The sequence below is a fragment of the Oryzias latipes genome, chromosome 15 (genome assembly GCF_002234675.1).
Source record: "Oryzias latipes chromosome 15, ASM223467v1".
NCBI lineage: Eukaryota > Metazoa > Chordata > Actinopteri > Beloniformes > Adrianichthyidae > Oryzias > Oryzias latipes.
Genome location: NC_019873.2, coordinates 15,448,627 through 15,576,649, shown reverse-complemented (window position 1 = coordinate 15,576,649; position 128,023 = coordinate 15,448,627). Strand labels below are relative to the sequence as shown.

The 128,023-nt window shown below is 36.3% G+C and overlaps 2 protein-coding genes across 3 annotated transcripts; one reads left to right on the top strand and one right to left on the bottom strand.

Moving 5' to 3' along the window:
- Nucleotides 1-6,780: 6,780 nt before the first annotated feature.
- vip (vasoactive intestinal peptide) lies at nucleotides 6,781-11,419 on the bottom strand. The gene is made up of 6 exons (XM_004077034.3): nucleotides 11,289-11,419; nucleotides 10,542-10,646; nucleotides 9,943-10,047; nucleotides 8,969-9,094; nucleotides 8,492-8,603; nucleotides 6,781-8,007 (listed from the first exon to the last, which is right to left on the bottom strand). Coding segments are annotated over exons 1-6 (459 nt in total). The 5' UTR covers nucleotides 11,291-11,419; the 3' UTR covers nucleotides 6,781-7,998.
- Nucleotides 11,420-26,225: 14,806 nt separating this feature from the next.
- Nucleotides 26,226-69,193, top strand: anapc1 (anaphase promoting complex subunit 1). 2 transcript variants are annotated; one of them, XM_011484270.3, is made up of 53 exons: nucleotides 26,226-26,424; nucleotides 27,000-27,239; nucleotides 27,397-27,561; nucleotides 27,774-27,813; nucleotides 28,417-28,514; nucleotides 28,672-28,754; nucleotides 28,975-29,048; nucleotides 29,124-29,269; nucleotides 29,339-29,493; nucleotides 29,866-29,991; nucleotides 30,149-30,367; nucleotides 31,228-31,323; nucleotides 31,493-31,583; nucleotides 32,797-32,862; nucleotides 32,987-33,124; nucleotides 33,301-33,444; nucleotides 35,455-35,515; nucleotides 36,975-37,030; nucleotides 37,227-37,358; nucleotides 37,518-37,592; nucleotides 38,624-38,746; nucleotides 39,618-39,787; nucleotides 41,122-41,213; nucleotides 41,485-41,633; nucleotides 42,845-42,923; nucleotides 43,719-43,755; nucleotides 44,096-44,169; nucleotides 45,190-45,368; nucleotides 45,852-45,938; nucleotides 46,071-46,210; nucleotides 46,360-46,478; nucleotides 46,802-46,932; nucleotides 47,826-47,966; nucleotides 51,064-51,216; nucleotides 51,290-51,371; nucleotides 51,570-51,661; nucleotides 53,160-53,294; nucleotides 54,276-54,358; nucleotides 55,369-55,447; nucleotides 55,573-55,647; nucleotides 56,667-56,719; nucleotides 56,796-56,949; nucleotides 57,075-57,268; nucleotides 59,557-59,643; nucleotides 60,394-60,511; nucleotides 61,379-61,456; nucleotides 61,539-61,606; nucleotides 62,061-62,199; nucleotides 62,875-62,961; nucleotides 65,427-65,522; nucleotides 65,897-66,086; nucleotides 68,372-68,503; nucleotides 68,635-69,193. In XM_011484270.3, exons 2-53 carry the CDS (start codon nucleotides 27,024-27,026, stop codon nucleotides 68,781-68,783), a joined length of 5,946 nt encoding a protein of 1,981 aa, XP_011482572.1. In that variant the 5' UTR covers nucleotides 26,226-26,424; nucleotides 27,000-27,023; the 3' UTR covers nucleotides 68,784-69,193. The 2 variants fall into 2 exon arrangements, with proteins under 2 accessions (XP_011482572.1, XP_011482571.1); XM_011484269.3 differs by having other exon boundaries at nucleotides 57,072-57,268.
- Nucleotides 69,194-128,023: the final 58,830 nt, after the last annotated feature.

Below are 128,023 nucleotides of genomic sequence, written 5' to 3'. Positions count from 1 at the left end.
TGAGGTTAGAAAGGCTCTGAAAAGGATGAAGAGCGGAAAGGCCGTTGGTCCTGATGACGTACCTGTGGAGGTATGGAAGTGCTTAGGAGAGACAGCAGTGGAATTTCTAACGAGGTTGTTCAATAGGATTTTAGAGAGTGAGAAGATGCCTGAGGAATGGAGGAGAAGCGTTCTGGTCCCGATCTTTAAGAACAAGGGTGACACGCAGAACTGCAGCAACTATAGAGGAATAAAGTTGATGAGCCACACAATGAAGCTGTGGGAAAGAGTAGTGGAAGCCAGGCTTAGGAAGAAGGTGGAGATTTGTGAGCAGCAGTATGGTTTCATGCCCCGTAAGAGCACCACTGATGCCATTTTTGCTTTGAGAATGTTGATGGAAAAGTACAGAGAAGGTCAGAAGGAGCTGCATTGTGTGTTCGTAGATTTAGAGAAGGCGTATGACAGGGTGCCGAGGGAGGAGCTGTGGTACTGTATGAGGTCGTCTGGAGTGGCAGAGAAGTATGTCAGAGTAGTTCAGGACATGTATGAGAGAAGTATGACGGTGGTGAGATGTGCTGTAGGTCAGACAGAGGAGTTCAAGGTGGAGGTGGGACTACACCAAGGATCAGCTTTGAGTCCTTTTTTGTTTGCTATGCTGATGGACAGGCTGACAGACGAGGTAAGACAGGAATCTCCCTGGACAATGATGTTTGCGGATGACATTGTAATTTGCAGTGAGAGTAGAGAGCAGGTGGAGGAACAGCTAGAGAGGTGGAGGTTTGCTCTGGAAAGAAGAGGCATGAAGGTCAGTCGTAGTAAGACAGAATACATGTGTCTGAACGAGAGGGATCAAGGTAGAAGCGTTAGGTTACAGGGGGCTGAGGTGAAGAAGGTGCAGGAGTTTAAGTACTTGGGGTCAACAGTTCAGTGTGATGGGGAGTGTGGAAAAGAGGTGAAGAGGCGAGTGCAGGCAGGTTGGAGCGGGTGGAGGAAAGTGTCAGGAGTGTTGTGTGACAGAAGAGTGCCAGCAAGACTCAAAGGAAAGGTGTACAAGACAGTGGTGAGACCAGCTCTGCTCTATGGGTTAGAGACGGTAGCAGTGAGACCGAGACAAGAGGCTGAGATGGAGGTAGCGGAGATGAAGATGTTGAGGTTCTCCTTAGGAGTGACCAGGTTAGACAGGATAAGGAACGAGTACATCAGAGGGACGGCTCATGTTGCCTGTGTTAGCGACAAAGTCAGAGAAGCCAGACTGAGATGGTTTGGACATGTTCAGAGGAGGGATAGTGGATATATTGGTAGAAGGATGTTGGAGATGGAGCTGCCTGGCAGGAGGGCGAGAGGACGGCCAAAGAGGAGATACATGGATGTCTTAACAGAGGACATGAAGTTGGCTAATGTTAGGGTAGAAGATGTCCATGATAGAGTGAGGTGGAAAAGGATGATTCGCTGTGGCGACCCCTGATGGGAAAAGCCGAAAGAGAAAGAAGATTTAATAAATAGAATCCATTCTTTTATGTGCCAAAGGTAATATATTATAACATACATGGATATCGTTTACTATAAAAGGCTTCAGAAGAGCATGGTATAGGCCCTTTCAGAGAGAGAGACTCCTGGCTTACAAGAAAATGTCATGGTGATGAATAGACAAAGTTGTAAAGGTACTGATGGAGCTGTGGCAGTGGCTGCAGATTAATCGCCGCTGTGGCCTTTTGCTCCATCTGCCACTCAGGATCATTTATCTGGCAGATTTATTGACTGGCTGCTCTACAGAGATGCATCCTGCACACAATCAGAGATGCTGCCTGTTGTAAAAGTCATTAGAGGATGGGTTCCCTTTGTATGTGACTGATAAACTGCAGCAGAACAACTTAGCCCGTGTAGGACATTCACAGCAAATATGATTTTCAGTTTTGCAGAAAAGAAAAAAAAACACTGTATTTTTGGAGTTGAAGCCACCTGAGGAGATTTGCAAACATTTAGTCAAATCTACAGATTTATTTTTCTGACATGCTTCCTAATTTTCTCACTGCATTTGCTCTTTATCTGCTCTCTCTGTGAAGTTCAACCATTTTCAGCTTGTTTCTGCCGAAGGCCAGAGGAAGCGAGGGGGGGGATGATTTTGATTTGCAGTGACTTCCACAGGTCAATTGGCTGTTCGTCACCATGGCAGAATTGCAAAAGTCCTGAAATGGGCTGCCACTCCGTGGCCTGCAGCGAATCATGAATGAAACAGGAAGTGAATCAAAGGCAGCATACAGGAAAAAAGCCAAGTTCCAGGCCATGATGTGAGCAACTTTGTGGTCTATTGCAAGCAAGAATTTAAAAAGCTTCGTTTTGTTTTTGAATTATTCTTTCTTTTTACAATTCACTGTGTAAAATGTATTAACGTTTTTTTATATTTCTTCATTGTGTCTCTTGTTAATTCTGCCTGCAGTGGAACAAAAGCAAAAGATTTGTGTGTAGCTCCCATAACTTTTGACATGTTAGATGACAGGAGGCTGGGTTTTAAGGCACTGCGGTTTCAACTTTAGAGTAATGTTTTGGTCCAGGGTGAAGACAATTGTACAACTGACCAATCAGCAGCAGAAATATTGGCTACAGAGATGTTTGCCCCCCATGATTGGACTTTTTAAAAGTTTGCGGTAGTGAAGAACAACTACAATGATTACTGAACAGAAGTTTGCAGTTCATGGCTAGTTAGATTCAATCTGCAAAGGACGACATTTTAGAGGTTAAAAAGGTCATAATGTTTTTACAGATACATTTAAGGGGGACAATTCCTTCTTTGTAATCTAAAACAATGATACAATGAACAAGAAGCACCAAATAAACTAACATTTCTTTGAATATCTAATGGGATTACACACATTAAAGTCCCCTTAATAACACAATTGAATTTTGCTCAGTCTAAATGAGTGCTACTTGGGTCTATCCTGACTTTAATTTGGTTTAGAGCTGATTTTCTTTATGCTGATTTAATCTTACGTAAATAATATTGGAGAAGAGATTTTTCTACTTTGTTGTTGTTGTTGTGTTCATGTCATAAAAACCGATACAATACAATTAGTTTATTAGCACAGATTAGTCACATTAGCCTGTTCCTAGTCAGTTACAGTGATTTCAATCAAACCCAGCAGACATCCATTTTTACCAGATGAAGTTTGTGGGCCAGCAGGTCCAGAACCTTCTTGCAGTAAGATATCTGTGAAAACCACTGCAACTTCTTGTGGAAATACATGTTCTACAGTGCAATATATATTAAAAAAAAACACCACAAAGGTTTATTTCTGTAATTTTTTCAAATACAGTCTTTACACATCACATCTTTTGATGATTAAAAATATCTCAAGAGGTTTATTTGCTGATGAGTGTCCCTTTTATTTTTGAGTCTGAGGAGTATTGATTTCTGCTGCTTAAGAAAAAGACAGACAAAAACCCATTCATGCACACATCGCCTGGTGTTAAAAGGCTGCAGCCCTTTCTCTCTGTCTATTTTTACTCTGTTTGGTCCATTAAGATCAGCGGTGATGGTGGTTAATGAGAGAAGCCTCTTCACAAAGCCGCAGTAATCACAAATGCTCAGGGCGGTAGACACACATGCACAATGCATACTTGTATTACGTAGGCGACTGGATGCGCTCAAAACCACGCTATTAAGTATTTTCATATACATGTTTAAAACAAGCATGAAAGGTTAAACGCAAAAATCTGTGTCACGCCAAATTCTTCTTTTTCATTCATATATTCATATACTTTTACTTTGAAAAATGTTGTGGAAAATTCAATCAATGTTATGAAGTTTCAATCAGTTGACATGTTCTGGAAATCCTAAATTTGTCTTATGTGTTTCAAAACTTCCAGGACTGATTGACTGATTATTGATTTATTGATTTATTGATTAAAGTTTACAGATAATATAATTCTTCTTTCTCCTTTTGTTGGTGGCCAGATTGTTGTAATTTATTTTTCCTTTGGGAGTTGAACTGAGCAATGAATCACATAAAATATTAGCATGTTCGCCACAGCTCAGTGCGTAACAATGCATGAATCATTACCTCAGTATGCTGCTAACACTGCTGGAGATTCAACTGCTATTTGCAAACTGAAATTCAAAACCCATCCATCACCAGTTTTTAATTCTATTACTATTGGAGTTTCTCCATGCAAATGTGTGTTGCAATTCTAACACCTTACTTTAGTCTCAAGAATTCCTTCATATATCTCAAATTTATTCAACCTGCTAAAAGATACATTTCTGAATTGTGTTGTTTACAATTACTTTACATTTCTTTGCTTTGGAAATCTCCAAATGAAATGGTTTTTTAATTTTTACATGTTTGTTTGTCGTATAATAGAAAAACATTAACAAGAAGTGTTAGAAGTGTTGAGTGTTATTTAAAAAAATCATATATATATATATATATATATATATAAAAGAACACTCAACAATGGTTGAGTGGACAGAGGCAGACAAGGAAACTTTATGCTGGCTAAATCTGAAGGAATAAGTGTCACACCAGTTTCTTAAGCAGCAGAAAGACAAGAGGTTAAAATACAAAAACAGAAAAAACTAAACCTAATGATGAATATGCTGATAAAGTCAGCTATGATCTGACATGAAAAACTGCAACCACCACCAACTGCAACCACTGCAACCACCTAATAAAAAACAAATAAATACATGTTTGATGATGCAACTTTTTAAGAAGATTATCACAAATAGAATACAGAGAGAACAATTTGCAAGTGCGTAGTCAACACGTTTCTTAGAAAGCAGTGGAAACTCACACAACAGCATTCACACCTTTAGATTTTGCATAAATCCTTGCATAAACACTGTCCGTGAAACTTCATATCCTAGGAGACCCGACTCTGCCTAAAGAAAAAAGCACTTGAGCAGATATTCTGGTTTTTGTTCTGAGTTAATACTCAGAGTCTCTTGTTGTATCTGAAAAAGCGTGACTCATTTTTTCTGAATTACTGAGAACATATCGCAGCAAACAATTGTTCATGAAGAGACGAAGGATGGTAGTACCTGTAACGTGCCAAAACTTTTAAACATAAATCATTCTTACCAATTTAACTACAGGTTGTAGTCTGTAGGCTGTGTTCATGACTGAACACACAGCTGTCAAGTTTATTCCTCCTTGCATCCATGTGTCAAATTTTTATCTTCAAGAGCCAATGTCCCACCCATTTTGAAACTTACCCTGCCCTATCAGCTTCTTACAGGCAAAAACCCAACAGTTATAGGTGATCTTTAGACTTGGCTTCACTTTAAAAAAATCAGTTGGAAACTTTTTATTTATTTATTCAAAAAAGTGTTTCCTATTATTAAATTTGGCAAAGTACTAAATTATTAAACACATTTTTTTGTGAATCTTATCAACAAGACAATAATGAAAGAAGAATCACATAATGAAGACCAACAAAGGAAGAAATGAGGCTAATCCCCAGCTGTGCAGATCTGTCTAATGGTCTGCATGAGTTACAGTGTCTTGCTGCAATGGCTTTGTTTCTTCTTTGCAGGCAAAGATTCTTCTTCAATATTACAATGTTTGACAACATAGATATTTAATTTTAAGGGGTAAAATCACAAAATCAGTAAGTTTGAACTAAATTTGTCTTTAATAAAGTCTCATAAATCAATTTGAAAAGAATAGGTTTTAAGAAAAAACAACTGTTGTTATCAGGCTATTCCTTTTTCAGTAATATTAAGTCCTCACGTCCACCAAACAGCGGATTTAAAATTGTGCATTGTGTCATACATTGAGCAATGCATGCAACAAATAGTTTACTAGCATCTTAGGAAAATGTGTATGTTTTGGAGAAATAACTCAATCTATATGATCTTAAACATAAAAATCTGCAAAAATGAATTAAAGGTCAGAAGAATTCAACTGTTGCTCTCCTTGGTGCTGAATTTTTTGGCTCATCTTTTTAGTCATGGTTCTGCTCCTGCTGAGTTAGAATGATGTTTTCCTCTCAAGAATCTGTGTACCCAGATGGATCCAGATGTAAAAATTAATTATCAATTTGTTATACATTTTCACCATTTAAGTAGGAAATGACCTTGAATGACTTAATTTTCTCAGAGGGATTCTGGCTGTGCAGCTTTCATACTGGGCTCTAACTAAATCCAGCAGCTTCTGATTTCTCTTTTAATTAATGAAATCAAAAAAACTATTAAAGAAGAAAATTAAATGTTTATCTAAGTTTAATAAAAATAATAGTGTTTTGTGTAAAAAAGTTTGATCATCTGAAAACAATAAAACTGCAAAGCTGGTTTGTTTTTAAGTAGCAAATTGAAGACTGAGTGTTGTTGGGCTTCAACTTTTTATTTTTATATTTTTTTGAAAATTACAATAAAAGTAAAAACAGTTTCTAAAAACCTATGAGTTTCTGTATGAAAGCTTTTAAAATGCAGTATCATTTTTTATATTCTGTGTCAAGATGTTGTTTAAGGGGAAGTCAGACAAATTTAAATTATTTTTCTAACATTAATTGTAAAATATGAAAGGTTGTTTAAACTATCAACTGTCATGCCATGTCATGCCATCGTCAATGGGATATTAGGTGCTTCTTTCTAGAAAATAAAAATGTGATGATTTTTTTTAAAGCAACAAACTCTGAGGGTTTAAGGGGCAATCCACAAAAAAAGTTACTAAAATATCCAAATATCCAGCAACCGGAATTCTTTTTAAAAATTATTCAAATTTTGTCTAAAAGTTTGCTTTCACCTCAATGAAGACAATTTATGATCAATGAGTTCTCAAACATGTAGGGAGACAAGACAGCTTTGAAAAATAAATCAACATGTTTTATTTGGTGAATGGTTTACATCGCTATGCACTAAAGGCAGGTCTATGCACAGATATGACTTGTTTGCACTAAATACTGCACGGTATAAAGTAAGGAAATGCATCTGCATCCATTCACAAAGACATCAAAGCCTTGCCCAGGAGTTTTCTTCTTTATTTAAAAGACAACATAGATATTTTCTTGAAACAAATCTGCATCGCAGTCACAACTGAGCTCATGAAAATGAACGGGAGAACTTTTTGGTTTTTAATGATTCAAATGGTTTTGAAAAAATGGCAACAGAATTGTAATTACGTTGAATTGATGCTTAACCTGGAAACATGATTGCCGGCCGAATGTCCAGGACTAGCTTTTTACTGAAAAATTATGGAACAATTGTTTGGCAAAAATAAATCAGACCTTTTGGTTAATGCAAAAAATGCGTCAACCTAATAATACTTATGCATCCAAGCAAAAGTGTATTAATGATGTTTTTCTACTTTTACTGCTAATTCATAGCAAAGGTTTCCTTTTCAGATGCCAATTGACACTCAACCTAAATGTTCATGCTATGCAAATGAATGGGAACATCATTTGACATTCATTGGGTCCAGTGGTTCTAAAGTACATTTTCAAAATTATTCATGCCAAATTTTCCATTTAAGTTATATCACAGAAAAACTAAATAAAAGTAAACATGGACGAATAATAACTGAGCAGTTGCTACGAAACTTCATTTAAAGAAGGTTTAAAGGCTGAAAATACGTTTTTATTTAACTATCAGGCATTTGTGTGAGTATAAGTCAACTAAGACTTGTGTTTCATTTGATCTATTTCATCAAATATCGTGCATTTAATTCATATTTTCATTGATAATCAAAAGAAAACAGATTTAGTCTCATTTTAATCAGTTTGAACATAGAATAATCTCAAAAAACTAAATAGCTTCCAATGTTAATTGACCAGAACTGTGCAAGTTACTCGTGTGGCCTGAAACATCTTTACTGATTAGCAATAAATGGATACAGGATATACTGTATTCAATACAGAGTTAACATGTACTGTGTGAATAGATAAATAATAACATTGGATAACATGTTGTTCTTGCTTGATCTGACTTTTGAATGTCCTTTGGATTAATACAGTTACTTTGTATCTTTAATGATCATTTTTATGAGGATAAGTTGAGGTATTCACTTGAGCTGAGGCTCCTCCTCAAAGTGGCTGTAAAGTAGAAAAAAATATGGGTTAGTGATTTACAAAATACAAATACAAAATCCAAAAAAAACATAAAAGTAATGTTTATCCATACATATAGCATGATCAGAATTATTAAAAAATTATTTAAAATGTATGGCATATTTGAAATTTTGTATTCAAACTACACATTAAAGATTGAAATAAATATTGAATTTCTTATGCATCTACACATTTATCTAGTGAGTTCAACTAGCACATAAAAATACTCAAAATTTGCTGGACCACTATTTTTTGTAAGTTTTTTTATTCTTTGCAGCTAATTTAACTGCTTAATTAAGCAGTTAAATTAGTAATTTTTCAAACACCTGCTGTTTGTAAATCAGTTTTCTTGATTTGAATGATTTTAGATTTGAACCAAGTCTAGTATTTCAGATGAAAAGTAAGATATTACAAAAGGCAAAAGAGTAATAGTCATAAGCATAACTGTTTTGAATATTAAAAAACCCACCAGCTGAAAGTTACTAAGGAGGTGGTCTACGTTGATGTCGTCATAGCTCTCCTGGAAAGTGTTGGGCTCATCTCTGTGCTCTTCAGGCTCACTGTTTCCAGGATCTTCTAGGCTTTTTTTGATGCGACAAAATAAGACATTGTTCACAATTGTGCTCCTTTTTACAATACAAGAACTTAAAAAAATAATAAAGCTACTCAAATAAGACTCCATGCATTAGTTATTGTAAAAAATAAACATAAGGATTCACAAAAGGAAATATAAATAGTTTTATTAACACTGAATGTTAAAGTTAAATGTGATACTTTCATATTTTGAAAGTTAAATTGTCGACATGTTTTTTGTATTTTCATCTATTAAATTTTGTATCAAATTGTACTGGAAAATGCACTCCTAAAAATTTCTTATCCTCAATTTTTGATAATAAGAGGCAAGGGGTCTTCAATTTAAACCTCTTAACACAATGTATTAATGTACCTTCTCTTTCCTGTTAAGACTGAGTTCAGGTACTTCTTGACTGCCATCTGTTTGCGGAAGCGGCTGTAGTTGTCTGTGAAGATGGCGTCTGAGTGGCGCTTAACCGGCTCCTCCATCAGCTCATCACTGGACAGAAGAGATGACATTAAAGTGACGTCAAAGTTCAGAGAGGACCAGATTTCAAAGTGAAGCCTGGCTTTGCGGTGAACGACACATAGTCATTTTACATGTTTGTGTGCATGTGTGTGTCATATCCCCCAGGCTTTGTAACAAGTATGTGATAACGCTGTAATGGCATAATTTAACCTTTAGAAATGTTTAATCAATTACAAAATGCATCATCACGCAGGTCAGGTCTTTTCATCACAAATGTCAGTTGGTGTCCTGTATGTGCTGAAACAGGAAAATCGTTTTTGGGATTTTTTGTAAACTTAGAAAAATGATAGGAAATGTCTTGCGAAAGATCTGTCCGTCTAGAAAAAAAAGTGCAAGAACTTTTCACATAAAAATAGCAGACTGTGAAGAAATGACAATATATTGACACTATCTTCTTTAATTTTTAAACCGAATTGTTTATTTTTATAGTAATATTTCTGATAGATGGCATATGATGAGGGAAATACCAATGATCTTGCTAAACATAGTTTGTTATTATCCATTGTTTGACCTTTTAGGTTCTTATGGATCATTCTTTCCTTTTTCAAATACTTTTTTCTGTTAAGATTTTTATTATCTAAAATCCGGCTTTTAAATCAATATCAAAAGCTCCAAAAACATGTTTATTTATTCCAAATTGTTTACAGATTATATCAAAAGGTAGCCTATCAGTTACAAAGCTGTTTATTAACAAATGTCAAGTGTCTGTTATGTTTCCCTCGAACATAAAGTTTATATGTCTTACAAATCAGCGTTTTATGTAAGATGACACAATAAAATGTGCGCAAAGTCAACATTCGTGCCGGCTATGTACCAACCTGACCCGCTTCCCGATCAGAGACTCCAGGTACCTCCGCGCTGATAACTGTCCCAGGAGTTTGCTGTATCCGCTGGTGAACAAACCGTCTGCGTGTCTCGTTGCTCTAAAGGTAAGAAAGTAACACAGGGGGTTTAAAAAAAAGGCACAGAAGAACTATCTAAAGCAAAAACATGACAGCTCTGAGAATTTTGTTGCGCCTCACCCCTAATGATGGCTTTGAGCACATACTAAGTTCAGAACAGTTAAATGTTTCCTTTTCTTAAAAAAGCCAGCCAACTTAAATGGCTGTGATTTAAATGCAAAGACGCGCGTAAACCTCCGAGGCAGTGTACTTGAGACTTTTAAAAGCACAGCTATTTAATTATTGTTTTTTTTTTTTTTTTTTTGCTAAAAGCTGTTTATAAAAGAAGGAAATGATGGAATTCACTCTACTTTTCAAACCAATGTATCAAGCATTAAATAGACAAGAGTTCAGCGCCAATTGCTCCAACAAATCTCAACTGCAGGATCCGTCTGGTTAATTAATTGCAACTGCTAAAGACACAGCTGGGCATCCTTCTTTTACAGATCAAAGACAGAACAACGATGTTATCTCACCTCATGGATGTGTAGGGTAGACTCAGAGTCCGCGAATATAACACACTGTACAGGGCTATTAGGAGAAGCAGGTGGGGACCGTTCCGCTGAGACATTGCCTTACACCTGAGGACAGAAATAGTAGCAATGCATTCTCAGAGTTATCGCTACATGCGTTTTCTGTGAAATTAAAAGAAAAAAAATAGAAGTAAGAACGACAAGTGATATAAATGAACATGATACTGAATCATTAGGTGCGTATTTGCGCACGGTCTGACTCTTGGAGAGAATTTGACCACAGATCGCATCTTAATATATCCGCTTGTAAAAAGATAACTTTTACTTTAAGAAATTACTGACGGTGTGATGACAATACATTTCACAAAGAACTCTGGAAGCTAATAGAAGTTGAGATTTCACTCTTCGTTTTAACTGCTTTTGCAGAAATTCAACAAGTGTCAGACTTTTCCTGTTCGGCACTTTAAACGACAAAGCAAACACGTTTTAACAAGAACTAACTTTTCACGCATAAATTATGACGTGAACAACTTGTCCGTTTTTAAAGTATGCATGACAGTCAACAAATTCGCAAAATCTTATTGCAAATAATAATTACGCAGAGCTCGGCGAGAATTGACTGGATGTTGGAGCTCTTGGAGAAACTAAAGCACATTTACCATCATAGAAAACGATTGTAACACTAGTAAAACTTAAACACGTCAGACAGACAGCATCAATCAGTTGTTTTTTTCTTAAGGAAAATCTTACATGTCCTCTGGAGAAAGTTGTGTTCTTTGGCTGCTTTCGGGATGCCAACGTCTTGATCCTAAACAGTTGTATGTCCGCAAGACTGATTCCTACCTCTGTGCTTCTGTTCTTCTGTTTGCTTGCAGTCCTCCTCCTGTTTTATACACCTGATAATTTTTCACAAACCAGAGGGTGGGGGGTGGGGTCATAAGATTCATCAGAAGCCTGAAACGTCAGCAGGTCCCTGCTTCCGTCACTGGTCTTGCTCATAAACAAAACCGAAGAGGCCTATGGTGAAATTAGTTCTGATAAGTTTTACTCAGTTTCTTCTAATTAATTGTTGAAAAAAAAATCCTGTGTGCCAGACTTGACTCATCAGATCATTTGCTCCAGGGCTTCTCACAATCTGGGTTGGTGAAGAGTCTGGAAATGAACAGAACAATCAGAAATCCACTCCAAATTTAAAAGGGAAATGAAGAGTATATGTGTTTAAGGAGGGACAAAGAAGGCAGGATTGAATATTTAAGAAGATTTAGTGCTCATTAAATATATGACCAAACTGACAAAATATAACTTTTAGGATTTGGTAACCTTTTCTCTCTTTTGATTAAAACCAATTGTTGACGGCTAATGCCCAAATCAAGACCACCAATATTTCAACTAAAACAATTGCTGTGCACTTGGAGCCATAGATACCCTCCAGAAAAGGTCTGTTTTCAATCTGAAGAGTAAAATAGACATTAAAAAGGATGATCCTGCATTTATAAAGTCTTATCCATGAAATAAATGAAAACAAAAATGTTACACCATAATCAGAGTAAAATTGAGAGCTGAATTTGATCAGTTATGGCAGTCCAAGATGATTTGTGTGTTTAAAAATGCCTTACATTTGAAACTTTCCAGGAAATTTGGGTTGTGTTTTGGTGCCCTCTCAGAATGCTAATTTAAATCAATCATTTTATGTTTATTAAATTTGTTTAAAATAATTATATGTTTTTATGTAACATACATGAACTAAAACATCTGTCAAACACAATCACAATGCCGCGGTTTTCTGCTCCAGTTTGTGCCGTGTTTTTCTTGACAAAAGAACAGCACACAAGTGTTTCTGAATTCACCCACAGTAACCCTGATGAGTTAGATTTGTTTTGCTGGACTAGCACACTGAATTAGCTGTGACGTCAGCTGGCTCCTCATCCCCACGTCCTGACTTCCATCCGTCTGTCCATCCAAATGAGTGTGAACCATTTAGCTAATATCACTGCAGAGGAAAACCATGACTGACTCAGGAGAGGAAAAGCTTCCTCTTTATGTAACAGAGCAAAGATATTAAGAAAAAAGTACAATTATATAAAAGAGTGGAGGAACCAAATTTGACAATGATGTCCAGGAAATCATTTAACATTTAGATTTTTAATAAATAGATTTTAATTGAATTTTGAAAAAGTATATAAACAAAATGTTCTTATTTTTGGCTATTACAAACTTTAGAAGAAAATTATATCACTGAAGATGTGAAAAAGCTCGGTTTGGGCACAGGTTCAGTCATGCAACTAAACCCAGAGACAATTCTGAAATGTTTGTGCATGCAGTCATGCAAGATGTAGCCAGGCAAAGGGAAACTATCCTCACTTTACATATTCAAATTCATGAATTGAGACCTTGTTAAACATTTTAGAATGTTCTGCAGACTTTATTCATGTAAAAGTAGGCTACTTGTGACAAACACTTTTGCAATTCAGTCCTTTCCTATTAAAACATGCATTTTTGCAATGAATGAATGTATAAATTAAGGAAAATACAAAAGCTCTTTAAAATCAAAGGACTAGAATATTAGTTATATTTGAGCACAGAAAGCTTCAGGACAGAGTGCCATAAAATGTGTACTTTAATTCATTTTCTTTGGATTTTTCTTAGTTTATTCTATAATTCCAGTTTGGTGTCCTTTATTTTGTCTCTGTTCCTTCCCACCTTGTTTTTGTTTGCCATGACCACGTTTTTTGTGGATTCCTCTTGAATAAGTTAGTCCATAGTATTGGGTTGTTCTGCAAAGTTAATATGTCATTATCTGTTTAAATTCAATCTTTTCTTCTTTTTTAAAGTTTCAGTTAGTATGACTCTTGTCTTCTCCATTCTGGTCCTTCACAAACTTCAGAATATCCCAGTAAGGTGTTTGCAGCGGGGAAGTACATGATCCCAATTATCTGGATTCTGCAATTGTTGAATCTGACATGTGGGTAATGTGGAGTAACTTGACACTCCATTGCACAAACGTATTTTTTGACCACAAATATGGTTGTGAGCCTCCCAGGTGTAATTCCAATATGTTTGAACCAAATGGGAGCATTTATAAGGACAGGTGTGAAGAAGGTAAACAACTCCTAAGCATCTCCATCATATTGGAAGGCCACATGCTGTGCTCCTTGTTACCTAACAAGTGAATATGATTAATCATTTAGAATTTGCTTTACCAACTCCTGATTCTTTTGGGGTGACATTTTGTTATACTGTTATTCTTTTTCACTATATTTTTAGTCTTTTTGTTCAAAGCTCAGTTGTTCTGAATTTTCCTGGTATCAAACAGATGGCATACGGAAGAAAAAAAAACACAATTAGTTAAATTTGCAGAAAAGCTCTGCAGATGGGCGTAGAAGTCATTTTGCGTTTGCAGCAGCTGCTGCCCGACATGTTTTCCAGTTCATGTTTGGTTGCTTTGTGTCTACAACAGCTTAGCTCAATAACAAGCTGAACATGGTTGTTTTGCAACCATGGCAATGTTCTACACATTCACATTTCACCTAAAAGGTATGTCTGGAAAAAAGTTATCATATAAGACTCATTTGACAGCCCTGACTTTGTGAGCCCAGATCAAACCCCATCAGCCAAGGCTAAGTCACCTGCAGAACTATCCTGTCCTGTGTCCCTATTTGAGGAGAAAGTAGGGACACCTCTCTCTTTCTGTCTGTTCTTGAAAGATTGCTGGGACACTCCTCTTCTGCTAGCCTGTTTTGCAGATTACCCCCTTCAAGTCTGTCAATTGTAAGGTCACCAAAATACTCCCCTTCTGTTTAATCAAGTTGAGGAAGTTCTCTTCCTCTATCTGCTGAATTCATAGGGGGTCGTCACTCACCCTGCCTGTTCCAAACTGCCCGCTGAGATGGAAAACCCCCTTTCACACAATTTTGCTCTGTTAAAAAAAAAAAGCATAAAAAATGCATTGCAATATCTGATTTTTTAAAGCAGTGTTGTATGGTGATAAAAAAAACTGTTATTAGTTAGGTACTCCAGACAGGCTCAGAACCCATCAATACAACCCGTTTTGGTAAAAACTTGAATGTTTAACCTAATCAACACAGCTTGGAGACAAATTTTAGCAACATTTTGATCACTGACATGTTTTCAAGGATTCCATGTTCAATGAACAAAAAGAGGTTAATGACCTCCTGGGTGTCTCTACATTTATCTAAAAAAAATCTAAAGGAACCAAAAGTGGTTAATAATCATGTACTTTGAACATTTTCAACACAGAAATGAAGTGTTTTTCAGACTTAAATGAACCCAATTCATGTTGAATAAAGACAGATATAACATATCACGTAATTATCACGTGATTTTAGCATTTGGTCTTAAACTGTAAGTTTACACTAATCACAAAAATATTACTTTTCAGCTTACAATGACACAATGCATATTGATTTTTTCCCTCCCAGGAATAACAATATTGCTGTAACATGAAGCAAAAGGAAAAATCCTTTTTTTTTTCTTTTCATTTACGGCTGTGCACCAGATAATGATCAAAAATTGTATTTGCCTCTGCATCATGAGGGTAACGTCTGCTCTTTTAGATCTTCTTTCAGTCAGCAGATGGCCCCCACCCCAACCAACCTCTCACCCTCTTCCTCCAATCCTCCCTTTTCTCAGTCATGATGGCACTACTTGAGTCCTAATGTGATCAGTCCAAAGAAAAAGTGAATTACGCAGAAGTCCATGGGAGAAGAAGCTGATCTAATTGGGGGCAGTGACTGAAGACAGAACCCTGCAGGAAGAGGAAGCCGATGGAGGAAATAGCAACATTATTATGTTGATGGAATGTACAGAGGGAAACGTTCCTATGGAGGAGAATGAAGCCACGTCACCTCAGGATGACACAGAAGCCTTTGACTCGCCTTACCAGTAATTTTTACTCAATGCTCTGTGACTTCAAATGATTTCTTTCTCGTTTAGTTGTTGTAAAAAACTGCATTCACTGCAATCTTGTAACAAAAAAAGTATTTCAAAGTCACAGTTTTCTGCATGATGGTGCTGAGTCTAATGCTAGCTAGATGTAAGTTGAACATCACTTGGGTTATGCACCCATGGCACCCGCTCACCAAAGTAGCAGATGTACATTTTAAATTGAACTTCTGTGCTACAAACCATTACTTCCACAAAGTCAATATGAGCCTATTTAGGCAGCAGTCATTAGAAATATAACATTCAATACAACATTTTGACAAATTAAAATAAAATTATTGTATTACTTTAGTCCCAAGAAAGTTTGTCCTATTCAGAGGATTAGATGTGAAACGGCACAATTAAGCAACAAGTGGCAAAACAGTCAAAACAAAATGAAGTTTTAGTTCAGTTACAAATAAGTGATTATGCAAATGTGAACCACATGTATAATGTTTCTGAAATGATGACTAATAGAACGCACACAGTCAAAACTTGTATTTTACTACTGTTTTTCAAGTTACTTGCAGGAGGACTAAATGCGAAGTGTCCACAGAATGAAGAAATGCTAACAATGCACAATCATTTCATTTAAGTCCCACAAATTTATTAGAAAGAAAACTTACAACCTCTTTCTGACATCTCTAATACAATTTCCACAAAGTCTACACATTTTTTTTTATCTATCTGAGAACACTTTTATGTGAGGCTTTACACACAGATTCCACAACCCTCCTAAGATTTTCACATGGTTATAACATCCTATTCCCACTACAACAGAGTTCAAAAGAACTGAAGATTTTAACTTTAATGTGAAATGGTTAGGATTTTGTCTGCAGGTTAAAAGGAATAGAAACTAGATACCCCCAGCACAAATCCCCAGATAGACATGTGTTAAGGAACTTTAGTAAAAATAAATAAATCATAGAAAGACTCCTGAACAACTTTAAATTGTATATTATTATTATATTATAGCCATTTCTTTAGGAAACCTAAAGAAATTTCTTCTCTTTTTCTATCTCAGATTTTACATAAAAATTCTTGAAATAACCTTTGTTTTAATTGGGGCAAAACTCATTTAGAGGAAATATATATTTCTCAATACCAGTAAATTAAGGTCTACAGGAATGTCTTGATACTTAACACAAAGAAATGTAGGCAGAAACTGAGATTTTAAGTACCGGTAGTAAAATCCAGCTTAAAATCATCAATGTTCTATGAAAGAAAATCCTTCGGAATAATGATGATTCTAATTTGTAATTTAATAGCATTTTATATTTATACACAAATTTCACTGCATCATGAGCCGAGGAGAGTCGGAAGGTTTACTTTTGTTAAAATGGTGATTCGATTTGTAGAAAACCTACTAGTCAGGTCCATCACCGTCTGCGATGTCTAAATCTACAGGTTTTTTTGTGTGGTTTACCTTACTCGTGATTGTTTATTAGACTTAATTTTTATTCATCTTGTTGATATATTTGGCCTTCTGTTCCAGGTTTGTCACGTTCACACCTGGTTTAAGTTATCAATTACCCACCACAGCTGTTTCTGTTTCACTTAATTGCCCACTCTGTGTGTTTAAGTGCATAGTTTCAGCTGCTCCCAACACCATTCCCTGTATTTCATTTCATTAATGTTTAAGGTCAAGTCAAGTTTCTGTTATTCTTTTTCTGGTTGAGCTTAGTTTAAGTTTGACTTTTTCTGCATTTGTTTCTGTTTATTTACTGAGTTTCTGAAATAATTGCTAGTGTCACTGGTGCTAAAATTACTGTGTATTAACATTACAATTACAGCACAACTTATGTACATGTTGAAAATGTGGCCTCAATTTTGAATGAAAAACATGAAGGGTCAAATATACTCCAAAATCTTAGCTGTGAGGGCTTACTGTGTGAATCAACAAGAGCAAATAGGCACATAAAATAAAAAGAAGCCTAAAAATGACGCTAATACAGACTGAAAGCAAAGATAGCTGAAGAAAACCACAAAAACCTTCGGACAAAAGGTGGCATAGTTGAATTGCTGCAGTTATAGGTTTACAAAATCCATCATTTGAGGATATCCAGTGGAGTAAAAAGAGAGTCTGCATCATGATCTCCCCCACCCCATACAGTGGCTATGATGTGGGGAATCCCTTGGCTTGTTAAGTACCTCCTCTCCACCACTTTATCCAATTAGACTGAGGACTATGATGGCAGATCACTCCTGTCTGCCTGACAGGACCCACCAGGGTCTCTTTGATGCTCGGGCTCACTGTGCACGTGGCAGGTAGAGAGATGCACTAAAAAGAGAGGTGAGATGAGGCGTAGATGGATAAGTGTGCCTGAGAGGCCTGTGCCATCAGTGGCAGAAAGAAAAGTTAAAAACAGAGCAAAGAAAGGACTAATAGAATGAGTACCAGTATATGTATTAAATGCTTCTTAAAAAAACAGAACTAGAAGAGATCAAATTGTTTACATGAATTTTCATTTGCTCAAAATTTTTAAGACATCTAAAAGTTGGGACAAACTGAACCACAATTGGTTTGAACGTGGTCTAATTGTTGATTCAAACAGAGGTTTTTAGTTTTATTTAATTCAAAAATTAGACAACATTAACAATTCTCATTTCTAACAGAGGAGCCATTCATAAATAACGAGTCATTTCTACCGTTTGCATTGTCATGACAGGTGCCCACGTCAAACAGAGTGTTTTCTTTTCCAGGTGGGGTTACATCTTCACGGCTCAGAACCCTCCGATGGATTTCCTTTTGTGTCTACAGAAGAGTACTTCAGCAGCTGAGTTCTTCTCTTGCTCAAACCTGGTGTGCTGCAGGCTGCATTCAGAACTGTAAATGGAACAAGAAATCAGAAGTTCCAGTTGAAATTTGGGAAATGACTAACATCAAAGTCAAGACAAACAAGAGGGACTTTTGTTGTAATGAGTAACGACTAACTAACCCAATGAAGCGACAATCATTTTTAATGTATGGATCTTTGTACAAGGGTTGATCACAATTGTTAGTGTGCAAAATGACCTATAAAGGTTGTTTAAATTATGTTTGTGTCAACACCAAACCTGAATTTGGCATTTTGATATCTGTTTAAGATCTTAAACCTGTTCAACAAAAGATACATTTTAAATGATTATTTGAAGTGAAACATACTCTACAGTCAGAGTGCTCTTTTTAGTTATTGTGCATTCATTAAAGTTGCATTTTCCCTTAGAGGAGTTTAAATGTCATCTTTTTCATGAATTGTAGCAGAGCTGTAGAAGATTCTGCAGACATTTGAGCCTTTTGTTGTAGATTGTCAGGAATATTCTTATTGTATTCTTGAAGCTTTAGATATCAATATTAAAAGGTTTGTGATGAGCATATTACTGTATGGCCACATCTGATAATAAGTAGGTAAAGAAATAGTTATGCTATGATTCACAAAATAGTGCTTTGCTAATGATATTCTAATAGCCAAATGTTTAATAATAATAATAATAATAATTGATACTTTATTTATCCCACAATGGGGAAATTCTTCCCCGCATTTTGGCCCATCCCCTGGGGGGAGCGGTGAGCTGCAGACTAGCCGCGCTCGGGGGGCGACAGCAGGAATCCATCTGCCAATCCTTCGGATGTTGGATGACCTGCTCTACCGCCCGAGCTAAACTGCCTCCCAGTAAATTACACAGAATGTTTAACTATTCACACACATTGTTGGTACTCAAATTGTTGTTCACATTACAGTTTTTCTCAAAAGGTTTAAACACAAATTTTGATACCCGAGACACACTAACCACAACGTGTAACTCATTCACTAACCCCCTGAACCAATTCTGCTAAACTACAAGCAAAGTTCCTGCTTTACACTAAAATTGCAGATCTAAAACACATTTTTTTCAAAACACTACACACAATTCTCTGCTTTTGGCACAATTTTCAAGCAGAAAATATCTTGTTTTCACAAGGACCACACTGCCATTCCAATATGCACACTGACTCATCACAAGGGCATATCCCTGTCACACAGTTTTACAACTAGCACTCAGAGCATTTGCATGAAAGGGCAAAAGGTGTGCTATTCTGCTTTGGAGCAACATTGGGAACAGAGGCAGAGCCAGAGGAGTAAAAGAGTAAGAGGAGGAGGACAGGGAGGATGAGGATGAGGACGAGGGAGGCCAAGGACCGTAATGGAGGGGATGTATACTGTGCACATTGGTTTTGCAAGAAAAACACTACTACTATGTCTCTGTGCTCAGAGTATAAAAATAATATTATTAAATATCTTACAACACACTTATGCATGTACTGTCTGTAGTAAGTGTAAGACTGAACCAAGAAAAGGCCTAAGTCATTATGATGTTTGGAGAAGAAGTGTTTTCCATTCATAGTGTTTTACTTTGAGCGCATCAGTGTTCAGCTGGTTCTTCTAAATGTCTATCATGATGGTTTGTATGTGTCATTTGAAAACACAATCCCATTTTGAGAGGACATAACATTGTTTTTTAATGTAAAGTTTGATTTTGCAGGAGAATTGAGGGGTTTTGCCCATTGTGTGTGTTTTTTTGGATTTGTGTGTAGAGTTCTGAGAATATGAAGTGTGCTTTCAGAAAATGTGTGTTAACAATTGAGAAAAACTGTAAAAGTTAAATGATCAAAATATAAACATTTTAACTTTGACTGAACTTTAACTTTATTGAACAAAGTTTGGGTCAATATTCAGGTATCACTGGTAACTTAAACCACTTGATATCTGTTGATACAAATGTGCATCACATCCCTTTGACTTCCAAAATCACAAAGCTGTCGGCAAACTACTCAGTGTGAAACCAGGGCCTTCTTTGATAAACACAGAGCCAAAATTCTGGTGATGATAAATGTTTTTAGAAAATTCCTGCGGCACACCTGACCATCTCTCATTGCACACTATTGTCCTGCGGCACACTAGTTGAAAAACACTGGCATAGAATACTAACTAAACAAAGCAAAAGAACAAAAACAAAATATGCTTCAGTATTTATTTCTCTGAATAATGCATCATTTTCTGTCTGTTTTCATGACAATTTTGACTTATAAAATCAGACTTTTTTGTCCTCTTCTTCTCATGCAGTGACACATTCTGCATGCTCATCAGAGCTTCGGTCCCTGTAGCTTCCTGTAAACGAGCCCTTGTTTTTGGTGTGTGCGTGTGTGTTTGCCTGCAGTATGGATCAATTAGACAACCAGAGCTCTTCATTGCATCCTAAATTAACTAAATACATAAATACATTTGCCTTGGATTCAGCCCCATGGCAGACATTACGTACAGCAATGCCATCTTGCACATTTAATTGGAGCAAAGCACACACAAACACACACATTCACCACACACACATTTCCATCATTAGCTTTCATTACCCAGCAAATTTCTACTGAGAAGGCAGCAGTGTCTGGCTCTCATAAAGACCAATCACATTGCATCTATCTATCTATCTATCTATCTATCTATCTATCTATCTATCTATCTATCTATCTATCTATCTATCTATCTATCTATCTATCTATCTATCTATCTATCTATCTATCTATCTATCTATCTATCTATCTATCTATCTATCTATCTATCTATCTATCTATCTATCTATCTATCTATCTATCTATCTATCTATCTATCTATCTATCTATCTATCTATCTATCTATCCATCCATCCATCCATCCATCCATCCATCCATCCATCCATCCATCCATCCATCCATCCATCCATCCATCCATCCATCCATCTATCTATCTATCTATCTATCTATCTATCTATCTATCTATCTATCTATCTATCTATCTATCTATCTATCTATCTATCTATCTATCTATCTATCTATCTATCTATCTATCTATCCATCCATCCATCCATCCATCCATCCATCCATCCATCCATCCATCCATCCATCCATCCATCCATCCATCCATCCATCCATCCATCCATCCATCCATCCATCTATCCATCTATCTATCTATCTATCTATCTATCTATCTATCTATCTATCTATCTATCTATCTATCTATCTATCTATCTATCTATCTATCTATCTATCTATCTATCTATCTATCTATCTATCTATCTATCCATCCATCCATCCATCCATCCATCCATCCATCCATCCATCCATCCATCCATCCATCCATCCATCCATCCATCCATCTCTTGTAACACGTTCATTCTTTCACTGCAGACATTTTACCCAACAAACAGCCCCAGCAGTGATAACAATATAAAGGCTCCATCCCATTGAGCTGCTGTTGTGCATGCTGGGTCACCAGCACACCTGGATGAAGTGAAGTCATTGTTGATGTCATTAGCTGCAACCGAGCCTTTCTGCTCTGACATGTCAAAATGTGCTGCAAAAGCTCCTTTGCCATCGGAATAGCCTTACTTTTTTTTGGTTTTTTAAGAAAGGTCATTCAAAAAGAAGGACTGTGTATGGAGTTTTTTTTTTAATCTTGAGGTTTTTCCTTACTGTCTGGTAGTGCATGCATCTATAAATATTCTTCAATGTGCCACAAAGCAACTTATTATATTTGTTCTTCTTCTTTTCTGCTAATGTAGTATTTTCTAGAACAAATCCAGAAATATACGTTCATCGATTTAGTTTCTTTCACCTCAAAGATGCACAAAATATTATCACCAGCAGCCTTCAAGAGTGCACTCCAAGAAAACACAGGGACTAATGACAGTTTTAAATGGCTCTAAATGTTCATCTAAAAAAGAATCCAGAAAGCCTGAAGATTATAAACGACATATTGTGATTACGTAAGAGGCTAGCTACTCTTACCCTAAAATCCTTTTTCTTTTTCTCAGTTTTATACAAAATTGTATTCTGTTAGCCATACAAAAACAGTACAGTAACCATTGTCAATAAAGGACTGAGCTTAGACTGAAAGGTGGACATGTGGGATATGTCAATGGTCCTCTATAGTGACAAAACATCTAATCATTTTGACTTGCAGTGCCTACACAATGCCAAAGGGACGAAGTATTTTGGGGGCACTAACTGTTTAAATGAAAAGGGAATTTAGTTTTGACACATAAGTGAATTGTTTTGAGAGAGATATGAGCTTTTGCAGGTGAACCATGGTGTTGTGCCGAACCATCCACATTATTTTGGCAAAAGCACCAAGAGTGTTGAGAACGTCCGGTCTGCTTCAAGAATTGAGCCAAAGCAATTGAGAAGGGTCTTTGCCATTTTGGTGGCACAGACTCTTTCTTTACATGGGAAAGGAATTTAGTTTTGAAGCATGAGTGAAGATATATACAGTTTTTCTCAGTCGCTTTAGTACAATTCTCAGATCAGAATTGAAGTTTGCAAATACGTGTGTGCATTTCTCAAAACAATTTGTACAACAGCAAAACACTATGGATTTCTTGCAAAAGCCTGTAACTTGCTCAAAATCTTTAGTTCATCTCTCAAAACTAAGTCTTTGTGTCATTGAACATGTCAGTGCCATCAGAATGTCAAATCCTTGTGTCATTGTCTACGAACAAGACAGTCAAATTACTTAGTCATGTTGTCAATATAACTGTGTACTTTAGAGGGAGGTTCTGATGTAAACTATGGCTAAAGTTTTGATGACAATTATTGTAAAATGTAAGTTACACCTTTTTTGTTTGATTGCAAGAGACTGGTCAAGATTCACATTTACACTTTTATTGTTCATATTGTAATTTGTTGACAGACCATGTCACACCAACATAGAAAAAAAAAAACTGCAAACAGTAACACAAAGGGAAAAAAAAGATAGGACAATATTCTGTACAACAGTACATGCAGTGCAGTAGGAATTGGTGTGGTCTTCCTACACCTCTTGTCGTTCCTGTATGTTAGGCCACAAATTCTCATCCACATCACAGCGAATATCCTCTCTTGCAATGCAGCCAAACATGTTTGTCACATTATGACAACTTGGTCAACCATTTTGCAGTTAATGACTTATACGATGAACTAATGACTAGGTGTTCTGAGGAGTAAGACTATTGCACAGTGAACTATATAATACATTTTGATCAACATGACATAAACAATTGATAATGTAGGAAAGAGCAGAGGATTGTACAGAATCATTTGCATGGATGTACCAAAGCAATTGCAACTTGTTCAAAGAAGTGAGAAACTGCTTATATGATGTTCACAAGTGACATCATGATGTGAAGATTGAACAAATAGTTTTGGGAATTTCATTCTGATCTGAGAATTGTACTAAAGCGACTGAGAAAAACTGTAAGATATCGGGAGATATATTAGATTTTGCAAGTGAGCTATAGTGTTGTGCTGAACTGTAAGACTGTTTTGCCAAATGATCTTAGAATTTTCAGAATGTAATTTCTGTTTCATGAAATGAGCCAAACCAATGGAGAAAAACTGTAATATCATGTCATGTGGGTACATCAACTGAATTTTGTGGAAAGAGTTGAAGCCACACATTTTCAAAAATCCCCCTTGGAGCATTAAGGCATTTCTCGCAAATAATATGAATCTCATTACCAGAGAGCAACTCAGGACTTCAGTGCGTCATTGTTTCTCACAGATGCTTCCATGTGCCTGCAGTAATGACATCCAAGCACCTGTTATGGCACAATGACCTCACTGTAAAGAGCCTGCAGTGAGGTAAGTCCAGTGTCATGGCTGCTGCTGTACATCATAAAAAATAGAATGAATTTTTATGCATAAGTAGCAGAAAAGGTATTTTTAAAATCAAAATTGAACCATTGTTTTTGCCTTGTTGATCTCCTAAAGTAGCTTATTTACTTTAGTTATTCTCAACAGATGCTCAGGTTTCAGCATCTTGATAAGTCAAAACAGCTGGAAGTTCATTAAAAAAAGGGGCCAACTCATTCTGAAACCATGAGTGTTTTTTATGATGAGGCTTGAGGTGAAGCCCTTTTTAGTTTTGTAATAGATTTAATTGGCAAGATACCCTGCCACTTTGTCTTATTCTCACCCTGGCAGCTACACTCCAGAGAGCTCCTCTCATATTGTCTGCAGGAATAAACTCAGTCAGGTAATATCTGGTTGTCATGTGACATTCATCATATCCAAGAGCTCCACAACCACACACACTCCAGCGCTAAGATTTTTCATTGTGCTGAATATGACTTCATGATAACAAATGGTTCGCAGCAGGGCTCTCAACTCTCAACTGGTCATTCCTTTTGGTCATACTTTAATAAATTTGTTGCACAACATGACTCTTACAATATTTTCATTGTTAAAGTTACTTTACTTGATTTACTTTGGAAGTGTTGGCTAATCAGAACATATACACTTTGTATTTCCTCTGATCCATGAACCAAAAACATGTTTGTTTATTGTCAAAGATAAGAGGCTTCTGCCGACAAAATGGAAAGTTTGAATAACTTTTTCACATGACACTCTTCATAATCCAGACTACGGAAGAAAATTAGTTTTGAAATAAATCCGTTGAGTTATGGCAAAGAGCATAGTGAAAGCTATATGCAGAAGTAAGAAGTGAGCATTTGTGAGCAACAATATGGTGTCAGACCTAGAGAGTTTAAATCAGATTACGTCTTTGCTTTTAGGATGCTGCTGGAGAAGTACAGAGAAGGTCAGGAGGAGCTGTATTGTGTCTTTGTAGATCAAGGAAATGTCTGATAGGGTACAAAACATTTAGCTGTGGCTTGTATGAGAAAATCTGGAGCAGCAGAGTAGTATGAAGAAGTTTTTCAGGATATGTATAAGAGCGGTAAGGTGTTTGAACAGAGGAGTTCAAAGTTGAAATGAGTCTAAGCCAAAGATCTTCTTCAAGCCCCTTCTATTTGTTGTGGTGACAGACCAACAGATGAGTTTAGACAGGAATCTTCATGGACCATGATGTTTGCAGATGACATCCCATTGTCAGTGCAGGGAGCAGGTGGAGGAACGTCCATGTTTGCTCTTGAAAGGAAAAAAAGTCAGCCCAAGAGAGTTTCTGTGTGTAAATGAGAGACTCATGTGGACACATTAGGTTACAGGGGAAAGGTGGGAAAGTAAAGGATTGTGAGGAGTGGTGGAGCGATGAATAGAAAGTCTTGTGAAATAATGAGTAATCAGTTGGATTTATGCAATTATTGCACAGCTTAGTTTAGTTTTTTTAATTCACCACTCACATGTTAAACTGCTTTCCTGCATTGAAACATAGAACATTTGATTGTTATGATTTGTTTTACCTTTTATAGATTAATTTAAAATCAGCCCAAAATATTTTGAAAACTATCTGAAATGAGGGTTTCTAGAACTTTTTAAAGAAAACAGTTAAACTTTTGAAGTGTGATTTCCTTTGTCTCCTTTATTTATGTAATCATAATTAAAAAAAATTAAGGAACATTTTGTCTTACTGTCAAAAAACATATGTTAATTTGTGAATGTTGACAAATTTAATTTTTTAAAGAAAATCCATCGACACAAGACCTACACTTCTCACTTAACTGTAATTTGGTTGTGCTACTCAACTAATTAGTTTGATTCAGTGATTATTTAGTTCATTTACAATTGATTTGTTATTGTTTTTATAAGGGATATTTTCATTTGGCCAATCTTAAAGGGTGCTTAAATAAATCTTTAAACCACAAATTTGTGCTGCAATCTATACCAGTTTTCAAGTAAATTATTTTACTATTATTTTGTATCTTTCTCATTCATTTTCAAAGCTCTTCTGGTTCAGAAAATAATTTTGACTAAACTTTATTTAAAAAACAAAATAGAAAATGCTCTTGCTCGTCCCTTTCTTGACGCTGATTGGCTGCGTCCGGCCGGAAGAGGAATCTGGGACCGCAAAGATGTCCGCGCATGTTTGAAAACTTGCGGTTGCCTAAATCCGTACTTTTGTAACTCAACCGGCTCGGTTTTATGTTTGTACAGGTAGCGATATTGTGCTCAAGAAAACCCCACAAAAGGAAAAGACGAGCACTCCACTGCAAGAGCCAGACGATTCCGTATTATCAGGTTAGCTGCTAAAATTTCTTCCAGAAAACTCAAAGCTAACGGAAGCTAGTATTAGCTTGTGTGCTACCAACAGAGAATATGCGAAGCGTTCAGCATGTTTTCTTACCTTTATTAGCTTAGGTTGCAGTGGAATTATTTTCAAATCTGACATCTTAAAGTCACATAAATAATCTTTTTACGTTGCAATAAACAGGTTCATTAAAAACCTTGTTTGTTACGTGAAACATTTGTGTCCAGCTAATCATGTAGTTGTTTTGTAACAATGCCATCTTTATTCGTTAGTGTTATTAATTAGCTTTTAATCGAGGTCGCATTACTTTATATACATATGATTTATGAATATATTAAGTTGAATGATCACGATAGTCTTTATAACTGTACTTTGTCAATTTAATCTGACAGTAAACAGTTGCAGAGCTCAAATTATTTTTATTAGGGTTTAGTAAAATTAACTACACCCCAATCATCTTTATCTTGACACATTTTTTAATACATTTTATACTACTACTACTAATAATAATAATACTATTAAAATAAAAGAAAACTTACCTTTTTTCACTGTTTCACTGTCTCAGAAATAATGCTGAAATCTGGAACTCATGTCGGAAGTCGTGTATGAAGAGACAGCCACGATGATTGCCGCAGGGGAATTGCAGTCGTTTGTCCCGTTTGGCCGTGAGCACTGTAGGAACCATCCAAATGCTTTCAACCTGCAGCTCAGAGAGCTCCAACCTGCCTCCGAGCTCTGGTCATCAGATGGTGCCGCTGGCCTGGTAGGCTCCCTGCAGGAAGTTAGTCTGCAAGAAAGAGAGAGGGTGAGATTGAATGGTCATCCCTCTTTTGCACTTGTTCAATTTTGTTAATTTTATTAATATTTTAATGATTATATTTATATAGTTCTTAACTTTGCACCAATTGAATTTATAATATTTCATGTTTTGTGCATCTTAACTGATGTGATGTAAATAATAGGAACACTGGCAATTAAGAAAAGGCAGCACTGGTTTCAAAGAAGATGATGTGGAGTTTGAAGAAGAGCTCTATGCGGCAGGCAATGTGGTTGTTTGGAGCAAAGGAAGTCGGACACAAGCCTCCAGTGTGTACAAGGCCTTCACTGTCGATAGCCCAGTGCAGCAGGTCAGTTACTTAAGTTATTTCATGACCAATGATACCAACCCTTTAGCAGGTGTTTTAAACTTTGTTAAATAATATTTACATATTCTCACAACATCCAAACTTAACTAGCAGTTTCTGTCAGGTATGCACACAAACAGATGTAATTCTTGTCTAATCTCTCTGGTGTGGCCTTTTTAAATTTTGGGGTTAATGCTTTGTTTTACTGTCTGCAGGTTCTATGGTGCAACTTTGCAGTTCCTCACAGCACTGATGGTACTGTATCATTAAAGATGTTTTTTTTTAAAGACCCACTCCGATCATATTTTAATCTATTGTGTTTCCAGTTGTCTTTAATTATGATTATGTTGTTTTTAGTAAAAAAAGAAAAAAAAAGAAGAAAAAAAACTGTCATTTTTTTGGACATACGTAGTTCATTAGAAATTAGCATCTGAGTTGTGGGGGGGACTACTGGCACTCACAATGTTTTCAATAAAGAAATGCCCAGGAATGCATTTTTGAGCTTAATTTTCTTAATATAGGTCTTCCATCGTCAAAACAATGCCACAAGAAGATGTTTCATTTCATTTTCATTTCATTTCATTTTCATTTCATTTTCATTTCATTTTCATTTCATTTTCATTTCATTTTCATTTATTTATTTGTTCCTTTCATGAAAATTGATGTCCAAATGTTTACATGTTTGTCTCACATATTGAACATTTTCATGATTAGAAGGGAGCAGAATTGAAGAATACAATTCTTATGTTAAAAACATTGAAAACATAATTTTCATCAGGATAGGTCTTTAAAGGCGTGCCTTTTCTGTTGTGTCAATATTCCCATTATTATGCAAACTAAAACCTTTTTTTTCTTCAGAAGAAGATTTTGAACATACAGTGTGTATCGTCCAGAGCAGCTGTGTTAACGTTCACAGTGTGACTGGAAAGGATTTCCTCTCACCACTGCCTTTTCAGGTGAGGGGTAGACTTGCCTTTTGGGTTAAAATCATCAGCAATTTAGCAAATTATTTAGATTTATACGTTGTTTTTTTTAAATTAACTATGCATTACAGTAGTTTTAGGCAGATTTTGACGAGTTAAATTTTGTATGTATTTCTCATCTTCTCTCCAGGTATCAAACGCTTGGGCAACACAGTTTGGTTTGTTATTAGAGAGGAAAAGCACAGCAAACGACACTCAACTTGGCTCTCCTGGGTAATGAATGCACTGCACACTCAAAATGTTTAAATGCACAAGCTTAAGGCAAACAGGAAAAGAATGGTTATCCAAACACCTACACAAGCTGTTAGATTCAAAATTTCAAACGATGTGTAAAAAAGCCTTTAAACTGCAGAATACTCTGAAAACGCAGGCATGCACTTCCATCTTTCTTTGCTGCTGATTTTCTCACATATAAAGGTTTTTTGTCTTACAGAGAAGCTTTGCCTACATTATTCAGCATGCTACATCCTCTAGATGAGATTGCACCAGTGGTGTGTAGGTCTGGAGGTAGGTAAACACAATCTTAACTTGTTTCTCTCCTCATTTCTTAAATCATGACTTATTTTAACACAATAATTGCAGGCTTGATTCAGGGCTCCTGTGTACAGTATGCATGTGACTCCACCATGAAGGTCCTGTTCACTAGCAGCCAGCCCTCTATGGTTGTATCCTACGACCCCATGCAGGGAACACACTCTGTCTGGGCTTTGCGGAAAGTTACACACGATGTAAGGGATCTCTCTGAGATTCATGAAAACTGAAATCTGTACTGCTACTAATTTGACTATTTTTATCAGGAACGTTCTACAGTCTTGAGATATCCAACAGAACCAGGTGGGACACTGCTGGGTCTAATGGCTTCCGGATTCCTCACCTCTCACTTGCGTAACACGTCTCGCCTTGATTCACCTGGTGGCTGTGGGGCAGCTGGCGGCCCAGGAACAGGATCAAGGTACAGAAAAGGAAATCATGGAAATACCTCAGAAACTTTATGCAATCTTTTTTGTGTTTTTGACATTTTGTTTGGATTGACCATCTTTTTGAGCAGTACTTGGATCTGAGTTTGAAGTGCAGCAGGTTGTCTTGACCAATTTTACATGCTGATGCATTGATTTGCTGCCTTGTTAACATTTTCTGTTGGAGACACGTGAACAGGTGTATCTTATGTTGTGGTATCAGAATGGAAATTATACGTTTGTGGTTTTGAGGCAGATCTTGTTTTAACTTTGATGATGAAAATTAAATAAATTTTCTAATGACAATTTTTTTTTATGTTTGACCCTTAAAAGCATGTCTAATTTTTCTTGTTTTGCTGTTTGTCCAGTTTTGCTGTTGGCTCTCCTTTGCACTACAGCATTCTGCACAGTCATCAGAGCAGGATTGTGACATCTTCACCTGGAATACACTCCAGAGTACATTCCCCAAACATTTCCAACATGGCTGCATTAAGGTGATTGAAACTTAATTTTGGATGTATTGGTCAGATAATTGCTGATGGGGTAAACGTTAAGCAAGTATTCTTACAATAAGGAAGTCAAGCATGTTCCCATGTGTCTGACTTATTTTTGTTAAATATTTGATTATTTCTCCATGTCCTTTCATCTCAGCCGTGCCCACTCTCCAGGGATGGCAGCTCCGTCCTTTACGGGGGCGGCTCGATTCAGCCAGTCCTTTAACAGCCCAAATTCCAGGGGGCACCATGGCTGTTTACCCTCTCCTAACAGCACTTTGAACGAGTCAATGCTGGTGCCGGAGATGGAGCCCATCATACCCAACCTCTGCATGGAGCAGCTGTGGAGTGAGACTGTCACTGCAGGCTGTCACAGGTAAGAACAGCAGTGCAGTCTTCACATGCCTTTAATTAATTTATGGCAATGACTGCTACTAGTTGCAATTCTTAAGTGTATCTTAAGTGTATCTTTTTCTTCTGATGGATTGTTTACTATTTCTTAGTAGCTTTTTCCAGATGCGGATTCCTCCTAAACATAAACTCAAGGGAAAATACCTCTCTCTCTCTCTCTCTCTCTCTCTCTCTCTCTCTCTCTCTCTCTCTATCTATACATATGTATAATGTATATAATTCAATTACCATTACATATGGTAACTCTCAGACTATCATACACATACATTTTTTTAAGTTAAACAAATTTTAAGGGCAAAAGATAGATCAAAAATAAGTACAGTGTTCTCTTGTTTATCATGGTGGTTACGTTCTAAAGATGATGTGCTATAGGTGTATGCAAAGTAGGATTATATATGTTTTAAGGCTGTAATACCCTTCACTACACACTGCATTTTTCTAAGACAGACATTAACATTTTTACTCTTCTTTCTCGTTTAAACTCTCAAATTTCAAACCTTTGTGTTTGAAAAATGCAACTCTGGCGAGTTGAACACATTCTGAATAGGAGACAGAGCATGGAGGAAATTGATTGACAAGGCCTACAGCCAATCAGGATGGAGAACACAGTTTGTTGTGGAATAAAGAGAGCTCGCAAAAGCACATTGTAAAAAAAATCTGTGAAATAGCGAGAAAAGTGAACTACAATAAAGCGAGGGAACACTGTAACAAGCATTTGTCTTCTATCACAACCTTTTTATTTTCCTCTATAGGTTCTGGGTTCCTTTTGTAGCTGTTATAGTACAATTATGGTGCTGTTGTCTCAAATGAATAATCCTTGTCCAGGGAGATGAGCAGCCAAGCATCCAAAGTGTTTATTACTTCTGACCTCTGTGAAAACCACTACCTCTGTTTCCTGGTGGAATCTCATCAGCAGCTCAGGTAAACAAATACAACTTTACATCCTAAAGATTTTCATTGCTGTTGCACCTTAGAGGCAATTTTTTGAGAAAATGGTAAAATACAAAAATGTTTTTTGATTAAAAATGAATAACTTCTGTAACATCCTTCCCCTAATCAGGTATCTTTCATTTATCATTTTTTTCCACAGATGCGTAAAATTTATTGAAAGCAACGATTCGTCTCAACTCATCTTCCCCTTCGTCACAGCAATTCCTGCCAAGGATGCAGAACCTTTGGAGGTATGAATTCATATTTTTTTAAAATTTGAATTAAATATGATCAGTGTTTGCACCTTCTTTTTAATGTATTTTTCAACATGTGTTATACCTGCTTTGTTACTGACTAAGGTGAGGGTATTAACATTCATGCTACGGTACTTTAAAAGTGAATAAGATCACCTTTGTTTCCTGATCTGATGCTTGGTTTGTACTTCAACAATTCTTCCTAATACAGCACGAGCCCGTGCCATGTGGCCTGTAGAAAACATCAATAAAAACAGTTCTACTTTGGTTTTGATGGAATGAGGTGAAAGGGTTTAAGTAATTTATCCTCAATTTTTGATTAGAATTTGTAACTGTTGAAATTCAAAAGTTGAATTGGTTTTGACTAAACCAGGAGTCTAAAACCTTTAACACTAATAAAGGAGCAATTTAGGCCACTTTCTCACTAAAACCCAACCAGAACCAAAATCCTGCTTCACCATTAAAAATTTTTTAAATTCTTTTGTAGCCAATTTATTTATAAAATAAAGCTTCTAAATATAAACAATAGTTACATTTTAACAATGTTAGACTTTTTTATATATAAGACTTTAAAATTGTTTTACTTTTGAAAGTAGCGCGTACAGGTTCCTTTCAAAATAAAATACACCCAGTGTCAAATAAGATCCTCCTGCTGCTGCAGATTTACTTGAATTAAAAATGCGAAAAAGCGAGTCCAACATGGTATTTTCTTATTTTTATGACATTGGTGTGCTGCCATTCTTTTATCTTTGTTTACTATAGAAAACAACAATGACAGTTAGAATTCTTAAAAAACATCTATACATATAAATACAATTACAGTATGTATTTTAAGAACTTTTCCTCTGAATATTAACTAGATACTGTTGTGCAGCAGAAAATAAGATTGTGCGCTGTTTGTCTATTCTAATTATAAATCAATTCAATAGTAGATTAAACCTTTTAACCAGTTATCTATCTGACATGTTAAAAATCTAAGCACAAAAGGCAAAACTTAATTAACCAAAAACAAATTAACCAAAACTGCAGACCCATTATTTGCATTTTTCTTTAAAGCCAAAGAGCCACAATAAGTGGATAAAAGAGCTGCATGTGGCTCTGCATGTATATGTTTTAGACCCCTGAGCTGAACAATCTGCATTAAAGTGTTGATAACTAAGTTAGATTGTTTGACTTTCTTTGAGAACTGCATGTTCTTTTTCATCCTCAGAGTATAAATGCCATGTTGGTTCTGGAGGCCTGTGGTAGCTTGGTTCTTTACACAGGAATCACCAGGGTAAGTGTTGCTACATGATAGCAGTTTAATACAAAGATGCTCACATATGAACCGTTCCTTTAAATCATTGAGACGGGATCTCTGTGTTGTGGTCTTAAGTTTGGTTTGGTTTTGTGCCCCCTAGGTCAGTAAAGTGTTCGTCCCTGGCCTTCTGTCACCTTCTTTCAGTTTAAGTAGCCAGACCCCCCATCTGAGCACACCTCTGGAAAATGTTAGCACACCTGCTAATTCCAGCCACAGACACATTCAGAGACTTGAAGAGGTACCAGCTTATGCTGCAATTTTACTGTTTGGTTTTGCCAATATGCTTTTGGATTTTTTTCTTTTAAGTTACGAATTAAAGTATGGAAGTTTGATTAATCTTTTCCTTTATGTATATGTTATTTTCTCTGAAGTCACTAAATATTATTAAAATGGTATGATGTCTGTTTTTCTTAGGACAACATGCCTTCACCCCTATCAGATGGTAGAGGTCCAAACATCAAACACCATGAGGCTTCATTTTTAGAAGATTACATCTTTCAGAAAGCTACACCTAACATTCAAACTTTGCGGGATCCTGTCTTCAACAGAGTGACTCTGGTAGATCTGTTTTTGTTGTTTGGATTAGTATAAAATCATTTATTTTTTATTTTCTTTAAAAAATCTTCCCTCCCAGAGAGTTTAATTAATTACGGTAGTTCTCCTATTTTCTAAAAATTGCCAAATAATATCATTAAGATCTTAGAAACCAAGCTATGCATTACTTTTACTTTTGAAATAATTCTATTAATTTTCAGACAAACTTTTGTTTGTATGGAAAGAACTCCTAATTACTAGTTACTTAAACTAACCGTGCTTTGGTCTGTTTGTAAAACTAGTTATAAGATCTGCTTTACTTAACTATCGGTTTTGAAATTAAATTTGAATTGATTCAGTATTTAGTCAGACTTCCTCAGGCGAAAACAAGACAATGCAAGGCTGTATTTTTAATTGTTTTATTAAATGTTGTTATTTTAATTTCTCATTTCATTTCAGATGTAGCAATTTAATTAAGGAAGAAGTAAAAGTAATGTAGAAGAGAACAAGAGACATAAAGAAATCAAAACAATTATTTTTTCAAATACATTTCTATATCTAGTTTCTTTTTTTCTTTATTTTTATTTTTATCTTGATGTGCCATGGGGAGTTGCATAGTTGTCTATCTATTAAAAACTTAAGTCTATTACTTTTCATAGCTTTGTTTATATTTCTTAAAAGGATATAATTTATTTCCAAATTTAGTATTTGTTGCACTCATCCTATTCAGTTAATTGTTATGTTCTGGAATAGAAATGTTTAACTGAGGTTGATCCTTTTTTTCTTCATAAACATGTACATATAAAAAGTATTTTAGTAGTAGTGAAAATTAGACTATACCAAAGGAGGGGAATTTCCCATATTTTTTATTTTACAACCTACATAAAACAGTAGTTTTTCAACGTTTCCTCTCTCGTCAGCACCATGTGTCACGTGCACATTCATGTGAAATTCTGACCAATTTGTGAATGAGAACCAGGAAACAAATCAGTGTTTGTGGCCTCTGGGTTCGTTGAGTCATTATTCATTCCTTAAAGCCCCAGGACCGTAGAAAATGACGCTGACACTTCTTGCTCGCACACAAATTGCCATAAAATCTTCAGTGAAAAACTGTCAAACAGTCTTCAGGCTTTTGCTCTTTTGACTCTGTTATTTGCCATCTCTTTGAGGCATTGACACATCAATCTGATGACTAATTGTTGCCAGTGCAACTCAGTTGGGATTTTCAGAGCATGGAATTTTTGCAGATGGATTCATTCGTTTTGCTTGGTTTAAATTGCCGGAAACATAAAATGTTGACACTTTAGGATCCAAAGTGTCCTTTCTGTAATGTTAGGACGAATTAATTTGGTTCTTTATTTTATAAACATCCACATTTCTCATTAAATAACCCAACTCTCTGCTAACTTTTAGCATTGCTCTATTATTCACTGAAATATGTATTTTAAAGTAGTATCACACCAGAAATTTATAAATTCAGTAAAATATCCCCTTTGGGTTGTTAACAGTTTACCGTAGTTAGAACAGTTATTACTTTGTGATAAGAAATTATCATTAAGCTTCTTAAAGCAAAGAAATGAACAGCTATAAAATCAGTGAAACTACAGCTGGGGTTACCAAATGGGTGGCCAAATGAACTTTATGTGCAATATTTTTCCATAATTATGTCTTAAATAAAATCTTATTTCAATTGTTGTTTCTGTTACCTTGTTAAAGATTTATTTTACACATAAATGTTTTTTATAAAAGCCTTGACTACTGTTTTCATGCTGTGGTATTCCATCTGCCATCCAATCGGATAGTTTCTTACACAAGACATTTCATTTTTCATGTCACAATTGGAAAAGGACAATTGTTTAAAATCAAATTGAGGAAGGAATAATTCAATTTAGCTGCTTTGGTTACGGGCTGCACTTTTAAAAAAGCAGAATGCTGTGACATGCTGCTTGTAGAAACTAAATTATCCTGTCATGACATTGTTATAAATCTGAAATATTCTTGGCAAACTCATCTGCGTTTGTGTGATGTTTCAAGGAACTGAGCAGTGGTTCGATGCTGAGGATCTCCATCCCTGAGATTGCCACGTCTGATTTGGGTAAGCGAACACCCACGCTGGGAACACAGATGTATTTTAGACTTACTGGTTTTTGTTGGTTGGGAATGGTATCTGTTGTTAAAATGTTTAGTTTTTCCATGTGACCACACACTTACATGACTGAGTCACAGCACTCAGGTCATTGAAATTAGGTTTGAGAGCCGCTCTGTGTTTTCAAAATGACGTATAACCCTGTTATATTGAGGATACCCTTAAAAGCCTCTAACACACAAACACAGATGTGCATGCACCAAACCATTATTAATGATTAATGCACAATCCAAGTGTCCATATCTCTGATAATTTTCAATTAACAAAGGACTGTCACATCTTTTACTGTTAATTATTAATCATTATTACAAAAAAAGAACGTTTTTGCTGTTGTATAGTTTTTGGGTTTGATGAAATGACTTATATTTTTGGTAATGATCACATGTTGTTGTTTTTATAGAATAGGTACATCCTTTATATTTTGAAATGTTCACCCGTATCTGAATCACTGTTACTCTCTTTGGGTGATAGTTTATCAATGGATTATCTTTATTAAACACTGTGATGTGTGCACATCTATGTGTGTGCACTCTAGGCAATTTAAAGAAAAATAATTGAAAAAGCATATACACAAAGATGGTAAAATCACAATTAAATAAATGAAAAGATACTTTCTATGGTTTGTACATGCTCATTTAAAATCTTTCTTGGTCACTTTGAGTTGTTGTCTCTGCCATCCTTACATTCTTCTTAGACTTGCCAAGCACTGTGCCTCATTATTTAGTAATCGATCGTGCGGATGAACCTTCCTCCCTTTAATTAAATGGCATTTATCCACCTATCCCTTGACCTTTCCTGCTTTGGGCGTCTAATTAAGATAGCCGGGTAATGTGGACTACAGAACTGATTGGTCAGAGATGTAAGGGGACATAGGTTGTCTAATTATTCTTGTGGAGATAATTTTTCAATTTCCTTTTTTTGTTTTATCTCAAAGTTAGGTTTAGATTTTTTGGCACAACTGAATGGATGTCATCAAAAACTGTGTATTCTAAAATCTCTCTGTGTATATAAATTCTATGTATATTTATTTATATATTCTAAATATTTGTTATTTATTATGGTATTTTCAATTTCTGGACATATAAATCCCAACTTTGAATGAATATAAATTAGGTACCATTAACACAAAATCTGCAATGGCTAAGCTTTAAAATAAGATGTGAATGACCATTTTTGAAATGAGGTGGCAGAAAGTCACACCCTATCTGGATGGATATTTGGTTTTTTGGCTTATAACTTCTATATTAACACTAACTTAAAATTCAAATCCCTAAAGTAAACAAACTGCATTTTTAGGAAAGAAAACTGAGTATTGCTGAAACAAACATAAAGAATCCTATAAACCTAAAGTATTTGAATCTGTCTGATTTTCTGCCAATTTTTTTTTTTTGCTCTGAATGTCTTTCAGTGAGGAACTGCCTTCAGGTGATTCGCTTTATTCTTCCCAAGGAAGTAGCCATGAAGGTCAGTGGAATTTGAGTTGCTGCAATACTGTTGACTAAAATGTGTTTTTTGGTCTATCCTGAATCATCAAAACTTCCACTGTGCATAAAATATGGAGGAAAGAATTTTTGTTTTCTGAAGAACTTAATGGTTCAATAAGCTTTCCTTGAGGAGTGTGTTTTTGGGTGCTTTGCTAACTTGTATGTAAAATATGCAGGTTTTGGTAAAGTGGTACAACATCTACAATGCCCCCGGTGGTCCCAGTGCTCATGCAGAATGGAACCAGTTTGTCACATGTTTTATGGCGTTGATGGGCTACAACACAGAACGCCTTTCGTGGACCCAGCATGTGAGTCAGGCTTTTTTATTTTGTTTTAATCTCAATTGGCTTTCAATGCTGTGAGCATATCATATGTTATTTGCAGCTGGTGTACCATAAGTCTAATTTCATCTGTTATATGACAGCTTGTGCCTTGATCATCTTCTTTGTGCATTGCTCTCTTCCCAGCTGCATTTTGAAGTTCCTCTTTCACCTGTGATCGCAGCCAAGAAGGCTCGACCTTCAGACGGAGGATCTGATGAGGTTGGCCACCAAACTGAAATCCTATATATGACACTAGATTTACATTTAAAGTACCACACCCACCATCTTTTGATCTATTGTAAAAGAGATCCCAGTGTTTTTTTTTAATATGATTATGCCGTTTTTAGCCAAAATAAAACACGCCTCTGCTGATATCCCATCATCCCTTTGTTTACACTCTCTCCTGCTAGCTCACAGACCCACACAACCCCAAGCTAACATTAGTGGTGCCGCAGAAATGTTGAGCAATATTGAAGATATCCAGATGTACAGTTTTAAGCTGGATGCCAGCTCGGTCGAAGAAAATTTAAGACGTTAATAGATGTATTTGTCTGCAATTGAATGCATCAGAATGTCATGAAGTAGAGAAACTGAAGCCTGCACATTTCAGTTTCTGGACTTTTTCAAACAGCACTTTTCCGTCTGCTCATGATTCATCCCTATTTAAATAAAGAAATACTCAGAAACTCAGTTTTAATCTTAAATTCTTTAGTCCTCCACCTTAAGAAAATGCTACAAGAACATGTTAAAAACACCAAAAACACGATTAGTGTTTAATGACTGCAGTACTATTAGTCTGTTAATCGTTAATAGGAAAGTGTAGAATAATTACCACATAATCACTGCCTTTTGTCAAAACTGCATTATAATATTTTGAAGAGAAAAAGAAAGTTTATCATCCTTTGATTTAAAAACCAGATAAGCAAAAAGGAGAGAATATGTTTTGACCATTAAAGTTAAATACATTAACTTAAAGTTCTTGTTCAGAACATGAAAAAAAAAGCATTTTTCAATTAATTTTATTTGCATTTGTGATTATTATTTGCATTTTTTAAATTGATATATCATACCCATTATGATATATTGTTTTATCTTGGTTTCTTTTTCATAAAGATTAACATTTATAACTTAATTTCATTTATCATTTGTGATCCATCTTCTTAATATTGTTTAGTTTTTTAAATTACAATTCTTTTCAGTTGTATTGTCTGAGAACTAATCTTATTACTATGTAACTGCTTTCTCTGTAGGACTGGGACTACTTGATGGCTTCCCATTACCACCAGCAGATGACTTCCCAGTCTGCTTGTGGTGCAGCAGAAACCAGCGGGGCTAAAAATAGCATCAGCACAGACACTGATAGCTTGTCCCCTGTATGTATCCATTCTTGGCAAATCTTTGTACTTTAATTGTATTTACGCAGTAGGATGGCAAGGTTTTTACATTTTTAGGGGAAAGCCATGAAGGAAATTGATTTACCGGTAGTTTGTTTCCCTTTTATTGTGTGGAAATCATTTTACCTCTTCTCTCATTTTTCATTTTTCTCCTGCATTGTTTTAAAATATTCTGAAAGTGGAATTACTTTAACCAATGAGAGACCTAAGAATGTAAGAAAAAACCTTTTGATTAGATTTTTATTTAAAAATCTAAAGTCTGTTGTTTTCAATTTTGCTGAATTGGTTTGAATCATGCAACAAGACATGACGCAATGCAAAATGTACAAACCTTGGTTTACACAATTAAAAACTTAATTTAAAACAAATAAAATGTAAGAAAAACATAAATAAAGATTAGGTACATATACACAACAACAAAAGAAGAAAGATAAAACATTTTGTTCTTGGTTTTTCTTATTTTTTTACCTATTGGTCTGATTTTTGGTGCCACTATTTATCACATTTTAAATGAGCTGTCATATCTACCGTACTTAATACAAAGTTTATATACATCTTTCTTATGGCTGACACCCTGAAATGCATCATATTTTTTGGAGTATAAGTCGAGGCTTTTTGCATAATTTTGCCCACGAACAACATAAAATTATTTATTCTTTATTTTCTTGTGTTTTGTTATATTAGACTGTTTCTTGAACTTATTCGTCTTTATCTCAAAGAAACAAATTTTAATATATATTTTCATGGTAGAGTTATTTAAATTTCAAAATGGTTGTATATATTTTATTGCTTTGTCCCCTTCTCCCATTGTTTATTTATTTGTTTCCAATATCTTCCCATTTTCCTTTAGGCATCTTCTCCCTCCAGTCAATCTTTTAAGTTGGATAGTTCAGCTCTTCTTTTCCCTCACATTCCGGCACTTTTCTACGTACTCCACCTGCTCTATCAGGAGCTGCAGCTGGACGAACTCCACCGTGCCAGGGCTGCCTCTCTAGTCTGCCTGCTTCAACAGCTTGCCAGGTGACTGCCACAGCTCTCTTCTCCAGAGCACAGAAACATTTGTTTCTCCTATTGCGGAGCAACAAAAATTGCATTTGGCAGGCACTAAACAGTGAATCAAGTGTTCAACTCCAAGTTTACAAACGAACACGGACACTAAAGAAACAACACTTCCGGTAACACGAAATGTTACCAGGCAGCGAGGGAACTGTGCAAGTAATTAAAACAAATACAGCCCGTTCAATTGTTCCCCTTACAACATTGAACTTTTGCAGCAACAAAAAAAGTGGAACATGGCTCATTGTTTTGGGTTTACTGTCACACAAAATCCCGGCTCTTTAGTGGGGCATGCTGTGAAATAAACTTCAACAGATTGTCAAGTGACCACTGGGACTGGTGATGATGATAAGAACACAATAGATGGAGTGGGAAAGTGAAGCACCCTTCAGGGTAATTGGCCTGTATTGTTGGTGTGTGGGTTGGCTGTGGATTTTTACAGTCTTTATTCACTTGTTAAAGATGGGGGGTTATTGTTATGAGTTCATGGCATGGGAGACATCATTGTATTTAAACATTGGTTTTATTTACCAACATCAACTTGCATAAACATGCAGAGCTCTAAATTGTCTACATTTGAATATATTTTTATTATTGTTCATCTATCCAGTTTTGCGCCTGCTGTGTCCGGTTTTAGATTTGTAAATTGACTGAGTTCTGTTTCAACAAGCACATCAAAAACATTTTCTCTTTCCATTTTAGCTTTAGTGAGACACAATATTCCAGTTGAAAACATGTAACTAGCAAAGATTTAAATCTTTCTGCAGCATTCTTGCTGCAGAAAGGTTTAAATCTTTGAAACAAAATAAAGTGAAAAAGGGTTAAAGACTTTGTCATCTAAGTCTAAAAGTTAAGCAACCCTTCTTTTGTTAATTTCTTGTAATTTTACAGCTTGCGGATACAAAGGGCTTATTACTAATACTGAATGCCTGCTTTTAACAAATCTTACAAACTATTCAGCTTTACATCAGTGGCTAAATAGTAATGATTCACTGGTGCTAATAACTTCTGGATTCTGTTGAAGCCAAAAAGAAAAAACAAACAAGTTAAATGTCACAGATGCTGTTTGAGAATGTCAGGCTATTTTGGGTTATTGTCGGTGGTCTGCTGCATCTTAGTGACCACTTGTTCATTCACAGACACTATACATCATCTGACATGGAGTAAAACTGATGTTTGTGTTAGTGGAATAAAAATAGTCACTCATTGACAATCTTTTCAATTATATATGGTTGATGGATGACCTGCAAAGTTCTTTTATTTTTGTGACACATGATTGTTTTTGTTTGTTATTTCAGAGACCTTCAGATGGATGAGTATCTTGATCTGTACTGGAGAGACTATCCATCATTAATCAGCTGTTTCACTGAGAGCTGTGTCATTGACCAGGGTAAGACGTACTAATGAGTGCCGAAGAAATAAAGATATTAAGTAAAATAAGAAATGATTAACTATCTACCATGCTTTCTTGTGCTTTTATGTATTAATTGTAGTTTTTATCAACAAAATTAAACCTATATGTGCGACCAGTAAGATTGTTTTCATACATTTTTTTGGAGTTGCTTAAGTCTTTGTGAGAATAAGTTTGTATTCATAACATGGAGCTTCTTCATGCATTATTTTGACTTTCTCTCCCTCTTTCTTAAAAAACTCCTCCTCAGCTCTGATTGGTCAGATGCAGCATCCGTCATCAATGAGTTCTGAGCCTCCATGCATTTTTAGCTGGCTTAGTAACTGCCTGAGAGGGGTGAAAAACCCTCCCTTCCCTTACCTGCCCGGCATCTGTCAGCGGACCAGGCTGTTGGTTCTGGTACGGTCAATGCGTCTTTGTTTTTATAAGCAATCAAAGAAATCCAGAAATCCATCCACTAGTGTTTCAGGAATGAATTAACATGTTTTAAAAACATGTATAGATAACACATTTTCAATAACCTGCTTTCTTAAAAAGCTCTTTTTAAGTAAAACCGGCTAGTGTTTGATTAATTAACTGATTCTATGGTTGTTTAGATTTAACTTGGTTAACACTGATCCTTGTTCCTTCTGCTCTAATGCTATGTTAACACCGGAACGCTCTAAAAAAAGAACGCTCTAAAAGCGCATTCTTGAAGATGCTTTTAGCAAATGGTGTTCACTCTGGACTGTCGCTACTCACTACTAATGCAAACACCTACAGTTGGAGGAGGCTTGGTGTGAAACGTTGAAGTGGTTCAAATCTTGCTCCAGGCTTTGTTTTTCCCCCACTCTAGTTCGCCATATGAAAAAACTTGGTGTCATGCAATTCTGGCCGGGCACAGACCGCAATTGTGAATTTCTCCCCCATGATCCGTTTGAATTAAAAAAGATTTCCATGAATCAAAAAGGATGCCATCCATAGGTTACTACCAAACGTTTTCAACGTGCGTTCAGTGGACGTGCATTTTTTATGTGGACCCTGAAAACCTAAAAAACCTGCATAGGTTTTTTTTGCTCACGAACACGAGTTCTGAACACAGAATCTCAAACATGCACATGCGCCCGTTTACTTACACCTTTCATTGAAAGTGGTCGTTTGAACTGGTGTGAATGTAGCGTAAAGCTCAGTTTCTGCAGTGGTCACACCACCAAAGAACAAAAGATGTGCATCCCATCAATGTGCTCTTTTTTTTTTTACACATCAAACAAGCATCACACCTGGCTGTCAATATTTTCTAACCTCTTTAGATTTTTGACTCCCTTGAGTGAAAAAGAAGGACAGCTGCTTTAACCTGTAATGTACAAATGTTCACAATATAAAAGTGGAGAATTTTATTATATTTGATGCAAACATGCAAATAAACATAATTTGCCACAAAATGGTGATTTACAAATCTAGAAGTGACTATTTTTGGGAATATAAATGCCATCTACGATGTTAAAAGACAGACATACGTTTTACAAATGTATTTCCAGTTCTACAAATATAACTGACACATACAATACTTGTACAATAGCTACAAATATGATAATTGTCTTTGTGCTTTTCCCCCCTTTGTTTTCTAACAGAGTTATGCTCTATATGTCAATGGAGATGAAAATGCCACCTCAACAGATGTATCAAAGTACATTGTCAAGGCTTCTGCAGGTATGTGTTACTGTGGTTTTTGAGCACAGAAAGTTTTCAGCTAGTTAAGTAACCTTTTCCTCCACCAAAACTCTTTTTTTATATCACCAAACTTATTATATGGTAAATGTTTGTTAATGTTGATTTTAGCCAAGTTAAAAACAAAAAAAAAACATACAAAGCAAAATTATAGAAACCAACCAGAAAAAAGACAAAAAAACACAACAACATATTTTTACTAAAAGAATCTACTCTCAAGACTTTCTGTAGAATGGTGATAACACAAGCTTTTGAGATAAATAATTGGTAAATAAGTGTATCATGACTAAAACTAGTTCGACATCAGACGCTTTTAGGCATAGCTATCAAGGAGCCCCTTGTTGTTTAATGTCAATGCCAGCTGAAGCGCATGATCTTAACAAACAACTTTTGTTACCTGGCAGTGTTATGGTTCCCTGCTTCAGGGCTTGCTAGCACTGCTGTCTTTCCATGTGACAAAACGGCAATAACTGAATGACAGTCACTGCTGCCGGTATTTTTTTGGTCTGCCATGGTTCTGTCTGAACCAGAGTGTACCTGTCACTCCATGACGTTGGTGCACCCGGAGCGACTTTCATGGTTGCCCCCTCATGGAGTTGTAGTGGCAAAACTAACAAATGCCCTGCTATCCTGAGGGTTTCATGAAAATGGTTTCATTTGACAACTGAAAATTGATATTTTCGTATTTCTCAATGAGCCAAAAAACACAGCTGCTTACTACACTGCTTTCTTTTTCTTTCTTTTCTGTTTATGTATTTTTAATTCTTGTTGTTTTAGGGCTGAAGTTCTGCACAAGTGAACCACACATCAAAAGGTAAGAAAGACTCAGCAAAAAGCAAAAAGGCTCAACTAAGAAATCTTTTTTGTTTGTTTTAGTTTTATGTAATAAATATACGCAATGAAATTAAAGCTAGTTTTATTGTTTGATAGTTTTAAAATATCTCTTTTTTATTCTTAAAAGATCAGTTAAGACTAAGAAGAAAGAAAAAGCCTTTTTACTGAATATTATTGGGTTAAATGATCTGAATGAAGTGACAGGTCAGGGTTGTTATCAACTAAACTAAGATGGACAAATTTGTAAAAGGGGATATCTCCTACTGTTGCTTAGTTCTTTTTTTCATCTGCTCACTGTTTTAATTGTCTTTTGTTTTTAGACAGAACAATGTGAAAGTTAGGGTTTCCAGTGAAGGTTTAGCAGAGCAGTTGGTGGTGTGGCTCACTTCAGAGGGTAAGAGAAGCATTGTTTTTTTTAGTATAATCATACTACAGTGTTTTAAAATTCAACATGTTTCAGTAAAAGTTGTCTTTAAACTGAAGTTCACAGGACCATTTCTTGTTCAATGTCATGTAAGCAACCTTAAGTATTCATGGCCATATTTTACGATGGAGTTTTAGGTCCAGTTTTCAACCATTTTTTTTTTTTAAATTACGACTTTAAAGTCCTAAATTTACGAGAAAAAACACCAAAGTTTTTGTTTATCTGAGCCATGCTCGAAGATGAGAGATGTGGAATGTTTTGTGAAGCTTTATTTCCAGATATGTTTCAAAAACAAAGGGCTCGCTCGCCGTCATGTGCACAAGAAACACCAAAGGGGAATGAAAATGGTGTTACACACGTCTCCTCCTCCAAAGGAAACCTTTCGTTTTAACACAAAACAACAAAAAGGAATTAAGATAGTCTATTGTATTAGCAAACAACATTCAAAATGCCAAAAACTGGCCCTCTTCAGACGTCAGCATCACACAGACTCGGAGGAGATCTTGTCTTTCGTGGAGGAAGAAAGGATTGGAAGTGGACAGCTGCAGGGATACCGATGGTTTCATCAACAGGCTGCAGAGATTCTGGAAGCTGTAAATCAAACCAAAGAGCTTCCACGCGTTTGTAATAAATCAATAAACATTCAGCTTACCTGTTCAATTGAGTTTAGTCTGTCTGCTGACTTGCTTCACTATATGCTCATTTCACTTTAATAGCGTATATTTATGAGAAAAACGTTGTATATTTACGACTTTAAATCTTGAAATATTACTTTTTTTTGGTGGCCCTAAAACTATGTCGTAATATTTATAATTTCACATATACAATTTAAAAACAATAATAACGTATAAAAGTTTGCTGATTTTGAAATGTTTTAAAGCAAAACTTGCTACACGATAGCTTTTCAAACTTAAACATGTCTTAATTTCTTTTTAACCTCTTGATGTCCAGATCAGCTGCTACATGTTGTCTGTCTCTGTCTCTGGCAAGGTTTCACACTGAAAGACTTGGAGTCTGTCCCTTTTGGTGTGGCTTTGCCTATCAGAGAGGCCATCTATCGCTGTCGAGAGAAGCCCCGCTCTGATTGGTCAGAGGAAGTCTGTTTGCTGATTGGGAGACAGGACTTGACAAAACAAGCTCACAACATGACTCTAGCCAAGACTAAACCTGTAAGTTTGGTGTGAATTTAAATCTTCAGGTAATTTTAATGGTAACATTGCAGACGCAGTATGTTTCTGACTGCTCATAAAATTCTAAGTGAAGCTGTATTTACTTAACCAAAATTTAAAAGCGATCACATTCACATAGATATGCCTTCATCTTAAAAGCTGTGTTCTTAAACTTTAATAAGGGGAAACAATGTTTGTGTTGATGTATAATAATGTTGTTTAAAGTGTTTGCAAAAGACTTTAAAAAAAACAACAACATTTTTTTAATGTTATGACTTTTTGAATTTCCTAAATAGGAACAAAAAACAGATTTTTACCAATAAAATGGTCAATTACCATGCCCTCGTATCAGTTACATATTTCTAAGAAAATATAATTTAACATAGACAAAAATGTATGGTATTTTTCTCTAGAAAATCATCCATCACATATGATTGTACGCATTACGTCATGCATTTTTAGATGTGACGTTTTTGCTTCCAGTCTGTAGGTTCAGGGCTGTCACTGGAGCCTCCTGCTACAACAGAGGCTGACGAGGAAGAAGATGGGATGTCAGACATAATTCAAGAGGTAATTGAATCATTGAACATGAAGTCTTTGGTCTTACCTCAGATATTTTCTTTTCTAGCTTTGCAGAGTATGCATGTTTTTTGTAAATTATGCTGTTTTCTGAGAGATTTTTCTACCCTTTTCTGTCTTCAGGTCACAGGACTAATTTGGAGTCAGGATCTTCGGGTCCAGGAGGTTAGAAGGCTGCTTCAGAGCTCCAGACCGGTACGAGTCAGTGTTGTCCAATTACCTGAGGTTTCTGACCATGAGTACATAGAGGAAAAAGAAAACAAGTGAGTAAAAATAAGGCACTTTCTTTTCCCCCTTTCTAATACATATTTAAAAATCTGTCTTTTTTTTTTAGTTGCATTTGATTTTAAGCTGATTTAAGTTCCATAAATTTCATTTTTTGAGCTAGTTCTGTTTTGTCTCCTGACCTCAGACTCCTGCAGTTATGTCAGAGAACCATGGCTCTTCCAGTTGGCAGAGGCCTCTTCACACTATTTTCCTATCACCCTGTTCCCACTGAACCTTTGCCTGTGCCGAAACTGAATCTTACAGGTAACACTATGATACAAAAACTACAAAAATTCTCGCCTTGTGTTATACTAATGTCATGATATAGTTTTATGGTATTATTACTACCACTATCTTATCTTAAAACCATTTTATTAAGCCATATTTTATTAAGTTTTATTGATAAATAGATGCATTTGCACATAAATTACATGGAACACTACAGAAAAATTAAGTCTAAAAGAATGAACAAAGAAGTTATGTGAAGGGAAAAGGACAAACAAAATTCCTGAAGTTACATTTAATATAGCTGTAATAACTTGTAAACTTTGTATAATTGTTTTCCTGTGTCCATTGTGCAACTAAAGGTCGTGCACCTCCCAGGAACACCATGGTAGATCTTAACAGTGGAAACATAGATGTTCCTCCAAACATGACAAGCTGGCCCAGCTTCCACAACGGAGTAGCAGCTGGTCTCAAAATAGCTCCTGCTTCACAGGTCAGCATGAAACCAGAGCTGCACTGTCTTCATCTTCATTAACTTCTATGGTCACCTTAAAGATTACTTTATTATCCAAAGACACAAAATGAATTACAAACATTGTAAATGTCTTATTTTGGCAATGCTTATCGTAGTACCGGTACTTTGTCCTCAACTTTGGGCTCTAATCCGTCAAAAAACTTTATTTTTGAGATTTTAACATATTTATGTTTACCTATATTTTTCTGACTATAAATAAGCCACTTTGGAGCATGAGCCGCAACAGCATAATGAAGAATAAAGTCGTAGTGGAGTATAAGTCATACTGTTAGGAGAAAAAATGTAATGTTTCTATACAAATCCACCAAGCCAGGTGTAATGCCACTTTCACACTGAACGCCATTCACGTGTCAAATTCACATCTAATGCTTCTGTTTTGATGCTCGTCAAATTTAATGCTCAGTACTTGCCAAAAAATGTGTTCATAAACTAGACACTCCTGTTGCATGTCAAATCAAATGTTTAGCCTCACGAAAGCATGGACTGTATTTCTCATTCGCAATGGATGTAAGACACGAATGGAATTGATAAATCAAGTTTATATATTTCGAAGTGCTTTCCAAAAGCTTTGGTAAACATGTCAGGCATCATGAGAGCATTCAGTCTTTTTTTTGTTTTGTTTTTACGTTGAGATTTAGTCTGAATGACAGCTATAAAGCTGATGGGTTTGTTTTTCATTAGTAGATTTTCAAATGCGCATGCCCGTTTTGAATTGGTTATTCCGTATGTTTTTTAGCTTGTAAGTTCGTAATATAACACTTTTGGAAGATATTGTTATATATAAATAGGAAGTTGTTTAAATTAAGAAAAATTCTTTCTTTCTTTTATAAATTTTATTCTTTTCTACCAAGGTGGAGTCAGCCTGGATTGCTTACAACAAGCCAAAGACCCCTGAGCTGGCGAATGAATACGCTGGCTTCCTCATGGCTCTGGGACTCAATGGACACCTCACCAAACTGGCCACATTAAACATTCACGACTACCTCACCAAGGTATGCTTAATCCCAAACACTCAACAACTATAGGACTCTTTCTGTCTTATTTTTTTTGGTTTTTCCAATTAATAAAGAATTGAACAAGTTTATGTTTTTTCATTTTACTTCAACTGGCACCCAAAAGTAGATGCTGGTTGATCTGAGCTCCCTTAGTGCTTAATTTAAAGTAGGTCGTGAATTGCTGTAGTTTACAGCACAAGGACTCACCAGCTTTTTAAGTTACGTTTTATGCGAATACACATTGATTTATTTTAATTATCTTACAAATTCAAAACCATATGCACACCTTTCTCTAGATGAGTGTAAATGAGGTTAAAAAGCCCTGGCATTCAGTCAGAGTGAAACTCAGCCTTCTGAGAAGTTTGAAGTGAGATAAGCCTTTCCTACTTTCAAGTGAGAAAACAGGATGTTGCAAGCCCAATCTCATTTATGCTCAATGAAGAAGATGACGTGAAGTACACGCTCAAGACTGATTAAATTGAGGTCAACATTTTTAAATTTGCGTTGCTTTCACTTTTTGCCAATTATCTTAAAGGCGGTGTATCAATCTTTACGTCTTTAAAGAGATTGGAAATTTAAAAATATTTCCTTATCGGTTGTTTTTCAGTGATGCAAGATAAGAAAAAAATTATTTGTTGTTTGACAATAATTGATGGTTTAGCCTTGAAAGATTTAAAACCCTTCTTATCTGGTATTTCAATTGAGCACAAATGTAATTGTGCAGGTTATACTATCAAATTAGCTCTGAGGTTTTATTTAGTTTGCCATTGGTTATCTATAAAGTCATTTTTAATTGTATTTAGTGAATTGCTGTGACATGGAGGCTAATGCATCAGCATAAAGTAAATTGCTTTTTGTACTATCCAAAAATACACAAAACCCACCCTGATATCTTCAAAAAAATATAGTAAATATTTTTTAAAGTTTAATTAGTGATTTTGTGACTTGAGAGACATGGAACAGGATGAATGCTAAAAAGGTTTCATGTTACACACAGCCTGCAGTGAGAACAGGAGTTATAAACTGGCTAACTTTTAAGCTTTTTCATAGCTGGTGGTTTTTTTCTCTCGCAGTAAGAGTGAAATTATGCAAATGTGATCGGTTCTTTAGAATTGTTAGTTGCTGTTGTTTTAACAATGAAAAAGGTGCCTCTTTCCAGCAAAGCATCCAGCAGGAGGTTTTGCTAAACAAACTAAATCAGTAAAACTTATTTAATGTCCCCTTTGTGTCTTGACATTTTAATCTGAGCTGGAAATTTAATGTTTAGATTATTAAACATAGTATTTGATCTGTTTTGTCTTGTTTATTTTTACCTTTATAGATGGAAAACATAGGTACATTTCTTTATATTTTCAAGGTGGTGCACATGCTCATAAATATCACTTTTGGAAGACATTGTTATATATAAATAGAAAATTGTCTACTTTTTAAGGGTCTAATATTTATTCAAGACTTTTGAATGAATTGATCTCTAATAGCAATTTATATTTGTAAATAATTTGACAAAAACAGTCAAACCTGCCACAAGATTTATTGATAAAATCTTTAAATGTTTGCCCTTTTTGAAAAGTCAAATGAAGAGACTTTTGGGTAAACGAAACTTTAAAATGTTACATGAGGCAAAACTTAACTGTCTAACTGTATAAAGTAAATGCCTAAAGTTTAAGTATGTGATTATCTTTTACACATACTACATTTAAGTGAACACCGAAACAAAAACTGAAAACAGCTCTCATCATGTACAAAGCCAGATACAACTTACTTCCAATAAACTTACAGCAAATGTTCAAAGACAGAGACGGGAGTTACAATCTAAAAAAAAACTGAATTTCAAAAAGCAGTGCATTCGAACAGCAAAAAAGAAAATGTTTCTATCTAATTGTGGTGTGGATTTATGGAATGGATTGGATGAAGGTTTAAAACAAACCAAAAGTTTACATGCATTCAAAAAAAACCTACAAGAAGTCAGTAATAGTACTGTATAAGGCCAGAAATGATTAATTAAACAAAAAATGTCACTTTAGCACAGTTGCAATGCAGAATTGTATTGTAAATGTTTTGTAACTATATGTAAATAGCAGTACGCGTGTTGAATACGCACATCATCAGGTTTTGTAAAAAAGGGTGGGAGCAAGATTGAACTTCAACCCAACCTTTTCATGCACACTGTATTATTTTATGTCTTTTAAAAGGAATGTGTGTTGAATTTTCACTTGTGTTTGAAATAAACTAAACTAAAAACTAAAAAAAAGACCTAAATAATAAGAACAAAGGTCCGCTTTGATTGATATCATTGTCCGTTTTGGTCAGATATATTAAATGTAAAGAGAGGCGCCAAGGGTGACCCCTGCTGTCTGAAGAGAGAAAATAAATATATGATAACTTGAAAAGGAATGTATGGAGTGATATTTGTGCCACCGCATTGCAAACAAAACTTTTTAAGTAGCGGATAAAAACATTAAATATTTGCTTTCCAAAAAATTAGTTTTTCTTTTAAAAACCTCTTTTTGGTTTTCAAAAAATATTTTTCAATATCAAAGATAGGAAGAAAGCGAGATGAGACACAATGCATGTGAAAACATTTGTGTTGCTGACGCACAAATATTTTTTTAAAGTAAATATTGAAGGTTTTTATCTGCTACTTAGAAAGTTTTGTTTGCAATGTGGTGGCATAAATATCACTTCATTGAATGATCCTTGTGTTAATCCTTAATTATGATAAAACCTTTCTTTAATGGTTCACCCAGATTGTGCACAATTACAATTGATATGTAAAATGAATACGTAACTCTTCTTTCAGCTCTATTTTGTCAGTGTACTGAGGTGCGCATAAGCGCAACTTAATCATTGTGACACAATTTGGAATTTTAGTTGTCACCTTCAGTTTGGACAACAAAGTTTTAGTTGGGGTCATTTTCTCTGGGAATAATTTGTTTCTACAATAGGTTTTATTAATCACTTATCGATGAAATGTCTTATAATTATTGAATTTATTTTAATTTTATTTTGGAGCCTTTAGTGGTTATAAAAGTGTCAATAACGTTGTATGTTTGTGTTGTTATATGTCTCATCTGCTTTGTCATTATGATGTCAGGGGCATGAGATGACCAGCATTGGACTCCTGCTGGGTGTGTCTTCCGCCAGACTGGGCACCATGGATATGTCAATCACTCGTTTGCTCAGTATCCACATCCCTGCCCTTCTCCCACCCACCTCCACTGAGCTGGATGTGCCTCACAACGTTCAGGTGCGAGCCTGGGGGCACTTGGCATAACACTCCAAACTGGACCATTTTAAATTCTACTTCTTGCTTTTCTTAGGTCGCTGCTGTCATCGGCATTGGGCTTGTGTATCAGGGAACCGGACACAGACACAATGCAGAAGTCTTACTTTCTGAGATAGGTCTGTTTTTATGTATGTCTACAGTCACTTTTAAAACAGAAACCTTTGAAAGCTAAGGTTATTTTTTGCAATTTACCCCCTGCCCTTAAGCTGTTTAGTTGACCTTAACTCATGATAAATCCTTTAGAATGCTTCCAAACATATCATGCATCAACAAAGAAATAAAAATCCTTTTTTATCCCCATATGTGATTGTCAGGCCGGCCTCCTGGCCCAGAGATGGAGTACTGCACTGACAGAGAGTCCTATTCACTTGCTGCTGGATTGGCTTTGGGCATGGTCTGTCTGGGGGTAAGACACACAAACAAAAGAACTTGGGTTCTCAGAATCATTTTATTGTCGTTTGCACAGCTTTTACACTGACCTACAGAAATTACTTTCCAGTACAACCCGAACAAGATCAACAAATACACATATACAGTTCAGAGTTGACTGAGGCTGCAGCAATAAATGTGCTGCCTTACTAGGATGGGTGTAGATGGGTTACGAATGGGGAGGGTGGGGGGCATTGGTGACAAAAACAAGTTGGATCTCAACACTGTTTGTTACAATGTGTAGATACAAGAAAAAAACGACACCGTTTAAACACATATTCACAAGACAACACAGTACACGAGGAGGGTGGTGCGGGGGGCAGTGCTAAGCGCGTCTCAGGCAGTGTTCACAGGGGGCAGGGTGATGCCAAGGTCGGGGGGGGGGGTGAGAAGCAGCATCAGCCTTCAACACAACAACGATTTTCACACTCTGGAAGCGAATATCTTGTTTTGTTGGAGCCAAGGACAGGAGTCCTCAGCTCAGAGGGGGGGGGGGTCTGATTAGATTTTCCCGGCGCCAGCAGGTTGTTTTCTCTGCCGGCTGAGTCCTTGACTGGTCTTGCAGTTTGAGGCAGATTTCATCAGAAAAAGTGGTCACTTTGGACAAGACTGGCCTCAATTCGGGCAGAAACCTGCTCCCATTTGGCATCCATCTTCTGCATATGTTCAAAGATCGTGAGCATCCTGCTTAAGTGGGCAAGACAAGCACTTGTGAAAGTTTCTCGTACTGAGTCTCTCCTCCCTGAAGAATCCTTCCACAGAGCTCGGACGAATCGCCTCTCTCCGTCTTTCGCTCCCAGACTGCCTGATAAATCAGAAATCCTCAGATTCCAATGAGGAGGAATCCAATTATCATAAATCAGAAATCCGAATAGGTACACAGTCAGATAAAAAAGGTTACGATTTTTTAGTACTTTATTAGTATTACTTTTGTTAACAATAAAAGCTAGTGGAGTTTTTTGTTGTCTTTCCTCTCTTTAGAGGAAAATGTAGACGTTGTCAGAAGTTTAAATACAAATTATGGTTATGTCATTGGAATTGCACAAGTCACGTTTTATTTTTGAGCTTCTCTTTTTGTCCATTGATATTTCAAACCACTATTTCTTGCAAAATCTGAAATCTGTCTAGATCTAGTCACATACACGAGGATTGACTTATAAATTCTTTCTTAAAACTAAACAGTTTCTTATTTCAGACTGTTGAAATTTGCTGAAATCATCACATTGTTTTTCTTTAGAGGAACACCAGTTGTAAAGCACAAAGTCTGTGCCTCTGTCCCACTTGTTTAATCCAGTTTAAGTCTTTCTGTTATTCACCACCTTTAATTTTTCCTATATCAAGTGTTTTTTTTTTTTGTATAAAATGTTCTGGGACTCTGCTATCTCAAAATTGTCTTCATATCAATTTTATTCTATCATATGGGATTTTTCTCTCTCGGTCCATACTCCCTCTTCTTTTTTTTTGTATTTTTCCAGCATGGAAGCAACCTTATTGGGATGACGGACCTAAATGTTCCTGAGCAGTTGTATCAGTACATGGTGGGGGGGCATCGCAGAGCTCAAGTTGGGGCCAATCGGGAGCGACACAAGTCTCCCAGCTACCAAATTAAGGTAACCAGAAGGTTTCTATAGCTATATGTTGCCTTTCTCCTATGAATAGTTAATTTTTCATGAGTCTCTTAAAGTTATTGAATTTAGTTTTTTACACTCACTGCTCACTTTAAGTAATAAAAATGCACTGTGTAGAAACCATTAGCAGCCGCATTTTCTCACATTTCGCAGAAACACTATTACTGATTTGTCAAACAACCACTGGTTGTGCAGCGTAAATACAATCAGCTGCAAATAATTCTTTCTAAAATTGGATTCATTGAACTCCAGATTTTTAAGGCGGTAAATATTTAGAACAATTTCTGTTCTTCTTCTGTAATGCGTAAGACCACAGTGCTGCACCTAAATGCCTTTAAGAATGAAGTTAAAAAAAATATGCTTTTTTAAATTAAACAATAAAAATAATCTAAACTCTATCAGAACCCTCAAAGGCTGTTATAAGCAAATCTGATTTAATTACAGAGTAAATACAGTCTTAATGAAACGTTATAAATTATGATGCTTATTAACCTACAAACCTAACAGAAGAGCCAGACCGTAAACACACACGCAAATTATGAAGAGTATTTATTACTCCAAACCTTCTCTGTCCCTGTCTAACAAAATTAGTTCTTTAACCTAAATGTAATCGGTTTTAGTTTTTACATGAATTTTGTTGATTCGTTTTTTTGATCAAACTGATTTATATTCCAGTTGGATTAATATGAGACTGCGTGGCATGGCTGATTCTTTTTTGTTTGAATTTCTTTTTATTGTTTCAGTCAAGATTTCTAAAGGCAAAAACTGCTTTCATGAAAAGATAAGTGGGATCTAAGAGGAAAAGGAATAAACCTGAGAATCCAGACTTTTATTGAACTTGTTTGCAGCCTGTACATGTTGCTTTGCCATGACCTGTGTTAGGAACCGGTGCTGTGTGCTGAAATAAAGTAAAATAAAATACGCCAAAATAAACTGAGATTTAAACGGAGACGTTTGATATAGGAAGGTGACACCATAAATGTGGATGTGACATGTCCTGGGGCGACGCTGGCCCTCGCCATGATCTACCTCAAGACCAATAACAGGTGAGAAGAGACAATCAAATCTCATACAACATTTATCGCCTTTAAAAAAATATTTTGGTAAAGTTAATAGACCTGTGTGACCTGGTAATTGTACTGTTAATGATCTTTTTGCACACATTCCTTTGCAAATCCAAAACCAAAACATCCAGAGCATTCATCCCTGGTTACCAGTGCATCAACTCGTTAAACCATCACATCTGTTTATTGCTTATGCAAACTTCCTCCCCTCCCTTGATGTGGAAACCAGCATCTTATTTCACAAACAAGAACTTCCTGAACATCTCCAGGGTGGCCCTGCTGTTTTACGGCAGATCTTAGAGTACAAGTGTAAGATTTCATCAAGCATTAGTTAAAGAAGAACAAAATATAATGTTTCCATCCTTTATTAAATTAATTTTAAATTATAAAATAGTTTATAAACTTATAAATGTGCTTTTATAAGCATAATAACTGAGGCACAACTCTAAAAGTGGTGGTACTAACTTAAGTCTTTGCCAAAAATAGACAAATGTTCTTTCATATTTTGTGCAATACATACGTTTTTGTTATCAAATAGGCGTAGGACTCCTATGGTAATGTATGTAGTAGAAAATGCAAACCATACACGTTTGCAGTCCATACATTTATCAATTGACACCATACCTACAAATCATTAAATCTATAGTTATAAGATTTCTTGTACTAACATTTATTTTCTGAAACAAATTATTTGCATTTACAAATGAAGTTATATTATAATTATTTACAGTGTATTAAATCAATCCAATCCATAGCTTTTTCTAAGTATCATGAATCTGAGCTTTGTTCTGTTTATCTCCATGTCTGTGGACATCAGAGCATCGTAACCTCCACCACAAAAACACTCCACAGACTCCTCCACTTCACGATTGTCTACTAGTCAAGAACTTCCTGATTCCTCCAAGATTCATCTAATGCTTTCTGGTTTTTTGGCATAGAAGGTGTTAAAGGAAGATATTAACACATCCTCTGGTTCTGGTTCTATACCACAGGTCGATTGCTGATTGGCTGAAACCTCCAGACACTTGGTTCCTGCTGGACTTCATTAAGCCAGAGTTTCTGCTGCTGAGGGTTGGTGTGCCATCGGCTGTTTGTTTGTGTGGATATGAGGTTTTCTATGTGACAGTGAGGTGCTGCTCGTTTCTTTTTTCCCTTCTCTGAATCAGGTGTATCTTTTTTTTTATGTCTTTCCTTAGACACTTGCTCGATGTATAATCATGTGGGATGAAATCCTTCCTAATACTGAATGGGTCAAGAGTAACATACCCCAGGTGAGATAATACACACCCAGAAGTAGTGATGTAATCATCCGTTTTCCCTGTTAGGGATGTTGCAATCTGATCATGTGGGACCGACTACAGAGTGCTAGCTCCAAAAAACAGTGATTTGAAAAAAAAAAGAAGAAAAATCTGTAACTTCTCAAACAATAAAAGCTAATAAATGGTGACATTGATATGATGAGTTTTCATGACTAGCTCATATTTATGCTACAACAAGGAATTTAAAGAAATTCATCACTCATTTTTAATAGAAGATACTAAAGCTACAGTCACTAAACGTTTTTACATGACTATAAACTATTTCAACTAGTTAATAGTTAACTGTTTTTCTAGTTGATAGTTGCACTATCTTTGCTTGATTGTTCAAGCTACTACGCACAATTTCTCTGTTTAACTTTTAAATCATAAAAGAAGGTGAATAAAACAGAGAAAAACCTGGGTCTGTTTATTAAATCTATTCATTTCTTTTAAACGTGTTACAAAAGGATCCGATTGGTAATTGGTATCACCAAATTCTTAAAATCAGATGAATTAGAATCAAATCAGGGCCAAAAAACCCTGATCTCTAGTATCAATGTCCACTATGGTTTTATTAAATTTTAACTCTTCCTTTGGGATAAACCCCCTGAAGAACTCCTTAATAGTTTAAGATAAATAAGTTCACAAAAGACAATTTTTAATCTCCCATAGTCTATAGAAGTGAAGGTAGGCAGTGAATCGAATCTTATACTTATTTTTTTGGGTAATGGATCTCACCCTCAGGAAGGAAGATCACTAACTTGACACGAATTTTCCTTATTGGAAAAAGTACAGAGGTTTTTCAGTTGGATGTAAAACCTGTTGGTTATAAAACTCTAAAAGTATTTGTTTCAATATTAGATGAATAAATGTTCACTCCATCAACTGTACTGTTGCATATGTTTTTATTTATATTCTGACTGATCAAAAACATCATTCAGCAGTGGAACAACTGCTGAAACTTGTCACCTGTTTTTCTCTTTTGGTTGTAGATAATCAGGGAAAATGTTGACCCTTCAGAGGACATTAATATGGATGCAATGACGTGAGTGTTTTTCTAACATTTTTTATTCGGTAATTTGCCTTCTACTTCACTAAACGTAACATTTTGTTTACATCAGCCAAGCTCAAGACTACATCACTGCTGGAGCCTGCATGGCGTTAGGTTTACGCTTTGCTGGTTCTGCGAATTCTGATGCATTTGATTGCCTTCATGAGTTTGCCAAGACCTTCATGAAGATCATGGCCTTTGCTGGGACAGCTCCTGTTGGCGCTGTGAGTGATTTCCTCTGGATCTTCCTAGTTTGACCTCTCAAATTTCATGACAGATGCTATATAAAAAATGTATCTTGTCGTTGTTTTCCCTGTCTGTCCAAACATTGTTCCGACTCTTCCAGCAGACCAGCTATTACAACCTGCAAACGGGCCTATCAATGATTCTTCTGGCCATGTCCATGATAATGGCTGGAACTGGAGACCTGAAGGTCCTGCAGCTGTGTCGCTTCCTCCACAAGCGCACCGGTGGTGAGATGAACTATGGCTTCCACATGGCTCATCACATGGCCCTCGGTTTGCTTTTCCTGGGAGGAGGCAGGTGAGGCAAAACTCTTTATTAGGTTTCATTTGTGTGTTTTGAATGTGAGTTTAACAAACACAAGAAAATGTTGGTGATTAGCAGATTCAAAGGTATGACACGTGATTGGACAGAAAGGATCGTGTGGTGCAGCTTCAGGAATTCTTTCTTCACACGACTCAAAAGCTGTGAAAAAACCCACTTAGGATCTTGCTTTATGTTCAGCAACATTTTTTAAATAGTTTTGCTATCAGCTATTACTGTGTTTCCATGTTAATGTTCCATTTCCTGATCAGAACTGAACATTTTTGAATGGTCAGTCATAGTAAAAAAAAAAAAAAAGCACAAGATCTGTTTACTTTTGAAAGAAAAAACAATCGGATTCTGAAAGCACAGGTAGTGTTTGTTAGTATACTTTTTTAGGCTTATGTTTTTCTTTCGTCTTCCTTGACTTTGTTGACTAAAATTTCACAACAAGGGGATTACACAATCTAAACTCCTAAGGCTATCTTAAGGTTTCCCTATATTGGACACTTGTAGGCTGATATTTTGTTGCAAAACATGATGCGGCTGCCTGAAGTAATTGCTAACGTGAATTTCAAACTTCATTGACCCGTGTCATGAATTTAATTATATACTATGTACATGCAAAGCACATGCCAGAGGCATTTTGTATGGCCACAAATTGTGCACATCTAAGTACAAACAAAAACACACCCACTAGATTTGGGTTTGTTGCTTCTGGGAAGGACCAGGTACCACATAAACACACACATATCCTTTGTGTGTTAGTCGCATAAATACACAGCTTTGAATTGAATTTCACTCATGCACACACAGACACAGGCATTCAAGAGACCAGGTTTCCCAAACCATTGACTGAGATGTGCTTATTGGAAAAGAAAAAAGAGCTTCCACTCTCTTATTACACATTGCAAATGTGTCTCCACCTACAGCCATAATCAGATCAACCTTTTGATCTGAATGAGGTCATTTTTTTTAGACTTGCCATGTGCAAGTCTTTAGCCAAATCAAAAGACATAAACCCAAGTTTGTGTGCTTTACCACAAGTCCGCTGAGGTCACAGGTCAAACCAAAGAACGGGGACGTCCCACTGCTTCATTTTCCTCTGTCCTCCACCTTGTGTTATCGATCATTCAGCATTCAAATTCTTGATTCATACTTCCCTTCAGCACATTTTACTGTTATCACCTCATTGCGGCCATTCATCTTTTTTCTCTTTCATTCCCTCACCTGTTTTCCATCGCTTATCTCCAGCTTATAGTTCCTGTTTTTTCCACTTCTCTTTCTTTCATTCGTCCTGCTTCTTTCTTTCCTTTTCCCCTCCTAGTTTTTAATGGAAAACAAAGGGAAAGCTAAATTTTTTAAACATTTTTTTTCGATGCACAATCCAGATCAGCATTCGTGACAATTCATCAATTTCTGTTTTCAAAAATTATATTTTTTGTTGGATTTAATTTGTTCATTTAGTAGAAAAATTACTTTTTTGCTGCACAAAGGGAATTGTTTTTTTGTTAAAATTACAATCGTATTCTAAATAGGAAAATAATACTTTTTTTTTCTGTGTAAACTGCTACAGACTTGTAGTGGATCTTGAAACATGTTTGGGTAAAATACATGTGTATTTTTATGTGTGATTTAATCAAATGAATTCTAAAGACCTGTTTTCTTCCAGAAATACTAAAAAATAGAGTTTACTAAGAGAATATATCAGTGGTTTACTGTTACCAGTTGTAACTTCAAGTTATTCATTAATGTTGGTAAATTTAGCCGTATTCCCTCAGAAGACACTTTTCTGTAATGACAGTCACCAATGGCGTGTTTTCGACTCATAAATGTGCGCTAAAGGAATTAAATGTTCTTAAATACATTAAACATGACACGGGCAGTCATTAAACTGAAGGGCAACATCTTGTGCTGCAAGCGTCTGTCAAGTGGTCTCATCAGTAACCTCCCAGGCACAGGCAGCCTTCATTGTTTGACCCAACATTATTATAATCACCCTATTAGTCAAAGGACTCATTCAGCTGTCAGCTATTATGTTTAAGAGCTTCTGTTCTGCCCTTTGACAGAGTCCAGATTGTACATCTGTAATTTAACTAACAGAACTGTGGGTTTGTTTTAAGTGTTTAACTTTGTGAACATAGTTTTTTAAAACTAGAAAATATTTTGTGAAGAACAATATATTTTCAGAGGGAAACAGAAAATGTTAGCATTTATTTACCTCTTCTGTCACTGTGGGCTTAAGTTAGAGGGATGACTTTTTTTCTTTTCTTTCTTTTTTTTAGGTACACTCTGAGTACCTCCAATTCTGCCATCGCTGCTCTCTTGTGTGCCTTGTACCCTCATTTTCCAGCTCACAGCACAGACAACCGGTGAGACAAAACATGCAACAATAAACTGACAAAAATAACAATAAACATGCTAGACAGCATCATTTTAAACTACTAATATGCCAGATTTATCCTGAAAGTGAAACATGCAAGTTACACAAAATCATATATAGCTTTCTAAAACGTCCCCTGCCTTTAGGAGCTGAATAACACAGTGAAACTGTGGCTTTTGTTTTTTTTTTAATTAAGTTTGCAAAAAGTAAAAAAGTGTTTTTGTACACTTTGGATTGTATTGTTTCTACTGGTTGCTATAGGTTTAAATAATATCATCCAAACAATATTGTTTCCTCAAAAGTTGACAGTTTATCAGGAAATAGCAGGGCAGAGATGCTCTTTATATCTGGGGCGCCCACACTTTTGGATTAACAAACTCCAAAAGATCTACCTCTATATGAATGTGCGGTATATATGTATGTGTATGTATATAAATATATACATAAATATGTATGTATATATGTTTATATATTTATATATAAATGTATACGTATATACACGCAGAGAAAGTGTCCTCAGTAGTTAAACAAAGGGACGTATGTTTCAGAGGCACGTTTGCTTGGCTGTTCTGCATGTCGATCAAGTTTTGATTTTCTGATGGTTTTATTTCAAATATCTCTTTATTTTGTTGTAATTTATCTTTGATGACCCACAATCTACCGTCACATCTACAGTCGATCGACGTAATGATCACCCCTGCTTTTTATGATGGCAAACCTAAAGTTGTTGCTGCTGCAGTTACCACTTACAGGCCCTGAGGCACCTCGCTGTGCTGGCTGCTGAGCCGCGCCTGCTGGTTCCTGTAGATGTGGATTCCTTAAAACCTTGCTATGTCCTCTTGGAAGTCACCTATAAGGTAAGTGTTTACCTTCAAAATAATAAAAGAACACACTAGAAAACATTTAATCATTGTATGCTAAAACTCAGTGGTTTGATTTATAAATATTCACAGAATACCTTTAGCAAAACATTTTTTTATCATGCAAATAAAAAAAATAATCTAAACACCCTCTAAACACTATTGTTTTAAATTAGAGGAAGTGGAAATGCCCTTTCAAAGCAAACTAGAACATTTAAAACATTTACATTAATTTTAGAGAAACTGTTTCTAAAGTTGTCAGTCACAAAAGCACATAGCCTTTGAGCTGTGCGTCAGCCTGTTTCCAGCCTCTTTGGACACTCCACTATGAATCTTCATGCGTCATCTCATTATTAAGCAAATTTGTTGGGCCTTTTTTGACCTGTCACCTGTGAATAATACATTTTTCACCCTATTCTCACTTTATGGTTTGTTTTTAACAAAAGTCTACTGTTTTTGAGTTGGAGCACATAACATTCAACTAGTTTAAATTATTTTAGAGAGTATAAATTGAGGGCAATAAAATATTGTACTGGACTGAATTTACATGCTAGTTCAGGTCTTCACTCATGAAAGATACTTGAAGGTTGATGCTCCTGCTGGAATTTCATTTAGCTCTCAGCAGACGGCTCAGCTTGATTCTGTTAACGCCAACCGCTATTGTTTAATCTTTTGTGTAGGGGTCAGAAAAATTGCTGATTGTCATTTTAAATGATTTATTTGGGCTCTTGTTGTTTTGTTCTGTAAAAGGGAATTGGTAACAATAGTTTTACGTCATGTTTAATGTTGACTTGAGTGCAGAGTGTGAGGTAACAGACGGTGTGGACATGAGTCACGTGATAAAGCTGGTTTTTGTTGTTTTAGGACAGCAAGTGGTACAAGGAAACAACCGTGGAGCTGATGGCTCCCACCCTGCTTCCTGAGCTGCATCTTTTGAAGCGGGTAAATCTGATTCCAGTTCTGTGTGGCACCCAAACCTGATAAGAAGACCTGCCTAAAAATCTTAATGCAATATTACCCATAGGTGAAGGTGAAGGGCCCACGATACTGGGAACTATCTGTCGATCTCAGCAAAGAAACACAACATTTGAAGTGAGTGGAGTAAACTTTGCTGGAAGTTTTATATAAATGTAGCGGTTTGTTTTATCGCATTTAGCGGCCGTGGTGCAGCGGTAGGGCGGTCGTCCCATGATCGTAAGGTTGCAGGTTCGATTCCCGCCTTGCACGCCCATGAGTCGAAGTGTCCTTGGGCAAGACACTGAACCCCACCTTGCCTCTGGTGGTAGGCGGGCGCCTGTGTTTGGCAGCGGAGCGACCACCAGTGTGTGACTGTGTGTGTGAATGTGTGTGTGACTGGGTGAATGGGTCTGTGACTGTAAAGCGCTTTGTCCTTGTAGGAAGAAAGGCGCTATATAAGTATACGCCATTTATACACAAGTCTGCAACATTGCACAATTTTGTTTTGTAACATGTTTCTGGTTGTTCCTTGAATTTACATTGAAATGTTCTTAAGTATTGATGAAGTAATCAGATGTATTTTCTTTAGATCAATCCTGTCAAGAGATGGGGTTTTGTACGTCAAACTTCGGGCCGGTCAGCTGCCCTACAAAGATGACCCTCAGGGTTGGAAAAGCCTTCTGGCCACAGCCATCAACCACTTGAACTCTGGAGTCAGGGCTTTTAAGGTAAACTCTCTAGAGCTGAAGTATCTGAGAGTCACATTTGGCTTTGAGATGATGCATCCACTGCATGTAGTATCTGCTGAATTCTGCTTGGCTTGTTCAGTACAAAGCACTAAAGGCGAGCTGTGTGACTGTTTCATTTTGAAAAATTCTCTGCTTGAAAAGTGCATTTGTTGTTCAGTATTAGGACATCTTTCTGTAGCTGATTTATCATGTGATGATTTCCTTATTTTTTTAAGAATAGAGTAGAATAGAATGTCTTCATCGACACTGTTCCCATTTACAAGAAGATTGAAAGCCGCCACCATTTCATTGCAAATAGCAATATAAACATGTGGGTTGAATTTGTAAGTAGAGCGTCACATTAGAGAAAAAGCTTGACCTCCTGCCCACTGTGAGGCCCAGTCATGCCAAGTTGTCACTGCAGGTTCAGCTGCGTGGCGTAAAGACTAACACTGCGTTTCTGATTAGCCTCCAAACGTTGCAAATACACCTGCTGGTCTGAAGCGTGAAAAATGCACCTTGTTGATCTCTGTCCTTGCACCCCAACCCCCCCGTCTATTTTTTCTTTTTACTGTCAATCATCTGTTCTAACTCTGTTCAACATGTTTGTCTTTGTTTCTAAAGTCCCCTGATTCATTATGTAGATTGATTATCTTCTGTTTTGTTTTCTTAAAGCCTGAAGCCATCTCTACTTTTACCTCGGAACCTGTTCTCATCTCCTTCGCTGAGTTCTTCTGTAAAACATCAGAAGGAATGAAACATGTGAGTTTAAAATCCCAAAGTAGATGTTGTTAGACAGTTGTATTGCTTTTGGGTTTCTTCTTAAAAGGATTAGTGTAAAAATGTTATAACCAACTTCACTCACAGACCTCTGTCCATCCATTTTCCAAACCTGCTTAGTCTCTTTTAGGGTCACGGGGTAGCTGGAGCCTATCCCAGCCACTATTAAGGGGTGAAGGTGGGGTACACTTTGAATGATTTGACAGTCTATCACAGCGCAACACAAAGAGAGATAACCACACACAATTCAATTATGAAGCATGTCTTTGGACTGTGGGAGGAAGCTGGGGTGCCCAGAGAGAACCCATACATACACGAGGAGAACATGCAAATTCCCAAAGAATGGACCCAGCTGTGATTTGAACCAGGGCCTTCTGGCTGTGAGTCATTGCTCCATGTTTCCCCATTGCTCATGGGTTGCTTCCTTCCTATTCTGAATACATTTCGTAATGCCTGGCCACGGTGGCTGTTTTGGTTCAGTTGTTCCGCTGTGAGGTTGCCGCCTATTCAGAGTGAACCAGAGCTCAATCCAATTGGAAATGAACCGAAACCACCCGAAAGATGGGTCAGAGAGCGCTTGGGTGCATTCACACAGAAAATGTGTTCCAGGTTTTGGGGCGAAACGAACTCTGGTTCACTTGAAGCTAACCAAATGTGTCCAGTCTGAATACACCCCAAAAAATAGCAGAAAATGTAAGATGAACTTCAGTGTAGGTCTCTGTATGCATGTGGATGATATGTTGGGTAAGGTCAGATCTCTCGTGTTATTAAAACAGCTGTTAGAGGATGTGCACCCTCTTTTAACAATTGACTGTGTTTTAAGTGTCTTTGACTTATCTTAAACTATTTTTATTAAACTTTTTAAATTAAAAGAGAAAAAAACTCAGAAGTATAGTTTATTGTATACTCAGAGCAGCTTGTCTTAGAACAACAACCACGCCATGTTCTCAGACTCATAAATCAGCTTTCTACTCAAATTTGATGCTTTGTTTAAACCTCACAGACCATCCTGAGTTTAGATCTACGAGGTTGAGTGTTTTCATCTGCTGCAATGAGGTAGAAGAACTCTGCCTTAAGTCAAAATGAGCTGTGAGAAAAAAGTTGTAAATCGAGATAACAGCATGTAAAAAAAAATACAGTTGGAGCCTCTCTCAGCTTCCTACATACATTATCAGATCTTTCTTCTAATGGGCACCAAAAAGCATGATGGTCTTTTCACTTTTTTTGTGTCATACTGCTGTCATTGCTTTGGTTAACTTTATCTTTTGTGATATGAAAGCTGGAAACAGTTTGAGCACATTTTATCTGCTACTTGAGCTCATGTTAGTGAGAGTTTGCATTCATATTCGACGGACTTGCAGATATTCAGTTGTGTATCATAATTCCAGCAGCATACACAAGTGAGCCAAAGGGAACACCACATCTTATAAATGCGTCTCTTTTCGTCTCTCCTTTTACATTTCATGCCAGTTTATTCAGTCTTTGTTTTTAGGCCTTTAATTCCAAACCACATTCTTTCAGTGGTAAGGAAGAAACAGGGATCTTACTGGGAAATTCCCCCTCAGAAAGGACTGATTACAAAGTTTCAGGAAAATCCAAGTTGTTTTGAAAACTGCAATTGAAGCCCTCAAAAAGTCATTGTCAGGCTTCTGCTTTTGTTTGAACATAAAGAATCTCAATGTATTGCACATATATTCTAGATTTTAATATAATTTAATCATCTTAATGTTATATGGATGTTGTCTCTTGTTTTTTTTGCCGAGGCTACGAGTCTGTGTGAGCGCCTCCACAACAACTTTAGAATTTGCTGCCTATTATAGAATTTTACCAGCTGATTGTATTAGTTCAGTCACCCTACATCTGCCTCTGATTCCTCATCACTTTGGTCATTACATGCCTTTTTGCATCCCAACTTGGGCGACGTAACAAGTAATTGGAATTTCTGTCTGTATTTTGCTCATTTTCCGCCTTTCTCTTGGCATGAAATAAGTTCACAGATGTGCACATTTATCAGGATGATCGTCTTGGTTTTTTTTCTTATTTTTTCTTTTTTTTAAGTTTGTGAAAACAGATTATCCAGAGATTGGTTAATTATATTATAAGGTGGTCACAATCAGATGAGCATGTGAAGTATGTCTGTGAGTGAATAGAAAACATTTTTACCTTAGTTTTTAACCAGGCCTTCAGAGGAAGATATTTCGAAGAAATAGTAATAAAGGATTGTGCACAGTCGTTGTGTACTTACAATGTTTCATTACCTATTCTTCCACAAGAATAGGTAAAAAATGATGTAAAATATGGACTCTTAAAAGTATAAAAACACCAAAAGATTAAGCAAGTATATAAATATTTAGAAAAATATTGTTTTAGTAGTTTGGAATGAGTAGAATGTACATTTGGTAAACAGATCTGATGGCATTTATTTATTTTACTATTTTCTTTTACAGAAAGAGGATACTCAATTGCTGTTCTCTGCAATGCTTTATGAATGCGTGACAAAGGAGTGTCCAGAGATGCTGCCCACATATATCGCTATTGAGCAGGTAACGTTTGCAAAAACAAAATAAAAATAATTTCTTCAATAAAAAATCTCAGACAGATTAAAACCTTTTGGCCGGATAGATAAATGTTTATTCTGTACAGTTTTGAAAAAAAGAAGCTGATTTTATCCATACGTTTCCTGTCAATGAATGAGACAGATCAGATATACAATAAAAAGTAAAGCTAAGAAGTTCTGGCTTCTGCTTGCCGTATTACTTTCCGTCATGCTAATCATAATCTAAAGCCATGTTTGGATTAGAATGCAGACTTTCACTCAGAGAAAACATAACATTGGGAAAGCTAGCACATTAAACAAAGTACAGTAACATTTAAGCCCACTCTCAGAACTTTGAGGGTCTTTGCTTTTACTCCTCAGGCAGTGACTGCTATGCGCCACAGTGATGTGCAGCAGACATTTCCCTTGTGGCAGCTCCGTCTGGTGATCGAGTTCTGGGACAGCAGAATGCTCCGAAGTCCTGGCAACTGCCATGACACTCTGCTGACATCAGAGTTTCTGCCTGTCATGAAGAATGCTGTGGATGTGGCTCTGGACAGTTGGCTCAAAGGTGAGGATGGGAAGCACAAAGAAATACAGTATATAAAGTCAAAGTCAGTGGGGTGTTTTTTTTTTTAATTGCACCAGTCCTAAAGGATCCCTATCCTGCATGTTTTACATGTTCGTCTGGTCCACTACACCTGTTTTTTTTGTTTTTAAACTAGGTCCCTGGATTCAGCTTTTCATCTCAGTGAAGCATGCAGGGCTCCAGCATTGAGAAATACTGACTTTGAAGACTTCTCACTGGAAATACAAATAGCATGGATATTTTTTTACATGCCAAAAAGCTGTTTAATTGGTAAAACAACAGCATTCTTGTTTCTGATGGCTACAGACTCCTCAGCTGACCCAATGGACCATCCAGAGATTATCTTTACTCTGCAGGACTTGAGACTCGTGGGAACTGCTGCCATTATCATGATGCCAACATAGAAAACTCCTCTGCGTCACATTTCTTTGCTCCAGTTTACGGTTTTTTGGGGGGGGCAGTGTAAGACACGTGCTTATAATAATATTTTGTAGTATTTCTTAATGCTTACTAGCAACTGTTTGCTGCAAAAAGTACATAAAGAAAAAAAAAATTCTTTAGGTTTACTGAATACATCCTTGCCCACACTATAAATATCGTGCAAAAAAGCCATCCCTTTAGCTAAAGAATTAATAAGTTGAGTTAAAATGAGTAAAACTATGCAAGTGTTTTATAGTTACTGATTTAAAAAAAAAAAAAGGTGATTTTGCATTTTGGCCCATTTTTTTTTCCGGCTCAAAAGGTGTAAACAAGAGTGTAAAATATGCCATGATGACAGATAATGCAGACGTAGTAGAAAGCGTACGCCGTCCCACGCTTAGCCTTTAAAAGTGTCGACATCAGGACATTTGTGAAGCCTTTGCAACAGGCATTGTCCTCTGTGAAGGGAGGTGTGTTCAACTGGAGTTTCAATCTGCAAGAAAAGCATGTGAGGAGTATCAGCTGAGCAGTCAGTTGGCTCTTTTTAAACACATTGTGGTGCTTGAGAGAAAAATATGTTTGTAATCTTCTGGCAGGGAGGGTTCTTGTTTTGACTTGAAGGACAGATGCCAAAAATTCTTTTTTTTTTTGACAACTGCATGTTGCTTGAGAAAACACACCTATTTTCAATGACATGAGCTGAACATGTTTCAGCTGGTTTTAATGCAAAGGCTGTTTCCTTCGTATTAATTTCATGTTTCAATGTTAAACAGACTGTGCATAAATCCAAACAAACACCCTCCAAACCTTCCACACACAAACACGTTTTTGGAGGACAAAACACACTCCTAGGAGCGTGGGAAGCAAGTGAAGGGATCATGTCAACATCTCTAACTCACCTTTCTGTTTCATTGTTTTGTTTAACTTGTTTCTGTTGAGGAACCAAAAGAAAAGTGCATCCTTGGCAATAACTTATCTAACAAAACTTTGCAACTCAAACATGAAGACTTTACATAAGTTACACATTTTAGTGCCTTTTCTAAAGGGCATTAAAACAGGAATGTCTCTGGTTACACACAGTCAGGTTAAATAAATATTTCATGAATGAAACATCATATCTTAAATGTCTTTCATTATGCTGTTCTAAATATATCAGAAGGGCTTTCTTTATGTTGTTTCTTTATAAAGGCCACATGTTGCAGCATATTTGGGGGATTTTTGACCAGCAGTTCAGCAGAGTTTGGGTGGCTGAATAATGCAGCTTCTTTCTATCAGTCTCTTAAAGTATTTCCCAAAATCATGGGTGGGGCTTGTTTGGGTCACTGATTTGTGTGACAAGTTTGTGACTCTTTAAGCTAAGCAGCTGCTCCCTCACCTTTTAAACAGCTGGTTATTGCTGCATTGCAGAGTAAACCAAATACACCGCCCTTATAAAATTATTGACTCTGAACTGGGTGCAGCTGATAAAGGAGCTGATCCGTCAGGGTGGAGTTGTCTTTGAGAAAATGAGACTAAAGGCTGACAAACTGCCTCTTTAAAAGCCATTATAGTTGACATTGTTTTGTGTCACTTCACTGATCCTGTATTTTCTAAAAGACAATAATTGTGAGGTTCACTGATATGAAAACATGTTCCACTCCATGTGTGGGCATGAAATAGAGGGGGATTTAGAGCACACTTTTTCAATGAAGCCTGTCGGCACATAAAAACTAATTCTCTATAATGTAATGCGGTTGAATAAGAGGTTTTTTTTTTAAGGGGCACTACAGTTTAACTTGTTATAATGGCTTGCTGAACACTTTCAATTGTTTAAAAAAAGGCTAACCCTTGTGGTTTCTCTTCTGCAGAGAACAGTGTTGTCGTGAGGTCCTACATGAGGGGGCAGGTTCCCTCCAGAGAAGCCCAGTCCTTGATGCTGGCCTGCTTCCTGATTTATCGCTCCATCCCATTTCTAAAGAGCTCGCATACACAGCTGGAGGGTAAGTCCAACAGATGTTCACACAAAACGGTACAATGTTGTCTCCTTCATGCTGTCGCAGTTGCACTGTGGCGATCGGTTGGGTATTTTAATTCAACCATAGTAACACGTCAGTGATTTTTCTGCTTACAGGCTGCACTTCATTTGGGGATTTGGTGTCCCACGGCAGCCAGCTGGGTATCCCTCTGAGAGACTTGCTCCGGCTTGTACCCATTCTGCTGGACTCTCCTATTGGATCCCACAGTCTCCTGGGTTTCCCTCTGCAGGCATTTTCTTCATGATCTATTTAACTGATGGGCAGGTTAATAGACTCAGAGATTAATGTTGCAGTTTCAGATGGGATTGAGTTCAACACACAGTCTGTAGTACTATGTTGCTAGTATGATGCAAAGTTTATGTAGCCTTGAGTGGGGATGTGGCTACAAACTGTCTTGTTCTAAGCTTGTTAAAAGTGGAACAGAAATGACAGTTTTTGTGTAATATAGTCTTATATATAGGATTTTTTACAGTTCTAAAAAGGTCTGGTGCAGTCATCATGAGGTTTATGTGCCATTGTTGTGTAACAACAAACCTGAGGTTGGACTTTTAGAAAAACTCACAGGCAGCTTCATCCTCTTCCTGCTGAGTGCAGATGTGAATGAGGATTCTTGTCATTGACTGTTAATAAACCAAAACAGGATAAACACACGTCTCTGGAGAATTCACGATTATTGTGGTTCATAACAACATAATAATTAACACAAAAAGCTCATTTATGCAGTTGCTCTGTTAATGCCTCTATCCTATTTTCTCTTCTTCGTTGTAGGTCTCCACTTTGAAGTTTAAGAAGACAGTCTGTCCCGCATGTTCTTTTATGATCGTATCACTAAAAGCTAAAGAGCAGAGCCCTTTTGTTTAGCCTTTCTTCTGTTTCATCTATATTTTCTTTTTGTTTAACACAGATGTGATTGCTGCATCCCTGTGGTAAATACAGAGTTTTCTTTTAAGTCAGTGTAGGTTCCAAACAGGCTGTGCTGTGCTGCATTGGGTGGTTTCCCACATTAAAGGCTTTCCTTCAGCTTCCAGTGAAGAATAGATTTTTTTACTCATGGGGGGAAGGGGGAGCTGGCCTTCAAGTACGTATTTTGTCTCTTAGGTTGACACAAAATCACGTTGTTGAGTCTGAAGTTAATCCAGCTGTTTGCCTTTAATGTGACTCACGATTCAAAATTAACTTAAAATGTCGCCACCTTATTTAATGACTTATGCAGCCCTTCAGGTTTTCCAATCAATTAAATTAAACAAACTGGTTGTTTACCTCTTAAATACAATAATGGAGCTTTATTTGAGCCTTTTCATAATTGGAAAGGAACTTTTGGCAGGTATTTCCACATATTTACACTTTAAATACTGTCGTAAAGGCTTAATCAATTTGGTTAACTAAAGTATAAAAAGGTGACGGATGCTTGCACAAAGATTCACATAAGGAAGAAACAAAACAGAAGTAGAAATCTGGATGTGTGTTGAGGCTGTAGAGTAGTCACAGAGGAATGTCGTGTTTGGTAAAATGTCTTGGACTCGGGAATGATGACAACACCTAAAGAGGAAAGATGAGATTCGATGAAAAGCTGCTGCCTCAAAACACACAAAGCAATATAAACCTTAGATTTGGTCCTATTCTTGTATGTGAAGCTGCGGATGCATCCCAGACCTCTGCTTTCAACAGGCTGATCATGACTTTTAACCCAGTTTGTTGACCTCAGCTGTGTTTTAGTCAAAGCATTTATGGTCGCACCTGAATACTTATCAAGTTTGAGATGTTTCCCTTCATTCCAGTCTCTGTAATTACTGAGTCACAAGAGCTTATAAATCACTATGTATGATGAAACTATGAGCAGTTTAAAATGTAAAGAATCTTAAGTAGTGGATGTGGCAGCAACTAAAAAAAAAAAAGACTTCTAATGCCACTCTTGCTCCTTTCAGAGTAGAGTGTTACATTGCTCATATTGTTCTGCTTTGTAGTCTTGGAAGTGTTTCTCAATGAAAGCCTTCCTTTAGTCTTTAAAGAAAATGCAGAGGCTTAGATTTCGATGCCTGGCCGGGCTTGGAAACCCTCGTATCTTGTGGTTGGGGTGTGGGAGGGTGAGCTGTGTGTGTTTAGGTTTCAGTCTCAGAATATTTCTAACCAATAGCTCTAAGAACATTCCAAAGCAAATGGAAAACATCCGAACAAACAAGTGGTCCACACCCTGCTTGCAGAGCTGAAGCACAGAGAGCGGCTCCTCCAGACCCACTCTTCACATGATAAAAACTGACCTCTATGTTTGGAGACTTTTTCTCCAAGTCATACTCCAAGAAAGCATGTTTAAAAACTGCACTTAAGTTAGTCTTTTATTATGTCTCCTATTATGGACTTCCAAGTTTACTCCTTATTCTAAGCCTAGTTTTTCTGGTTTTGGGTGAAAACATTTTCTTTTGCATCTGTTGTGTCCAGAACCACCCATACTCAAGCACTGTTATGCTGTCTGCTTCATAAAGCACTAAACAACTAAATACTGGAGTGTTTTAACCTCAAAAAGGCCCTAAAATAGCAACCAGACATGATTCACTACACTTTTATGGATTAAAATAAACATTAAGGCCCACGTCTGCATGGTTCTTAATTTACGACAGTTGTGGTTAATGCTGTTGTCTTGCTTCCTAGCTTTGATCATCAGTCACGACTGGATACATACACTGGTTATGGTAGTTGAGTGCCTAGAAATGGCGGCATGTCAGTTTGTCATCCCTTTATGTAATGGACATTGAACAAAATGAAAATTAGCTGCGACAGTCAGCTTCTCATAGAGATCTTCTCTGAATGTTTTTGTCCACCCAAAGCAAACCCTCTTTTAACGTGCGATATAATTACAAGCTGAAGAGGACTGCATTTCCAAGAAAGGCCACTATTATTCTACACTTCTCCAAGACAGAAACAAATGACAGAAACTCAAATGTGTGAATGAGGCAGCTTATAACTCTTAGTGGGGTTAGATTTTCTCCTAAATGGACATGAAATGAATGCAGCTGAAATAAGGGGGACATTTTTTTTTTTTTTTAAATGACGAAAGTCTTGACTGCAGCTCCATTTTCACTTTCACCGATTCTATATTGAAAGACTTTTTTTTTGGCCTCAAAACTCTGACCTCAAGCCAAGTATCGTTGTTAAGTACAATTAGGAATACCTCTCAAGCTCATTTGGCTGTTAGATTTATAGATATAATTGCTTGATATTGAGTATCTCACAGGTTATTAAATACTTTTCATACTTTCTTGCCATGCCTGTATCAATAGACAATTTAAAGAGTACAATATCCAGGATCTTGCTGCATTTACATTTGCCTTGTGATCTCCATGTGGCTTCCAGGAAACACTCCGTGCTCCACGTATCTTAGCAAATATTTCAGGGAAACATCACATGATGTAGACCAGTAAAGTGAGCCAACAGGAACTGGATTTGCCTGGGGTGTCAGATGTTCAAAGTCTGCTGTTTTAATTGGTCTGTGGACTCCACTGAGGATTTTAGTCAAAGCTTTTCCAAGTGCCTCTTCTTGTGACGCCAAAGGGCCACATGTGTGCAAAGTAAACAACAGAGAGCAAACATTTCACATTTTTTAGCCAAACAGTTCTTCATGATGACTAGAAAATGATTTCAGTGTTTCAAGATGCAGATTTAGAGAATGTCTTGAAAAATGTGGCTTTTGCCATTTTACGTCAACTAAACCACTAAAGATCTATTTCTTATGAATTTTATGAATAACAGATTTTGTTTTCTGTGTGTGACAAAAATGGGTCTTTGGATGATCTTGCAGAACAGATATGCATTTGCAAGGTCGTCATAATAACTGAGAAACAAGCCTGCAGTAAGTGTCTACTGATGTAAGAGTCAGAGTTAATGCTCCTGTCCCAAACACCCTGAAGGATCTCCAAACAGTATTGCAGGTCATCTTGCAGAGGTCAAAGTTGTAGTTGCAGAGTAAACTAAAAACAAGGAAAAGCACTGTTTATAAATCCGTTGGGCTTATGAGGGTCAATGCTAATGCTAAAATTAAACCTAACAGTATCTTCCACATTTTGTTACCTAAACGGCAAACTGGCTAGAAGATAATAGTCACTTTTTTAAGCAATCACGCTTTAATTAGTCTTTTTTTGAAGGGATTCTGTTGCACATCAATTCAAAAGCAATTACAGTAATTATTCAATAAAGCTCATTGTGTCTACAAAGTTAACTGACTTCTTAACTGACTTCTTAAAGTTATTTTTTCTCAGACCCGGTTTGGGTTTGTCACATATGTGACAAACCCAAACCGTGTCTGAGAGAAAATAACTTTAAGAAGTCAATTACAGTAATTATGTTACTTGTATGTTTCAAGTAATTTCAGCAAGCATTGTGGGAGTTCCGTTCATTAACATAAAGCTGGTAACAGTTTGTGTATGGGATGTTGGTCTGGGTGAAAATGTTTTTTTGTTCCCAACTGCTCTCACTTCAATTGCCTGTGGAGTCACCCTGCAGCCCACCCTGTTGTCCACAACAACTCTCAACTTGGCCTGAGTTGTTTTTTGTTTTGTTCTTGCAGCATTTCAAACATTTTTAAAAAGGTTTATTTTTTTTTCTTCTTCAGATTGAATTGTATTTTATAGATGTTGCATTGAAGGAGGTATAATGGCAATGACATGAGTTTTTGCCCTCTGTAACATAGTTTTGTGCCACCACGGAAGCAATTGAAGGATAAAAAGGAAATTTGTGTCCCTGTTTTATTTTATGATGAGGAATCATGCAGGCAAAAAAATGTATGTATTTGCAGACATTTTAAAGACAAGAAGATCTCTCCACAAAATGAAAAAAGGCATAATATTCTGACTTTGTTTTATATGTCACACTGCACACACATTTGTGTAGTGGGGCACTGATGCCGGTTTTACAAAAAAAGACTGTAGTACAATTTAGCTTCCAAAGGGTTAAACTATTTCAAAATCAAATATAATTTAATTGTAGAAAGAGCTCATTTCCAACCAAATGCAAGTACATACAGTTATGAAAACAACCAAAAAGTTTTCTGTTTGACTACAAAATACCTGAATTGATACTAAAAATGATGAGTCCCAGAGGGTTTTGCCATTCTGTCACAGTGTAGAAGCTTCCATACCCATAAAATATAACCGCTTAAAAGAATCAGATATAATTGCAGGACATGAGATCAGATAATGCTCCAGACTACACTAAGGCACTTAGTGAGAAACCTAGCCCTGATAGAATGTAGTTCAAAAAAAAGTCTTTCTATGGAGCTTAAAGGAGTGCTGAAAAAAATGCTGCTGTGTCTGTTTCCACAATAGACGAGTGCATCTGTGTCAGTGAACACACCCTTTCTCACATCTAGACTTTGCCTTGGAATTTGGGGCATTTAGCTTCAAGTGTCATGCAAACAATTCTGTCATAGATGCAAAACAAGTTTGAGTGAGGACCACCGACGAAGTACAAATCTGTATGAATACTTTTTTTATTTTTGTTTATTTAAAAAATGACTTCATGATTGTACACAGAAGCAGGTCACTGATCCCACAGTTGAATAAAATCCCACTTTGATCATTTTTAATCTATTTTAAAAGCCTTTTCAGTGGTCTCTCAATTATGATAATGCAGTTTTTAGACCAAACCAAAACACCTGTTGTTTTCAAGGACATAATTTTTGCAGAGTTCATCAGAAATTTGCCTTTAAGTTGTGGGCAAGAACCATTGGTGCGGAGAAAGCTTTCCTTTCACCATCCCATTGTTGACACTTTAATGTTAACTTACAACCCCTCACACCCCCCACATTAACAAAGTGGTGAGCAACATTGGAGCCATCCAGCCGTACAATGTGGAGCCAGATTCCAGCTTGGACTAGAAAGACATATTGATTTATGTGGCTGCAAGTGGATGCATCAGAATGGAGCGTAGCAGGGAGCTTGTGGCCTAGCCATTGTAGTTTGTATGTAACAATTACAATATTTTTCAAACAACATTTATTCATCTGCTCCTGATTCACAAAACTGTTAATAGAGAAATACTCAGAAATGCTACATTGATAACACCCCAAAACATAATTTTCATTGGAGTGGGTCTTTAAAGGCAATGGGACACTAACACAACACTTCCTGGCCTAACAGGAAGTAGATTTAATGTATTGTTTCCTGTTGAAATTTTTTTCACGCTACACTTTAATCAACAGAAACCTAACTTATCTTTTTCTACAATTTTTTTAGTCTGTTCCGTTTCACACTTAGGTCAGTACTGTCACTGGTCAATTTTACTTTTGTCTGTTTTTTGCTCAGTTTTGGTTGAATATCCTTTGGTTTGGCCAATGGTCACTCGTGTGTAAAAATCTTCAGGAGATAGGTTTTTACATTTTGATTCCACCTCCTAAATGGCGTGTTCCTGTTACATTTCTTTTTGGTCTGCTTGAATTAATTAAATTGAAGGACTTAAAGGGAATTTCTACAAGATGTCTCCATTTGACTTTTTTTCCTTTTCATTTTAATTTTTATAATGATTTAGCACAAACTCAGCTTTAAAAAACAGTTTTTGCTCTCCCCTTTTGAAATAAAATATTACTACCCTTTCTGCTAGTGAACTTTTAGTCTGTTTTAGGAAAACAGATTTATTTCACAGTAAAAAACCTCTAAATGCTTACATTTTTTGAGCGGGAGTCCCCTGTGAGTTTTTTTTTTTTTTTTTAAATTAAATCATCGTCTATAGAGGGACTTCCTGACATGTCACCACATCTGTACTTCCCTCTTGTATAACCAGTATGTTTATTCTGCAGAGCCAGCGGTTGCATCACATCTGCTGTCTCTTCAGCATTTCAACACTGGAGCTTCTAAGTGGAAACTAGATAATCATTTATTCGTTCATTCAGGTATGTTTATTCAAAGGTGTTTCTTTTTGGGAAAACTAGAATTTCAATTGAACTAAAGCAACTGGTTACAGAGGAAGCCACCTGCCCTAAACACTTAAACAGGCAATCTGCTCACAGCTATTAATAATCTGTCTGCTCTTGAGCAAGGCATAAGAACCTAAATGAAAACGAGCGACAGGGAAGTCACCCCAGCTTGTGCTCTGACTTCTGCTTTTACTTCCTTTCTGTTCATGAAAATGTGATGCATTTCCCTCTTATTTCATGCAGAACCTCTTTAGATGTGTGCTTGCACACTGCACTGCACAGCATGGCTTCCATTAGTAAACTTGACTTACTATAATTTGTATGACATCTGGTGATTTTTTTTCTTCAATTTCTCCTAAAATTTTAAATAAAATGTATTTCTAATTGAGAAATCTCATTGCGAGTAGTCGGTGAAGCTGTGATAATGGTAAAGTGAAAGTTAAATTTTAAATGAATAAACTTGAAGGTCCCACCCACCTATCATATATGGGAAGATAGCATTCACTTTGGCAAAAATGCTGTATTAAAATTGGTTATATTTTCAAAGCAAAAGTGGTAGGATTGTGATAATAAGCTTCCTGGAGATGCAAATGATCTCAATGTGTATCAAACTAGGCCAAAAAACAGGTTTACTCTAAGAATAGGCCAACCCAACCGAAAGCTTTTATGTGTGGTTTATCGTACTTCAGAGTGCATAGACTACCATACTGTATAAGGGAAACTAAACCACCTCACAAGCACATGGCTCAGTAGGAGAGCCAGTGAAAGTCTAGACTCAGAAGTCTGCATGCATTGATGACATTAGTGCTGCTCTTCTGATGACAGCAATGTCCACCCTATGAACAGGAAGTGGAGGCTTTTATTCAAACTGGAAAAGTGGTTTTATGCGGCCATCAAAAACTTTTTGTGCAGATGTCGACACGCTTCTTTGGGCGTATTTTTTTATTCTAAACCATATCTGACCAAAATATTTCACAAGACTGTAAGGTAGAAAATGTTTTATCATGTGATGAGGACATTAGAACCTCAACAAAAAATCTTATTGAAAATTACCATAAACTTTAATCAAAATACCACCTTTTTTGCACCCTTATTTGATAGAATGAATTAAAATGATCTTACAAGGTTTTCTTATGTTACATGCTGGGTTAAATGAACCACACTTTTATATTAAGTTTAGAAATTTCAACATGAGAAACATATTCTATCTCCCAATTGTATAAAAAGCCAGTCAAAGCTGGCTTTTTGTAGTTTTATTGTGCAGTAGAAAAAGTAAGTCCGACTTGACAGTGTGTGATATTTGTCAACGGGTGAATTCCATTCATGACGAAGCTTCCTCTGGTGCAGCAGAGGGAGGAGGACTAAGAAAGGTGGGTGTGCCAAAATACAAAAATGTATTACTCTGCAAGTCTCCAGGCCAGCCCAGAGTGGATGTTTGAGCTACATAGTCATGAGTGTTTTAGTGAAGAAAGTTGGTGCAAAGCTGGATCAGTGCGCACACACGGTCTCCAGAATGCCCGGGATGTTAACGCGCTGCAAAACTTTCTACAGGAAAATGTGTCAAAATCGTGTTGGCGCAAATGCGCGCAAACATGACACGAGTTAATTAAAAAAAGACTTTGTGCCCACCAGTCTGACTGCCAGTGATGTGGGGTAAGTGTGACAGTTTGACTCTATGAATTAAACGCTGAAATGTCTGATAGGTTTTCCACTTCACAGCTGTGCGCTCCCTTCAAAGTCTAAATGAGGAAGCAGCCTGTGACTTTGATGAAAGTGCATTCACTTAAAGAAAATGTTTGCAGCAGTGTTTCGGTGCTTTTCTTACTCACTGCTTGATAGTAATGAGAAAAGCACTTACTTTAGTTTTTGAGCTTCAGATGAGTTTGTGGGCCGATCAGCGCGCACTCATGCGTAAAAGGCGGGTTGTACAAAGGTGAAAGGAAGCACAGGATTATATGTAGATTCATTTGGGCTTCTTCTTAGTTTTCTTTTAAATTACTGAATGAAAATTAGTTTATTTGCACATTTGTTCTCCGTTTACTGTAGCATCATTGCACAATCTAATTATTATCAAATTACAACAAACGTTCTTGTAAATAGTCTGAAATTCTTTTATGTATTTTTCAACGTGTCAAGTTTGATTTGCGAGCGTCACCTCCTGGGAAAAAAAGGTTAACCAAATCGCAGAGCGCGCTTCTAAGTATCAAGGCGCACTGCCGGGGGTGGGGTGGGGTGGGGGGGGAGCTCGGGGAATTGAAGCCACTGCTGCGTTCATGACTATCGGAAAAACGAGTGTTTGTTCTGTCAGTTTCCCACCAAAATTTTTAGTATTTGGGACTTAAAAGAATCCGTGCTAACAGTAGCCTAAGCTTTTTAGGATATATTTCAGATTTGTGGATACACTTTAAAAATGCACCAATAAAAACCTAAAACAAACTGAAGTTCAGGTGAGTCATTTGCTGATTTTAGATTTTGGTTTCTATTTTGGTTTAAGCTGGTTTCAGCCCTGCATGAATTCATTAACAGTCTAGCAACTTTAATCCTCTTTACTCCTAAGAATGAAGCATTTCTTCTTGTTTTAGTATTCTAAAGAAAGATATAGCTCTCTATGGTGCACAAAAAAAAAAAAAACACAAAAAAGCTTTCCAGAGACACCATATGATATTGTCACTGATATCTTTATATTGTTTTGATCTAGAGCAAGTATTTTTTTATAACCTCTTATCTTTTGTCAAGTGTGATTATAAGTGAAAATCAACTGTGTGTGGCATTGCACTGTTTGTGAGTTTCATTATGAGTTGCTTTGGGATTCCCGGTCTCTGCTTTCTTCATTCATGTGGCCAAACTCTGAGATGTGCAAAGCTGTCAACCCATATATGTGCTAATGATTGAGCGAGAAGCAGAGAGAGTAAAAATGAGTGTATGAATGTGAAAACGAGTCTAGTTGTGTGAAAGTTTGAGGGACAGACCGAAGGAAATGTTTCAGCATTTGAGATTTTTTTTTGAAATTTTTATGGGGTTGTCATGTTTTATGCTTGTGCATTTCCTCACTGGGTTGCCGTGTGACGTGTGCAGCACTAACTTCCTCTTGAGACTTTGCATTCACAGAGGCCAAACTAGATGCTTTGAAATAACAAGTAGTGCTTTCCCACTACTTGTTTGAAATAACAAGTAGTTACACTGATAAATTCAGACAGGAACCGTATCAAAATCAAAAGTCAGGCACAGCACACGTGCACACACACTAGCTCACACACACATGCATATATGATATGGATGTAAGAGGAAATTAGAACCTCATCCAAAAATGCAAACTAAGCAACCATGAAACCAGAAAGGCATGCAGAGAATGTTCTCCCCTACCAAGGCCAATGTTCTAAAGGGATATCCAATCCTCTCTTAAGTTTTTAGTTCTCTCTTTGTCAACGCTTCCTCTAAATAAAATTCTCCTAAAGGGTAACATTCTTTTATAAAGTTTAAAAAAGGGAAAGTTTATCCCAAAATGTTCCTGTTTTCTCCTAGTTTTCACTTAAGGTGAACAAATATGTAAAGTCCGAGACAAGCTGTGACCTAGACACCTTTTGCAAGTCAAAAATCTAATGAAGGTACCTTAAAAGTAATGTAGTTATCCTTCTTTAGCTGCTTGTAATCCAGAGAGGGCACCATGCTTTAATAAAAAGTTGAACATTTAGACTATATAAAACATGCACTGTGCAAAAACTTTCAATTTGAAAACACAACCAACTACTTTTCCAACCTTTTTAAGAACATTTGCATTGATTTAAGTTTGTGGCTTTAATATACTGTATGTCTATTACATTGGACACTTTAAAACATTCTTTTCAGTAGTCTATGGTCAAAATGCAGGGAAGCCTGACCTTTATTCTAACAAGTCCATGCTAACACTGGTCTCACTTTGCAGCAGTGACAGCTTCCTCTTTTAGCTGAAAGAGTTTCTGCAATATTTCAGAAGTTTCCCAAAGTTCCTCTGAACTCTTCCGACTAGTCATTTTCAAAAAGAAAAGGCCTTCCTTTTTATATTAAAGTACAGAATCATGGCACAAAGGGAGGACAAACTGAGATTTCCCTTTACTGGAAGTAAGGAAGCCCTCCCCCCCCCACACACACACTCACGTACACACACACACTTCCCTTCTTTATTAAACTTCACTGTTGCCAACACTTTTGTAAAATCCAGACTTCTGACAGGAATATTTAAAAAAATAGTGTAAAGATTACACAGAAATCTTAGGCTTTTAATCCCATACCATGAAGCTCCCACCGCACAGTTTTTGAGTTTACAATATTGGCAGTGGAAGCTCAGAACTCTTCAGTTCTTAAATCAGAAGATCATTGGTGACATGTATGCACCTCAGCAGTCGTTTACTCTGCTCTGTGGCTTTACATGGTTTCCTGCTTCCTGACTGAGTTACTGCTGTTCCGAAAATACTGACTCTAGTGATCTCACCTCTAATTGACCCGGGAATATCTAGCAGGGATGAAAGGACCTGAATTATCCCATTCAAAGATTTCATTAAACTATACCTCCATGTTTGAACTCGGTGATTTCTAGAGGAGACCATTTAGTTTTAATTTTGCATAAAGACTGAATGACCAGATCAATAATTTTATATGTTTTGAGCGGGTCTGATTGGAACAACTACATGAAAAAAGTCAAATGGGATTGCTTTTCTTTGTACATCTCCAGTTTCAATGCTAGTTTTTTTGTTTTTGTTTTCTAAGACAGAGTCTAGCTGACATTTTTGGAGTTCCACGTTTAGAATACATTTCAACTCGAGCTTCAGACTTCATGGGGAAAAATTTAGAAGAACAAATCAGGAGACAGCTTCGGAGGGAGACTTTGTCTCAAATAAAGGATTTTGTTGCAATATGTGCCAGCAAACTTCCTTAGTATATTGATTAGCCAGCAAAGGAAAATATTATGTACATTGAATTTTTTTTTGCATTAGCACAATATATTTGTGATCAATGTATTAACAATTATTTATAAAACAACTCCATCCCTTTATTGTGGATATTTGAAGCTTTTGTTAATTTAATTACTGAACATGAAATGTCCTTTTGCATGACGTCTTAATATTATACTTTTTAATGAAAAGTTCTTCAGATTGTTGTTTTTGGTTGCAAACCTTTAGTAAAAAGAATCTTCACTCATCTTAAAAGTGAGACATTCTGCTATTTAAACATACTGTAAATCAATCTATGCTCTGTAACACTCCCCCCTTTGTTTCGTTGGTTAGTACACATGGAAACAAGTCAAAGCAGGAACTGACCAATTACAGGCCGATGTTAGCGAGTTGCTCAACATGAAGATAAATTTAGGGGAAGTGTGCATCCAATGTGTTGCTATGGAAATGGTGGTGGAAATTGTTCAGCATTAATGTTGACGTTTTGAGAAGGTCATGCAAAATTCAGGTTGGTCTGGCATACCCAGGTGAGATCCAGCCCAGTTCAGAATCAATTTTAAAAGTAATTAAACAAACAAAAAAGTATTTTGTATCTACACAATCTAAAAAGTCACAGTGGAAACATTATATAAAGCAATTCCAAAACAAACCAACCATTATGGTTTAGGGAGACTTGTCCAAAATGTTATGTTTGTCGAATTCAGGGGAGAAATATGCCAATTTAGAAATAATCTATTACAAATACAGTAATGATTAAATATATAGCCTTATCAAAATTAAATCTAAAAGGTCAGATTAAAAACTCTATCTCGCTCCTGCTTTCCTAAACCTTTTTCCCAAAACACTTCCACATGCTGATGTAATGTATCTTTTTGCCACTGGGGGCAATACATTCCAGTATTTTCACACATGAACATGTTAGCCAGCAATCATTTAGTTGCCCAATTTCCAGACATGGAGTAATGACAAATGTATGAAAGAAACTGCCTTTTTATTTTTGCTGATTGGTGGTAAAAACACAATGCACAGTCTTCAAACCAACCCCTTGAAGACATGGGTCTCCTACATGAATGTGCAGAAACTGAGTATACTCTACTACTAACCAATAAAACGACTATATTTAAGTGTTGCTTAAACTTGTGCCTCAACTGACTGCAGCAGTAATTTGGTTGCATCACTTTTCTGAGCATGCATTTAGCACATGTCTTCATTCTTCTTCTGCTCTTCATGCTGCAGAGAGAAATGCAAACCACAAATGGCTCATTCAAATGAAAGTAACCCTTATGTCTATTTATGCACTGACATAAACAAATGAGTAGGCAGCATTTACATTCCAGGCTGCACACAAACTGAGAATTTCACTTGAGTCATCTCACTGTCACGTTTGTACTTCATAGTAATTTAAATTCAGCTTTAATCATAGTGTGCACAGGAAGAATATATGCTAATGCAGCATGGGTCATTCAGTTTGCTGCATGTTGCTGAATTTGGCTTAAAATGAATCACAACTGAGAAGGCAGAGCTTTTCTCAGATTCCCTGTATGCGTTTAAACAGTAAATATCTGTTTAACTGGGTGCAGCTGGAGCTGCATGCTCACTTTATCTTGTTTTTCTACAAACCTTATCGGTTTTGTCGCTGTGTTTTTCTTACACTTTACTGGTGGAGTTTCCTTTAGCATGTTTTATTTCTAAATGTTCTTTGCAGATAATCGTAGCACCACAAAATGGACTTGAAGAAACCGTTTCCTGTTTTTTGGCCTTACATTTTATATCAAGTTTCATTTCATGAATTTGAAATGAAATGAAACTTTTAGCTGTTCCATTTCTTTCTTTCTTTGCCTTTTTTAAGCTACTTCATGCAGATTTGTAAAACTATCATTCCGTCTTTCATTTTAAGGACCAATGTTTACTTTTTATTAACCAAGCACCTGCTTTGCTTCTACAAACATTTTTACCTTTGCCTACTTGCAAAAACCATTAAAAAAAGGCAATTTGCATTTCTTGTGCGTCATCAGTCCGTGTTCATGCAGTCTCTTATGGTCAACCTTTTTATCTCCAACATCTTTACTTTTCAGGAACTAATAATGGCAGCATTGTTTGCTCATTCTGACAGACAGCGTGCTGTACATTTCACATCAGTTGATGAATTCTGAGGTTTAGAGCTGATGAGAAGCTAGATTTTCGAAAAAAAAAAGGTAAATGTTTCTCCTTTTGGAGTCTAAAGCACTTAAAGTACTCTAAAGACCAGGTCTGTGGGGTATGTGTATGGTCTGCTAATTTTTTTTTTTTTTTTGCAGTAAAAGTGAAATTCTGAGGAAATTTTTAGTGCCTTTATCTTTATTTTTCTCCTACCCAATCAGTTACAGAATAATCAAAAGATGTCTAAGAAACTGTGTTCATTGTAGGTCGTTTCCCATTTGGTGCATTTCACAGAAAACCTTAAGATTTGGGTAAACAGAGCTCCTTCTGCAGATATATTTGGGCTCTCATTGAGAGTCCTTGTACCATTTATTCATTTACACATCTCTCTGCTCATTTGGAGAAAGAGATCCCTATGGATTTTCACTGTTTGCATACATTTTAAAGTATTCTTTTGAAAACATTAGAACTACTCTAAAAGTCAAAATTGCCAAACTTTAACAGGAACTGAATTAATTCCCCCTTAACATCACTGGTTTCCAGTAACATGCAGTGTGGCTGGGAGGATGGAGGATCTGTAACTGTTCTTGCGAAGATGCGTCTTAGGGGTGAACTGTCTTACACCGTGCACTCGGTAACTAGCGGCTGCCGCAAGCGCGCCATACACTACTATTGTGGTGTTTTTAGTCACAGCTACTGGTTTCCAGTAAAGATCTGCACCCAGTGGCTTCACAGGAGAGGAAGTGGTGGTGGAGTCTGAAACTACGTTCAGAAAGAGGTTGACGAGTCTAATCCTTAGTGTCAGAAGTCAGAGCTCTGTCTCCCCCTCTGGTCACCGGCGGGAACTGTCTCCAGAGCACTGAATGCACTACATCTCCCAGCAACCCCAGCACACAGTTTGTGGATGACACACACATGACTCGTTTGCAATCACTCTCAGTGTACTGAGCCTCACTCAGTGCGAAGTATTGTTTGTGCCACTCTGCCTGCCTTACCGAGCGTTATATCTGGATCTGATCTTCTGATTTCCTGACCCTGTTTTGTTTCTGACTCTGTTTGCCTGCCGCCTCCCCTGAATCTCGCCTGGATCCTGACTTCTGTTTCTTCTCTTATGCCCTCCATGCTCGTTATTAACCCTTGCCTGACCCTGATTTAGCTTTATGGACTTTTAGCTAAGCTAATAAACCTGCTGCAATTGGAACCGGCCTTCTGCCTGTTCTTGTGAACTTCTTCAATGAAAAAATTTTGTTTTTACTACTCTACGCTTTTTATGAATTTGTGTACTTGTTTAAAACTCTTGTCCTGCAGTAGAGGACATTTAAAGAAAGGAGAGGCAAATGTTGCAGCAAACGATTATACTCTTAGAGGATTATGTACTGCCCCCATTTCTCAAACAGGCCATACTGTTTCATTTTTTCAATCATTTGTGTAAGTTTATTTCAGACAGGGAAGTGTTAGATTTGAAAGCTAAAAAACAAACAGAACATATGTCAACAAAGTTTTGATATTGCTTTTTCTCTTTTTTAAACAAAGCATTGGATGTTAAGATGAAAGTAAACCATTATCACTTTTTACATAGAATTAGGGTGCCATCTAGTGGAAAAACATTTACAGCACACCTGATTTTAGCTTTAATTCACAAATGCTTTGACCTGATAATTGCACTGCTCTTACATTGAAAGATTAAAGTGTCAGATAAAACAACATGTGTTAAAGCATTTTTCAATAAACAAATAACGTATTTAATTCTGAAATAGAGATTGTATTCCTGTATTGTTTGTCACTTGAAATGTATATATAATTGTATATAGTAGTCATACAAGTGGTTGATTCTAGCTGTCCCCCGAGTAACCCAGATTTTATGGAAGCGATTGTGTAGCATATATAAAAAGAAAAGTCAAAACCAGAAATGCTTTTTCATTTTCAAAATGAAGCTGCATTTTTTGACTCAAAATTAAAATGAAAAAGCAATCCACCAAAATGCTTTTTCATTTCCTTCCTAAACACAGCTTATTCTGTCACTTAATTAAAATGATAATGAAAATGGTATTTGACATTTCATTTTCAAAAAGTTATCAAGTAAATGTGTAGCATAATTCATTCAGAAATGTCTAATTTGAAAATTAAAATGGATTAACAGAAATGCTTTTTAATTTTCAAAATCTAACTGCATCAAATGACTCAAAATTAAAATGAAAAAGTAATATTTCAAAATGCTTTTTCATTTTATACTTAAAACCGCTTATTGTGTGTCATAATTATAATGAAAATGCAAAGAGGGGATTGCATTTGCCTCTTCACATCAACACCTGCGAACATTGTCTCAATATTCATTTAGAAAAAGCATTTCCAGCGAGGAGGCGGGGCGATGACGTCACTGCTTTTTCCGTGTGTCCGGCCGCTGAAGTTGGCTTGCGATTTACAGCTTCTGATTCGCGAGGGCACTAAAGGAACATTCCACTGCATTTTTCGCATTAAGATCCAGGAATCCAGGTTTGAGCAGTCCAGGTCCAGCGGTTTGTGAACAGGACCCGGTTTTAGGTGATCTTAATGCGAAAAATGCAGTGGAATGTTCCTTTAGTGCCCTTGCGAATCAGAAGCTGTGAATCGTAAGCCAACTTCAGCGTTGTCTGACTGCACCGATTTAAAAACATATGATAAAGCAGGCCCTTAAATATAATCGTAACTGGAATAAGAGCACATTATGAAGATAGTCTCCTGCAGCTTCGCGCTGAGTGAGTGTTTTTTGTCCAACCAGCAAACGTTTAGCATGGAGAAATCTGTCAGTTGATGGGGCTCCAGCTGTCATCAGACAGCAAATTCAGCGCGAAACTGCAAATAAATTTGTAAATATGTGGGAATTACATCAGTATTTATTTTTGTTCTGGACACCACTGGAAACACAAATTCATATGATGGTTTCTCAGATCGTAGCAGCATTTCCGCCTTCAGCGATCATGGTCGGGAGCTTAGAATAAGCAGTGTTTAGGAAGGAAATGAAAAAGCATTTTGGTGGATTGCTTTTTCATTTTAATTTTGAGTCAAAAAATGCAGCTTCATTTTGAAAAAGAAAAAGCGTTTCTGGTTTTCACTTTCTTTTTATTTATGCTACACAATCGCTTCCATAAGATTTAAGCCGCTGATAGTCAGTTTGGTCCAGTGTATGAAATGAAGCTTTTACTTTGTCTTAAACGTTCTTCAGTGTTGTCCACACCTTTGTTAATTAAATGATTCATGAATTGATTGCCCTTTTATCTTGTGTCTTCTTTGTCTTTGCTATACTTTCATGAAGTTGTGTAGCAAAGGTCTGCATGTATGACGAGGAAATACAATTTATAGGAAGCATTTTTTGTGATCTTTTTTGTGTTCTTTGATGTAAAAACCCTAAATATATTTGGTGGACACGACAATCAATATATGACTTGGAGTGAAACTACATATGGTATTATGCCAGGTTTGTCACCAGACAGCATGATACAATTTTGATTGTTAATTGGAACTGTAAGCCTGATAGTCCCCATCTAAAGGGAAAAATACACACTTTTGATAAGAAAACTGTGAATAATTAATAAAAAAAAGTGAATATTTAGAATTCAAGTCTTAATCCAATCACATGTCACAACTACAGGACCTCCTTCCTGGTCGCCAAAAAAATGTGACCTCTAGTGCAGCTTTTCAATATGGCCAGCAGAGGGCAATGTGTTGCAGGCCATACCAACCGAGAACATCCATGCTGGAGCTCCAGCTGGTGCCCTGCTCCTTAACAGCTGAGACTCTGCCCGCCCCCCACCCCCTGGGATTGGAATTATTGACTGATTGACTGCTGTCTGCTGGCTTCATTGATCGATAAGCAATCTTGAAGACAACAATGACATGAAAGCAGTGAGAAACAGCCTGGAGTTGGTTCACACAGGTCAGCTTAGTAAATGCAGCTGGGGCATTTCATAAGGCTTACTGTGTGTTAGTGCATGCTGTGGTGCGTGTGTACACGAGAAATAGAACCCTTTTCTAGTAGATATTGATTAAGTGACGTTTTGCAGCACTAATGCAAGAAAAGGAAGATATTTACTCTATCAATCTCTGTGCTTAATGTAAAGGGTCATTACCCAAGTATCTGTTTTTTTTTTGTTTTTTTTGTAAAAAGGTCTTCTTTATGCTGTGTAAAGATGCATTAAAGCATACACTACAGTGGAGGACTTAGTTTTTTTTTTAACAATTCAAATTTTTATTTGTTTTAAATCATTCTTTAAAAAATATGTTTATTTCTGTAATTCACCTGAAGTGCATAATAACAAACATGAATGTGTGGGTGAATGTGACTATAAAGCAATTTAGGCCACTTAAGAAGCACTATATAAGTATAAACATAAGTATAAAACATTCACCATAAATATTAATTCCATAGATGGAATTTTTAATTCAAACATAATCATTATTGATCAAAGGCATCCAACGGTTAAGCAACATTCTTAACAAAGTTGGATAACCTATAAAAAATTCATCCGGAAAAACTTTTGAAACATATCATGTTTCTATAACGTTCTACAAGATTATGTTTGCGTAGATTATGATGCAACAGATTTCATTTTACCCCTTTAACAGGTTGGTAATTGAACATGGTAATTGAATGTGCCAGGAAACGATGTTTTGCAAAATGAAACACAATTTTGTTTTTATTAACAAAATCTTAAATGATTTTCAAAATAAAAATAAAAAAAAGTCTTTAAAATGCTTCTCCTTGTGCATTTTTCTTTAGCATTTCATTTGTGGTCTAATGAGTGCAGAAACGGAGTCCACTTCAATAAAAAGGTCAAACCAGGTAACTAAGGACCACAGGAAAACCCAGATCTGTTCTTTTGACACATTTCCATATGATGCTGGTGTTTTTATTTTCTTTGATTAGAAAATGTTGCTCTGATAGAAGTATACATTTAGAAATTTTTATTTACTTTTTGTTGCCATGTTTGTCATTTTTAATCTTACATCTGCACATATTTCCTATCATGTGATGTTTGGTAAGATAAACATTTTTGAGAATCTAGCATGCTGACCGAAAGTCTAATTTTTTCAAATAAATCTGAAAGTTGGGCCTTGACATAATCTGGAAACTTTGAGTTTAATTTGTTTCCAACAAGAAATTTTGAACTAAAGATGCTTTTTCCAGTTTGGGTTGGATGAGTGCTTTTAGTAATATTTTTGTGGGAATGTGCAAAGTGCAGCTTCTTTTTTGTTTTTCAGAATTCAGTGAAATGGAAAAGCGGAAAATGTGCAAAAAATTAGGAGGAACTTTTGGTCAAGAAAGAGTTTTTTTTGTGCATAAAAGGATTTATTTATTTCTTATTCTACCAGAGCATGGAAATGAGATGTCCTTACACAAACACTGTTTGCTCTTCCTGGTAAAATATTGTATTTGAAAATTTAATTTAAATAATTATTTTTTCTGTCAAGTGGAGTGTCAGTAAATCACACAAAAAGATGCTTTAGATTTTTGTTCAAAGAAAATGACTTTATTAAAAGTAAACAATGATAGAGAGAGGCGGTAAAGTGTTAAGATGCAAAAACAGTTATTTTATTTATTAGTATTATTTTTTAAGTAAGTTACAGTATAAATTAAAAATCCAGCGCTGTTGCAGGCAGTTATAGCTTTGGTGGTCCTGCTCAGATTGTAATCACTAAAGGAACAGACACATGGCTTCTTCCTCCAGTGTCGTTTTTGGCCCTAACCCTCAAAAATGCATGGATACACTCACTTCCTCCTTGATTGATGTGGCTTAGAGGGTGAAAACATTGAGGAACTATACTTCCTGAGAGTTTGGCAGCCACTGTATCTCCAGGGAAGAGGCACCCCCGCTTCTCCCAACTCTCCCCTTATGTTCATACATCTGGATGATCAGATGCACAATAGCCTCTCAGTGCACCGCTTCATGGGAAATGATGTTTAGACTCCTGAAGAGGTGAGTCAGATCCTCCTCGTGACTCATCTGTCTTCAGTCTGGGATGGATTTCAGAGGATAAGGCATGTCACCGGCTTAACTTTGCAAGTTAAACAAAGGTGATGTTTTAACATGAACCCATGAGAACTTTGGTTTTAACAGGAAACAATTAGTATTGTGTGTTGATAAATGTCATCCTCGTTTGTTCTCTTACAGGACAACAAGTTTCTATTTTTTTGTTGTCAATAACTATTTGGTTTGACTTCTAAATAAAGTCACAAATAATTGAGAAGTTATGATTAGAAAAATCTGCACATAGATTGTATTCAAGTGTTTGGCTTAGTGACAGTAGTGGAAAGTGAAGGAGTCTTTCAGAAATTATTTAACCTGCATGTACCAAAAAGAAAAAAACAAAAACAGGAAAAAATCTGTACAGATAGAGGGATTCAGTGGACTTAAAATTGAAATGCAGACACTGGATGTGTGGGTGCTGTTCTATTCCCCACTTGTCAAATCTTAATTGTTCTTCTGAACAATGTTTCCACTGTTGAACAGCACCAGACAAATTGTTCCACCGATGTCAAAAACACGAGCGAGCATTTGTGGCAAATTGAGAGTAAAGAGGATCAGGGGCGAATGTTGTTTTGCACAGATGGAAGGAGTGGCAAAGAATGAAACGATGGAAACGTTTGCTATCAAGCAAAAGCTTTTTTTTGAATCAGCTAAATTAATGTAAGCAGGGAATTGTTGAACTTCCTGGAAATGAGGTTGAAAATAAATATTAATTTTGGTAATCTTTATACATGCAGCATTTGGTCCTATAGATCAGTAGCATAACTTTATTTCCTTTGATTAACTTAAACATATAGTCACTGCTATCATTCAAAACTGATTAAAAAATGTGTCACAAAACCTAATCTTAAATTATTACACCTGCATTGGTTCTGCCACTAAACATACAAAATAATAAAGAGAAAGCTAAACATTAAAGTTTCCACATTTCTATAGGCTTTTACTTGAAATAAGCATCACTGCTGAAAATAAATGAACATTTTAGTAACTTTTCCATCTTTCTGTGACTATCAATTTATCCCAGCTAACATCATGAGCACAGTTTATAATCCACCTTGGTATACTTTTTCTAAATTAGATGTCATCCCTCTGGAAAGTCTTAAATTTGTCCTGAGGTGTCCTCAATACATGTTTACACCTGGTGTTTCTTCTTTCATAAGAATATTTAGGAATAAGGTTGAAATAGACTTCAGAGATGACTACTGTTATTGTCATAAAATGTCTGGATAACTAAACTTTAATATATCCTATGGAAAACATGTTTTTGAGGAGCATATTATTTCTGTTGATACTCAACAGAACAAACTTTTAGAGCATCAACCATAAATGTGATTCTTTTTTATTTCTCAGTTTAACCAACCTGGTTATCTTATGTCAGGGGTGTCAAACTCATTTTCACCGAGGGCCACATCAGCATAGCGGCTGTCCTCAAAGGTCCAGATATAACTTATACATGTAACTAACTGTAATGAAAAATAATTGTAACTACTCCTTAATGTTAAATAACTCATCATTCATTTATAACAACGTTTCAAAGTGACAATTACAGTTGCATAGAAAACACATGTTTGCTTGTTACTCTGGCATGAATCTTTTTAAATTTTGTCCGCTTATTAAAACCCACATAACTCCATTAATGAAAGATCAAACTGTCCAAGTGAATAAAGAAAAATAACATAAAAATGAGCTAGAAAGAACATGTATTACACGTGTAACATTTTGTCTGCATGAAGACATAAGACCTGCAAACATTGAATAATTACAACAGCAACTACACATAAATACTATGTAATCAACTAAAGAAAATTTTCATTTTAAGAAATTAAAAACTTTTATGCTCTCACCGGCCACATAAAATAACATGGCGGCTCACATTTGGCCCCCGGGGCCTTGAGTTTGACATGTGTCTTATGTAATCAAATTAACAGTTTCCAAGTGAACGTTTAGGAAAAACAGGAAAAACAAAAGTAATTATTTGTCTAAACTCTGTTTTGTTTTGTGTGAAAAGTCATCTTTTTTCCAACATTATCTTTGAATTTGCAGTAGCTCATATTATGAAGGTTGTTCACACAACAATCCCACCCGATGCAAACTCTAAATCTTACATGACTGCAAAAGATTTCAACATTTCATAAATCATTATTTTTTTAGTCATATTTAAGGTACAACGGTTGAACTTCTGTTCTGCAGGTCACAAGTTCGATACTTTTCCTGCTCATGTGTCGATGTGTCCTCAGTTAAGACACTGAACCCCTTATTTCTTCTGGTAGTCTGGTAAGCGCTGTGCATGACAGCACTGCCATCATCAGTGTGTGAATGTGTGTGTGCGTTAATGGGACATGTGGCTGTAACGCATTTTAGGTCTTATTGAACGTAGGAAAGTGCTACATAAATATTAGCCAGTCGCCATTTACCATTATCCAGCAAATGTTCAAAGACATGTCATTCAGACAGTACATTTTTAGATGTGGAAAAATAAAATCTGGATGAGAAATAATTTATTACAGTATTACTGTGACCGATTTAAACGACCTATACCATACTATTCCTAAGCCTTTCATAGTAAACAATAATCATGTATAAAAGATTTTTTTTTTTAATTAAATATTAGTTATTTTCCTGAGTTTTTCAACCCGGAAGTAAGACGACGTGATCTCTGAGGCACCGGCTTTCGGTCTGTTGTGGGTGCCGCCTATTTCATAACTAGAGTTGACCAGTGTGTCTGCGTCTTGTCCACAAAAACCAAACAAAAAACAAACTTTTGCAAGGATGGATGTGCATATTGTGCATATAAAAGGAAATAGTTTTTACCAAACACCGCTAGCTCCGCTGAGAAAGTGTGTATGTGTGTAGTAGCCTAGGTAAAGTACTGGCAGTGCAGATTCTTTCTGGAAGGGGCTGTTCTCACTTTATATAAGCATTTCCACTTTAGTGAGAATCACCAGTGGCTAAATTAAGTTGACAGGTTTGTTGTGAAGAATCTGTTACCAAAGCTCATAGAATAGTAGAGTTGTGCCAAAGACATGATCTTGACATCACCCATAGGACTCTGAAGAATGAAAATGAAGCCAGAAAGGGGCAACCATACTGACTGGGGTTTAATTAATTCAAGTAAAAAACGTTTTGAAAATTATTGATGAGGCAGGATAGAATGACAGTTTTGTCAAGTCCATCTATGGCCCCATACTCAATCAAAAAGATTCTTAAACAAAGTGCAGTTTCTCCCTCTGGAAACCTGACCCTAGTGGTCATATTGAGAACTGCAACATTTGGTACTTCCAGACCTTTAAAATAGCTGCAGGGACTCAAGCCAGCCATTAGTGAAGGTTTAGTTTTAATACATCTTTTAAACCATAAACCATATCACGTTTCAATGTTGTTCCATATTATGTTACAACCAACACAGATTTGAACACGGAATTTTACAGAATTGTGCGTACTAGATTTAACCTTTCATGTGCTGTAGGTTTACTCTACCACTGCCAAAGACAAAACAAAGAATTAGTCACACAAAGTCCCTAAGTTTAACTCTTTCATGCTAAGATCAAAGTGAGATTAGTAGACACGGTTACTTGGAAAGTGTATTTAACTGAATAAAACTTTACAGCTTAAAACTTGTGCAAGAATTAACTTATAAGCAGCCAGAGGTTCTCACACGTACTCTAAATATAACCTGCTGGCCCATCTGTTCTGATTTTAAGTGTGATGGGTCTCTTTGACTCATCTGCAGACTTAGTCTCCCACAATAGACACTGTGCTGAGCCAGCACTTGTCAAAGTATCACTTTCTTTCTGCGTGCCTGCATGTCTAAATGACATATAGGAGCTGGGTTACACTTTAATCTTTGAGCGTTCTCAGACCGATTCTTACCAAAGGACAGATCTGTTATTGCAGAGGACTTTGTGCTGCTTTAGAGAGGTTCGAGTGAATCTTTAAAATAGAAGTCCAGAAAACCTTTAGGTTCCTAAAGTAAAGTGAAAATACAGTTTTTACCAAAACTTGACAGCTTTTGTTTTGATGCTTTTTTATGTTGGGATCGTATTAAAACTGTGCTGGACTGGGTTGTCACATTTTCAGAATGAAGAAGCCAAAAGGTTTCAGTGTCCGTTTGGTGGTATTTGCTAGGGCTGGGTTAATACAATCGATTAAGAAAGGGTTAATGGCCTACGAAGTATGCATTTGACGCAAAGTGCGTTAATTTCTGTTAATGCATACTTAGAAGGCCATTAACCCGCTTATACCGTGGTCACTTACAAAATAAATAAATATTCAACCAGTTTTAAGTCATTAATTCTTATTTTTCACAAAAAGCGGACTTATTTAAACATTATTTAAACTATGTGACTGGAACTTCATTTTTTGGGGTGCGGTAATCACTGTGCGTTATCACTTTTTATACCACGGTCCGGGTAAATTCTCGATTCTGATTGGTTGCTGGGTGTGCATTAAAAAGTGACAACGCACAGTGATAACAGCACGCCCCAAAAAGAAGTTCCAGTCACCTGTCTTAAATCTTCTGTATCACTGCGCCGGCCTCTTTAAAACAACCTTTAACTTCATAATCTGGACAAAAACAAGTGGTAAGAGGTGAACTCTCTCTCTCTGAAATGATGCTTTATTTTAACCCATCGGGACGGTCAGCATATATATAGCGCTTTATATCGCCGAATCTGGACTTCAGCGGTGGTGCGGCACCTTATCACGTTACCGTGTCAACGCGCCGCATAACAAATAGTCAGCTTTTCGTGAAAAAAGCGATCCAAATCAGAAAAAAAAGTAAGTAAAGACTAAAAACTGGTTAATATTCATTTTTTGTAAGTGACAGAGGTATTAGCGGGTTAATGGCCTTCAAAGTGTGCATTATCACTTTTTAATGCACTTTGCGGAAAGACAGTTCAGGCTTCCATGGCGTGCGTTAAAAAGTGATAATGCACACTTCGTTGGGCATTAAACCTTACTTAATGCACACCCAGCAGCCAATCAGAATTGAGTTTTCACCAGGACCATGGTATAACTAATTTGAATCGATCCAAGCTTAATAAATCAATAATCAATCCATAAAAGTAGAGATCAATCTTTTATGCCTTTTTCTGGTGACCTAATGCATTACAGCAGCCAAAGTCCTCTAGCTTGATGCTAACGTATAATGGAATTCCCCATAGGACGGCTAATACTAATGCTTATTTGACCTAAACATATATTGCTGACTAAATGAACAGCTTTATATACTCACAGCCATGAATTGTCCAAACTGTTTTAGGGAAACGTTTTTTTAAAAGTAACAATTTGTCTTCTAAAACCCAGTTTTCTGTGTAATGTTAGTATGAGCTCCACCTAGTGGCCAAACTGAAATGCCCTTTAGGAGAGGCAGAAAATAATGATCTACACATTTTTGTTGGAGCTTGTCCTTTTGAGAAATCAGCGTTTGTTCCATAACTGTGGCAGCTGGCCAGGCGTTTATTAGAGACAGGCGTCTGTTGGAAGCCGGCATTTATTCCATCACAGAGAGAATGGTGATGGCTAATGGGTTTGTTACGCAGTGAAGTTTGGTCAAGAGGTGCAGAGAAAAACACCAGATGAACATTTCAGGATCTGTTGAATTTATGAGAGCATTGTATTATGTTATGATTAGCGAACGTTTCCTTTCTTTTTGAAGCATCACCAACATCTGTATCAAAAATCGTCTTCGCTTTCATGTGGATAATTTTCCTGGAGACAAGTGCATCTTTCCGTCTTTGTTCAATAATCCATGTTAAAACCAGTTCTTCCAAAATCTAAACTTGCTTCAGTAGTGATGTAGTTGCTTTTTCAGAAAGATGGACTATTTGTTTTTAATGTTATATGTTAGACCTTTACTGCCTCAGCATGTGCAATGGTGGGCACGGTGAAGAGCTAAATGTCACTGAAAGTGCTGGTCAGCCTGCAGACGGTTTCAGCTGCTCTGATCCCATCCCCCTCGAAGAAAAAAAGGCAACACATGACATAAAATGAAACTATTTCTATGCAAGCAAAGTAAGTTATCAGAAAACACAGCCAAAAATATCTTAAACCTGAAACTTTGTGAGCATTTGATGTCAAATTCGCAATGTGTTATTCTTCAGTGAGCACCATTTTTCCCCAGCTGTGGAAACTGGCACATTCGCAGACATTTACTGCTCATTTCTGAGGTTTACCAGTCTAACACCACGTCACACATACGTTTAAGTCCAGTAAACATCACATCTGTCATGGTGGTACAAGATATGATGTCAGTAGATTCTTATTTAGAACATTTTACATCAGAAGAAGAGGATGATGAGAATTACCTTCTTATATCTATTAAATTTCTGATTAAAAATCAGTGCTGGGAAAGGTTTAAACAAAGTGTTTGTTTTTTGTTTAGTTTTTTGTCATTTTAAATTGGTCAGAATGAATAATAATATCATAAAGGAATATCAAAAATATACTATGCTTGTCTTGCGTTCAATTGCAAGTAGCGTCTGTAAAGTGCTTGTTAACTAGATGTGGCAACAAAAATTAAATAAAACTTTTTATGATTTTGCCTCAACCATAAATACAAAGGACAGTGGAGAATTTTCACTATGGGAAACAGAGTGTTATATAGGTGCCATGTTTAACATGATGGGGCCACTTCTGCTACTTTTTCTTGCCAAGTCAAGCCAAATGGTTTTGGTCAAAATGAAGAATAAGAAAGGAGAAGTAGGAGGAGAGAGAGAAGGGGGAATTATGTATTTTAACAGTTCAAGTAAATCTTGCTCTTATCTGATTTCTTCCATTTTGAAGCAAAATCGTAGTCACATACTTTTCATTAAACAGGAAGTAAAGAACCCATACCTCTGGGAATGATGGGAAAAGCAAAAAATGTTTATTTCAGGCCAGCTGCATTAGCCTTTTCCCATGACACACCCAGGGAGGTCAGCTTATGAGCCAGCTCTCCCGTCTTTTTAGAGAAATACAAACTACTGTGATGATTGGTTCCCATTATTCCCTCCTAACAAAATGCTCAAGAGCAGCCTAACCTGCAATAGCAAGTTGGAGCAGAAAAAAACTGTTTCCTTTTTAAAGAAGCAGTCACTTTAAAAGTCACCTTACTCAGTGCATGCACACATGCATGTCTGCATAAAGGAGGGAGCTAAAGTTTGCGCAGGGTGAAGTTATAAGTAGGAAATTCAATGTGTGTGTATGTGCGTGTCTGCCTGTTTCAGAAGTTGGCCAGTCATTAGTAGAGCTCTTAGAACTCAGGAGGAAGTGGTGGTTGACGATGACTCAGGCAAGCCATGCATTTCTGTTTTTTCTCTCCAGTCTTTATGTGTTCACCTCCTCCTGACTGTTCTCTTAACATTCTATTCATTCCTGCTATTTGCTCTGGACCTTCATTTTCTGACTTGCTGTCACTCCTTTAACCTCTGACCCAACACCATTTCTCTTTTCCTGTGATTCATTTGACCTTTGGGAGATCTTTTTTGAATGTTTGTGTGAGTGTGTTTTATCTTTTTTGTCTATGTCTGAGTGAGGTAGACACTCAGCAATGTGAGTGGGAAGATGGCATGCTTCCTTCAGTATGATTAAAATATTCCCTCTCTGTTCTTTTTCCTCTCTCCTCTTTCTGTCTCTGCTTTCAGTATTCTTTGAAGGCTTTCTGATGAAGAGGAGGATGAAGGGAGACCCACTGGTAAGTGGAATCAAGCTGAGCCCCTTTTTTAACTTGTGCTTATGATATAAAAACCTTTTTTTCCCCCATGAAATTATGAAAAAAAAGTTTTCTTTTTATAATTTGTGCAAAATCCAGTTTGATAATGTACTGGCTTAAACCTTTTAGTTTCTTCTAATATGTTACATTAGGTAAAACTATCAGAAAAGATTTGTTGATTGGGAATGGATGCAGGAGGATATGGAAGAATTTAGCCTCAAAGAAGTTAGACTTAGAGTTATAAGAAGGTTATTTAGGATAAAAGTATCTTTTCCTAAGTCATTCAAAGAAGGTTGTGTGGATTATCACCAACAGGGATTTTCTCATAGAAATATGTGGCACGACATGCAGACCCTGAGTCTCAGCTAAGTTGCAAATCGCTGAAAAGTAGGAAATGCTTTAAGAAATCCGACTGTGGAGTTTCTTAGGCAGCGTGTTTGTTTTTAACTCTTAGACAGTCTGTTTGGTTTTGGGAAACATTGACTATTTTGGGCACATTGCTAACAATCCAAAGCTTTGTTGTGCATTTTGTTGTGACACACTGACCGCACCTTTGAAGGGGTAAAGTGAAAGTGATGGTGTTTGACTTTTGGTTGTTTCAGTGTTTTGGTGAAATTAGACAAGCTATTCGCATTAGAAGAAAGGTCACCAAAGAGTTACTATGTTTAGCTTTAATTATTTAGATAAAAAAATTGGGTTCTTATTGAAATTGGACTGAATTTTTGCCATGTATCAAATTCCCCTGCATGTTGTGTCATGTTACTGTTCATAGAAAGCCTACAACAGTTCACTTCAGGTTTCCGTTTTGAATCATGAGCTAGCAATAAATCAGTTACAAAGAGTCTCATAGTGCACTAATGTGAGTTTCGTAAAATATTCTCAACAACTATTTGAGAAAAATTACAATAAAACAATTTCTTAGGTTGGTTCTGGTTTATATTAAAATGACAGTTGACATCTTTTGGTTGCTATATATATATATAGCTTTTTATATAACCTACAGAAGAGACCATTCCGTTTGACTGGAGATTTCCAACTAATTAATGTCATTTTTTTATTACATTTACATTGATCACCGTGTTGAACCACATCTGAATACACTTATGTCCCAAATAATAGACATGCTATTCTACTAACTTTAACCAGTACAAGGTCATATTATCTCGGAAATAACATTGCACCATAATATTGTTGCATATAAACACCCTGTTCACAAAATTAATGTGCACAAAAAGCAGCATGACAGTGCACACAGTTTCCGTACTCTTTATTTGACAGTTGAATGTAACACTTCTCCCCCATCTGTTAGTGTGAACTCTGTATGTGTTTATCTAATTTCTTCGGAAGGATCTGGGGATAAAGGACAGCATTAAAACCATCATGGGTCACTTTCTTTTATGCGTAACGGCTGTATTAAATTTCAGAATTACCAAAAATAGGATGAAAGTCAGTAAAGTTTAATTAACAGAAAAATTAGTTGGCCTTTTAAAAATTCTTTACTATTTCTTCTAAGTGCATTAGCATTAAAGGCCATATTACTGCCCTGCTTCTAGCAAGCCAAGCCCTGTGTGACAGTGGGAAGAATTGACTCCTCTAATGGAAATCTGTTCATTTGTGTTACCTTTTTCTACAAAAAACATACTCTTTTCAACTTGTAGGTCGTTTGAAATTCAAAATCAGGTCTTTGGGCAATTTGAGAAAATGAAGTAGAGTTCAATATCCTTGTTATTCTTTTGAGAATAAGTTTAGTTCTTTCTAGGGATGCCTCAATCCTCGGTTTAAAACCGAACCGTGTGTTACACCATTGAACCAAATCATATGGAAAGTGAATTATTGTACCAGTAAGTTTACATTGAAAGTGTCAAACATGTGTTGTGCTACATTAAACAAGGATATATCATTTATTGTTTCATTATGTCACACCTGGCCTAGTATAAGGCAATTGAAAGGATTTTCGACATCGTTACTTGCTTATTAGCAAATTTTAAAAGGGATTTTTCTGATTTATTTAGCTTTTTTGTTGTTTTGTAATACACAGATCATTTATTGAACCTAAGCAAAATCATGACCCAAATCTCAAAGTTTGAATCGAATCGTGGGAAAAGTGAATTGTTAGTTCCTTCATTTCATTGGACTTAATTGTGTCCCCACCTTTATTCAATTTTAAATGAGGACCAGAGATCTGTTTCCCTTTGCATTACTGACTGACCTAGTACTAGGTGGCCTAGTAAAATATAAATAAGCCAACGTTTTGCCATCGCAGAGACAAAAAGATTCAGGTTTTTTACATTGACCCCAAATCCAACACATAGTTTGGAAACAATGTGTGAGTAAGCAAGACAGCGAAAAAGTTTTGTTGGCAAATAAGTCAAGTTTAAATAAGTGACAGATAAAGTCCAAAATAATTGGAGCTTATAGGTGAATGTGATGCCTGAAAAACAAATGATAACTGATAACGAGTGGTCATCAAAACATTTATTGGGATTAAAGAATTATAAAGGGAACTATACCTTTAAACTGCTGACATCAGATCAAAATATCTTTCAAAACGTTTATTTTCTGGACCATCATGATAAAAGTTGGCATTTTAAATGTCATTCTCATGTACAACACCTTTGGGAGCTGGACAAAACAGAAACACACATCTTTCCCTCTCTTAGTCATACTTTTCGGTCTACACACATTTTGTGCTGTTTGCCAATTGATATAGGTTTCTGTAAATTGTGACGATGATACAACCTTTACAAAACACACAGTCCTATATGCCAAACTCGTTCCACCAAGCCCCCCCCCCCCCCCCCCCCGTTTACGGTAACTGTTTTTATCATCTGTGGGCCTGGATCGAGTGATGCAGATAGTTTTGGTATCAAGTCCATGGCCTTGCATCTTTACCACCAACAGAGATCGAGAGCAGTGCTGCGTGGGTAGGCGTGGGAGGCCTGTGACAGAGATGACTCAGCTCTCTGCTGCCAGTTAGAGGAGCACTAAATATTCTCCCACCCCCATGTGTTTTCAAAAAAATACAGTTTTTGGTTGATCCAACTATTGTCCAGACTTAGTGATGTCCATATGTGGTTACATAAAAAAAGAAACCAAAAAAAACAAAGCCCCTATTAGATAATGTTTTCTGAAAGCAGATTACACCTTAAAGTCAATTATAACTTTGTGCAAATTAAAAAACAAACAAACAAATACACAAATTTGTATTGAAAGAAAATGCTGTTTGGCAAACCTTTAGATTTCCATCTTATGTTCAGTAATGAAAAAAATGTTGGAAACTTTTTCTGTTTGCCAGTTTATTTTTCTTAATGCCGAAATGTAGAAATCTGTTGTTTAGACTGCTGTTTCAGTCTAGAGCTTGCTACCACCTGATCCAATCTTATTTGTGCAGTAGATTGTTTCCATATTTCACTACCAGCATGGATCCCTGTGCAAGTAATGGAAACGATCCCAGCTGTATGTTTGCTTGTACAGTCTTTCCCATGAGGCCTGGGACAAAAGTTGATTTAATCTCTTCACATTGAAGGTTAAATAAATCTTTTCAACCTAAGTGAGCATCTTAGGCCCCTCTATTTTCCCATAGCATTGCTTAGAAATGATAAAATTATATTAGTTACGTTAATGCCACACAATCTCAGCTTTGTTTGCTGTCAAATCTCTTAAAAATAAGAAATGTTCTGATTCACTTTATAGAAAATAGAAGACACTTTTTAGTCAAATATGCAAAAAAAAGTTTTTAAAAATGTGTTTTTCTGTTTAAACATAGTCTAAAAGTGATATATTTCATATTTATCATCCAATTATTCAGCTTTCACTGTCCTTGAGTTTAAAAATTAGTTTATCTTGTTAGAAAATAAGACAGAAGAGGGTTTTAAATCATAATTTAACTTCCCTTTTTTAAACCTAAGCGATGCCTGAGACAATGGTTCATTGTAACCTTTTGTGTTTAATAATGACAGAATTCTAAAAAATCCAATCATCTTTCTGGGTTAGATTGTCGATAAATGTTTTACAAAAAAGTGCAACAATTGTGTTATTATTACTAAAACCTGATTAGAAATTAGATCTGTTGCAAATGTGAAACTATTAAATCGAACTTTTTTTAATGGTGTAAAATGTCTTTATTTATGTTCACATTCATGTTCAGGAAAGCCTTGATGCAACCAAAAGAGACTAAACAGCTTGTAGGTGAATACATCATCCTGCGGACAGCTGGGCATGTTGCTTTTTACTTTAAATTTTGCTGAGTCCAGAGCCTTACAATAATATATCTGAAGGAGGTTTTTCTGCAAGCATGAGTCTCTGCAAAAGTGAGAACCTGGTTTTTGTCATCAAGAGGGCTAGAGCACAAAAGAGAGTAGAAAATGACTTTACACCACCTCCCCTTTAAAACTTAGCAAGTTGTTTAGTTTTTAGGTCCTCTGGGTTCACAGAAGGACAAACAGCAATGACAAATTTAGATTATTTTTTGGTCTTATTTGGCTACTTTAAAAAAATGAAAAAAATATGGAACTAAATGTGAAAAACAGTGTAGAGGATTTATATAAATTGTTGCTATAATACCATAATTGTTTAAAAAGTTTATATCCACCTCACTGTCATGTTATGCCTTTCCCATTTTTACCTGCTTTTGTTTTTTTCTGAGCAGTCAGACCCCTGACCACAGACCAAAACATGTTTGCTCTCTCTCTTTGGAAAGATGTGACAAAATCACAGTTTTCTTTCTAATAAAATCTACACATTGTATCATTCGACAATGGCATAAATACTACACAGTGGGGCAAAAAATTATTTAGTCAGCCACCAACTGTGCAAGTTCTCCCACTTAAATTATTAATTTTCATCATAGGATAACCTTAACTATGAGAAACAAAATAATAAAAAAAAAAGCAAGAGGATCGTCTGTCCTCCACTCGTTACCCGTTACCTATATAAAAGACACCTGTCCACAACCTCAAACAGTCGCACTTCAAACTCCACTACGGACAAGACCAAAGAGCTGTCTAAGGACACCAGAAACAAAGCTGTTGACCTGCACTATGGCTGGGAAGACTAAGGGATGTATTCAGACTGGGAAAATCATTTGTTCCAGTTGGGTCTGCTTAATTTATTCCAGATTGAGTCCCAAACCTTGCGTTTGGTCTGTATTCAGACTGGCATTAAGCGGCCCATTCTGTTACAGACCAAACCTTGTAAATAAACAAAAAAAACATGTGACTAAAGATCTCATCAGTCATTGGCCAGGAACTACAAGGGTGGGTCATAGTGCTTTAAAATTCATATCGAGACAGTTAACCTATAAAAACTTTTAATTTCGAAAACCAGTTTTGAATGTTAGGAACAACACTTTTTACTTGTTGCTTTGGTACAGTGGAGGCATGCTGCAAAGCTGTTACTGGCAAGGAGACATACCATGTGTGCTTTAACCTAGAGGATGCTAGAAACTGGAGTGCTGAGGAGACATCGGGTATAAAAGCTCGCTGATAAGTGTTTATTACAAATAGATTGTCGGGAAAACTGTGAGAAGCAATGTGTGTCGTGTTAAAAGTTGTTTTGATGAGTTTGAATTAATTTGATGACATTTCGGTGAGTTGCTGTGTCTCATCGTTATGGTGTTATTGCATTATTTTAGGAGAATTTGTTAGGAACTACAAGGTAGCGTTTAGGATGATGTCACAAAAGTGCCTGTTGGGCGCATGCCGCGTAATGAGACACATAAAAGCATGTAAGAAGCACATTCAGCGTGTTAAAATAAACGTTTTAACAAATAAAAAGTTGCTCCTGGGCCAGAGTCTGCTTGGGTGTTTTCAGACTGAATGTTTGTTCTGGATTATCGGGGAAAACGAACTCTGGTTCACTTTAAGTGGACTAAATGTGTCCAGTCTGAATACACCCTGAATCTGCAATAGGTAAGCAGCTTGGTGTGAAGAAATCCACTGTCAGACCCATTATTAGGAAATTAAAGACATACAAGACAACTGATACTCTCTCTCCATCTGGGGCTCCCTGCAAGATCTCACCCTGTAGGGTCAAAATGATCCCAAGAAAGGTGATGAAAAATCTCAGAACTACACGTGGGGACCTAGTGAAAAATATGCAGAGCTGGGACCAAAGTAACAAAGGCTACCATCAGTAACACGCCATGTTGCCAGGGACTCAAATCCTGCAGTGCCAGATGTGTCCCCCTGCTAAAGCCAATGCATGTGCAGGCCCGTCTGAAGTTTGCTAGAGAGCATTTGGATGATCCAGAAGAGGATAGGGAGAATGTTCTATGGTCAGGGGAAACCAAAATACTTTTTGTTAGGAATTCTACTTGTCATGTTTTGACAAAGAATGCTGAGTTGCATCCAAAGAACACCATACCTACTGTTAAGCATGGGGGTGGAAACATCATGCTTTTTCAATTCAATTTTTTTTTTCAATTCAATTCAATTTTATTTGTATAGCCCAAAATCACAACAACAGTCGTCTCGATGGGCTTCGAAGTAAAACATGAAATCAAAAGGATCACGAATACAAAGAGTTCAATAGAAAAATACTAAAATGAACTAACAAACTGACTAAGCTATACTGGCATCCCTGCCCTTAGAGCTTTATGGGTGTTTTTCAGCAAAAGGACCAGGATGACTGATTTGTGTAAAGAGAAGAATGAATGGAGCCATGCAGCGTCCGATTCTGAGTGAAAACCTCCCTCCATCAGCAAAGGCATTGAAGATTAAACAGTTATCAGAAAAATATATTTTTAAATACATTCTGCTTATAACGTAATGTACCAATGTAGACAAAGTCTTAGATATCTAATAAAAGTGCTGAAAGAATGGCTAAAAGCAGTGAACGTGGCCTCCGCACAGTTGTGAACGGTGTGAAGTCAAACAGCATATTTGACTCAACTTGAGTAAAACATATTTTCAACTCCTGAACATTTTACTGTCAGTGCCACCTGCTGCAATAAAACAGAGAAAAACAAGTGAGGCCAGCAGTTACATAAATACATCATTTGCATGTGAGAATGTTTTTTTTCTTAACTTTTTAACTACCGTAAACTCATTTGAATTTCTCTGGACATGAAACCAAGACAAACCCCTTTTTAGAAATGCAGCATCAATAGTGTGCACTTTGTCAGGCAGGAAATTGTTACACATTCCACAGACCTAATAGAATAATACTTGTGAAAGAGTTGTGCTTGATGTATAATTGGATACAAACTCTTATTATACAACTAGAAGATTTAGCAACCTGCATTTGATTGTGTGCCTTTTTGGATACATTTGGGTGACAGATTTGTGAGGTATTTGGGGCAGTTGTGTACACTTACAGGGCTACAGGCTGACTTTTTGCTCTGGAAGCAAGGGTGCAGGTAACTGTTTTTCTAGGTGTACCAGTTCAAAGGTTAGGTGCACCCACATTTCTAACTGCATTTAACACATCAATGTTACCGGGTCACTTTTTGTTCCTTAAATGCTGTTCATTTGCTGATACCTGGGGCTAAAAGGGAGAGGAGGCACTCTGGCAGTACATTTATCACACCATGAAATGTTTTTTACAGAAAGATTAAGCTTTTTCAGCGTTTCCACTCAAAATGCATTATAAACAGTCAAAAATGCTTGATAAATTTTATCAGTCTTACTTTATGATTTTACTTTATTTGAAGCTGAGAAGAGAAACTGGTTTAACCATTGACTTCCCTCCTAGAACACAATTTATATATATATATATATATATATATATATATATATATATATATATATATATATATATATATATATGTGTGTGTGTATGTGTGTGATATAGTAAATGTTCTGTTTGCTTTGTTTTCTTACAGTTAAATATTTCTGAATTGTCTGTTTAAATGTAAATTTCAGTGCAGAGATTGAGGGGGAAAATATATATATATGTACATTATATGCATATATATACAAAATATATATGTGTGTGTATATATGTATATATATATATAAATGTGTATATTTTATGTCTATATATATGTATATATATGTATTTATATGTATATATGTGTATATATATATATATATATACATATATATGCATACATACATATATATGTATGTATATATGTATGTATATATGTATGCATATATATATATTTTCCCCCCTCGATCTCTGCACTGATTTACATTAAAACTGACAATTCTGAAATATTTAGATGTAGTAAAATAAAGCAAACACAACATTTACTATGTCACAAACTCCATTTTCTTGACCATCAAGGTACCACCAGTATACTTTCAGTCACAGAGATTTTTTTTTTCTTCAATGCTTTATTTTTTACACCTCTAAAAGCTAGGCACACTGGGGTGATCTGAGATTTTTAGTGGTCGCACCATTCAGAAATTAGGTAGCCACCAGACTGGTTGCACTCTTGAGCCCTGAGTAAGCATTTGTAACCCTCTGGATTAGTGTACATCTTCTCATGAGTCAGGTTCGAGATCATTAAATGTCAAAACCTAGAATCTTGTCAAGATGAAAACAGTAGTAGGTCATCAGATCATAGTTGTGTGTGTTCTGTTGCAACTTTACTCATGAATTTTGCTGTGAGATACAGTAAATGACTAAAAACACCACAAACATCACCATGCTCCTTACTCATTATGTGCAGGTTGTAAGGCGAGTCACAGATGACAGAAACTTTCAGATTCTACACTGTGCTGCACAAGTTGTTGACTAAGGTTTGATGGTTTCTGAAACTTTTTTTTAGCTCACTCCCTTGCAAAATGAGTATTTCTTTTTTTTGCCAGGTAATTTTTGAACTGTGAAATGTGGAGGTCACAGGGTTCCAATAATTACTTAACAGACTTGTTCTTACGGGCGGCTGTTTGTTCCTCCTGTGTCTGCACTTTGAAGACTTCATCAGCCTCTAGTGGGTGATGGAGTTTGCTGTACTGCCCTGGGTTGCTGTGTTTGTGGATTCTGATTTAGACCCAGATCATTTCACATTGACTAAATATTCTGAATATTTATTTATGGATTATGGGTAAAATAATAATTTCATATAAATGTTAACTTACAAAAATACACCTTTTGAACATTTGCTAAAAGGCAATGTGGATAAATAAATATTGTGGTTCATTTGTTTAAAACGCTTAACTTCTTGTGGTGATATTAAACTTGAAACTGTGTTAAAGTCAAACTGAATGATAAGGAAAGTGCCTTTTCTTTTCCTCACTGCAAAATAATCAAACCTTGGAGTATATAGTCATAGGTTATTGTTTTTTTGTATTTTAATTTTTTCAAAGTAAAAATGAAAAGAAGGTACAAATTCTATCGAAACAGTTACTTTGAAGCAAAACAGCCAAGTACATGTAAATGTAAAATTAACCTGTTTAAATACTAAACTGGTTAAGCATTAAAAGTAATATTGACTACTTGAAAATAGTTGACTACTATTTTGAATTTATAGGTTTATGCCCCCTACAAAGTGCAAGCATCTGACAAAATGATGAAGCTCCTAATTTAAGCGGTAGCTGTTCTACATCAAATATTAGAACGAAAGGTAGATTAAAAGACAAAAAAGCTTCAAACAAAAGCTTTGAGCACACATCTTTAGGTTTATGTGATAAAAATCATTCTCCAACACAGATTTACTGTGTGTTACATAAGTTTCTGTTTTCAGTTTGCTGTAAATGTCTTGTGAATACGGTTCAGGTTTAATGCTGTGCAACACCAAAAATAACAACTTTACAGCCTCCAGAATCCTCCTCTGCCTCCTTACTGCAACCACATAGTTTCAGCTTCATGATCACCTTGTTTAAAGCATAAGATGAGTGTTGGTTCCGTCTTTAGTTCAAGTGGGGAGAACAGTGTGGTTTTCAACCAAGTCCAAAAATTTAGTTATGTTTGATAGTCAGAGGAGCACTTTTAATATTGGTTTAAGAACTATTTGTATTCAAGTTTGACCCATAAGAACACATGGTGACATCCGTGTAACTAAAGGACATTAGGAAAGTGTTCTGTGGACCACTTGATCTGTGGTATCTTTGGCCCTACATCGAACTGATGACCTGTTCAGGGTGTACCCCACCTTCACCCAACAATAGCTGGGTTAGGTCCAGCAGCGCTATGACCCCGAAAGGGATTCAACAGATTATGAAGACTGATGGATAGACAGATTTTAAATGTATTATATTTTCAACAATAAAAGGGGCAAGCGAAATAAACTGTTTTTTTTTTTCTGGTTTCTTTTAAAAGCTTTCAGATCAACACTGACATGATTTTTTTTTCTTGTCCAACAGCTGAGGAAACAGATATGAGCTGAAGGCCTCTTGTGTTTGACAGATTGTAGTCTTGCAATAGGGGATTCTTCTGACAAACAAGGTGTCTATTTGTATTAACCACTTTCATATTTGAGGCTGAACTTTATTTATATCAATTATATTTGTATACTTTTGTTTTGTTGGACCGGATGGAAAAAAAGGAGAGAAGAGGAGAGTGGGGATAAGGGTGCTAAAGAAAGGGGAGAAAAAGGGGGTTAAGGAAGTTAGACGATGATCACAGAAGTAGAGAAGGTAGAATCACAAAGCAACAGGATGCTGGAGGTTTATCATCATAACTGTGAGGTGTAGATATTAGTCAAAAGGGGTGGGGTCTGTCCACACACACTCAAATGCTACAAACAAACCTGGGAATTTTTTAATTGCTGCTGAATCAAAAATTAAAACTTAAATATAGTTTGTGGTTCCTGTCTACTGTTGGGTTTCAGCAGGTTCCTGTTCTGATGATGACTTATGAGGGCAATGGAAGCTTTCTTCTAGGTTTTCCTTCCTTTGATCTCTCTGAAGTTGCTGGCTTTCCTGGAATCTTCGACTTGTTTCTGCCTCGCTGCAGCCATCACGTGTCACCAGCAGTGTTTACTGTAGCTCTGTCTGTGTGCAAGAAACAGAGAGGACAGCAGGTTGAATGACTGAAACACGAGGTCATTATTAAACCTGTAAATGTCACTGTGCATAGGCATGTGTGTGTGTGTGCAGAACTTACTGAGAAAGATTTTAAAAAAGAAGGTCAGTTAGAGGGCCTGTAACCCTTGTGCTATCCTAGACACTTTAACATTGGAAGTGGGGTCATCTAGACCCCACAAGACAGTGCGCTGAACCTTTTTTCTTCAATGATTTGTGATCTTCACTGGTGTCCATGGATTACATGAAACCCTCTTCACATTTATCCACCTTTGTCATGATAGGAATAACACGTCAATGAAAGTGTGGGGTCATGGGATATTAAGACTTTAAATGCAGTTGCATTTTCTGTCCACCGGAGGGCGACGCATTCCCACAGATGAACAGCCTGTGGTTTGGGCTCCTTTTCATCTCCGTCTAAAAACAACTTTCACGAAATGTTAAATTGTTTTTGTTGTTGCTGTTGTAAATTTTCTTAACAGAAAAAACTCTAAACAAAACAATAATATCTTCACATCATGTATTTACACCTTTCATTACTATTAAACAAGTGTAGTTTTTGTGTGCAAACTAATTATACACCTGGGTTTTAAGCATTTAAATGGTAAACCGTCTGCCTTTGAAATTCTCATATTGTGTTGTTTACATATAGCTTTAGTAGTTTAGTGGTGAGATTTTATAAGATGCAGAATATAAAGCCCAATTATGCGACAGGTTTTTTAAATTTGGAGCTAGAAAAGTGCTTTATGAACCCCTCTGCCCCCTTTTTCTATTTCTGCTGCCAGAAAATAATATAAAATAACAAAGATTGTATTGTGTTTTGGTCAGAAATGCCACTTTAAAGTATTAACATTTGTATTTTGTTCTAAATTAGCAATCCTGGGATTTTGGCCGGCGTTTTTATAAGAATTATTGAAGCGACACGTACTATCTCGTGGTTTAAGAACAGCCCTTTGCTTCGATGACGCGGGCAGAGCTTAAAACCAGTATTTTAACAGAGATAATAGATCAAATGTCTTCGTTCTAAAATTTTTTCACGGTTCACTGCCTGCGCTGTTGTTGATGGAAACGTCTGTTGTTTTTAGTTATTTTATCTCTGCGCACGCAGTGTTAGGCCTTAAAGCTTTGCGCCACTCCTATGGTAGACGTCAGGCTCAAATCTATACTTTAAACGTGCCTTTATTGGCTATTTACATACAATGTACTTAAAGTTAGTTAATGCATACTTTTTGGTGCTTTTTTAAAGTCCAATTTGGTTGTTTTCCTTTTAATTAAACTGCCTAAATCTTTTCGTTTTTGAGGTGGGTGTTTTTCTTACTCCAAATGAAGGGAAAAAATAAAATAAAATTAACACTTTTTTATGGCTCAGTGTAATTATCAGGCTATGAATTTACGTGGTTTAATGACTGAGCATTTCAGCCGCAGATTTGCGCTTCTGCCATGGAGAGTCCCGTGCGCACCGCGGCTCCGCTGCAGAAGGAAATAAACATCCACAGAAGTCGAAATGCAAATCTATAGCCTACTTTTTTTAGCCCTCTTTAAAAAACAAAACAACAAAAAAAAAACTATATTTGAACTCTTCTATTATTCATCTGTAATGGCGCAATCAAAGTCCGATACACCTTTGCGCTCTCAGTGCTTAATAAAGGACTGACTTTTCTTTAACGCCCTGCAGGTAACTCTTAACGTCAACCTTTGTTTTATTTGAATAAGTAAACACGTTGAAGATTAATTAGGCACACTTGACCAGAGCTTTCTAATGTTAAATTTGTTTCATTTTCAATCAAACGAGAATCATAATCAAAATCTAAAATATCCTTGACAGGAAATCGAGATTTATCCGTGAGCAAAGTTGGCTTTTATTTTTATCAAACAAATTTGGCCCTGCCACGCGCGTTCCAGCACACACACGCTTACACACACATCCATGTCGTTGAGGACAGCATCTGCTGACACCATGTAAACAACAAAAGACAACAAAAACCAGGCGATCAAAATGTCACAGGCAGATAAGCTTCCTGTGTGATGAAAAGGCAAACATTTGACATTTTGGGTTTGTTTTTTCCTTTTCTCACTTTCACACACTCATCTAATCAGTCTAATTTCACACAACGGGTCCATAATGTAGTAATTATTAATATTATTTTTCTTTTTTTTTCTCTGCATATTTTTACTAAGCCTCACAGAAAATAAGTAAAACAAATCTTTTAAAAAAAAAACTGTGTTTTTTAACAAAGTTTTTTTAAATATTGCAGGCTGACACATTTTTAAATTTCATCTTTTAATGTAAATGTATTTAAACATTTGAAAGTACAATTTTAAATTGTATTAAAGAATAAAACAGCTACAGCCTGACTAAGTTGCTTCATAAAATAAAAGCCCGACAGAAATAAAAGGTTAATAAACCAAAACAGATCTGAAACAGCACAAACTGAGCAGTCACCTCAACTTATGTGTTTGAATTTCATTTTCTTTGAAATTAATTGTTCTAAAGTTTCACATCTTTATTCTTGTGTGTGTGCATGTGTTTTTTTCTGAGTCACCTGCGGTTGTGAGGAAGGTGATATTTGTCTCTCACTTTAAGTCACTGGATATTAGAAATGCCAAGGGGCGAGTGGCAGCTCGGCTCCCAGACAGATGACTTATTTAATGCCTAAGTGGGAGTTTGCAAGGTGCTCTGACTCCCAGAAGACTGTGCCAACAGCTGCTTTAACTCACCACCAAACAATTAAATTTAGTGCCCAGCAGTGGAAAAATAAACGGGGAAGTACAAACAACTGAAAATGAGTGTGAGAAGAGCCCGATTTCAAATCTCTATTTGATTTTGTTGTCAAGATTATAGACTTTTGTTGAGATTTGGCTGGAGTAATTGTAGTACTTTAATGTGAATCTTAATTCTGATATTTAAAAAAAAAGTTTTTAATTTGACAGAAATATATCTTGTGGATAATGTAATTATTGATGTTTTTATTTCAGGAAGCAGTTCAGATAATTTAATTTGAAATTGTCTTTGTGGTTTTAGTCAAACTGGATTCTTAAAATGGCTTGATGTGTTTTTTTATATTCTACAATTTTATAAATTTGAGTAGTTGGGGGGGGGGGGGGGGAATTTACATCTGCCTTAGAATAAAATAGAAAATATTAAAAAATACAATAGAAAATGTTAAAAAAAGCATGACTACTTTACTGTTTATTTTAAATTTTATCTTTTAATAAGCGTCTTTTTTTAAAAACAGAAACGCTATGTTTTCAGAAATCAAAAGTGCATTTTTACCTCATTATTTGTGACAGCTTTTACTGGATAAATAAAACCAACAAGACACAAATGCAGGCATTTCCCAAGCTTAAAAAAAAAAGTTATTTCACACAAGATTTACATCAACGAAAACTGAAATATTAATTTGGGTTATGTCACCTGATTTGTGTTCATCTCACAGTGGAGGAAAAGTTCCTCATGAAGTGCCGTGGGCACCGCGTAGAGCTGTCATGCTGCTGTGGTTATGAGCTGCTCTTTGTTCCCTTCAGTTTCAGACATTTTCAAACTTATCTCAGTTCTGTTGCTCAGCAATTTTAATAATAGTTCGACTGTTGTCTTTGAATTAACAGCGTTCATCTTCAGTCTTGTGTATTTTTTTTTTTTCCACACCCTCAGCCTTTCCTACATAACAAGTCGGCAACAAGCTTTACATAAATGTTGAAAGTAAGACATTTGAATATTATGTGACAGCAAAAAAAAAAATCCCTTTTTTGAGGTACTTTTATCCAAGACAACTTTTCATGTTAATCATCAATACCCTGAACAAAAAAGAGGAAAATAAAAGTTGTAAAACTCTAGATTGCACTTTGTTGAACCAAATCAGCAAACAGCGTTTCATGTAAAAGCTATGACAGAAAGGCACTACATTTGACACGTTTCTCCTTTTTATAAAGTTATTGTTCCTGAGTGATTACACAAGGACAGGAGGAAGTTAAAGTCGTTTGCATGATTTCATCATTGTTCATGTGTTGATAGCTATATAAGCTACTTAGATTTGTTTTCTTTACATCTATTTGTTGCAAATTAAACTTTTTGAATTTAATGGTTTCAGCAAATGCTTTATGTTTTGTCAGTTAAATATTTTCAGACTGTGTAAAATTTAAAAAGTTATGTTTAGAAAAAGAGGCGGGGTCCTGGCACCTTGTGTGTGTGAACACTGGTGGGGTGCAGGTTATGTAAAGCCTCCATGTGAGCTGATGTTGAATCAATATCAGCATTAATAGGAAACATCACCATCCCGGTGTTTACAGCTGTCAAAGCTGTCCTAAAATAACTCTGTTGCTTAGAGTAGAGGTCACGTTTAAAGGTCTTGGTTTTAGCTGAATATCTCCATAATTTACATCCTTTCGATTCTCCGTGTGGAAGTAAACCTGCTGTTCGTGTCAGGTGAGGCTGTGCAGGGGGATCAGGAGTCTGTTGTAAACCAGGAGCAACTTAGATCATTATCGCGAAGCCCTCTTTTCCCATTCTCGTCACGCACGCCCACACTCTCCCAACTGATGACACCCACATGCCGTCTCACGCAGGAAAACAAACTCTCTTCCACTCATGTCTCAGAGCTCCAGCCTTTCATCCTTCTGCAGCTCTTGCATGCTTGCCCCGAATATTAAAGCCTTCAGCCTTAAAGGTCATGCCCCTTCGGAAATGATGAGTCTGTTGTTGTGTTGAAAACATACATTTACTTACACTTATGCTCTAAACGGCAAGCACTTGCCTTAAAAAAATAGGTTTTTGAAAATGTCATGTATTTTAAATCTTTCTGAAAAGTATGAGAAACGGCTTCAGACAAATGAGCAACTACTGTGCTGATGTTTTGCTTCAAAAGCTTACGCCAAAACCAAAGAATCAACTTTTTCCTACACAAAAGGAAGGTGTGATGTGACAACTAATCTCCTCAAATATTTCTCAGATCAAGTGTGCAAAAGTCTTTGAAATTTTCGGCTGAGTAATCTGACTTGTGAATGAGAAAAACAGCAGCGGAGTTTGCTTTCATTTGAAAAAGTTAACATTTGTGCTTTTTTTTTAATGTTCTACTATAAGTAGCGGCAGCTGTGTTTAAATAATGCAGCTGTGTATTGGAAAAAGTAACGTAATAGACAAAACATTATTTAATTATTGTTAAAATATTTTGACAAATGGAAATAATAACCATGTTCTTTAAAAATTTAAAAAAACAAAGGCATTCTTTGCCCGTACAGCTTCTTTGACAGAGTGTTTTATTTTGCATCGTAATCACCAGCTTTTGGAAATTCTTGTAAAGGTCTGTTGCATAAAAATGACAAATGTATTTGACATGGCCACTTTAGCTGTCTTCAGTTTTTTGAGCTTTCAATTCCAAAACAAAAATCTAATTTATTGACTTGTGTGTCAGTTTTACCTTTCGAAAGGCTGCACTTGCTCCTAATTGCTTTGTTTGCAACGCCTCCTGGGAAAAGTGCAAGGCACACGTGTCCCTTCATGGCTAAAAATATGAGCAGAAATGATGCCTGTGATATGTTATTATCATTATCAAGAGCCTACGCTGAGTATTTTTAGATGTAAATTATGTCATTTTCTCTATAGTTGTTTGGTTGAGACAGCATATGTAACATTTAATTTGATTGTTCATTAAAGTAGGAAATGCCCTAGTGGTTATATTTAAATTTAAGAAATGAATCTTGTTTTTGAAGGCATGATTGCCACAGAATACACTGAGTCTAGTCAAAAACCCTCAATCTCCATTAATCTAGGCTTTACTGCAGATGTTTACCGATATTTATTGGAGCTTTCCATATATATAAAATTACACCTTCAATTATTGACAGCATATTTTGTGGCTTGAAGCTTAGCTTCACCTCAGCTGCAAACAAGCCTCTTCTTTGTCTAAATGTCTAAAAATGTATTTCAAAGTCTAAAATGATTGTTTCATGCAGAATTGCCTGGACCCATTATGGATCACGTGTTGTTCTAAAAAATTAAAGCAGAGAGAAGAATGCACTAGATTAATCAGCTGCCACAGATTCAAAACCAACAGCATAAAAAAATAACTGGAAAGGAGACTTTTTTAAGATTTGTATGTTTATTTAAAATGCTTTGAAGAAAATCTCAAACTGATGAATCTAGCAAGTAGTGGTTCTGCCAAAAATACACCTGGTTAAATTCAAAATGTACCTGCTCTGCTGCTTACAGCTCAGTCCCCTGAACCTGTTTAGGCTGGGGACGAACACCGGCGACAACCCTTTACATGCAAACCACAAGTAGATGCCGCACCCAGAGCATTCCAGTTTGGTTCCACTTTTTCTGTGCCACAGTCCAGTTTATTTTTACATAAATATGCTGATAAATAATGAATTAGGATTTAAACGAGTACCGGTAATTAGGATTTGTTTTAAATAACCAAAAGAAAACTATACTTGCATATTTTCTGTTTTCTGATTTTCAAATCCTTTTGTTTGTAAAAAGAAACGATTTGCTCACCCACTGTAACGGCACGGACTCACATGGCTGTGTGAGTCACACAGTGTGGGTTAATATAACACAGGTGTTGTGCTTTCTGAGTGTTTGATATTGCAATTTGCACAGCAGAATTGGTGAGGTCTTAAAAGAGGCACGAGCAGAGCTAAACACTGCTGTGCCAAGCACAGCTTCCACTGGGATATTGCACAAGCTGTGCACCATATGCACTGTGGTGCAAACGAGCTAAAACGTGTTCGCTGGGCCTGGGATTAACCCTTTAACATCGGGGCTTTAGCTCCAGTGTTGACATGCTTTGGACTACCTAACTCTTCAACCATTTATGCACTTAATTCCAGAGGATTCTGAAACAGAGAAAAACAGCTTTGTGCTGAAATGCAACGCTTTACGTTGGTAATGTGTTGTATATTGTGGCAAAGGCTATTCTCCACATCAGAATCTGCTAATTTACGTTGACATAATCATGGAGTTACTGTATGTCAAAAAGCGTGTGTTACTTAGGTGTCACCAGCAACATCTCCAATGTTTACAGGTTAACGCTATGACCTCTTAGACTCATCAAATACCAAGGGGTTTCATTTTTAGGTGTGAATTTGGTCATTTCTGGGTATGTACTTGGCATCTACGGATGCAATTACATTGTTGAAACAGGAAATGTGGCTGTAAAGGTTTTGTTAATGTTACTCACTGTTAAGCCGGGTTTGCCACAAAGCTGCTCTGTAAATTAAGGAGTTTCAAGGAGCCAGAAATCTGGAGATAAAAGCTCCGAGTCTGTTTGACATCTGTTGTAGCAGATATGGCCACATTTGTTAGAAGTTATGGATGTGAGGAGCTGCGTCATTTACTTTAATACTACAATAATAGCTACATTTATTTTATTTTACATTTATTTAGTTTGTTATAAAATAATATAACAAAGTATACATAACTCACAATTACGCAACTCTTTTTTATTGTGTGCCAATTTCAAAACAACCATTTTATGGCCCATCTTGGAAGAGACCCTGTGTAAAACATACAAAGGGAGAAGCACTTGTAAACTTGGACAAAAACCTGATGCTGGTGTAATGATAAAGGCTTAAAAAGGTATGATATGTCCTGTTTAGGAATAAATTAAAAGGACACGTGGTCCTGGCATTTCACAGTCATCCATCGATCTTCAGACCCGCTGAATCCTTTCAGAGTCACTGGGTTTTTGGAGCCAACTCAGCTACTGTCCGGTGAAGGCAGGATACACCCTGAGGTTGCCAGTCTGTTGCAGGGCCACCCATTCACACCTAGGGGCATTCTAAATATGAAATCCTGTAAAGCATGTTTTTGGACTGCGGGTGGAAGCTGGATTGCCCGTAGAAAACCCTCCCATGAATGTGGAGAACATGCCATCTCCACACAGAAAGGTCCCAGTTGGTATTCAAACCAGGGCCTTCTCACGATGAGGAACCACTACGCCACCATGCAGACCACGTTTGAAACTCCAAAAGAAAATAGAAATTTGGCCAGGTCACTAAACTATGTTTGCTTCTGGATTTAAACACTCTAGAATGTCAAATAAACCAAGTTTAGACTTTCATTTCTGCCATGCATACTTTTTCTGAAAAAGAGAGTATTAAAATTGATGGGATCAAAAGAGTAAGTGCAATGTAAAGTGTTAAAGCCTCTGCACTACATTCTGACAAGCTGGCACTGCACTCCGTAGCAGCATATGTGATTTTGTTTTTTTTTAATACACGACTCCTGAATAATAATCTTTTGTAGCTGTGAAGAAAAACTTAATGTTTTAAGAGAAATGTTTTTCCATTGTACGTTACATGGAAACAGGTTTGGTCTACTAGACACGAGGGTGAGAATATATAAGGCTTTTCCTTTTTTCACTCCCTTTCAGATATTTTGTTGTTTTTTAATTTTTATTTTCTATGCTTTTTCTTGTGAATATATGTCCTAATTTAAATATTATTATATCAAATTCAGTACAGCGGTTTTGTAACCTTTTTCACTACTTTTTTTGAATTTAAAAAAAATTAAATGATTACATTTTACAACAGAGATCTTTTTTTATGTTGGTTACAAGACCTGGTTTTTATGAGGACAGAAAATACACCAGCGGCTTTCCCTAATGCGTTTTTCAGACACAGACACATGCATGTAGGACAGTTTTTGCAACTGCATCCAGTTATGCCTGTGGGAACAACACATTTTTCTCGTTTCTACTTTCCCACAGTCAGCAATTTCATCAGTTTTACCACCTGGCTCAACCTTTGTGTAAAAAATGTCACTTTCCTTTCTGCATTTAGTGCATTTCCTGATGTTCCACACATTGTGAGCATGGCATTTACATCACCTGAGCGTGACCTTTGATGATTATGATAAAAAAAAAACTAATTTGAATCTTGCACACAACTGTAAAAGCATCACTCTGTTTCTGTGCCTCATAGCAGCGTTTTAAAAAGGTTTAAAAAAAAACCAACTGGAGTAAATTTTAAAGTAGTAGAGTTTTGATATTAAAACCTTTGGTACAAGATTTCATTTTGCACACAGTAATTTCACAAAAAAACTGTGTGTATCAACATGGTTTCAACTAACAGTCTTTTGGTGGAATCATGTTTTTAAGGCAAAGAAAACCTCTGTGTGTTCACAACATTTGGTTTCTGTCCAACATCTCTCCACGAAGAGTGAAAACTTTTCTGAAACCCACGAACCTTTTTTTCAGTTTTGGTTTTCGGAAGAAAAAGCTGTTATTTCACCTTAAAGCTGACTAAGCATTGAAGTAAGAGGTTCTTCTTTCCTGGTATGCTTAAAGCATGTCCACCGCAGTTCACCTGTTTCTTTATCAGAAACCCTCAGAGTTCTCCTTTTGCAGACTTTTCCGTTCTGCCAGTCACCCTGCAAATAATCTGCTAACTTTAGGTTGTCATGTAATCTCGTGTCCCAAGAGATAAGAGTCCAAGATGTTGTTTGTTGCCTGATCTTCCTCTGACTGACACCCAGCTGTGTCATGGTTTAAGCAGAACTCATTCCTCTGTCTTTGTTGGACTTCGCCATCAGTCGGTTTCCTTCAGTTCTGACCAGAAATCTTCTCAGCAGCAGATCTCCAGTGAAACAAATCTCTGCTCATGTGAAGCACAACTAAAGGCAATTCCTTAAAGACAGGCCTAAAATTTGTCCCCTTAAGTATGTTTGGTTGAGCAGAAAAACAGGGAAATAGTTTATCAAAGGCATTTTTCAAAGCAACAAAGAATTTTTAACATGACGTTGGACTCACGTTTGCTGTCAGAACTCCCCACATGTTTCAGCAGAAAAACACATAGGGCAGGACACAGTATTGGTGAAGTAGGTTGCAAAACAGAACTCCTGAAAAATTAGGAATTTAAAGGATTTGATCAGACTTTTTTCATGTCCACCCACATAGACTAAGCCACTTACAATTTTTCTGCTTTTTATATGGTTAAAGGAGGAGAGAATAATGATTTAATGAGTGTATATATTTTTCTTTTTGCTGAAGCTTTAATATTCAATTTTTCTGTTAGTAAATTGATGGCCATTTTGATGCTCTGACCTGCACCTTATCCAAGCAAACCACTGTGCTGCTCCTTGTTTGAGGGAGAGGTATGGACGATTTACTGTTCTGTTTACATTGTACTAAAAAAGGAAGGCACCCTTTGACATTTTCGCTGATTGATTTACCGTTATCCACACCCAGCTTTACTTAATGCAGTCTTAAAATGTACGTAATAAATACCTTCTCCAGGGTAGACTCTACAGAAAACACTGGAAATATTGCCTCTTGCTTCTTTGTTGTTAAACTTGTTTGGGAATCTTTCTCCAAACTGTTAATATGTAGTATGTAAGCAGTCATTTTAAAAATAATTTAGTTAACAGGCAATTTTGGTAGATCAAATTGATGCAAAAATGTGGCCTTTTTCTTTTTTCTTCAGTGTTGCTTTTAGGTTTATTTTTAGAATATTTTTTTGAGTTAGCCATATTTTATTTTCCCTATTTTGAATTTTTTTCAAAGGACTACAAAGCACCTTGAGTAAAATCTTTAGTAAGAGATTTGGGGGAATTCATGCCATGGATTGATGTTAACTTTTTTTTGTTTTTTGTTGGTGTCTAAAATTAAATGAAATTACATCTCAAAAGGCTTTACAACCAATTACATAAATATGTGTGTGTGTGTATATATATATATATATATATATATATATATATATATATATATATATATATATATATATATATATATATATATATATATATATATATATATATATAGTAGAGCCAGAGGGATCAACAGCTTAATAATGGTTTCCTTTTTAGACACTTATTTTCTGTCTGATGACTCACCTGTTGGATGTCTGCTAGAATGCTTCCCTCAATGAAACAGGAAATGAGTATGTTTTCTTTATACGCCCCCTTTTTCCCAAGTGTCTTCTCAGATAACTGACCCATTGTTCGTGGCTGAGAACTTGACTCAAAGCCCCCTCTATTTAGCTTTTTAGGTTTTAATCTTAAACAAAGAATTAACTGAAGAAAACAGCCTTGGAGGCAGGATAAATTTAGGTGTCGGTGATGCTCCGCATGTTTGGAAAAATTAGAAGACATGTTATAGGCAGGTGTGTTGCATCTCACAAGGACACGTGTAAAATTTTGGGATTATATGGACTAGAATTCAGTCAACTTTGATTCTTGTCCTAGAGCGCAGCATCAAATCTATGGATAGTCAATAACTGATAATATTTTGATAAGCTTTTAGATAATACATTAATGACAACTCGACCCTGCTGAGAAAAATGATTAAATGTTAAATATACTCTTTGGATATGTTGGTCTTTTCCATCCAGTGTTTTTTACATAATTAGGGTCAAGGCAACCATAAAGCAGTACAATGCAGAATTATGTTTTTTAGAATAAAAGATTAACACAATATTTGTAGACAGTGTGACATCTAGAAACTACAAAATGCTGAAAGAAATAAGGACTTCATACAGATACAAAATAATCTTTTGAGGCTGCAGCTGTCAAACTGCTTGGGTGTTTCCAGGATTACAACTGGGAAAAATGCAATGCTGCTTACGAAACAGCTGATTCTTGCAGTTTCATTTGAGTATTTGCTAATATTCGGGAAGGGTGTAAAAGTGATCAAACTTTAACTTTGAAAACATCGTTGTCTGTTATTACACTGTTGTAGACATTCAGATGGATTCTTCAATACTTTTTTGGAAATTTCCAGATTAAATGTTATTTTTCTTCGTTATATGTTTTATTTAACCTATGACAAAACTATCATAAGATATACACGTAAATCATCATTAATTCTATATTTCCTGTTTATTACATGTTTTTAATTGATTGACTTGCTACAGTCATCAAAAAAAGCAACAGGACGGGCTTTATTTTTGTGCTTTTGCACAACACTGTCATCTTGAACTTAAATCATGACATCTGAATTTAAAGTCTACTTTCTTGAAACGTTCCACTGCTCAATGTAGTGGTGTCTACATTGGTCTAATTTGAGCTGTTTTCTCTGTCAATTGCTTCAGGCTCAACCAACACACTTCTGCTGTTCCATGATGACAAAAGTTTCTATAATCACAAAAAAGTTAAAAGGTTTTGAAAGCACCGCACCCCCAGGCCCTTGCGCTTTTATCAGTCAGCTGCATCCATTTGTTGATGTGAAAACGCTGTTATTTCTGACTCATGTTTAAAAAAGGGAAAACTAAAATTGGTTTGCATTGACTGTTTTAGTTTTTCCCATTGAGATGTTATAGAAAATAAGCTAAAATTTCATTAAAACACAAACATTTGATTATATATAAACTGATATTTAATTACTTTTATGTGTATAAGGCACCACATATGTACTTAATGCTAGTTCAAATAAAGATGCATCAAAGTTTCAGCAGCACTGAGTAAAATTGTTTAAATGCAACAGTTTGTCATATTTTTAAGAATTTAGAGGTTATATAGAGCTCTGTCCATTATGTAGCTACAAGGGGGCCCAAGCCAGGGCCTCTTTGTGCCCGTCCCAAGTATGGATAAATACAGAGTGTGTGTCAGGAAAGACATCAGACATATAATCTTTGCCAAACCAAATATGCGAATCAGACTTTTAAGCTGATTCGACCTTGAAGGGAAAGCCAAAGGAAAAGAAGATACAGTGCTCTATCCATATTAGTTATTTTCTTGTAACGATCCTATTCATTTTTTAGCTTCTTTTTTATGATTTTTAAGAAATTGGTAAATTAACTCTACTTGCAGCAAGAAAAAAACTCCCCAATACCCTCCCCCTCCTTGTCTTATCAACTGTAAGTCTTATGCTGTGTGGTGTGTCTGTGCGTGAGACCCTTCCCACTTGTGGCTGCCTTCCTAGACTGTGGGAGGACTGAAGACTTTCTTATCACTACAGCTTGTCTGGTTGTCATCAACCCCACAGATGCACAACTAGAAACACTTTTTTGGGTAAGGTATCAAGAAGAAAAAAACATCTTTCAACTGTGTCAAAGCAATATCAGCTCCTCCCTGTCACCTGTTCAGTTTCTTAAGTGATGTGTAAAACTTGTTTGGGGTTTGAAGAGAGAAAACTTTTTCAATTTGGAAGAATTTTTTAATTGACTTTTAAACATACCATTGCTGCAAACATTCCTTAAGTAAATGTCTATAAATACATTAGGAGGATGTCTTATATAACTTTTGGTGCTGCTGAGAATTTTCTCCCTTCAAAGTAATGGTCAAAACCAGTTTGAGATATCACACTGCAAGTCTGGTCTACATCCTTCTTCATGGGACACTTATCTGAGCGTGTCATCAAGTCTTTAAGCACTCACTTAGGTTGTCACAGATGAGCCTTTGTCTTGATCTCCTTTTAAAGACTGGTTCAAAGTTTCTCGACAAATGTGACGTTTGATTTCTGACGCGTCATCCGTGCAAAGCTTTTGTCCTCTGCGCTGTATGAAACTGTTGTGTGATTTGGACAAACATTTGAAATTGCTTGTGGTTAAAAACGTTAAAGACAGAGGCTTGACGACATAATCCGGCCAGGATCTGACCTTTGTCAAACAACATACACTCTGTTTTTGTTTCCTCAGGATCACTTGTTCTTACAACAAATCTTATTCATTTGTCTTCTTCAATCAATCCAAGAACATCCATCTTGGTTACTACTGCTGTGCCTTTGTGAAGTCTTCTGACCTTTTTTTGAAGTATAAATTGTCCCAGCCAGCAGGACCTGTTGTTCTCATGGCCCCTGCGTTTCATACAAATGATCTTATTTCCAATAAAATAGATAAGCTGTGTGTTTTTGCAAACACAAGCTATGACATTTGTCTGCTGCCATGTGAAAAACTACATAAAGACTAGCTTTGGTTGTATTGTTGTGCTATTGTTGGTATACTCATTTTGTTCTGTTGTGGAAAACTCAAACTGTCCTGTAGAGGAAAACCTCTATGCTGTCACAAACAAGCTTTTGCAGTCCCCACAGAAAGACATTGTTTTCCTCTGAAGCCACAGCAAGGCAACATAAGTCCACAGGAAAATGTTTTATGACAAATATCAGGAAAGTTAATGCCGCTGTCACCTAGGATGACTGATTTGAATGATTACAGCAGCAGTTTTAAGTTTTATGGGTGTTGTCAGAGATTTCCAGTCCACTAAAAATAGACTAAACCTAGGCTATTTAAGCAGTTATACTGCATTGTTTAAGGATCAAACAACCTAGAACATGAAAAAAGGACAAATATACAATCATACTTAAAATCTAGAAAAAATAAAACATTATAGGGCAAAAGTGTGAAGATGAGAGAAGTTTGGACTGACAAACTAAAATCTCTCTACAGACTCCAACAGACTCTGAGGTCAATTAAGTAACACAAAGCCACAAAGCTAGACAGATGAAACCGGGTGAAATGAAGAAAGCACAGTAACAAAAAAAAATCAAATATAACTTGCTCACCAAACATGTCTTAAATAACAACAACAAAAAACTAAACAGAAGCATCAATTCTAACAAATAAAAAATGTGGGAGTCAGAGGTGCAGTCTGTAAGAAACTCTGGTAAACATGGAAAAAGCAAGCAGTTTCATTTTCTATTGAGTCAGCTTTGTCATTTTCTTTAAAGGTTTAGTGTAACTTTGCAATAGAATTTAGTATTCAGTTGGATATATCATGCATCCTTACATGAATAAACAAAAAATGTGTCCCTTTATATTTTTGTTTGTATATTTAAATAGCTCTGAATGATTCTTAGATTCCTGTTACCGGTAGTTTCATTTAACAAAAATGTTTTTCTATTTTCTGTATTTTAAATTTCAACAAAGAGAGAAACAATTTAAGAACTATAAATATAAAAACCTTTTGCTAATTTGGGAAGTCAAAGATTTGTTCTGCCTCAACTGAAAGTTTGTGAATGAAGTGCTTGGTGGAAAACCAATCAGTGATATGACTCAAAATATAATCAGCCCCACAACTTTTGCACTTCAGTTTTTATTATTTTTTTGTGGAGCAAACAATTGAACTTTTGCCTGAATTGTAGATTATATTTACTGTGCAGAACCAGATATTTTCTTTATTTGTAATCGCACAACAAATGTGCATTTGATTCTAGGTGGGTCAGCTTATCCTGGGGAGTATTACTTAGTCAACTGCCTTGTAATGATGATGGAAACTGCTTGTTTGGTTGGCATAACTGCGCATACTGTTGGTCATCTCCTTCATATGAAAACATTTGCATAGTGTCTGATGTTCAGCAGCTCTGCAAGTTCCCTAGAATCCATAGAAAGGGTTGGTTGGAGACTAAAATGTATATAAATAAATGGTATGCTTAAACTATGTTGCACAGCTTTCATGGATATAGATGGGTTTGTGACTCCTCTGTAAAATTCTCGACTAATATTCTTGTACAAATTACTGATAATCTGTTAATTCTTCCCACCTTTTAAGATCATGACTGTAAACATTATGGGCTGCTAATTAACTTTTAGGTCTCTGCTGCTGCTGGACCGTTCAGCTGTGGGAAGTTTCAGTTGCAGAGAAAACGAGTGGGAGGCCCTGGAGGACATTTGACATGACTGTTCTCAAGACCTTCCACGGAGTCGCAGTGACTAACATCTAGCACGAGGTTTATGTGCGGGGTTTAGAAAGCAGTGAGTGCACCTAGTGACGCCTAACAGTGTCTCCTTTGCGATTCTAATAAGACATTAATTCAGTACCTCCAAAAGCTGATTTATGGTTGACATCTGGGCTTCTGCTGGTGTTTGCACGGCGGCCCACTGTGCTGTAAATTACAGGATCATATAACTGAGTGAACGTCGGATGAATTCCATTCAGGTGCTGTTGGCTTGAAGTCAGATTTCCAAATAGTCACGGCTCACGAGGCAACTTGAAAAGAGCTCAGACACACGTAGTTCTGTGGTTACTATCTGGGCATGAAACCTCATAAAAAGATACAGTTCACCTCCAATTTAAGGAATTTCTCCAGTCCAGGAACGACTGTTTGTACCTTGCTTGACAAACAATGAATCCCAGCCATATATCAGTGACTCAAATCACCTCAGCTCCTTTTTTAAATCTTTTTTCTCAACTCTGCCTGTGCTTATGTGGTTGAAAACGAGTGAGACGAATTGCATTAATACAACTATAAGATGGAGTGATTTTCTTTGTGTTGAAAAACATTTAATATAAAATGTTGATATTAAAAAAAAAACATTTTCGGGTGAGACCGTTTTGCTTAGAAGAAGTGTAATGCATAACATCCCTGGCTTACTTGTTTAAAAAAGTATACTTAGTTAAAATTAAGCCACAACCCCTGTTTAGATGGCTTTGTAATAATATTGTTGAGGAAACATCTTTCTGCAATTAAATTCCCCTATTTTATTGTACTACCACATTTATTACATATTGATGCAATAAAACAATGACTGAAGTATTTGTTGCTCTAAAGACCCTGTTTGCATAAATGTGATCTAATTATGTCAGATTTTCATTCATACTAAAACTATGTCAGAGGGACCTGATGTCACATATAACCCTACCTGCACTCACACAGAGGGAGCGTTGGGCTTTCTCAGGTTGAATCAATGTGAAACTCCTTATGTGACCTCTTGTGTCTCCTCTAGCATCAGTTCACTTTGTTTTTTCTACTGATTTGTCACATGGAGGATGTAATAAATAAAGTACTGGGTGGTTTTTTTTGTGGTTTATCTGAGGAAAATCTACCTTAAAGATATTATAAAATCAGTTAAAATACAAGAATGAGCTGCATAATATTGAACAACTCAGGTAAATTGGGTTGTTCTCAGTGGGGTGCTATTAGTGTTAAATATATTGTTGCCCAGGGCAACCACCTGCTTTACAACTTTTTGTGCGTATGAGCTGGTCTGATGTGCTTTTCTCAGAAGTTTACAGTGCATTCATGTGGGATGCAGATCAGTGTTACTCATTTACTTTCTTCCCCTGAGCTCAATTCTTTCTAGTTATATTACACCAGCTGGAGACAGACTGCTCACATTGCTAGTTACAATGTCTGTGGTTCAAATCACTCAATTTAATCTGGTTTGACTCATGAGCTAGAGCTCAATCGGGTTAACTTTTCATATGAGAAAGCATTTTGTGGGTTATTTTTTAGTGAGCAACATTCAACAAAAAAGACAGATGAAGTTTGAAGTTTTCACAAAGGAGGAAGTTGTCTTAAATACAGACGCAGTTGGTGTGGAGGTGTGTTAGGCCTAGACGTATTTGGCTGTCTGTTTACCACTTCAACAGTTTCAACAGATGGTGGTGTCGTTTTCACATTTAACTCAAAATGGAGGCTGCTGTTTTTAGGCCACACTCTCCCTGGGACTTTTATTTGGTATCTTTGCAACCTCCCACATATCCCTGTTCTGTTATCTGAGCGCCAAGTCTGCACACACCACTACTTAACCCACAACTATGACTTTCTCAGCTTCTTTTTCAGCTTTTATCATACCTTTTTTTCTAAATTGAAAAAAATATATCACTTTTTATTCTGTTGTGTTCTTAAGTGTGTTTTTTCTTCAAAACACTCTGAGGTACACAACAGAAAAAAATGCTCTTGTTCTTCTGCTTCTTGCTGTGAAACTGAATCTAAAGGAGAACTGCTTTGATCGATGAGGCTGTAAAGGTGACATTTTTCAGACAAACCCACGTTTTAGAAAGTAATGGTTCACTGTGAAATGTAAACTAACCAAAGCATGTGATGCAGAATTTATTACTGTTTTATTTATAACTACACATCAAAGGTTTCTCACATCACATTTCAGTGTGACTTATTTTTCTCAAAAGCATTTTTACTGTTCATTTAATCATAGGACTACATCTTTTTTATTGTTTCTACTTCTAACTAAAAAAATTGACTTTTCTAAAAATAAATAACTGAAATTTCTGATGTTTCTCAAATTGGATTTAAAATTATTTATTTATTTTTCTTCATACATATATTTAAACATGATTAGATTACACAATTACTGAATTAATTTAGCCTTTTCAAAAATATTCTAACTTATTTTTCTATTTTGTTTCCCATTTTTGATCTTTTGTTCTTAGTTTTTGCTCTTTTTAACTTGAAAACTCTGTCGGCAGAGAAAGAGGAAAAGCTGATTTGTGCTGCTCTGCCGTTCGTTGTCTCATCCTCTCAGCTTCCTTTTCACTTTTTTGAAGCACAGACCACGCATGATCACATCAAACACCAGCCTCTGCTTCTGCTGTTTTGCTTTCTGACTAATTCCACAAAAAATGTATATTCATAGTGAACCTGCTTAATACACCTTTTGTATTTTTAGGTGACGCTGTCATTCTAAATGATAATATTTGCTGAGTGTATTCAGAAAAATGGGTCGGGGAGACAACTGTCTCCAGTGACAGCTGTTTACATCTTACAGAGTCGAACCGGGTCTCTGCTGTCTGGGGAAAAATTGTCCAGTCTAGCTCTGATCTCACTGTGTAGTCACCGTGTTTGCCTAATGCTAGGAAATTGTCGTCAAAATGTTGGCGTTTTTTTTTTTTCCTTCCGAAGTCTTCAGACCGCTTCCTTTTAAGAGTAAAATACAAAGTTATTCAAGTGTGGATGATTGTGTGGAGAAAAGAATGCTTAGTAATTGTGTGATTCTATTCTCTTTGTGTTTGAGTTAGTGTTTTTTTTAATAAATAAAAGGTGCCAGCAATACTGAAACTATGAATCAGAATGAGAATTCTTTTGAGCGTTGAACTTTTAAAGGTGACATCTAAACTCTTGAGTTGTGGGTGGAGTAGTGTTAAAAGTTTGCAGTTATTTTCTCATAACTTTTCTAAATTTTTCTGTTTATTTATTATCAAAATTATTAAAATTTCAAAGTTTTGAAAAATGTATTTTGATGGTTTTTGTTGCTTAATGGTTTTCAATAAATCTATTTCAGTTTTTTGTACACTGTTCTAATGTTTTTTTTTCTTTTTAAATAAATAAAGACTATAAAATATTCTATTTGAGCAAAAAGTGAATCTTAAAAACAAAGTTTTCTTTTTTATTAATAGCTTGTTGGAGTTTTAATATGTGTGTTGGTCAAGCTGACATGTAGAGCATGGGTTTATTTTGTGTTAATTTGTGTCAGACTTGTTTTCTTCATATAAATAAATCCATAAGTCATTCTGAAACTATGATGCTTTGGAGTGATAATATTACCATAGTACCAGGGGAAATTTGCCTAGTGAAATGTTCAGTTCTCTGACAACCCACTCAGTTTCGTGTGGAAAAAAAAAAAGATCTTTTTAACCTTTCAGAAACAACAAATGTGTGCTTGAAAAAAGCCAGTAAAAAAAAAAAGTAAAGCCGTGGTGCCTAAAACCAACAGATTGTTGATTTTCCAATATTAAACACAATTTCAATTAAAGATGCTGCTGCAAAGAGTTAAAAATTTCAGTGGACCACCCAGTCATCTGGAATCACACTTTGACTCATGGGGTGCTTTAACTTTTTTTTTTCTTCAGGTAAATGTTTGCATCTGCGTTTTAAATGACGCACGTCTGCTTGGTCTCTTCTCTCTGCTTCATGACTGAGATCTGGAGTTTCACAATGAGACGCAGAATATTTCAGAGATCTATTTTATTTTATTTCATTGACTGGTGACACAGCTAAGATCCTGAGTTTCACTGAAGTCGTAGTTCTGAAGTACTGATTTGATTCAACATTGTGTTGCTAATACTTCAGATAAGAACATGGACGGGGAGTTATGCAACTTTTTTTGTGTACATTTTTTGCTCTTTGTGAATGTTCTGGTAATATCATTTTTGTGCTTTTAATAAAATTCTGCTTTAGTTAAATAATGTTTTTCAGCATCATCTAACATTCATACATAATTTATTATAAGCTTAACCAGATGGAGTGATTAGTTCCATCCGCACTAACTTAAACAAAGGTTTTGGAAAGTGTTGCACACAACATTAATATTAAGACATTGAACGTCAACGCACTGAACCGTTATTCTGCGTGACCTTAATTGAGACAATAAATAAATAAAAAACATGTTGATGGTTTCAGAAAGGCTCTGCTCTGCAAGTCCGTGGGAGGCATCACTTTGTTGCCACCAGCAACACTTAATTTCTTTTATGTGTCTCTGTGTGCTTTTGCACGACAGCAAGATTTTTTCTCTCTAATCAATGTACATATTTAGGATCTGAGGTTGAGCGTGGCTGTCTAGTCTCGTTTGTGTGCACAGTCAGTGTCTAAAAAGTGTTTACAGCATTTTTTTGCGCATCTAGGATTGTTTATTTCAGTCTTTTATGAGAAATTTTTTTCTTTGACCTTTTTTGGGTTAATTTGGGAGTTTTTATATGTCCGCTTCTGTGGCAATCTTTAGACTGCACCTGGATGCATTCACACAGAAGCATAAATGGCCATTTTAACTCTTGCTGTACAATATTGTCCCCAAAGACAACTTTTCTATGTATTTAAAATGATCTAATCCGACCAGTTGCTTGCTTAAGGTTTGCATTTCTTTATGCCACTTTCAATCATTTTACATTTTTTATTAAATTAGACCGCTAAACATGTTTTTGTTTTGTCATAATGTGTGTATTATTGTGATAATAGTAAAATGATAATGTCAGGCTGATATTATACTACAATTGTTTGATTGTGTGTTTCAAATGACATCTTCCAGCAATTTAGCTTGTTGCGTTTGTTAATATCTATAGTCCTGAGTTGTTTATATAGAAATAAATGCAGTTTAATTGTACTATTATTGTTGATTGTGCTATAGTCTGAGTGAATGTGCTGTTTATATTCCATACACAGTTTAATAAGTGTTTTTCTATTGTTGACATCCAGAACCATGCAGGGCTCTGCAACAGTACGTTTGCAGCAGTGTGGGTGTCAACTGTGAGTGCATGCTCTTGGCAGTATGTGTTTACTGCTTTTAATTCAAGTGTTTCTGAGTTTTA

What these genes read in the sequence shown, in the direction of transcription:
- vip (XM_004077034.3), bottom strand. An exon ending in CTGATCGGGAAGCGGGTCAG is followed by an intron (nt 9,095 to 9,942) that starts GTTGGTACATAG and finishes TCTTCTGTCCAG; the next exon opens with TGATGAGCTGATGGAGGAGC. An exon ending in GTCTTAACAGGAAAGAGAAG is followed by an intron (nt 8,604 to 8,968) that starts GTACATTAATAC and finishes CATCAAAAAAAG; the next exon opens with CCTAGAAGATCCTGGAAACA.
- anapc1 (XM_011484269.3), top strand. Translation starts at nt 27,024, where the DNA reads ATGTCGGAAGTCGTGTATGAAGAGACAGCCACGATGATTGCCGCAGGG. An exon ending in TCCAACATGGCTGCATTAAG is followed by an intron (nt 29,992 to 30,148) that starts GTGATTGAAACT and finishes CTTTCATCTCAG; the next exon opens with CCGTGCCCACTCTCCAGGGA. An exon ending in GATTGCCACGTCTGATTTGG is followed by an intron (nt 35,516 to 36,974) that starts GTAAGCGAACAC and finishes AATGTCTTTCAG; the next exon opens with TGAGGAACTGCCTTCAGGTG.